General features: G+C 42.9%; 4 protein-coding genes, 4 long non-coding RNA genes and 8 other non-coding genes across 29 annotated transcripts; 9 read left to right on the plus strand and 7 right to left on the minus strand.

Annotated features, from left to right (window-relative positions):
• The first annotated feature begins 16,487 nt into the window (after positions 1 to 16,487).
• On the plus strand, positions 16,488 to 20,938 carry Rack1 (receptor for activated C kinase 1). Its single transcript, XM_003472186.5, has 8 exons — positions 16,488 to 16,714; positions 17,564 to 17,735; positions 18,276 to 18,423; positions 18,634 to 18,729; positions 19,282 to 19,392; positions 19,833 to 19,973; positions 20,361 to 20,471; positions 20,833 to 20,938. Exons 1-8 carry the CDS (start codon positions 16,606 to 16,608, stop codon positions 20,896 to 20,898), a joined length of 954 nt encoding a protein of 317 aa, XP_003472234.2. The 5' UTR covers positions 16,488 to 16,605; the 3' UTR covers positions 20,899 to 20,938.
• Positions 16,992 to 17,058, plus strand: LOC111757521 (small nucleolar RNA SNORD95). The gene has a single exon (XR_002791848.1). It is a non-coding gene; the product is annotated as a small nucleolar RNA SNORD95 (small nucleolar RNA).
• On the plus strand, positions 18,040 to 18,117 carry LOC111757520 (small nucleolar RNA SNORD96 family). Its single transcript, XR_002791847.1, has one exon. It is a non-coding gene; the product is annotated as a small nucleolar RNA SNORD96 family (small nucleolar RNA).
• A 1,310-nt stretch (positions 20,939 to 22,248) lies between the features above and the next one.
• Trim41 (tripartite motif containing 41) lies at positions 22,249 to 33,095 on the minus strand. Of its 4 annotated transcripts, XM_003472237.5 has the most exons (6): positions 31,977 to 33,092; positions 27,666 to 27,761; positions 25,175 to 25,405; positions 24,548 to 24,570; positions 24,222 to 24,349; positions 22,249 to 23,788 (listed from the first exon to the last, which is right to left on the minus strand). In XM_003472237.5, exons 1-6 carry the CDS (start codon positions 32,784 to 32,786, stop codon positions 23,187 to 23,189), a joined length of 1,890 nt encoding a protein of 629 aa, XP_003472285.2. In that variant the 5' UTR covers positions 32,787 to 33,092; the 3' UTR covers positions 22,249 to 23,186. The 4 variants fall into 4 exon arrangements, with proteins under 4 accessions (XP_003472285.2, XP_063105354.1, XP_063105359.1 ...); XM_063249284.1 differs by lacking the exon at positions 22,249 to 23,788 and having other exon boundaries at positions 24,252 to 24,454; positions 31,977 to 33,093; XM_063249289.1 differs by lacking the exons at positions 22,249 to 23,788; positions 24,548 to 24,570 and having other exon boundaries at positions 24,252 to 24,349; positions 31,977 to 33,093.
• A 1,556-nt stretch (positions 33,096 to 34,651) lies between these two features.
• Positions 34,652 to 34,724, plus strand: Trnav-cac (transfer RNA valine (anticodon CAC)). The gene has a single exon. It is a non-coding gene; the product is annotated as a tRNA-Val (tRNA).
• A 14,026-nt stretch (positions 34,725 to 48,750) lies between these two features.
• Positions 48,751 to 54,329, minus strand: LOC134476149 (uncharacterized). Its single transcript, XR_010047685.1, has 3 exons — positions 54,185 to 54,329; positions 53,040 to 53,199; positions 48,751 to 48,950 (listed from the first exon to the last, which is right to left on the minus strand). It is a non-coding gene; the product is annotated as an uncharacterized LOC134476149 (long non-coding RNA).
• Positions 53,763 to 53,835, minus strand: Trnak-cuu (transfer RNA lysine (anticodon CUU)). The gene has a single exon. It is a non-coding gene; the product is annotated as a tRNA-Lys (tRNA).
• On the minus strand, positions 54,273 to 54,344 carry Trnaa-ugc (transfer RNA alanine (anticodon UGC)). Its single transcript has one exon. It is a non-coding gene; the product is annotated as a tRNA-Ala (tRNA).
• Positions 54,345 to 58,739: 4,395 nt separating this feature from the next.
• On the plus strand, positions 58,740 to 67,876 carry Trim7 (tripartite motif containing 7). Of its 6 annotated transcripts, XM_063249302.1 has the most exons (7): positions 58,785 to 59,421; positions 60,308 to 60,403; positions 61,754 to 61,984; positions 63,180 to 63,202; positions 63,860 to 63,975; positions 64,463 to 64,498; positions 66,340 to 67,876. In XM_063249302.1, the coding sequence occupies exons 1-7, from the start codon at positions 58,945 to 58,947 to the stop codon at positions 66,849 to 66,851; spliced, it is 1,491 nt and encodes a 496-aa protein (XP_063105372.1). In that variant the 5' UTR covers positions 58,785 to 58,944; the 3' UTR covers positions 66,852 to 67,876. The 6 variants fall into 6 exon arrangements, 5 of the variants coding, with proteins under 5 accessions (XP_063105402.1, XP_063105407.1, XP_063105378.1 ...); XM_063249308.1 differs by lacking the exon at positions 61,754 to 61,984 and having other exon boundaries at positions 58,777 to 59,421; XM_063249318.1 differs by lacking the exon at positions 58,785 to 59,421 and having other exon boundaries at positions 60,358 to 60,503.
• Positions 67,277 to 70,290, minus strand: LOC134476148 (uncharacterized). The gene is made up of 2 exons (XR_010047684.1): positions 69,653 to 70,290; positions 67,277 to 68,580 (listed from the first exon to the last, which is right to left on the minus strand). It is a non-coding gene; the product is annotated as an uncharacterized LOC134476148 (long non-coding RNA).
• On the plus strand, positions 69,956 to 70,028 carry Trnat-ugu (transfer RNA threonine (anticodon UGU)). The gene has a single exon. It is a non-coding gene; the product is annotated as a tRNA-Thr (tRNA).
• A 2,685-nt stretch (positions 70,291 to 72,975) lies between the features above and the next one.
• On the plus strand, positions 72,976 to 73,047 carry Trnap-ugg (transfer RNA proline (anticodon UGG)). Its single transcript has one exon. It is a non-coding gene; the product is annotated as a tRNA-Pro (tRNA).
• Positions 73,048 to 73,302: 255 nt separating this feature from the next.
• Trnav-aac (transfer RNA valine (anticodon AAC)) lies at positions 73,303 to 73,375 on the plus strand. The gene has a single exon. It is a non-coding gene; the product is annotated as a tRNA-Val (tRNA).
• A 24,835-nt stretch (positions 73,376 to 98,210) lies between these two features.
• On the minus strand, positions 98,211 to 101,560 carry LOC134471253 (uncharacterized). The gene is made up of 2 exons (XR_010040542.1): positions 100,965 to 101,560; positions 98,211 to 98,892 (listed from the first exon to the last, which is right to left on the minus strand). It is a non-coding gene; the product is annotated as an uncharacterized LOC134471253 (long non-coding RNA).
• Positions 101,561 to 123,987: 22,427 nt separating this feature from the next.
• Btnl9 (butyrophilin like 9) lies at positions 123,988 to 141,526 on the plus strand. Of its 6 annotated transcripts, none has more exons than XR_002791831.2 (10): positions 123,988 to 124,150; positions 129,245 to 129,379; positions 130,876 to 131,211; positions 133,285 to 133,566; positions 137,107 to 137,238; positions 137,597 to 137,653; positions 137,766 to 138,526; positions 138,640 to 138,660; positions 138,880 to 138,906; positions 141,234 to 141,526. XR_002791831.2 is itself a non-coding variant. In XM_013155119.3 (10 exons), the coding sequence occupies exons 2-10, from the start codon at positions 129,268 to 129,270 to the stop codon at positions 141,266 to 141,268; spliced, it is 1,230 nt and encodes a 409-aa protein (XP_013010573.1). In that variant the 5' UTR covers positions 123,988 to 124,150; positions 129,245 to 129,267; the 3' UTR covers positions 141,269 to 141,526. The 6 variants fall into 6 exon arrangements, 4 of the variants coding, with proteins under 4 accessions (XP_013010573.1, XP_013010575.1, XP_013010576.1 ...); XR_010047688.1 differs by having other exon boundaries at positions 137,766 to 138,079; XM_013155119.3 differs by having other exon boundaries at positions 137,766 to 137,993.
• Positions 131,385 to 137,766, minus strand: LOC134476152 (uncharacterized). The gene is made up of 2 exons (XR_010047690.1): positions 137,559 to 137,766; positions 131,385 to 133,705 (listed from the first exon to the last, which is right to left on the minus strand). It is a non-coding gene; the product is annotated as an uncharacterized LOC134476152 (long non-coding RNA).
• Positions 141,527 to 141,905: the final 379 nt, after the last annotated feature.

Below are 141,905 nucleotides of genomic sequence, written 5' to 3' on the forward strand. Positions count from 1 at the left end.
GTCACATGGTGGAGGACTGCAAGATGGTGGCTGTCCTTCATATGAGCTGCAAGATGCTGCTGAGGACTATGTGGTATGGGATGACAAGATGGCAGTAAAATATCATATGGCCTGCTAGGTGGCTGAAACATGCCAGACCAAGTGTGGTGAGCCAGTGGGATAAAAGGCGATGCAAGAGCAAAGGGGAAAGAAGAAGAGGGGTCATCTGATGGGGTACATGGCTTGGGTTGGGGAGTCTGAGATTGGGGAGAAGAAGTAAAGGAAGAGCTGCTGGGGGTGAAGAAAGGGAAGAAAATGAAACAGGGGGCTCAGAAACTTGTGGTTGAAAAGGCCAAGGGGTTTGGACTTGGGGCTATGGGGGAACAGCAGTAAAGACAGAAGGTAGGGGCTGAAGATTTAGCTCAGAGGCATAAGCGCCTGCCTGACAAGTACAAGGTCATGAGTTTGATCCTTGGTGCAAAAAAAAAAAAAAAAAAAAAAATACAGGAAGTATATCATCTAAGGGGTCTGTTGGAGAGAAAGGAAGCAATCCTAGTGGAGCAGAGTGAGCCAAAAGTGTTTGAGTCACCATACAAGACAGAATGAGAGAAGAATACATTCTCAAAGTGAAAAAGGCCTAAAAAATAAGGGATTTCTGCCAACTTGCCACTGTTGTGACAAAAGTATAAATAAAATATCAGCTTTTTGGTTTTCATAGCCTTTTTGAGGCCAAGAGCATTAAGATTATGAACCAGGCACCCCAGAGTGGTGTGCTTTTGGGGGGGGGGGTAGGAAATGGTATTCCCCATGACCAAATTAGAGGTGAGCTAAGAGAACAACTTTGCCTCAGAATGTAAGAGCTTTAGCTCTCCCCACGTGGAACGTGAAAGCTGTTCTAGATCGCACTTATCAAAAGTAGTCATCACTTGTTTAGAAAGTGTGACACAGAAGTTCTCAACACTCATTGTCATTGGCTATCACTGAGAGTGTGGGGTGGGGTCCCAGAGAACAAGAGGGTAACAGTTTTGCTTTGGGCTGTCCTGTCCAAGGAACGTTAAAACTGCTATCTTTGTTCAGGGATGGCAGCAGATAGGTTTTCTGACTCAAGCTTGCAAATTTTTAAGGCTGAAAACAGCTTTGCCTCAGCAATGCAAGGAATATGAAAGCTGTTATCCACTGAGAAATGGAAAAAGAAAATCTTGGACAGCAGTCACCTGTGGTGAAAGAGAAGGGTCAGTGTTGGGTGTAAGCTAGCAGTGGCAAATAAGCAGGTCCCAGAGGAAGGTAAAGTGGTTCATAGGCAGAGGAGCTCGAACTGAGAGTGATCCCAGGAGCCAATGCACTCTGCCAATCTGAGTTGCAAGACACCAAAATGTTAAGAGTTTTCTGGTACAATAGAGAAGTGAAAAGTAAAAAAAAAAAAAAGAAAGAAAGAAAGAAAAGAATGTGTTTATTGAGGATGTGGAAAGGAGCACACAACCCATGGTGACTGGGTTGTCTCCTTTGACTGGATACAAAGAAGCAGAGGGTTACATGACCTCTGATCACAAGTGGTGCGTGGGGCGCACATTGGTGACATGTGAGGAACTGATTGGAATTTTCTTTGCACAAACAGGAAACAGAGTTGCAATTAGGGCTGAAGAAGAAGGAAAAAGTGGTAAGTGTTCCCGCTTTGGCCTTCCACCATGTTAGACCACCACCATAATTGTACAGTAATTTATACAAACAAGGGCAAGAACCTTTCACTGTTCAAACTGGAACCCCATCCCAAAATATAACTCTAACCCAAATTCTCATATTTACTTACACCATAACCCCTAATTATCACTCTCAAACTTACTTTACACCTCAAACTCCCTTCACAAAAGTAAATATATTGACTGAGTGTGGTGATGCATGTCTATAATCCCAGCACTCAGAACACATAGCAAGAGGATTGCTATGAATTTGAGGCCAACCTAGACTCCATAGTGAGTTCAACACCAAACCGAACTATGCAGTGAGGCCCTAAATAGGTTTTTAGCCACATATATCTGCCAATCATCATGGCAGAGGTCCAACATGGTGAGGAGACAATAAGAAGACACCTTATCAGTCTTTTTCCTCTGTGTTCCAGACCCAAACAGACTTCCTGCCCTTCCTTCCCGCTCATGCCAAAGGCACTCCAATCCCTAGATAAAACACCACTCCTGCTCCACCATCACCAGCTAGTTGAGCACCAAAAATGAGAGTTAATATAAATGGCCCCCCAGCCCTCTGTCTAGTGAGAGCCTCTGCATTCCTCCACAGCCTCTCCCATATCCTCTCACTAAATACCTCCTACCCTACTTTGTCTCCTTCATATCGCTCTCATTTCCTCTGTGCCACCTCATACTGAGTGCCCAAAATACTCAATCAGCCCCATCTCAAAAAGTAAATGTATCAGTCATGCTGAGTTTATAAAACTAAATTTTCTTCTCAGTGTCTCAGAGCTCTCTAAGTTCCCAAGGGGGGAAAGGAGGATGATAAGAAGATGAATAAAATAAAGATAGTAACAGAAGGCTGGAGTCAGGTGGACCCTTTCCTCTCAGGTGAGAAGAGACCACTTAACCACTGCAATGCATTTATTTATACACTCATCACACCACGCCCCTTTGCTATGCTCTCAGGAGTTTCTCAGGCACTCTGTGCCTTTGGGGCACTTCTGTTCGGGCATTTGACATGTAAAGGATCACTAGCTTAGTGGCTCCCAACAACCCTTTTTAGAAATCAAAAAGACAAGCCACATACTGGATAGCTTCTACAAAACACAAATCTGAGAACGAATTTATATTCAGAATATACAAATAATTTGTAATGTCAACAACTAAGAAGCCAGAAAAAAAAAAGGGGGTTAAATATCCAAACAGCTACCAGGCCAAAGAAAACATAATGATGTTGATAGTGTTCCTATATACCAATCATGAACCCACTTAGACAGAAATCAAGAAGCAATCTCATTCATGATAGCTTAAAAATATATAGCTGGCAATAAACCAAAGGAAGTAAAAATCCTCTATAAGAAAAACTATGATGATTTGGGGGAAAAAGGAGATACTGAAGAAGACAGTATTAACTAGAAAGACATCCCCTATTTCTGCATACATAGAAATAGTACAGTCAAAGTGGTGACACTCCACAAATGATATACATATTTAATGCAATCTTAAGCAGCATTCTTCTCAGCACTATAAAGCATATTCTTTGTGTGTGTGTGTTTCATTTTTATGGGTACCAGGGATCGAACTCACAACTGCCTGCTTGCAAGGCAGGCGCTTATGCCCCTGAGCTAAATCCCCAGCCCCGCATATTCTTTTAATTTAAAAAGAATCAACATTGGTTTTATTCTCTTCCAAAAAAAAGTAATAAGAACTATGGGAGTAATAAAACCCAAAATGTATAAATTTTGTTGTAAAAAAGAGAGGGAAAAAAAGTGCTCTAAAGGATACAACTGCAAGTGTGTTTATGTGTGTTAAGATAGATGACCATATTACTGAATTTTGTTGGATCATTGAACACAACTGTTTGCAGTCTCACTGTTTGAATGTCTACTTTGTATGCTTTAATTCTGTAACTTGAACAACTAGTTCTAAGATGATAATATGTAATCTATTAACTAGTGATTTCTTACCATTTTTTTGTAATTCTGTATTACTTGTACCCTTATACTGTTTTGTTTTATTTTATTTTATTTTTTCCTTTTAAATAAAAAAATAAAAAGAATCGACAGAGACTAGAGACACAAAAAGTACCCTTGAGCGACATGAGCAAAGAGTGAAGAATTATAGTTACAGATCTAAAGTTACATGACAAAGGTATAGTGATAAAAACATCAAGGTAGAGGAATAAAAACTGAAAAGTTGATCAACACAATAGAATGCAGACTCAAGAAGTAATTTCAGATCCTTTTACCCACTTGATTTTTGACAAAAGAGGCAAAAGTAATACACTGGAGAAAAGACAGCCTCTTCAACAAATGATGTTGGGAAAATAGGTGATCCCCATGCAAAGGTTAAATCCAGACCCACATCTCATACCCCTTGTAATACAATCAAGTCAAGATGAATCAGAGAACTAGACATCAGGTAGGAAACATGAATCTGCTGAAAGGTGGAATACGTAAACCTTGTGAAGACATAGGCATAGGCAAGGACTTTCTAAACACAACCTCAATTACACAAGATATAATACTGAGAATCAACAAATGGAACTGTATCAAATGAAGGAGCTTTTGCACAGTAAAAAAGAACAATCAACAGACTAAAGAGATAATCTTCACAGTAGGAAATTTTTTGTCAGCTTGTCCTTGGACAGAGAACTATATCTAGAATAAAACAACAACAAAAATAAACCCTCCAAAATGAAAGAATGTAATTAAAAAGAACAATTGCAATGAAAACACACTTCTCAAAAAAGAACCACAATGGCCAACAAAGTACATGAAAAACATATGTTCAACATATTTGGTCATTAGAGAAATAAAAATCAAAATAACACAAGAGTCCATCTCATTTCACCAGGCATGGCTATCATTAAGAACTCAAAAATTACAAATTTCCAAGGCTATAGAGAAAAGGAAACCCTTCTACAGTGTTGATGAGAATGAAAATTAGTATGCCCACTTAAGAAATTCCTCCAAAAATTATAAACATAAACTCCATTTGACTCAGGTATAACACATCTGGGTATCTTCCAAGAAACAGAAAAACATCATTTTCCCATATTTATAGTAACACCGTTCATAATACCTAAAATTCTGAGGTGACCTATACACCAATCAACAGATGAATGGATAAAAGGAATTTGATATATGGAGTACTGTTGGAGACCACTACAAAGCGGCTCTGAGCAGGATTTAAATTTTACTAATTGGCTTTCTATGTTTATCTGTGAGTCTGTCCTAGGCCTAGGCCCCTGGCCTGGCGACGGCGGTTGATTCATAGTAAATGAACTTCTGTGAATCACTCATCATGACTGAGGCCTGTAGTGGCCTGTGAGGCCAGAGATGCCTCAAAAGGCAGGATAAGGCCATAGCTACAGACACCCTGGCTCCAACCCCAATTAACTAGGTAGAGACTGCAGCTGCAAAGATTACACTCCTACAGTCTCACTTGTACCATGTCTTCGTGATAAGACAGTGCTACTGAATTGACTTGATTCATTACTTGGAGACATCCTTGAAGTGATTCCCAAGGTCCCGCTCATTGCCTGCGCTTTCCTCAGTCTCTCTGCCCTTTGTCCTTGGTCCTAATATAAGTGAACTGATCCAGAGAATCCTTTGTCTTAACCCCCAAAGTCTTGGGCTTAATTAAAGAGTTTTGACCCTCCTGGAGCCCCTAAAAAATCATACAACTTGTCTCTTTTTATTTAATCTCCACTGTACACTCATTTGGGAGATTGGGGATCTAGGTCAGAACCCGATAGAATACTACTCACCATAAAGAAAAAATGTTTCACTCTGTTGAGGCCAGAGGATTGTTGCAAGTTTGAGCTCAGCTTGGACCATATAGTGAGACTCTGACTTAATAAAAACATAAAAATTAAAAAGATAAATTTGATTCATTTGAGGATGAATATTGGAAACATCTTGAGACTATAATGCTAACTAAAACAAGCCAGATGTAGAAGATTAAGTCCTAGACCTGAGGAAGTCTGCAAATGTCACTGGTTTCTAAAAAAGAAATCTAACTTTTAAAGTTTCTTTTTGTGGTGCCAGTTTGTGATGTTGGCAGTGAAAACTGATAATTGGGACAAATACGAGAATACTAGAATATGAAAAGACTCCCATATTTAAATACAAACAAACTTAATAGCTCACTCACTAAGGAAACCGAACTGACAAGCACAGTGAGGTTCCCCTAGCACAGCACCTCTCTATCGTCAATATGACTTCGAGTAACAAATGTTGGTAAGGATGCAGGGAATCCGGGAATCTCACACAGAGTGCAGTCTGTGTAGGAAAATAGGTTGACATTTCCTCAAGTTGAACACAGATTCACTATACCTCTCAACCTTTCCATACCTAGGTTGCTATCCAGAAGAACTAAAGACATGCATTCACCAAAAACAGATGTGCTCTTTACATCTGTCAAGATCATGGCAATGATGAAGAGTCCATAGTAAGTTCCAGAAAAAGAAAACTGTTTCCAAATAGAAAATTTTTTTTTCTCCCAGGCAGGGCAGGTGGCAAAAGTGAAGTAAACCTAGGAGTGTCATTATCCTATAAAAGTCCACTGATTTCCTGGCAGACCATTAACCTAACCTAATTGCAAATGATAAACCTAACAATACACTACATACTGTACCAAGTGTAACAAAACTCCAACATTAACACTTAAATACGAACTCTGCATTAACATAAAACTAACCCTAACCCTATCTTAACCCATAAAGCTAAACCCAAGCCCAAATCCTAAACTCTAATCTAACACCCAACACCAATGCTAACCTTGTCATTCACTTTAACTTGATCCCAGTTCTTTTTTTGTTTTTTGTTTTTATCGGGACCGGGGATCAAACTCACAACCACGTGCTTGCAAGGCAGGTGCTTATGCTGCTGGGCGTTCTTGACCATAGGGTGCCATCTCTCCACGAGCCTCCCTGTCCATCCTGGCCCCCATCCACACATTCAGACTCCCCAATACCTGCTGCACCCCACAGTCCTGATACTCAGGTCTTAGGGAAGCCTAGGGCAGCACAAGTAGGAAGACGAAGCCTAGGGTTTCAGGCCTGGAGTGGATGAAGCCAAAAGATGCTCATTCCCCAACCTGCCTGAGGAATAATGTTATAGACAACTAAGTTAGAAATATTGTAGGCATTCAGATAGGGCTAGACCCTCAATTGAGCCAGTGCAGAAGACAAGATACTTTGCAACTATGGGGGAGATAGGCACTTCTGCTGAGGGCCAGATATCATACAAAAGATGAAACAAATGCACCCACACGTTTATCTTCTAAGGATAAACATCAGGAATTGATATTCTAATAGGTATCCATCACCTTAAGGAAGCCAGGAAGAGCCACTGACCCCAACTCCCCACAGAGAGAGCTCCTGTTCCATTTTATATCCATTTCCTATATGACTTGCTTCTCCCATTTGATCCTAATTTAATCAATATTACATCAGCAATTATGCTCATAATCTTATTGATTGATCATAGTTTTGTCCCACTTCATGGCCACCTTGGGATTTCCCATTTTTCCCTACCCTGGACCCATCTCACCTCATGATTTTGCTCTATGGCAACCCATTCAGGACCCTTTCTGTTTCTCAGACAAAAGCTTTCTTTCCCTAATAAATATATTCTGCTCTTAACCTGTTGTTCCTAAAATTCAGTTTTTTATTTCAGAGAACACAAACTCATACTAGACATCTAGCAGACTGGGAGTTTCTTTCCTCTACATCACTAAGTTCTGTATGAGGGCCAAGGCCATGGAAGGAGGATCTTCACCTACAGAGGTGAGACATGGTCCACGAAAGGTTCTTTCCCTAGTATAAACTACTGTACAATTATGGCAGAGGTCTAACACTACGGAAGGCCAAAGCGGGAATGCTTTGCTTCTTCCTGCTTCTTCTTCAGCCCTATTTGCAGCTCCTCTTCCTGTTTGCATGCACTGAAAATTCCAATCAGTTTCTCACACGTCATCAATATGCCCCATGTGCCACTTCTGATCAAAGGTCATATGACTCTCTGCCTCTGTGTGTCTGGTCGAAGGAGACAGCCCAACCACCATGGGTTGGTTCCTCCTTTCCACATCTTCAATAAACCTGTTCATTTTGCACTTTTTGCTTCTCTATTGTGCCAGAATGTTTTAATGGTCCAGCACCGCTCTAGGCAGCTGTCTGCAGGACATAAAGCACCAAGAACTGCAGTTCCCCAAATCTAGGCAGGGACCTAGAGCCCTCTTTGATTTCCGTGTAGGGCTGCCAAAGAAATTCAACCTGCTGGTGTTTATTAAGGGATATAAGCACCACCTTTCTTTGGACACAGAACTCTGCTTATTTTCCACCAAAACTGTTTTTGGCAGAGATGTCCAGAACTGGTTCCTGCCAGTTCTTTTCTCTGCATGCCAAATTAATGAGAGGGACTTCAAGACCCAAGACTGCCATGAACATGTTTTCTACATCTCACTATTTTAAGATTACTTTTTCCTAATTTTTAAAAATAAATAATGAAACTTTATGTATAACTTTATGCTAGATCATCACATTTTGTTTTGTTTTTGTTTCCCTGAAATTTCTTTTTATAAATACAAGTTAACTGTAAGTTCTCAATTGGACCTGACTCTCCCAGCCCCCATCCACTTGCCAGCAGAGGCACTACTCCCAGCAAGACTCAGCTCAGCACCAGCTGTCATCAGCAGGCACAGGATGTCTTAAAGGAGACAAGGTAGGACAAGGAACTTTGCAGGTCCCAGGAAGTCTGGAGCCACCCAAAAATTTATACCATATGCTTCAAGGACTTTGCCCCCTGAGGTGCAAGACAGCCAGAAAACTTTAATCACAGGCATTTATTAAAATCTTCCCACCTAATGTCCCTTGCCTTCTTTCCATCCCAATAAAAATGGCTCACTTCTTTTTGCATTCTACAGAAAGTCTTCTCACTTTCTGGCTGTCTGTACCCAGGCACAACAAATTCCATGTCATGTTGTCTTTATACAAGCCTAGTGAAGAAAGAAGAAAGTAAAAAAAAAAAAAACCTTCATATATAACATAATATATATATATATATATATATATATATATATATATAATTTAAGGGGGAAGGGGCACAGACCCAGGTCTGCCTCTTCTTGGTGGCTGCTGCCATCAGAAGTCTTGCTTCCTGCTGGCAGCCAGGTGAGCAGGAAGACACAGCCAGATAAGCCTTGTTCACATGCAAGCCACCATAGGAGACCCTTGCTTTCTTGGGGCAGCCACCACCCACTGGAAGAATCAAACACACCCCTGTGTCTCTGCCACCACTGGGGGAGTTCTGGTGTAGACAAACAAGTGGCAGGAAGAAGCAGCACCCCCACCACACAGCTCTAGCCATTGAGGAAGCCACAGTGTAGCTTCACAGGTCTGGAGAAGCCCACCCGTGCCCTACCTCCTTGGGAACCTGGGGTCAGAGAAACCCAGGTGTCTGTCCCATTTCCCTACACCATGGTGGGGCAGCCAATGCGGGAAGTGCCTGGGACCTTACAATCAGCTTGTTGAAATGAACCCTGGAGAATGTCAAGACGAAGGAGCAAAAGGCAATCTCAAATCTCCAGCCCACACAGAACAAGTCTGGAAGATACAGTCATGGAAGAAAATGGAAGTCAGTGTGTTTGTTGCTGTAATAACCATCATCAGAGCATGTACACTGTTTCAACTGCTGCAATTACAAAACCAAAAAGGGGATGTGTTGAGGACTATTCCGTGTAACTGCTGGGAAAAAGTCATTTCATAATTAAACTGTAACTAGAGCTCGTCTGAGGCCTACTGCCTTGCCATGTGGGCTGGCTATAGTATGTCAGAACATAATTCCATGCGCTCACAGTTGAAGCCTCAATAATTCCACAATGCTGTGATGCCCAGAGCAAACATTACACCAGTTGCAGACATCCTAGTTCCTTGAGAACCCAACAGTAAATAGAATTTTACCTTGGGAAAAGGACAAGCTCTTTCTTAACCAGCCATCCCTCCCCACTGCTTTTATCCACATAAAGATCCTCATCAATGTAAGACCAACACTGCCCTCTAAATCATCCCAAGTAATCCTCATCAGCATAAAACTTTCTCAGCATGGGATCACTGTCTTCCTCTGAGTCATCAATAATCTCCCTGATTATTGTGTACACCTAATAAATGGTGGCTAACTCGGAGCGTCTTTGTGTGCTTTCTATTAGTTCATTGGAAAGAAAAGTTTGTGCTTATATTGTCAGTTTTTCATGACTATATCTTGTAATTTGAAAACAACTTTGAAGATAACCATATGCAACGTATTAACTGCTGTTACTCTCCTGCTATCTTATTTAGAAATTTGGCATCATCTTTTTGTTTTTTCCTCTTCAAAATAAAAAAAAAATAAATGTACAAAAAAGAGAAAAGAAAGACAGTCAGTTTGGAATCTAACCTAGTTATTAGTGAAACCCTCAGATCTCTGCATGCCTTTTCTTTTTTTTTCTATGTTAAAAAGAAAAAAGAAAAAAACAATGATATAGAATTTCAAAACAAAACAATAGATTAACAATGGATAATATATTATATATTGTTATCTTCCAAGTCGTTGCTCAGACTACAAGACACAGGCATGAAAACTTGATTAAACAATGAAAGCACAAACCGTTCTTTCCAAATGAACTAATAGAGATTAGTAGCATGTGCCTTTTATTTACAACAGATCTAGCATTGCATAATGTAACACAAACTGCCTTCAGGGAAATACACTCTGGAAATCTGTAATGCAGGTATCCAAACACTTCTGGGAGTGTACACATGCTGCATTACTTATTGGGAGCTTAATCTTAAACACTTCCGTCTCTAGCTGCTTGAAATTAGCAGCTAGAGAAGTGGGTGCCTGCAGTCACCCACTTCTTATCACTTTTGTGAGGCACAATGTACCAGAGAATGTCTTACTGTATAAGCTTTGGGAATACAGCATCATCATTCTGGAAAGTCAGTTAAAATTCTTATATATAGTGGTTTTAGTAAAGTATTGAGAACTATCCAGGGCCTTTCTTTGTCTCAGGGCTGCGTGGAACTCTCTATACCAAACTGCATTCACAACACAAGCCTCAGAGAATTACACTATCCAAAACTGAAAGGTAGATAGATGACACTCTAGTAAGTAGCTATATCCTGCATTACTGATAAGGATTTTATACCCAAACACTGTAAACACTAGGTCATTGCAGGGAGAAACTGCACCACAGGGAATTCCTTTCCATTACTCAGTAGGTGCTTCAATGGACTGATCAATATCTTAGTGAGCAAACATCAGTATTAACTGCAGATAAATTTTAAGAAGTCAGACAGTCTTCTAATATGGAGATCCCTGCAGGTCTTTTCTGTATCACAGCTCCGCATAGCACTTTCTACCCAAACTGTCTTTCACAGTAGTAGCCCCAATGAAGTGTACTCTGGAAATCTGTAATGCAAGTAGCCAGACACTGCAGAGAGCACAGCCAGGCTGCATTGCTTGTTGTGAGTATATCCTTCCATACTTCCAACTCTAATTGCTTCTAGTTAGAAACTGAGGTCACCCTCTTCCATTCACCTCTGTGAGCCACAATGAACCAATAAGTATTTTATTGTGGAAGCTTAAGGATACAGCAATGGCATTTTGGAAAATCAATTAGACTACCATTATAGAGTGGTTTTTAGTGAAACATTAAAAGCTACCCAGGACCTTTCTTTGCCTCTAGGCTGCATGGATCTCCCTATAATATACTGTCATTTATAATAGAAGCCTCAGAGGAGCACACTGTTTTGTTGAAGTCCATGCTATACACATGTGGGGGAAGAATTACTTCATAATCAAACTGTGAGTAGGCCTTGTCCAAGCCTGTTACCCTGCCATGCGGGAAAGCTATGGTATGTAGGAACATAATTCTGCATGCCTTTGGTCATAATTCAGGCCTCAATGGTCCTGTGATGCTGATATCCCAGGGCAAGATTGCACAAGTTGAAGACATCCTGGTTCCTTGAGAAACTAATAGTAATAAAAACAGAGATTCACTTTGGGAAAAGACAAACTCCTTTTTAACCTGCCACCTCTCTCCACCATCCTCATCAACATATATTCTCAGTAGCATAGTCACTGCCCCTCTCTGAGTCATCTGATAATCTCTCCGATCATCATATACACCCAATAAATAGTGGCTACCTTGGGATGTCAATGTTTTTGCCCACCCTGAGGCATTGTCCTCCCAACCCCACTGTCATGCCTCTGTTTCTCATTTCTTTTTGCCATCCTCCTCATACATGTAGTTGGGGATCTTGCTAAGGTCTCCAATAAAGAAGTCTATTGTAGTTAACAAAAAATAAACCTGTTAACAAATTCTTACAAATTATAGGAAGTATTACAAGTGTAGCTCAGGGATATGGCACTTGTTTAGTTTGCACAAAGCCCTGGGTTTCTCTCCAGCACTACAAAAGCAAGCAGACAGGAGAAATATAAATATAAATATAAAATAAGACTTTACATGATATTTGATGCTTTCAAATGAGATGTTGGCAAGCCTAGTATTAAGGCAAGGAAATAATTTCTTTCTCACAGGAAATCTCAAAAGGGAAGAAATGGATGCCTCAGGAATTTAAATTAGAAATAAAGCAGTAAACAAGGAGGCTTACCTCTATATAACCACCTCCTCTGGAGAAGTTCATGTTTCCTAACTTTCTCTCTCCTCTTGAGGTCAGGCATCCAAATTTGGTCAAAGTCCTTTGGTTAACAATCCCAATTGGCTGGGGGCTGGGGATTTAGCTTAGCGGCATTAGCACCTGCCTTGCAAGCAGGTGGTTGTGAGTTCGATCCCTGGTACTGATAAAAAGTTTAAAAAAAAAAAAAAAAGCAATCCCAATTGGCACCAAGAAAGGGGTGCCTCCAAAAAGTGGCCTACAAGAGGAACCCAAGAGATCATTTTCTTTGCTATTTTCAAGGCACACACAAAATCCCTTCACCTCCCATAGAAAAGCATAGAATCACTGCAGATATACGCTATTTAACCAAACAGAAGGAGGAGATGTGTCCTCTTCCGCCCTTGTAAAATATGGTATGAGAGCCAGCCTTAAGGTTCCATTTTAGAAACTTGCTCATCATAAATTATCAGGAAATGTGCAGAAAAACTTGAGATCTTTTTTCTCTGCCATCTAATGCTGCTTTTAGATCTTTGAACAAGGTCACATACTTGCCATTTCCTACCTAGAGCCATTTGCCTGGATGGTCCCCATTTCCCCAGCACCTGATTATGTATCTATTATGGCAGCTGGGCCTGGCACAGTCTCACAAAGAAGAAACAAAACGTCTTGAGATCCGCTTTCTGGAACATTGCTAGTCCTCAGATTTCTGCCCAAGATGGTATTGTGATATAAAGCAAAACCTGTGTGTTTTTCCTTTCTCTTATTCAGCAACCAATACAGAATATATCTCTGATCTCTGGTGACCAAACATAAGGATTTCTCCTCCACCAGCAATCAATTAATTTGGTAACAAATTCTCCAGCACACGCCAGCTAGGTATCCTCCAACTGATCTGCAATGCTATTTACCTTGGGCCCCACACACTTACCCATGGGGAACCTGAGGTACACTTGTCCTTGGGCATACACAATGGATGAGGTATGTTGTAATCAGGATTTGCAAGGAGAACAATTACATACAGGACACAGAATTATAATATTATGGATAATGTTCACCCAGAGTTAAACACAAGAAAGTTCAGGGAATCTGATCACAATATTAAACACATAGTATTTAGTCCACAATACTAAACACATAGAAAGTTCAGCCAAAGGCCTGGATCCCACAGTAATGTCCTGCATGAGTCCAGCTGAAGACTTAGAGTGCAATACTGCCTCTCACAAGTCCAGCTGGAGGCTTAGAGCCCATGGCAATGACTCATGCAAGTCTGTTTCATGGATGTGCACTGAGAAAGCCCAAAAGTCAGTGTGGGAGCTAGAAAGTCTATGCCAGTGGGGTGAAGTATCTGTGCCAGTAAGCTGACAGTTCTACACTGGAGCCAAGAAGCAGTGCTCAAAATAAGGACCAAGGCTCCCTCAAAAAGTACCACAGCATCTTCAGCAAGAATTAGATCCCAAGCACCTGTGATGATAAGAAAGAACAGCTCAGTACATATCAGGATGCCAGCATGACAGACCTCCTAGGGATTAAACAGCACACATCTTCCCCTCCAAAGCCAAGAGGTGATGCTCAGAGTAAGGACTAGAGCTTCCCCAAAGTGAACCACAGCCACTCTCAGCAACACAGTCCCAAGTTCCTCAGATGATAACAACCGAGTTCTTATCAGGGAAGCCAGCATGACAGGCTTCTCCTGGAGAAAAACAGCACACACTTTCCCCTCTGGAGCCAGGAAGTGATGCTCAACACAAGAACCAGAGCTTCCCCCAAAGTGAACCACAGCCATTGTCAGTAACAAGGTCCTGATCTCCTCCAATAATAGCTGAATTCATATCAGGGAAGCTAGCCATGACAAACTCCTCCAGGAGAACCAACAGCTCCCAAACAACAGCACCACTTAGGAGAACCCACAATGCTATTCTTCCTCTCCAGTCTCCTTTTTATGCTGGCAACAGTCCTCAGGTGGGCCGTCCATCTCAGGCCCATGCCGAATCAGTTCAGCCAGTGTTCCAGTTGATCACCAGTTACCAACCCACTACAAGGAGTGAGGTTCATTTTGAGCCCAGATTCCTGGCAGTACCTCAGGAGTCCTGACAGCAAGAGACTCTCTAAGAAGAGTTGAAGAAAATGAGCAAACTGAGGATTCACAGAGGAAAAAATAATGTGATGATGTGACACACATGACCGCAGAGAGGGAGGAACCACGTGCTGGTTGGAAGTCCTCCCTCTCTACAGCAATCCCTTGCACGGTGAATTGCTCAGGTCTCACCAGGATGCAGGTTTGGAAGTTTCTCCATTTGTGCCCAGTGAGGTACTAGTGTGACCAGAGTTGGGGCAGAAAACTGATTATGGGGCTTCTATGTCCACCCAATAAACAAAACACATAGATCAAAGTAGAGTTAATTACTGGAAATAATAGTTATAAGTGCCAAGGACACGGGTGATGTACAGGGTTAGGGTACTAAGAGAACAGTCACCAGCCTGTGGAGGGAATAGCCAGGACAGCGCCCTATGAACCTCAGGAGACTTCCTGGAAGAAGATAGTATGGTGGTGCAGGCCCATAACCCCAGAATTCCAGGAGACTGAGGCAGGAGGAATGCAAATTCAAACACAGCCTGGGCAATTTAGCAACTTAGGGAGACCCTGTCTCAAAATACAGGGGTTGGCATGTAGTTCAGTGTGAAGGCTCTGAGTTCAGTTCATAGGGGGCGGGGGGGGGTTCAAGGAAAGCAGAGGCCTTTGCAAAGGACCTGAAGAGCAAGCAGTCCTAAGAAAGATAATCTGTCTCAGCCAGATTAGACTCTGAGCCTTCTTACTAGCTACATTCCCTAGCTCTCCAGGTCCTTTATTTTGAGACAGGATTTCATTAGGTTAGCCAGGCTGGACTAGAACTTTCCAATCCTCCTGCCTCAGCCTCCCAGAATGCCAGCTATAGGCCAGAGGCACCACACCCAGCTTGCCTGTATCCACTCCAAACTTCCTAATTAATTTTATTCTCCTTTCCTTCCCATAGGAGCTAGATTGCAAAATATAAAACAATAACAAAACAAATTTTAAAAACCCATGATGGTCTGTTTTTCTTTTTTTCATAGTTGTATTCACGTAACTGAAAACAGCATAGTACTGCTAGGCATTCTTCTTCTACGCACTTTACCTATTTACTCAATATTCCAGCAGGTAACGTGGGTATTAATATTACTCCCAATATCATTTTATAGGTGAGGAAAGAGTTAATACATGTCACAAACAGGAAAATAAATATCGCCTCTTTTATTTTGCATAAATATTAGTGGCTATTGTCATCTTGATCTGTGTCCCTCGTAAGCAAAAAAAAAAAAAAAAAAAAAAAAAAAAAAATTTAAGCAAGGCACGTAGCACACGTCTGTAATCCCAGCACTCCGGAGGATGATGCGGGAGGAAACCGACAGGCAGCCTGAAATCCGAGTTCCACTGCTTCTGCGGAGCACGGGGACCCACAGGCCCGCAGATTTCTCTGTGGGGCGCCAGTCCCAAGAAGCGTAGACTTTCACTCCAGGCCTTTTAAATTCTGACTTGCACACTCTGGCCTAAACAGAGCAGATAGGCCGGACAGCAACGCACAGAAACACTTGTAGATACGTTGTTTACAAGCTGCGATCCAAAATCCTCCCCAATCTAAATCCTTGCGCACGCGGAGTGCCTCTACCAATGTCAAGCCTCTGTGCTTGGAGATCTGTTAGGTTTGGTAATTCACCTGAGCACGTTTTAACAGTTTATTAGAAATGGCTTCGCATCACATTTTTGGAACTGCCCGACGACTCTCAGGTACATTCAAACAGTTCCGCCCACGTCGCGCTCCCAGAGAGCAAAAGGAAGGGCGGTTTTCGCGTTAAGCTACGTAGGGTCGCAAAAGCCGCAAAGCGATCCTTATGGGTATGCGCCGTATAGTTGCCATTTTTCGCCTTTTCATTACTCTAAAATGCCTTTAGGAGACTTTTAAACACTTAATAGTACTAGTTTCAGAGTGCATTTATATAGCGTTGAGAAACATTATGTTCCGTGGCTGGAGAGATCCTAATTTGTGATTTCGGCTCGTCTTTTTTTATTTTATACAGCGCCGCCATCTTGATTAACGAGACTCACGGGGGCCGCCATTTTTTTTGGACTGGCGGGTATTTCCGGTTCCGGTAGGGTCTGCTCTTTCTTTTTCTAGGCGGCGCGGCGACTCGAGCGGTCGCGCTGGGTGTCTCTGTGGACTATCTGTTGCCATCCTCTTCAGTGGCGCGACCCCCGCATCTGCCATCACCATGACTGAGCAGATGACCCTTCGTGGCACCCTCAAGGGTCATAACGGATGGGTAACGCAGATCGCTACCACTCCACAGTTCCCGGACATGATACTGTCTGCCTCTCGAGGTACGGGTTAAGAGTGCAGGGGAGATGGTTGGGCGGCCGGGGCTTGCACGAAACTCGCGGCTGTACCCAGCGCTTTATTAGTGACAGGGACAGTAGACTCCAACGGGGTATGAGTTAGGCGCGCGGGCAGAAACCTAGGTCTCAGCCTGGTCAAGCCGCTTTGCAGATACTCCCGCTGAGACAACGCCTTCTACCAGCAAGGCTGGGTTCTTTTAAAATCTGTTGCCTGAGCTCCCGCAGGCGAGGTTAAGTGTGTCCAGAAGCCTACGGGACGGGCGGAGCGGTGATGACCCCAACATGCCATCTGAATCCTTGTGCTGAAATCAGAGGCTGTTTCTGAGCTGCCGCCCGGCCCTTGTTCAGGGGAAAGGGTATGAATTCCGGAGGCCCGTCCGAGGCCTGCTGAGGCTTCCTGTCGCTTCCATTTGCACACACCCAGACTTTTTTCCGTGTTAAACTTCAGAGAAGATACAGAGTAATGTTGAATTAGGCTGATCCTCAGAAAAAGGTGTTCGTGATCTCTGAAGTCTAGTGGTGGCACACTCCTCTGATCCCAGCATTTGGGAGGCAGAGGTTGGAGGATCACAGCGAGTTCACAGCCAGCCGGGACTACATGGCCAGACCATGTCTTAACAAAGCTATAATAATAAATAATCTGATGGTACAGCTCCAATACATCTGCTTCTGTACTGGAATAGTCATTCAGCCCTAAGTGGTAACTGCTCACATAATTTACAGTTAGCTCCTGGCTTGTGACCTTAATTTTCATTATGTTAATTCATTCATGACCTTAAGGCACTGGGAGTTTCTTACTGGTTTTCCTTGTTTTATTTTACCTCCCTGTTTTAGACAAGACTATCATCATGTGGAAGCTGACCAGGGATGAAACCAATTATGGTATCCCTCAGCGTGCTCTGAGGGGTCACTCCCACTTTGTTAGTGATGTGGTCATCTCCTCAGATGGCCAGTTTGCGCTCTCTGGCTCCTGGGATGGAACCCTGCGCCTCTGGGATCTTACAACGCAAGTAGCTGCTCTGGGGCCTTGGGGGAGAAAGCTGGGCTACAATAAGGTAGATGCCTTTGGGAGATTGGTGTTTTGAGGGAGGAGCTGGTCCTTCTGGGGAAGGACATAGCGGAAGATGCTTTTGGAGAGCAGTTGACAGTTATTTAGCCTTCTTTCTTTGCGACAGAGACTTCAGGGTTGTTCAGGACTAGCCTAGCTGAACATTTTTGCAGCTTAAGCAGTTACGACTTGACAAAAGTTTGAAGATGTTTTATGTTAAAAGCTGTCCTGGGTGGTTGAATATTTGTCGGGTGTAATAGAGGATCCTGGTGATGACAGATGACATTGTCAGCCAATCCCACAAGGGAATGAGGACATGTCCTGCAATTCTGAGTGGATTCTCTGCCATATTCTGAAAGGCTTGCTGTGATACAAGTCACATCCATAGACCTTTGAGTCTTGTAGCCTCCTTGGTCTGGGACAGGCCAGAGTAAGGGTCTCACTGGCAGGAGTTCATAAAAAGTCTGCCTAGAGAGTAACCAAGTTCTCTTCGCTCAGGGGCACCACCACAAGACGATTTGTAGGCCATACCAAGGATGTACTGAGTGTGGCCTTCTCTTCTGACAACCGGCAGATTGTCTCTGGATCCCGAGACAAAACCATAAAGTTATGGAATACACTGGGTGTATGCAAATACACTGTCCAGGTAAAGTGAGAGCATATGTTGAGTGTGCTCACACACCCTTTTAACTTTTTGCCTTGTGTGGCTGTTTTAAATACACCTGGAATCTAACCTGGATCTCTTAAAGTTTGGGTTCTGAAAATAGGAGTGCAGTGGTACTCATCCATCCATCCTGGAGTAGGCGTAGGGAATCTTAACATGCTGGGATGGGACTGTTTCCTTTTCGTTCTCCAGGATGAGAGTCACTCGGAGTGGGTATCTTGCGTCCGTTTCTCGCCTAACAGCAGCAACCCTATCATTGTCTCCTGTGGCTGGGACAAGCTGGTCAAGGTGAGCTTCAAGCTGGGGTTACAGGATCTTTACCAGCCACAGTGTGTTGCCATCACCTCCTGGGTAGCCCTACTTTTCAACTTTACATATTTTGTGGGTTACCTTAGTTTACTTTTCCCTTCTTGGTATGTTTTCAATATGGGTCATTAGGTGGGTGGGTGTCTTTTGTTTTGTTGTTTTTTTCAGATAAAGTTTCAGTATAGTTCAGGCTGGCTTTGCATGTAGTAGTGATCCTCCTGCTTTAGCCTCCTGAGTGCTGGCATTACAGGCACGTGGCACCATTCCTGGCAGGTCATTAATTTTTCATGTTTGGTCTGAAGTAGGTAATTGATGCTTCTTATAAGTCATCCTATAGGTTTTGTTAACCTGCTTTAATCTCAGTTGATGCTGAGTGACAAAGATGTTTAAACTTCTATTATTGATAGAATCATAATTGGCTGTCATATTCTGGAATGCTTTAAGTCATATCTTTTTTTTGTTGGACTTGGACCGTCCTCATCCTGGCCAGTCCAGAGTTAAGATTGTTAAAACTGTGAATGCCTGTCTTTATAGGTATGGAATTTGGCAAACTGCAAGCTGAAGACCAACCATATTGGCCATACTGGGTATCTGAACACTGTGACCGTCTCTCCCGATGGATCCCTGTGTGCTTCTGGAGGCAAGGTATTTGGGGACTAGGCGTCCTTTGCCTAAATGGAATTGTATTACAGAATTCTGTAGATTGTATCTTTGGTATGAAATGATACTTAAAAATTGGCCAAGTTTTCCAAAACTCTTTTTGTAGGTGGTTTTCTGAAGATACATAGATGAGGCATACAGTTTAAAAAGCTGTTTTCTTTGTGGTTCTCTTGAAGCAAATAGGTAAACCTATGTTTGCAGAACTTTTAGTTATTTATGAGTTGTTCGAGGCTCTTAATACAGGTAGTAAGGTATAATGTGTTAAAGAAAAAGTTGAGAGAAATACTGGTGCTCACGTCATTAGATATTACGAAGGCAGAGTACTGTGGGAAATGCAAGAATCAATTTTTATATGCTGTGCAGATGAGTGGGATCAACATTTAGAAAAGGTTACATGGCAGTAACTCGTCTTTTCCTTTATTCAGGATGGCCAGGCTATGCTGTGGGATCTCAATGAAGGCAAGCATCTTTATACATTAGATGGAGGAGACATCATCAATGCCCTGTGCTTCAGCCCTAACCGCTATTGGCTCTGTGCTGCCACTGGCCCCAGCATCAAGATCTGGGTGAGTGAACTGCATTACAGATTTACTACCTGGCTATGTTCTAACCACCACCACCCCTCCCACAGCAACATTGCCGTTGGACTGGGAGTCAAGTTTCCTGACCCATGAACTGTTTTTCTAATGTTAGAATTTTTGCACCAGTACAAGATACTCCCTATTAAAATGGATGGCCACATATAATCACTTACTCAGCCTAGGTGTAACTACCCTTTTGGTCTAGCTAGTTTTTTGTCAGGAGTACTCCTCATTTGCATTTCAGCATATTGAACAACATTCCTGCCAGCTACCAGCTTGATTTTTCTAGGCATTGCCACATACTCTGGGGAGCAAAAGAGAAATCAGTACTGTGTTAAGGCTGTTCTTATCCTGGTTTTGACCTGCTTCCAGGACTTGGAGGGCAAGATAATCGTGGATGAACTGAAGCAAGAAGTTATAAGTACCAGCAGCAAGGCAGAGCCCCCTCAGTGCACCTCTCTAGCCTGGTCTGCTGATGGCCAGGTAAGTTGACCTGTCGTCAGGTAACTGCTTGTAACTGGTGTTACCTTTTTTTCTGCTGCTGTCTAATCAGACACTAGTGTCTTGATGTAACAATGACAGAAAGTTAGCCATGTTGATAAACTGTGTCACTGAATGCTGAGAATATATTCTGCATCAGAGGACAGTTAGTGATCTAGAGGGTAGGATAGTGGTGGTAGATACTTTTGATGTCTTGATTCCTTATCGCCAGCTTGTTCTTCTAGGCGAATATAATCAGCTCCTGCAGTGTGGTGGTGAAGGGAGGGGACTCTTAAGAAAAGGCCATCTTGGGACTATAGAGTCCACTGGCTGAGCCTGATCTGTCATTGTTTCTCCTTTACAGACTCTGTTTGCTGGCTACACAGATAACCTGGTGCGAGTGTGGCAGGTGACTATTGGCACCCGCTAGAAACGTGTCAGCTTTAAAAAAATAAAGAACTGGCTTTATAGTTCTGACTTTTACAGTATTTTTCTTACCACCAGCATTGATACATACTTGTAATCCAAGAAGCTGAGGCAGAAGGATCATTTGAGCCTAACCAGGGCCAGGTACAAAGACCCTGCTTCAAAAAACAATAAAAGATACTTTTCTCTGCTAGAACAAAGCATCTTACATATGCTGTTCACAGGTTAAGATGTTGATCAGGGGCTTTGTGGGGAAAGAGATGTCAATCTGGTTCCCATAGGGTTGGGCTAGCATCAGAGGTGACATGGGAGGTCATGTGAGTTAGTTTGCCATACATTCATTTCACCACAGTGCCTACATTCTAGGTCGTATTTGTGACCCTGCTGTAATCTTAGAGAAACTTTGAGTGTAAAGGACTATTTCAAGGTTTTCATATTGAATTTAGGAACAGGAGATTGCCCAAGTGCGACTCTTTTAACACAAAGCAAATTAAATAGATGAAGGTACCCATTCTTTGAAAGGTGTACATTCAGGAAGCCTGAAGTTTCAGGTTACCATAATCATCAGTTTGGCATTAAAGACAGGTTGTTTTGTGTTTGTTTTCTTTGTTAGCCAAAGCATTTTTATGAAACATACAATTCATAAATACATTGGTTTTACTCAAGCCCCCAGCCCCAGGTTATGGTGCTAGATAGTCTGGTCAAAAGAAATTCAGAACTATCATTACTTTAATCTTGATACAGGTTATATAGTAGTAAATCAAATTTAAGACCTCCTAGCAGTATCTTGTGGTTTTAATGGCCATTCCAGTTCCTTTGATTGCTGCTGACCAAATGAATGACCACATACTTTGAGAGGATTTGTTCAAAGTTAGCTCGGGAATTAGGGTGTCATTTGCCTCAAGTCACCTTTTCATTGTGTAAAGGTGGGCAAAGGTCTTTTAATAGGGAAAGAGTGGGAACAGTTTACGGTTGGATTTTACAGGGCATAGTCCTGAAGAGCTCTTAAAAGTGGTGGTCAAACAACTGCAGCATATTAAAGATCCATATGCACCCTTCATTTCTTATTCCCTCAGCTTATAATAGTAAGGAGAACTGGGTCTTCGGACTCAGCTGGGTGCCATTACACTGGAACTGTATATTGAGGTCCTGGTTTTGTCTTTGTAGAGATTTTTGCAGAAACTTAAGTAATGCCTGTGATCTCAAAATACACTATCATGTGGCATTAAATCAGATAGGGCATTGGGGAGGGCAGTTAAAGCCCAATCCTTGAGAAAGGATCCTCCCTAGTAGGAACATCCTACAGGTGTAACTGTTAAATAATCACTTAAGATCAGATTGAATTCAGAAGGGATGACCTTCACAAAAGCAAATAAACATTTTATTTCTGCAACACAATTCACCTTCCCTTTCCCCAAGAACATACAAATTGACCTCAGCCATGAACAAAAATGACACAAGGAGTTACTAGAAAAATATATTCTGCCCAAGTTTCTCATTCCTGGCACCCAAACCCCTGTCCACCTCCCCTCGTCGTTTGCCAAATGCAATTCAAAGGTTGGGGAGAGGCTGGAAACTTCAGAGCAACTCCAGTGGACAAGCTGGAAAGGGCCCTGGCAATGAAAAGTTCTGGAGGGGTACAGTTGGGAGTTTGCTCATTAGGTTAAGTGCTGGGAAAATAATTTATTGGTGGATATAATGGTATGTACTGTGTTTACCATGTTGATGATCTCAGATCTCACTGAGGCTAAATCTTGGCCAGTCTAAGGAGGTAGAAGTTGGGGACAGAAGGAAAGTTTAGACTCCCTCCTATTTTCCCCAGGAGAGCAAACCTTAACCTAGCTTGACCCTTTTGTCCACCATGCCTCCCCTAAAAGCTTCCAAATCCCCTATCTAAACTTTGCACCAGAAAACAATAGGATGGGGATGTTCTGAGTCTTGCCCAAGACCTCCAGCCTCAGAACTGACATAAATGGTTAAACAGTAGGGATTAAGGGAAAGAAGGAAGTTACAATCTTCCCTACTCAAAATCCCAAGGGCTGGACTAGGCTAGCAGACAGGGAGGGAAGACCAAGCAGCTGTTCTCATTATCAGACCCATGCAGACCTGTTGGACAGACACAGTAGGTGAGAGAAGGCAGAGCTGGAGGCCAGGAGGGTTCTTAGGCTCCTAGAGGGAAAAGCAGGGACCTGGGATGAAAGGAAAGCAGGAAACAATGCAGTAGTGGGCCACCATCCACTACCACCCGCCCCACTGTGCTGACCAGAGGGGCCCCTGCGGGTGGCAGGCTAATCAAGGGCAAAGCTTGATGCGGGTTCCCTTGGAGAGCACCCGGAAAAAGGGGAAGACACGCTCGCCCAGGAAGGCAGCTGAGAAGGTGTGCACGTGGGCCAGAGTCTCCGCGTTGTAGAAGCCCAGGCGCCCGGCCTCATAGTCCAGGTACACTCCAAAGCGCCGAGGCTTCTCACTGGGGCTCAGCAGCGTCTGCTCTGTCGAGCTCTGTGCCTGGTAGCGTTTGCCATTGGTGCCCACACACCACACTTCCCGCTGGAGGAGAGGCTGTTGGGGCAGGTGGAGCCGGCGGCGGCGATGGTGATGCCGTGAGGAGCTGGAATCCCCACTGCCCGCAGAGGAACCCCCGGAGCCCACCTTTTCTTTATGGTGGGTCGACTCACGGGCAGCACCCACCGCCCAGCCCCGCCGCCCGCCCACCTCTACCTCCCAGTAGTGCCGGCCAGAGCGGAAGCCCTGGGCCCCAAGTACGCAGCAGTCAGCCGAGAAGCGCTTGGGATGGTCAGCAACCTCCTGCCGCCGTTCTGCCAAGCGGACACCCCGGCGGTCAGGGGACAGCATCAGGGCAGGGTGAGCCGTGTCAGGGTCCAGCGTCAGGTCCACTTGGGAGGAGGGAGGACAAATACGCCAGGGCTGGAACGACTGTTCCCGATCAGCAGCTGACTCCACAGGTTGGGCTTTTCCTGCTGTGCTTCCTTTCCCTCCTATCCTGTCCAACCATCCCCTCCAGCTGACCCCAGCTCCCCCACCACCACAAGAGGCCAGGCTCAAGTTTTTTTGGGCACCACCCTTTTCCCTATTCTGGTTCCCAGGATACCTGACAGGCTTTACCCTGTCCCTGGCTCTCGCCACCTCGCCCCAAACCTACCTGGGCCAGGACAGATGCTACTCTTTTTGACTTGAAACCCCAAAGTGGTCTACTTATAACCTGCTGCCTGTCAGCCCCCCACACTTCCACAGAGCCCGTCTTCCTCAGAACCCAAACTCAGGTCTGAAAGGAAAGGCAAAGGAAGGTCGTACAGGTGACCTCCCTACCTCTCGCAGCCTGACAGAACATCCGGCTCATTTTCCTCACGATGGCGTCTGTCAGGAAGTCATGGCTATGGGGTTGGCACGGGTCAGGGGACCAGATCTCTGGGGGCTGCAGCTGTACCTCTTCACACCTGGAGGAAGGGGACCGGGCAGGGGGTGGGACCATGGTAATCCCAGAGGGAAGAGCAGAAGCTGAGGGGAAGGACAGGAGGGTCCAGGAAGCAGAATTTCAGGTCCTAGGGAAGGAAGGAGAGGAGAGGGATACCCAAGAGAGGCAGGGATGGGGAACCAGATACTACTGGGTCACAAAGGGTAATGTGGGAACACACCTATTGAAAGTCTCCTTGATGTCCTGGGAATAATAAAAAGGAGAAGGAGAAAGAGATAAAGAGAGTGTCAGCTATACAGGGACAACTGTTTTCTCCCAATCTCCAGCCAGAGAAAGGTCTGAACTTGACCAGGAAAGGAGAGCAGAGCTCTCAACAAACTTGCATCCCCCTCATCCACCCCCATGGCTCGCCATACCTAACTTATCTCATCCTGCTATAAATAAGCTCAGTAAAAAGAATTTTTCCTGACATGACTTGGTCATGTCTTTCAGATGTCACTGTGAAAAATTATTCTCTTTTTGACTTTTTTTTTTCTTTTTGGTACCAGAGATTGAACTCACAACCTTGCACTTGCCAGGCAGGCACATACAACACTGAGCTAAATCCCCAGCCTTCCTTCCTAAATTTAATCTTGCTTCTTTTCATTGTGTGTAACTCTCACACCACATTCAACACTGTCTCCAGCTTCAAAAAACATTTTTGGTCAACTCACTGGATTTTCAGTTAAGTCACTGGCTACTTCCCAGTGAAGAGGCAGCTCTGAGTACGAGTACAGTGAGCACTGCCTGACAAGGGCAAACGTAGCTAGGGGAGTGAGGGGGTGGGACAGAGAGGAGGACTGCTTACCTGGAGTAGCCGAAGGCCTCCCTGCTGGCTCCTCTCCTGGGCCTCAGCCAGCAGGCGGCTCAGCTGGGCAGCTTGCTCCGCGAGGCGGCTGGCCACTGCTCCAGCATGCCCCAACTGAGCTTCATGCATCTCTCGGAGGCGCCGCTCCAGCCCTGCCTGCTCTTCAGCCAGAAACCGTGTTAGCCGCCCAAACTCTGAGGCCACAGCTGCCAGCTCTGACTTCATCTGGCTCTGGAATGATGCAAAGGGTATGCAGATACCACCTAAACATGTGAGAAGGTAAACCTCCAATTTTCTAACTGCTGCCTCTCAATTCAAGCAAAAGGAGCCCTATACTGCAGATCTTCCTCACCTCTAGACCTTTCCACATATCACTCCCACATTTCTGGCACACTGGTCCTAAACTCAGCAGTTTGATACTAATCTCCACCTAATTTGCCTCACTGTTTGGGTTCAAGTTTACACGTTCTAAAAGAAACCTTTTCCCTGAAGATCTAAGTCAGTGCTACCTCCATAAATATCACTGGTTTCCCTCCATGGCACATACAGTATTGTATACTGCTAAAGAAGTATTTTTTAAAATTCTCCCTTACTGTACCTTAAGAACTCTAGTATAGTGCCAAGTATGCCACAAAAGCTAAAACTTAGTCTCATCAAAAAAAAAAAAAGTCTCACTAGGTAGTGTAGGCTAATCTTAAACTTGCCTGTATAGACCAGGCTGGACTGAAACTCGTGCCAATTCTCCTGCCTCAGCCTCCCAAGTGCTGGGATTACAGGCATGAGCCACCATGCCCAGCTACAAATATTTTTTAAATTAGAGAATTCAGGAATCAAGAAATGGTATTTCTCACTATATAGTTAGTGACATTTTGTTGTTTCTGTTTTGTTTGGGTTTTTTGAGCAGTCTAGGTTGGCCTTGAATTCACTGTGCAGCCCACGCTGGCTTCAAACTTGCAGTGATCCTTCTGCCTTAGCCTACCTAGTAATGAGATTACAGGCCTGTGCTACCACACCCAGCTAGTTACTGTGATTTTAGGAAAGTCACTGAAGCCCTCTGGAGCAGGAATCAGAACGCTGCTGTAACAGATAATATTTTATGTTTTGTAGGCCAAGAGGCAAATCAAGGATATTATGGGGGTATAAGGGTCACTAGCTATTCAAGGGGGTTTGGTTCCAGAATAAAATAATCTAAAGATGTTCAAGTCCCTTATATAAAGTGGCATAATATTGGCATGTAAGCTACACACATCTTCCTATATATTGGAAACATATCTACATTAATTGTAATACCAAAGAAAATGTAAATGCTATATAAACAGTTGTTCTACTGTATTGTGTGAAGAATGACAATAAGGAAAAAGGTCTGTACATGTTCAATACAGATCCAATTTTTTTCCAAACACTTTCAATCCAAAGTTGGGTGAATGTACAGATATATAATCCATGGATACAGAAGACTGGCTCTATATTGTATAAAGAAAAAAGCCTCCTGGCTAGTCTGACCCAGTTTGCCTGGACCAACCTGGGAAGTGGAAACATTTTTCACCTATTACTGCAACACTTCTTGTGCCTGCCAGGCAGGCACTTGTGCCACCGAGCCATATCCCCAGACCCTTCACCCATTACTGTCAGTTGGAGACATTCTCTGGACAGAAAGTATCCAGAGTATGAAAGAGATCCTGGTAAGCCAAGTGGGTGAGGGAAGCAGCTGTTACATCAGTTTCACTCTTTGACTTAGTTATATTCAGATCCTGGTACATTTCTGCATTCCAGAGAGCAGAAGTCTTAGGGCCATTGGTAAGAAGCAAGATGACTCTCCAACTCCCAGACTAAGATTCTACCATTCAGTGCTATATATCTGCCAACAGCAGAGTTCCTAATATGGAGGTGGCAATAACAAGGGGCAATTCTAGATCCTGGCCACAGGCAGGTGCTGGAAGGGAAGGGGACAAAGGACAGAAAGAAATCTCCTGGCTTAGTCTCTGAAGCTCACAGTATTAGGCTTGTTGGACTTACACTGAACTATGAAATAGTAGGTCCTGCAACGACAGTATTCACTAACTCCTCCCTTCCACTACATGCTTTGGGCCCTTTTTGTACCATCAGAAGCCTCCTAGGACCATCTCTCTCTCTCATGCCCACAGTTGATCTGCAACCACCTGTATCTCCTGTGACCGGTGGCTTCTTTGTTGGTGAGTTTTAAACCCTTCTGCTCTCCTATCGTTTTGAGTTAGATATCTGGACAGAAAGCATTGCTCTGCAGCTTTGGGCCAGGTACCCAACACAGTCAAGCCAGGCCTCTTTTCACTCCATTTTAGAACTTAGGAAGTAACATGCTTCCTAACCCTAAAAGGCTCCTCATTTCCTCAGGTCCCTTTTCCCAGTCCTTGCTGCCCCATCCTGAGAACATACTCTTCTCTTGTGAGTGGGCAGCCCCATTTTCTTTGCCCTGACCACAGACTAGTCAGCCTGTTGAAGGACATTCACCCACCTTTAGCTCGGTCATTCGCCTCTCCTCCTTGACCTTCATCTTCTGCACAGCCTCCAGGTGCTTCCTAAGTGGTTCCACGTGCCTCTGCAGTTTGGCCTGAGGGAATAGGAAAAGGAAGGTTAGAGGTACAGGCCAGGAGAGGGCTCTGTTCTTCAGCACCTACCCTTCCAATTCTCCCTGCCGTGGGCTGGGTCTGGGGTCAAGCCTTTCCTCCCTGCTGTTCTCTCAAGGCAGTAACAAAACAGCTTCCAATCCTTCCCTGTTCTCACATACAGAAGCCCTGTGTGCATTCTCTAAAGGTTAGATCCTTACTGCTAGAGAGCTCTACTGAGATGAACATGGCTTAAGCCACTTCCACAAAAAATCCTTGTTGATCTTCATCTCTAGATACTTTTCTGATGATCTTGTGCTCATGCTAAAAATCTTTCAGTGGTTCGCTATCACTTCCAAATTATTGACCCTACATTTTTGGCCCTACCTCCATCATCCCTTTTTACTTGTCATAAAAATGACTTTTTTGGGGTGGAGGGGATGACAAAGTTTCACCATGTAGTTTAAGCTGGCCTTAAACTCACTAGTAGCCCTAGCTGGCCTTGAACTTGTGGCACTCCTCCTGTCTCAGTCTCCTAGGTGCTGGGATTACAGGTGAGCACCACCACATTTGGCAATGACCTGTCTTTCCTTAAAGTATAATTCCATACTTGTAGTCTTCCTTTAAAAGCCATCGCCCTGACCATAGGCCTGATATTCCCTGTCCCCAAGTTCCTCTGTGATCTCAAGGAAACTGGAATAAAACTTTCACATTACTTCCCATGGCACTAATAATTTTAAAAAGTGTGCTTCTCCCAATGCACTCCTGGATCCCTGTCTCTATTTAATATTTATATTTCTGTCTCTCAGCTTGCTTTTCTGCTTAATTACTTGCTAAATGGAAAATGAAAACAGAAGTTCTTTCCTCTTCACCATTTTGTTGTTGTTGTTCCAGTTAATAGAGCCAATGCCTTCACATAGAACTATATCCCTACCAATTTATTTGAGACAGGCTCTCAGTCACTAAATTGTTCAGGGTAACCTTAAATTTGCAATTCTCCTGCTTCAGTCTCTCAGAGTGTAGGACTATAGGCACATGCCACCATGCCCAGCTCCTTTCTAAATTTCTAATTTTCACAGCATTATGCACATGAGTTTTGTGTTTCAATAATTTGTAGCTGAGACTTTTAACAGCTTGTTAGAGTGGGGCATATCCATGCCTGTAATTCTAGTACTTGGGAGGCTAAGGTAAGAGAATTACTGAGAGTTCAAGGCCAGCCTGGGTTACATGGTGAGACTCTGTTTCAAAACACCAAAAAATAAAAAATAAAAATAAAAACCTATTAGAGAAACTAGAATGTCTGAAATAAGCCCCACCTACTTCTTTCCTTTTTCTATCTGCTACTTCCACCTCATTCCTTGTGTGTGTGTGGGGGGGGGGCGATAGCTGGGTAGAAAAACTAAAACCTAGACTCCAATCAGGCCAGGAATGCAGCTAGGTGATCTGAAGCAAGACATGCTTCCAGTTTTTTCAGCTTAAAATGAGAATAGAACATACCTCATGGTTGGTATACTTTGCACAGTATCTGGCAAAAAAAAAAAATCAGTAAATATTATCTAACATTCGCTACCTAAGTAGGCAGCTGCCAGTGACATCCTGAACTAACCTTGAACTAAAGAAGTTACAGACCCAGAGTACAAAAGGCAGTTATTGCACAACTGGCTAGAGAAAAAATTATAATAAAATACTGTATTATAATAATAAATACAAAATTTTGTCTTCTGATATTGTTTCTTCACAATAGTAATTTATAATACATTAATTCAGAATTTAAAATGCTTAAACTTACCATCTAATATTCTTCCTAAATTCCTGACAAAAAATGCATCAACACAAAATGACTTAAGAGTACTATTTAGGGGAAATTTTCAAAGACACTTAACTTTTTTGGAGCTTTTTTTATGTACACTTTATTATCCATTCAATAAGAAAATATTTATTTAAAACTGTGCCGTGCTAGTGTACAAGAAAAATAAATCACCTATTTATAAAATTGCCTATAAATCAGAAAGGAAATCACTCAAAACATACCTACATAACAAAGTGCATTGCACATTTTCATTTGCTGAACAGTTTATGTCAGAATAAACGTTAATCTGGCTTCAAACTGAAGAGCACAAGAAAGAGATTATAACTTTTTTCAATTTCTCATCAACTTCAGGACTGAATACAGGGTTTTTAGGCATCAGGTATTCAAAGGCATGGATTTTAATACAAATTAAAATCCAGTTTCAGAAGCTCTTTGGAAGTACTATAGTACTACAGCTGAAAAACAAAGTATGAAATACCCATGAATAGTCTGCCTTGCGTTCCAGTTAAAAAATGAACAATGTTTGATGGGTTCAGCTAGTTAGGAGCTGCAAAAATATAAAAAGGACAAAAATTCCTGACCTCTTCTAAAAAGGCAAAGCTTAGCAGGCAGACAGTGTTAAATTAAGAGCAATTTCCATGATTGAACCCAGGCCTTAACACTGAGCTACCTCCCCAGCTTTTTTTTTTTTTTTTTTTTTTTCATTAAGACAGGGTCTCATGGAGACTGTCTGTGTTGCCTATACTAGGCTCAAAGTTGGCAGCCCTCCTGCCTCAGTCTCCCAGAGCAATGGGATTACAAGTGCACACCATTACACTCAGCTGGGCTGGGCTTTCTAAACATATTTCTTGTCCCTGATTCACAATCTCCAAGGGCAACTGCACTTCGAAAATTTCCCCTACTAACTCTGAAATTCAGGCTGGTTTGACAATCACTGTTGCAGTGAGATGAAGTGATGACAGTTTATTTTACTACTCAGAGCTATGAAACCCCACACACATTATTCCTAAATTGTAATGATGCTGGGTGTGGTGGCACATGCCTGCAATCCCAGCACTCGGGAGGCTGAGACAGGAAGTTGGCCTTGCCATGAGTTCAAGGCCAACCTGAATTATATAGCAAGCCCCTATTTTAAAAAAGAAAAAAATTGTGGTAATAATCCCTAAATTAAGTGAATGAAAGAATCAGAAGAGATGAAAACACCAGTCAAAATAAAAGAGCTCTGTGCAGACCAAACAGAGACTACCTTATCTTCCTCAGGGTCCCACTGCTTCACAGCCACTCAGGTCATTGGAAAGTAGTGCTATTTGTGCTGACTGATAAACAAATTTCCTTTACTCATCTCCAAAGAGTTAGGATCACAGACAGGAAGCAAGACATTAACCAAACTAGAATTAAGACTCCAAGAAGAAAGGTCATATGTTAGAAAACTCAAAGTAAAAGTAAACATACAAATGATGGTGTCATTATTAACATTATATTCCGGAGAAGGAACAGTTATAACAAAGTCCATCAATTACTAGTACTGTATGTGGCCTTGTGAACTGTATTTAAGCCTCTCTGACTCTGTTTCCCAATATGTAAAGGGGGAACAGAACACATTAAATTCCCAGGATGGTTGACTTGTAAATAATTCATGAAAAGTGCCCACTGTATGTATTAAGTACCCAGTAAATACTGTATTAACTCGCAATCCAGGAAATTTAAAATTCAAAGATGCTCAGAAAGGTGACCAAGTTTTGAGAGTGAAGCAGAACTACTGCCTTAAGCACTTGGGAGGCTGAGGCAAAAGGATTGCTGGAGGCCAGCGGAGGTTACATAGAGAGTTCAAGAGCAGCTGAACTACACCCTGAGACCCTGTCTCGAAAAATTAAAAAAATAAGTAAATGATTTTTTTAAAAGCCTCTTTCCCTCTTTTCTGGTCAGTATATCTGACTGGTGCAATGCCAACTAAAGTCCTCCAGGGGGAAACCAAACCGTATCGCGGGGGGGGGGGGGCGGTGTGCAAGTGCAGGCAGGGCACTAGGGTCTAACACTACTCATACTCCTGGTTCAAAGCCTTTCTTCTGGAGGCCCTCATTTCTTTTCATCTTGAGGAACCCCAATCAAGGACTTAAGACTCACCCAAAAAATGAATCAAACTGGCAGCAAAGTCTTAAGGACTTGTCACTTGAACACCCACTGGGCGACAGTGGCCGTGCGGAACCGCAGAAGCCCCTTCCTAAGACCTGGCGCTGCCCTGCCTGCCTGTGTGTGCACGGCAGGGGCCCTCTCACCCCGTGCCACCATGGTGCCATTCAGTACTGGCTGGAATCGGCTCACCAGCACACGGGCCCTTCGAGGGCAGAGGCACCTGCGCGCCGCCGCTCCCTCCATCCCCTGAGAGCGCTTTCCGCTCCGGACTTCTCACCTTGTACTCCTGCACCACCTCCTCCAGAGGCACCACACTGTGCTGTTTATGGCTCCTGGATTCTCGGCACACAACACAGATGGCCTCTTCATCCACCTCGCAGAACAGCTTCAGGGCTTCCTGGTGCTTGGGGCAGACCCCCTGCTCGCTCACACGGCCCGCCCGCCCGGGAGTCGGGTGCATCTGCCGGATCACCTGGACCATGTTGGCTAGCTGCAGGTTGGGGCGGAAACTGCGCCGGGGAAAGCTCTTTCGGCACTGGGGACAGGTGAAGCACCTCCGAGGCGCCGGCGGTGGGGACAGCGGGGTGACGGGGTCGAGCTCCTCCTCTTCATCCTCTTCCAGCACTTCTTCTTCATCCTCCTCGTCCTCCCCCCTCAGATCCTCCATGTCCCCCAAATAGTAGTCCAGTTCTTCCTCTTCGTCCTCCTCCTCCCACACGTAGTCCATGTTGTCCCAGCCGGACCCACCCATGCCACTGGTCCAGAACACACCCTCCTCTTCCTCCTCCACCTCCTCCTCCATGTCGCCCTCAAAATCGTCCTCCCTCATGGGAGTGTCCCAGCCTCCGCTGGCCCCCACTGCCTCCACTTCCTCCTCCTCTCCGTCCTCCTCCTCCTCCTCCTCTCGATCCAACTCGTCCCTATCCTCCTCATCCTCCCCGCCCCACAGCTGGGTTACACACACTCGGCAGAAGTTGTGCCCGCAGCCGATGGACACCGGGTCCGTGAAGTAATCGAGGCAGATGGCGCACACCGCCTCCTCCTGAAGGGTCTGCACAGGGTTGGGTGTCATGGCAACGGCAGCCATCTTAGTGTCCAGTCAGCCAGTGTAGATGTACAGTGGGGGAGGCAAGGGAGGGGGGTCTTCCCTCTCAGCAACCCTGGAGACCGGCCCCACCCCCAGGCCTGCCCCTGCACACCCTGCCTCGAGCGCAGCCAGAAAACTATTCCCCCAACAACCCACCCCTCCACACAGAGTTCCCTGCTCCCGGACGACAACCGTGTCTCTTCGTGGGGAGGGGACAGAGCTGAGCCCAAACGGACAAGTCCCTCAGGTGGCCCTGAGTGCAAATTTACCCCAACGCTCCCCGGCCTCCTCATAAACCCCCGCCCCTCCCCATTTCCTGACCCCACCCCCTTCCTTCCGGCCTCCCTCCAACACTTCCGGCGTCTACGCACCACCCAAGCTCCTGAGCTCCCTCCGCGGCCCGGCTACGCCCCCTTCTTCCCCTCCCCGGGGCCCCAGGATGACAGGAAACGGCGAGGAGACGCTCTAGCCGACATTCGGGAACTGGTGGGAAGGCTAGAACGGTGGAGGCCCACGTCTCTGTGATGCGGAGTAGCCAAGAACACGGACAGAATAGAACTGCCCATCCCCATCCTCCGCCACTGTTCCAGAACTACGGGGTTGCTGCCTGCTGCCTGCTGTCGGTGTTATGACCGCATCAGCCAGGCGCCATCGTACGGACGAGGATCTGACAACTGCCCCAGGGAGTCCCCACGGCTGGCACCGGAAGTGAAGTGGCGAACACCCTAGAGCGCCCTGAAGCACTTCCGGCCCTTCTAGGGGAGGGACTTCGTCATTTGCCAGTCCGTCGGACCCTCCAGATCCGAGGCGGAGGCGGGGGCGGGAGCGGGGGCGGAGGCGGGGGCCTGGGCGGGGCCAGGGCCGGAGAGGAGCGGTCCTAGCAACCATACCGTGGTTGGCATTTCCGCTCTCCTTTAAAACTTCCAGTTGGTCACTGTATCGTCATTTTAGTAAACCTTCCTGGTAGGGGAAGGATGACAAATCAATACACGCAACTCACACAGTGGAACACTCTTTAGCTGTAAAAAACAGACTTTTCAGAATGTGTTAAATTAGCAAGTTACTGAGCAGTGACGTAACTATCATCTGTTTAAAAAGGGGAGAGAATGTTAAATATATTTGAAATCTTCGTATCCCTGCTCTTTAATCAGTTTCCACAAGATTTTGTGAGAATGTCAAAGCAGTGAAAGCGTTACTTAGCATATGGCAAGAGCAATATGAAGGTTAGTTACACTTTGTCGTTATTGTCATCTGGAAAATTACTCGTAGTTTGTGTGGAAAGGTTGAGAGTAAGGGGTAGGAAAAATATTTCCATACATATCATTCTGTATCCTTTGCATTTTGTACCACGCTAATGTTTTTGTTTAAAGAAACAGTACTGTTTCTTTGTGTCATCTATTCATTCAACAAATACTTTTTGAGTTGTGCATCATTTATGCACCTGGTCTGGAGACCGCAGTAAAGATCTATGTTCCTGCAGAACTTCTCTGCCACTAGATTGTGCGATAGTACTTGATGGTTTATTTAAATATTTAATTTTTACATGGGAGGGGGATTACAAAATCGTGATTTATGTGGCGAATTTCCAATTGGTGCTGGGCACTACACGATGCCAGGGCTCCGGGGGTAGCCGCTGCCCGTGGAAATCTTCAGGTGGACGCTGCACTGCCTAGGAAACTGCTCCGCGTGCGCTCGAAATCGCGCCGCCGCCAAATCTACGCGACGATTCCGGGAGCCGCTGGCGCGAAGGCGTCAGTCACTGAAGCTGGACACCTCAAACTCTGTCCCATTGGAGTTCTGGTCGCTGTCAGCGGTTGGCCTTTGACATCTGTAGATCCCAGTTAGAGAGCGCTGCCTGTTAGGTGGTTTCCGTAGTGTAGTGGTTATCACGTTCGCCTCACACGCGAAAGGTCCCCGGTTCGAAACCGGGCGGAAACATGTTTTGTTTTTTTATAAACCTACCTAGTTTTTTATCACCTCCCCTCTTCTTCACCCGTTTTACGAATAGGGGTTGTTCCACAGAAGCACAGACATGTATGTTTATCTGTCCCTGGGTTTGGAGGAGACAGGATTAAAGCAGAGCAAAATAAACACAACGTCTCACCTCAATGTTTTGTTCTTCCGCTGGAAAGTTGATGGGGCAACCCTAAAGCTTCAGAACCTCCAGCTGGGGTGCCTGTGACCAACGCGTGACCAAGGCAGTAAACTATAGGTTAGGCAGCACGGTGCGGATACTTTTCAGAGTAGAGATGCTTCTGCATGTGAATACCGGTCTCCTGACTTAGAACTTGTAATGCCTTTGAAGTTTCCGGGATAGCTCAGTTTGTGCAGCCTGAGACTCTTAATCTTACAGTACTGAACTACTTTGGAAACGTCCGTTGGAAAGGACAATGACAGGAGCACTATGATAGGAGAGGGTGGTTAGGCTACTTTTTAGTAGCTGGGCATAAAAACTTTTAGTTTAACCCCACGGCCCTAGGACTTTCGCTGGCCCTAGGGGAAAGAATGAGAAATGGGTACCAGTTGACAAATTCCTGGGATTGTGCAAGCCACCCACCCACAATCCAGACATAGGGATTAGATGCCTTCTGTTTAACAAGCGACCTGCCTAGATGTGGGCTAGGTGCCAAACAAAAGGTAGTGTAACTTACTGAAGATAGTGAGACCTCAGGACCACGCCTTCTAGGCGTTTGTGACCTTCCAAATAGTTGGTTAACATTCAGGGCTCCTCTACAGCAGCCTGGTTTCCATTTTTGGGTTTAAAAAAAAAAAAAAAAAAAGTGCTTTCTTCATTCACAATAGCTTACTAGTGATCAGTCTAATACCTAGTGATCAGGCTAACCATGGAGGTAAAAGCTCTCTACATTGAAAATTTTGGGACACTGAAGAAAGGAATCGAAGACGTCAGAAGATGGAACGACTTCCCATGTTCATGGATTGACAGAATTAATTCAGCATACCCCCAAAATTCTTGGGGTTTAAGTTCCTACAGTACCCCCTAATTGTGAAAAACCGAAGATTTCAGATATGGTTTTTAAAAATGCCTATTTGTATAATTTAAACCCTAAATATCTTATGTGTCCTGCAGTTATGTAATTTAATTTAATAAAGTAATGCATTAATAAAGCCTTAAAAGGTGCAGGGCAGTTGAAGGGTGTTAGGACAATACTGGGAGAGACAGCTACATAGCAATCTGTTATGATGCAAAAATGATGGTGCATATGCCAGAGATGGATTACAGGACAGCAGCCAATCAGCAACAAGGAGAACTGATTAATGCTCTTGAATTGCTTACTTGCAGTTCTCTGTCCAAAGAAACAATTGTGGAAGACATTTGCAGTTTTAGCAAAATTGCAGGACTCTAAACTGCAACTTCGTAGGGATATCCTGTATTGTCAAAATGACTGTATTACCAAAAAGCAATTTACAGATTCAATGCCAATTCCATCAAAATACCAATGACATTCTTCACAGAACTAGAATGTCCTAAAATTCACATGAAGCCCTACATAGTGGTGCATATATGTAATCATGTCACTCCATATAACCAATTAAACAAAATTTTCTTTTGAAAAAAGAAAACGCTTTGTTTAAAGAAACCCTCATTTTCAATTTTTTTTTTCTTTTTGAATCAGGATTCCATCTTTTGTGGGATGTTGCCTGACATTCCAGGCTCCACTTTACCACTACATGTACAAGAATGTAAAAATTGAAACCCCCGTAACACAAGCACCCTCAATTTACTGGCCATAAAATTCTTCCTTAATTTCAGTTGACATTTATTTGTTTATATTGACTATTTCCTTAGTCTTGCAAACATAACACATTTTCTGTTTCTGGTTGTTCAAGTTTCCCCCACAAACACACCAAATCAAAAGAGACGTCTATGGATCACATAAACTAGTTTATTAAACTTGCTAGGCAGAAGATAAATGACTTCTGATTCAGAAGTATGACAAAAGCCAAAATCAGGGAAGGTTGAATATTATACCTTCTGAGGGTGATTCAGGTAGGAATTGGTCAGAATTCATAAAATAGGCAGAGCTGTTGGTTCATTCCTAGCACATGTGTCCCTGGAGAGTTAGTGTGACTATGGGCTTATCCTGAACAAATGGGACTAAACAAGCTTTTGTTTATTTAAACATTGACTTAAAGTTTCATATTCATTCATTTCAATTTTACCATTTATATTTACTAATTTTGCAAAATTAGAAGAAATGTACTATTATTTTTGAAAGCATACATAAAATAATTTTATTTTCTTTATACTTAACTTAAATTTACACTTTGACAAATGTATACAAATCTCTGTCAGACATTGTGGTGGCATACCTGTGATCCTAACAGTGCAGCAGTCTGGGGCAGGATGAGAGCAAAATTGAGCCCAGGGTTATGGCTGATACACTGTGCCAAATTCAGAAGTTTAAAATTTCAACTAAGAGACTCAGCAGGGAGCCAGGATCCTTCCTTTGTAAATATCCTAAGCCTGTACAAGAGGAGGGCAGGGAGATGGTGTGAGCGGTGCACCCACAAGGAGAAAGGGGATGATAGCCTGCTTACAATATAAGGGAGGGACAGAAGCTTGTTCTCCCTATCTTTCTTCTTGTTAAATTGCTGTCTTTTGCCCTCCTATGTCTTGCCACTCTGCCTTGGAGCCAAGTGATTAGACTCAAACCTCACATACTGTGAGCTAAATAAACCTTTTTTTTCCTTAGTTTTGGGTATCAAGTGTTTTGTCTCGGCAATGAGAGAAAAGTAACTAAGACACCCATCTGGACAAATTAACGATTTATTTAGATCCTGCCTCAAAAAATAAAAAGAGCTGAGGATACACCTCAGTTGTGGAGTGCCCCTGAGTTCAACTCCTAATACTTCAAAAACAAAAATCTCAACTATTTTGAATATGTTTTTAAAAATTCTTGGGGCTGGGGATTTAGCTCAGCGGCATAAGCGCCTGCCTTGCAAGCAGGTAGTTGTGAGTTCAATCCCTGGTAGTGATAAAAATGAAAAAGACAAAAAGAAAAAAAATTCTCTCAATTGTTACTGTCGATGAAGCACAAATTACAAATTCCTGGTTGAGACTAATTTTATCACCCCCATGCAGGCCACATACTACAGTTTGACCAATGATATTACCTAGGTCCATAGGACTAATATTCCAAGGTAGAACTATTATAGACAGCTAAGTTAGGTAAAATTATTTTAGGCAATCAAATATGGCTGGACCCTCAAGTCAGTGGAGGAAATGAAAACAATTTACAACTGAGGGTAGAGGCACATCTATTGGAGGCCAGGCCTCGAGATAAAGACAAATGATAAGGCCTGAGATAAGTGATAATAGCTGGTCTAATAAAGTCTAGATACATATCAGTCATCTGAGTGGGTAACAAGACCCTTGGCTCTCAGCATCCAGAGAGCCAAGACCAATCCAACACTTTAGATCTGTTCCTCAGTAAACACAAGACAGTTTTTATTAGTCTTTGTGGAGAAAGTAAACAAATCCAAAGCAATGCGATTAACACCAATCAGCTAGCTGCCTGGGAAACAAGACGTAAAGGAAGCAGCTTTTTTGAGTCACATTTCCTTAGATAACACTCAAAGCTAACTTGTCATTATAGCTTTAGATGTTTCCCAGTCATCTTATTGCAATTAGCTAACTCATTTGCCTCTCTTTTTCTTTTTTGTATTGAAGATTGAACCCAGGACTTTAACACTGAGTTATACCCACAGCCCTTTTTATGCATTTCCAGGGATATTTTTTTTTAAGCAGCATCTCTCTAAGTTACCAGATTTTAACCTGTGATTCCCTTGCCTCAGCATCAAGAGTGCTAATATTACCAGTGGGCATCACCATACTGAATAAGCACTTTTTGATAATTAAATTGTCACTCTGACCATAGAGCTCTGCTATACAGATTCCTTCATCTTCTCCACATGGCCTTGATAATCCATTTATGAAGTTATTGTGGTTTTCTTTCACATGGACTTCCAATTCACTGCACTGTGGTCTGACAGTATGCATGGGACAATTTCAATTTCTTTGCATTTATTTAAGCATTTTCTATGAGGTAGTATATGGTCTATTTTGAAGAATGTCCCATGTGCAGCTGAGAATAATGTGTATTCAGATATTGTGAGGGTGGAACACTCTGTAGACTAAGTCCATTTGCTCAAAAGTTTGATTTAGTTCTAATACTTTATTATTTTTTTGTCCAGTTGATGACAACTGATGCCCAGTTTTGTGACAGTGGGGTATTGAGGTTTACCAATACAAGGTCTTATATGATATTTCATGTCCATTAGTAATTGTTTTATATAGCTGGGTGCACTGGTATTTGTTGTATATATATTTATGATAGTTATCTCTTCCTTTGGATTATTCCCTTTACAAGGATATAGTAGCCTTCTTTATCTCCCTTGATCAGTCTTAGATTGAAATTCACTTTGTCTGCAAATAGAATACTACCCCTGATTTTTTTTCTGCATTCCTGTTGCATAAAGTGTTGCTTTCCATTCTTTGACTTTCAGTGTATGAATTTCTGAGTTAAATGTGTTTCTTATATGCAGCATATTGCTGGATCTTGCTTCTTGATCCATTCTGCCAGTCTGTCTTTTGACTGGTGAATTAAGATCATTAACACTGATGGTTAAAACTGATATGTATTAACTTATCCTTGTCATGTAATTTTCCTGTTATTGGCACCCCCTTTTTTCCCTTCCTTCTAATTGTTTGCCTCTCCTGGTGGATTTATCTGTTGGGGTTCATGGAGCTGTAGTCCTTATTATCTCTTTCTCGACTGTCCTTCAGAACATTTTGGAGTGCTAGTTTGGTATACATAAATTTCCTCAAATGTTCTTTGTCATGGAAGTATTTATTTCTCCATCAATTTTGAAAGATAGTTTTGCTGGATACATCAACCTGAGTGAAAGAGCCTTTACTCCAGGCTCTCCTTGACTTGAGAGTTTGTGCTGAGAAGTCAGCAGTAATTCTGATGGGCTTTCCTTTGTAGATAATTTGTTTCTTTTTCCTAATAGCTTTTAAGATTCTATTCTTGTGTCGAATTTCTGCAATTTTGACTATGATATGCCTATCTGTAGATTTTTTTTGGTCATTGTTAATTGAAGTTCTATATGTCTTATTTATCAGTATATCAATTTCTTTTTCTCTACCAGGGAAGTTTTCTGTCATGATGTTTGTGAATATGTTTTTAATGTCATTTGTGGTTTCTCCTGCTTGTTTATTCATTTTAATTAATCTTAACTTATTCTTATTTGTATCATCAAGCAGCTGCTGGATTGATTTCTCATGATCCCTTGCTAGTTTTGAGAAATCTTTCTTTCCTTGGTCACTAACTGCAAGTCTGTCTTCAGTATCTGAGAAACTGTCCTCATACTGGCCTAATCTACTTTCAGTACTTTCAATAGTGTTTTTATTCTCCTGCATATCTGCTTGAATATGTTTTAACGATTCCATTTCTTTCCTATGCTATACTTCCAAAATTTGCTTAAGTGCATCTATTTTTTTGTCTGTGTCTGCTCTAACATCTCTGAGCATGGTATATATTTTGGTAATATCTGTAGTTATTTGAGAGATCATTTCTGATTTTATTTTTTCCAGAGCCTCATTCAATTGCTTTGTTGTTACCACTTTCGAGGGATCTGGTCGGGGGCTTTCAGACTGTCCCACTTCACTGGGTTTGCCTTTGGTGAACTGGGTGTATGGGGGTTGCATGCTGTTTATGTGTCTTATCGTTTCTTTTCTTTTTTAGTTTAATTCCTGGGGGTGATTCTTGTAAGTTGCCTATGGTGAGCTGCTTTATTGGTGTTATTTAGGACACTTAGGTGATGCTTACTTCTCTGAGATATCTTCCAGGTGTACTGTTGGAAGATCTTACCTCTTCAGTTTGTTGGAGATGAGAAGTTGTTGCTCATTTGGCCTACTGCCTGGTTATTTGGCACTGTGACACAGTATTTTCTGTGACCCTTAGTTAATCTCAGTCATGGATTATCAGAGCCAACAGCTGTTTAGAACAATTTAAGTCAATTTTAACTGTAGTGGTACCAATAGCATAAAACAGCCTATAAAACAACAAACTGAGCCATTCCTTTATTTGCAACTTTTAGCCATATGAACTAGATTTGTGATTGTATAACAAAATGTAAAACCAACCAGATAATTATATGGAGTATGTAAGTCCATAATGTGTCAATTTTGCCATTGGGGTTAAAATTTAAAATGGATTAAGGAGAAAATAGAGACGTGGAAAAAGAGAAAGAGATCATAAGTAAGGTTGGAGGACAAAGATGGGTCCCACCAACTTGGAGAAACTGGTGCAGAAAATTAAAAGAAAGAGAGGTGGAAGAGATAAAAAGTAGAACAAAACAGAACCACACCCACAAAGAGGTTAGAAACTACTCACACACTTATAAAAAAAACAAAGAGAAAGAGAAGTAAACTGGACTACAGTTCATGTATGTTACATTTTGTCAAGGAATTTGTCTTCATTTTGCCCACATACTGTGACTTTGCAGGAGGCTGAGATTAAGGGCAGTGGACTAACCTTGAAGATAAAATTTCAAGACAGTCTGTTAGACCGGTGTCGCAAGGAAGACTCCAAGGGCCTCGCTCTCATGTAAAAACAGTGGGGTTTTTATTATTCCGTGTACACGGGGTCCTCCAAACAGGTGGAAACGGAGAACCCTGAGTTGGGGCAGGGCTGTGCCTTTTAAGGCCTAAAACAGCAAAGCAAGCAAGCGTTGTTACAGAAGCCAATCATAGCGGTTAGAGCAGAGCTGATGGTGAGCTGTCCTTAAGGGATTGGGTTTTTTAGTGGGGCAAGGGAGTGTCTCCCTAGAAGGGGTGGCATTTCTTAGGAATGGGCGTTTGTCTCATGACTGAGAGATCTGCCTTAGGTTAAGACTGTTTGTCTTAACTGTTTAAGAACACTGGTTCCTGTGGGGGTGGAGCTGCACATAGTTTCGAAACTCGCACCACAAGGCCTTCTATTTGTAGAGGGCAACAATGGTTAGCATATCGATTAGGTAAGATTTTACAATTCTTTACAGAGAGCATTGATTAACATATCAATCTTTTACCCAGAGTAAAAGGAAGACACACATTTACAGTTACAGGTATTACTATGATATAAACGAAGCTATTTTTGTGAAGAATGTACAATCTAATACAATCTGATGTAATTAACACAATTTGTGATGGGGCTTCTGGATAGGGAAGACCCAGGATGTCAGGAGCTATTACCTCAGGCCTTTGTTTTATGGCCTTTAGGAAGTTAAAACTTAACCTAGTTGGATTTGAAGGGAGAAGGGGAGGGGAAGCAGCAGATGGAATGAGCTTTCTTGGTCTCTGCAAGTCCAACATTCAGGTTATGGTATTGGCACTGTTCATCACTTTTAGTTAGATTTATGGTGAGAATCAAAAGCAAAAGGCAGGGCTGGGAATTTAGCTCAGAAGGCATAAGTGCCTACCTGGCAAGCACAAGGTCATAAGTTTGATCCCTGGTAAGGGCAGAGCAGAAAAGTGTGAAACACTTGTGGTTTGGCCAGAAAGAACCACCTGTAAAGTTGGGGTCAAGGACAGACTGAGTGATTGCTGAAAAGATTAGCATTAAAAAATCAAACCCTTTGTACCAGAACAATAGGAAAGATGCCTTGAGGACATCTCAGGAAATGGTTTACTCATTGTTGACTTGAGGCTATAAAAGGGTAAACTCCTTTTAAGTGATTTTTGCTTTGAGAAGAGAGTGCCATGGTGTCCTACTCATTTAGAGACCCTAGGGAACTATATATCCAACTTCAGCCATCAAGATACTCAGAGTTTACTCTAGCTTTTTTCGAAGGGGGATAATCTTGAGTTGGATATAGACACTGGCATTATACATATGGTACTAATTTTATAGGCATGCAGAATACAAGAGTTATGAGATCATGTAGGCTTCGACCCAGATTTCAAGGAGACCAGGCAGTGTGTCTCAGAGAAGACAGTGCATAAAGCTGTGAGAGTGAAGGCAAGAGTTCAGTGGTGACCCCCAGGAAGTTGGAGAAGTCAGGACTGTAGACGTCTGCAGAGGAAAGCTGTGGGCAGCCCAAAAGAGAGGCTTTGTGGGCTACAACCAATAAGGTTATATAGCCTATATGGGTTGGCTGCCCAAGCCCTTTGGAGTTCACAGTTTGCTGCAATCTGGACATGGAAATACAGGACTTAATGTTTGCTTTGCTGGTTTTCAATTTTGCTTTGGTCTGATTTATTTCATCCTCATATTTATCATTTTTTAAGATGGAAATGTTTACCTTGTAGCACTGTATGTTTAAAATATTTAACTTGTTTTTTTTTTTAATACAGGGGCTCACATTTAAGAGTTTGCCTTGAACCTCAGAGGAGACTTTGAATTTAGACTTTTCAACAGTGCTGATACAGTTAAGTCTTTGGTGAGTCTCAGGATGGACTAAATGCATTTTGCATAAGGAGCCTTTGGGAGGCAAGGGCAAAATGAAAATATTCCCAGAGAGTCTCATGTATTCAGTGATGGACTTTTTTAGAAGATGATTGAATCGAAGAGGTACTATTTTCAACTCGTTGCTGAGGGTATGTTCTGTTAAGAGGCAGACCCTAGGGGCTGGGGATTTAGTTTAGCGACTTAAGCACCTGCCTTACAAGCAGGTGGTTGTGAGTTTGATCCCTGGTACTGATAAAAAAGAAACAGACAAAAAAAAAAAAAAAAAAAAAAAAGAGGCAGACCCTAGTAAAAAGAATGAGGACATGATTTAGGAGAGTCCCTTTCTGCTCACTTTTATCTCTGCTTTCTAGCTGCCATGAACAGTTTTCCTCTGCTATGTCATTTCAGCCTTGGAGTTAGCCATGGACCCCAAAACCCTGAATCAAACTCTAGAACCTCTAGATTTTTAAATTGTGGCTATCAACTATTTTGTCCTAGCAGTGAGAAAATTAACTAATACATAATTCATTTACACTGCAGTGAAAAATATAGGCAAGATCTCTGGCCCCCTGATGATAGGCTAGCTAAATAACAAAGAAGTAAACACATATAAAATGATCTTAGTGAGTGATAATGACTAAAAGAAAATTAAGAAATATAATCTGACAGAGTAATTGGTAAACAGAGTTCAGTTTCAGAGAAAGGGCCAGAAAAGATGTATGAGAAGAAATGACCAAAAAAATAAAGAAAGGAAGGAAGAAGAAGAAGAAGAAGGGGGAGAGGACATTGAGCATGGTTAGGAATAGAAAGAGACAACTTTCTGATCATCTTTGGACAAGAAACTTTCACAAGAGGAAACAGAGAATTCAGAGGCCTATAGCCTTCAGAGCACAACACTAATTTTGTCATCAAGAATATTTCCATTGAAGAATTGTTAATTATATTTCTGAGTTATTAAATGACATGTAAAACTGAAAAAATTTCAAAAATAAAGTATTGAATTTGTAATATTTATACTTTATTTTAAAAAGTATTAAAATTTTCAACATCAACATGTTTTTGGTGTACTAAGTCTAAAAAAGAACATTAGTAGTGAATCCACATTCTGAGTCTTTCCATCACATCCCAGAGGGAGGCCAGCTGGAATAGTGTAAGACGTATGGGAACCTACCCAGGACAGCAGCCTGGCACACACACACACACACACACACACACACCTCTGGAAGGCAAAGTTTTCAGTGTGGCCAGTTATGTGGAGCATCGGAAGCAGCAGCAAGGAGACAGCAATTGTACTCTAGAGAAATCCACCAACAGAAAACCAGTCCAAGCCCCCACATCCAGAGGCCAAGATTGGCTCCATATACAGTATATCTCTGAGATGTAACATGAACATTATCACAGAACTTTAAACACTGGAAGAAGAAATTGAACATGGATGCCCCTAAGAACCTGCCAGTTACCATCAGGGACTGATAAGCAGCACCAGCCAAGAGAATCAGCTATCCAAGCTCCCACATGCCTGCCACCATTAGAGGAGCCTTGGTGTCTGGAGAAGGCTACCCTGAACCCCACTAACTCCCCAGCAACCTAGGTTAGGAGAAACTCAGGTGCCTGACCCACTCCCCTACACTACAGATGAGCAACCAATGCCCTGGGAACCCCTACAACCAGCTTGTCCAGAGAAATCCAGGAAAATGAGACAAAGGAGAAAAAGGCAATCTCAGACTTCCACCCATACAGAACAAGTCTAGGAGACACAAAAATAGAAGAAATTGGAAGTTGCACAACTGAAATTGTTGAAAGGATTGCAACTGACCTAAAGAAACAACTTTATGAGGCTGTAAAAGTAATCAGAACAGGAAAAATATCTCAAGTTGTATTTATTACTTTTCTTTCCTTGCCAATACAAAATATTTGATGCCCAAAATGAAGGCAGGAAAGGTTTAGCTTACAGCTTGTGAAGGTCTCAGTCCATACTCAGCTAGCTCCAAGGCAAATTGGCATGGTTAAAGGGCAACCATTCATGGTGGTGGCAAGTGACAAGAGTGAAAGGGCAAAAGAAGGCGGGGCAAGCCACTTTCTCTTCCTTATGTTGTATGTTGGTTACCCACTGGCACTCACACTGCCTGTCCCGGTGTTAGACAATAAACCAATCACAAATGCTAGGTTCAGCCACCTCCATGACTGGATGAGGCTTTGGGGGGACATCCAAACACAAATGATAATGCAGATAAAAGAACAAATGACAAACATAATGAAAAAAATAATGAACAAATCTGAAGAAAACATAGATAAAATAATTAAAAAGATAGGTATAAGTAAATGATGGAAACCTTGAATGAACAACACAGGAAAGAACTATAATGCATCAAACAGATTCAAAAAGATATACAGGAGATTAAAAACTCCATTGAAAGCTGGAAAAACTGCTTGAAAGAAACTGAAGATAGACTTTCAGACGTTGAAGACAGGATTTCAGCTAGTGATTGTTTTTTTTTTTTTTTTTTTTTTTTTTTTTTTTTTTTTTGTCTTTTTCATTTTTACCGGTACCAGGGATCAAACTCATGACTGCCTGCTTACAAGGCAGGTGCTTATGCCGCTGAGCTAAATCCCCAGCCCCTCAGCTAGTGATTGTGAAAGGAAAGATCTCTTTAAAATAACCAGGAATCAGGAAATAACTCAACAGCTGCAAGACAACGTAAAGAAAAGAGTGATAGGGGTCAGCAAAAGGCAGGGGTCAACACGAATGAGATAACAAGACTATATACAGAACTGATAGCAGAAAACCTTCCAAGCATGGGAAAAAAGACTTGACATTCAGATAAATGAAGCATATAGAAGAACTCCAACTAGCCATAACCCAAATAAATCTATACCCAGATGTATAATATTCAAGATCCCAGAAATTCAACACAAGAACAGAATATTAAAGGCTGTTAGAGAAAAGAAACTGATCACCTATAAAGGAAAACCAATCAGAGTCACAGCAAACCTCTTAATACAAACCATCACTGGAGTGTAGTGTTTCAAGTTCTGAAATAAACTAACTTCCAACCCAAACTGATGTACCCTGAAAAACTATCTTTCAAAATTAATGGAGAAATAGGATATTTCCATGATAAAGAATAACTGAAGGGGGGGTGGGGATTTAGGTCAGCGGCATAAGCACCTTCCTTGCAAGTGTGCAGTCGTGAGTTCAATCCCTGGTACTGATAAAAACAAAAAAGACAAAAAAAAAAAGAATAATTGAAGGAATTCATGACCACCCACCCAACCATATGAAGAGTGCTAAAGGGTTTTCTAGAGGGAAATAAAGATGATCATGATTCCAGGAACAGTAACAGAGGGGGATTGCTGAGCAGAGCAGGCAATTCATTGGAGGGGGAAAGTGGTGGGGGGGCAACGGCAGGAGGATAGCATGGCAGACATGAGCCAGTGCAAGTTGGTCATAACCATTAATGTAGATGGCCTCAAATCACCTATAAAAAGAAACATGGGCAGAGTGAGTTGGAAGACAGGATCCATCAATATGCTGTATACAAGGAACATGTTTGACTCAAAAGAAAATTCATAGACTAAAGATCAGAGGAGACAAGACAATGCTTGATGAGGGACCCAGAATAAAGAAGGTGTAATCAACTACAGAAAGGATAAGAAAGATATCATATTTTTATACAATGGAAGTCTATTCAGTCATATAGAAGCATAATCGCAAGGTTCTTGTAGGTAAATAGATGCAACTGGAGATCATGCTTATGGGTGAAATGGATTGGACTCACATGGGAGAGCATTGTATTGTCTTCTTAAAAAAACTGAAGCAGTTAGTGAGATCCACAATAGATACTGTGAAAGTGAAAGGGGAGAAACTGTTCAAAAAGGGAAGATGGTGACCATTGTTAATTTCGTATTAATTTGTTTTTGAAGTCCTGTATTGCTTTAATTGTTTTGTTTGGTTTGGTTTTATTCCACTTTGTTTTGTTTGATTCTATTATGTCTGATGATACAGGCAGTTATTTTGAATATAACAAGAGGCATTATGGTAGCCATTGTTGATTTCCTATTATTTTGTTTTGAAGTCCTGTTTTGTTTTAGTTGACTCTATTCTGTTTCATTTTGTTTGGTTTTATTCTCCTTAAAATGAAATTTAAAGAAAGAACATCAGAAATAAATTCCCATATAAAATGCAACAAAAGTACCAATAGTACTCTACAAAAAAATTCTTACTTCTATTATCACACTTAAGTCAGTCTGCATATACGACAATATCACACTCCACACACACGCACTTTTTACACTCACAGTACCTGTTTTTGCTTTCCTGGCCTTTTTGTGAAACATACTGGACATCTCACTTGTCTTGATGTTTTGTCAGGAAGTTATTATATTATACAGTGCATATTTAACAAGAACATAAAGTATCTATAAAATAAATTGTTGGATTCTTAATATATATTGTGCATTTAGAATGAACATAAACATTTTCACAGCTGCTTTGTACTTCCTTAAAAAACTTGAAAGATAACATCAACTATGAAAACCTATGTGAACTACAATGTAAGCACAGAGATCTACTATGGAAGTAAGCTTTGCTTCAGTTGTCCCATCAAAGGCAGTTTTCACACATGAAAACTATATGTTCCATATGCAAGTATCACTAACACTGATAGCATATGTTTGTTTTCCTATACTTTCTTGTGGAGCACAGTGGACATCTTTTTTGTTTTTCTGTTGTAGTAGGTCTTTGTGATGCTGTACCTGCCTGTTCACCTGTCAGTTCACTAGTGTGTTCCACATTATTTTTTGGTTCTTTGGGCAGAAACATTTTATTTTTCTTCTGCTGTAAATGATCTCTTATGAGCTCCAGTCCCAATACTGTAAGAAAATTTACCTGTGATATTTTGTACTTGTTATTTTCTTTGTAAACTATTAAACTGTTTATGCCACACATGTCTTTTTGTTGTTGTTTTTTCATTTTTATCGGTACCAGGGATCGAACTCACAACTGCCTGCTTGCAAGGTAGATGCTTATGCAGCTGAGCTAAATCCCCAGCCCCACCACACATGTTTAAGATTGAGTAAAACACAACCATTTGCCAGCGCTTTGTGTTTCAAGTGACTTTGTAGTTGCTGCACAACTCATAACAACATCTACTCCATCTTCTGTTTTGTTGTTGAAAGTTTATCTCAGGCTTCTGTTTCATTGAGGTTTCCCTATCAAAATTTCCATCGTGGTGCAATGCTGAAATCAGTAGTACCGGTTTGTTTTTCTTGGCCATATATAAGGACAATGTTCTATCTTTCTGAAGTCTAAAGACTGTACTATCCAATTCTCTGCTTTGAAATTGCAACATTTTGTTTGGAATTTTTGCTTTGTTTCTGCATATAGTTTCTATGTTGGTCAATTTGTGGTCTATTAGCTAATATCAGCTGGAAAGTGGTGAACAAGTTAAATGTCACATTTCATTTAGTTTGGAGATAGAAGCAACAAGGTTGTTCACAAAATCATTTGGTTTATTGTTATGTGAATGAGGATGAATAAGCCTGAGTTCCAGGATAAATGTTTAATTGTCAGCATAATAAAGCCAGGAATGGTGGCACATACCTGTAATCCCACCACTTAGGAGGCTGAGGCAGAATAATCACTGAAAGTTTGAGGTCATCCTCAGCTACATTGTGAGTTCAAGGTCAGCCTGAACTTCACAGTGAGATCCTGTCTCAAAAAAAGTGAATAGATAAATAGATAAATAAATAAGCATAGTAATTCTTCATATTTACAAGGACAAAATTTTTATGCCATATTTTGACCCATTGTTTTTTAATAAATCTTACACATTCTTGCAATCACCATGAGAAATCTGAGCTAAGTACAGCAGACCTAGCATTGCTTTCAGTTTACTTCATAAGGTGTCATAATAAATACATTTTTAATATGGCTACCGGTGGGATCAGAACCTTTTACATATATTTCAGACTTTGTGTCTTTCACATAAATTGTAACATTTCATCTGTTACAATTTCCAACTTTGAATGATGCTGGGGGCTTTCTGTCCAGTATCTTTCACTTCTGCTAAGATGTTCACTATATTTTTGGACCTGGTTTTAACACTGGATCGTTTCATTTGTTGTACAGATATTTCACAACATTTCCACTAGTCAAATACCTATTCACATGCTGTTTTCTTTATCATCTGAGTCAAGGAGTTCTGTACTCCCCGTGTCTGTATCAATTGATTCTTGCTCCATTTCACTGACACAGGAACTTTGTCTCACATGGATAATATCAAAATTATCATCATCACTGTCACACATCAACACCACTCTGTCATTATGAAAGCATGTATTTTGCCATAATGGATCATCTTCATCACCCATGCATGGATAATCTGATGACTCAGTTTTAAACTCCTCCAAAACTTGCAAATCTGGTTTTTATGTGCCATTGTACTGAATTTGGCTACTTCTAACAGGAAACAAAACAAAACAAAATAAAATACTTTAAAAAAAAAAACAAATACTGGAGTGGTGTGGGTCTATTGGATGCTCTGTGATGCTTGAGTAAACATACCAAAGACTGTCCCATGGAGCATAATGATGGGTCCAAATGCCATTTTGCTACTTTTGAACGTGTGCACACTCCTTGTTGTTCATCATACCAAGTGGGTAAACACATAGATTACTTCCTATATTCCTCAGAGAAATGTACTGAGATGAACAGCCAGCTACCATAACACTAAAGTACAAATTTACAGTAGAAAGGTAAGGGATGGGTCTGCTGGATCCTGGCTTAAACCTGAAGTGATTGGGTGGATTAAAAAACCAAGGAAAACTAGACATACGGCACACATCTGTAATCCTAGAATTCAGAGAACTGAGGCAGGAGGATCACTGAGAGTTAGAGATCAGCCTGGGCTACACAGTAAGTTGAAGGCCAGCCTGGACTACATAATGAGACTCTGCCTCAAAAAAAAAAAAAAAAAAAAAAAAGAACAACCAAAGAAAGACCATGGAGGCCAGGAAAGTAAGGAGCCTTTCCAATAGTTTACTGAATCCTCATCCTGATTATCCCAGCCACTTTACTGTCTTTGCTGTACAAAGTGGATTTTAAAAAAAGGAGTAGAGAATATTGAATTTGCAGTCTTAGGTAACTACTAGAATAACAAGAAACACAGCAAGATTTCAGTGCAGAATTTAGAAAGAGAGATGAATGACTAAATACCTTATTTGAAAGATTACAAATAAACAGTATACATGGGATTTCTAAAAGGGTTAGATTCATATATGGCTCTGCACTTCCAGATGTGTGAAGCCAGGTGTGGTGTGCATGCTTGTGCCAATATGTGATCTAATTTCTCACTGCCTGCATCTCCTTTTCTAATAAATGATCAGAAGTATAACATTTATAATTTTAATTTGCAACATCCATCACCAATTGTTTAGACATTCAGACTGATTGCATTTAATTACCTGAATTCATGAAAGAACCAATGAAATAGATCATTCTTTCAAAGGCTGCTTTATAAGTAATAATATAAATAAGTTGAAGTTAAAGTCTTAAGAAAATTAGCCTTTAACACTTACAATCATAGTGAATTGAACATCAATTATAAAGTATCTAGTCTTTTCCATATTCAAAAACTTTCCCTCAGACACTAAACATCTCAAGTGACAGTGATAACCTGGGAGGGTTTCTCAAAATATCCAGTGATTTTAATCCAGTTGATCCTGACATAAAGGAGATTATTCTGGGTCTTCATTTTGACCACAATGCCTGTTGCAGGGATTCCTCTAGAATTATGTTGCTCTGGTTGGCATGTTTATTCTCTCCTTGCCCAAAACTCACATACCTCTGAACAACTGCATGTGACTGTCAACTGCCTTTTTCTGGCTTGTACCCTTAAGCCAACGTATTATGTACCAACAGCAAATGAAGAATGAAGTGAGCATTTGATGATGACTAAGTCATTTCTCCCAATGTTACACAAACCATACAAGAATGATTTTGTCAAGATTAATATTAGAAAATAGCCATAAATATGTCAAACCTGGACAAAGTTTTGTTTCAAATGTTTTTAAATGAAAACATTCAAATACCATAGGTGATTAAGAATTTACATAAAACTATATCATTCTTACTAATTATTCTTACTAATTATTTACTTTTTGTGTTTTTGAGACTGGGTCTCACTGTGTGGTATAGGCTGGCCCTGAGCTTTCCATTTAGACCAGGCTGGCCTTGAATTTATAGCAATCCTCTTGCCTCAGCCTCTGGAGTGCTGGAATTACAGATGTGCACCACCACACCCAGTTTATACAATCATTCTTGTACACCACTGTGCAAAACACAACTGTGGTCCAATAATTTATATATGCCCCATACAACATCAACGTCACAGAAAGAATGTCACCAATTTGATTTTTTATACATGGGTTGAATATTTCCTATCCAAGGGAAAATTTTGCATATTAACAAATAGCTGAATGGGCCAAGTGTGGTGGCACATGCATTCAGTCCTAGCATTCTGGGACGCTGAGGCAGAAAAACTGAAAATCTAGTTCCAGCCTAGCCTGGGAAAGTTAATGACTTAGAGGATTGTCTCTGAATTTTAAAAAAGTCTGGGGATGTAGCTCAGTGTGGAGGTCCTGGCTTCAGTTTCCAGTACTACACAGGGAAGAGAGGGGAAGAAAAAAAAGGGGAAAAGAGAAGGGAGAGGAAATAACTGAAATAGCTGAATTGATACTGTCCTGCCTTTGCAAGTGAACAGAAGCAAAGACCTAGCTGTGAAGAAGGTAAAAGCAATGTTATTATACAGAACTGGATTATAAGTGTTAAGTAAAACAATACCATAGCTTTCAAAGTCTTTAATCAGAATATGCTCCTGTTATGCTTCTTCCGAGTCTTACAACTGATATTTTCCTATAGGACAGGAAGTAAGAAGCACTGGAAATTTTAAGGGAAGGAGTCACACATTTATGTGTGCACACCTGCAACTCTAACATTTAGGTGGCTGAGGCAGGAGTTATTTGTTGAACAAATATCATTCATCTACAGCTGAATATGGTGCAGCTGCAAAAAAATAAGTAAATTTTGTGTTTTGAAATGAAAAGATATATAATTACCTTTTTGAGTAAAAGAGAAAATAAAACTGTATTTGCATTAGAAACTCTGTAAGAATATATACACAGATACAAAAATTGTTGCTTAAAGTGGTAGGATAGGAGGAAATCTATAGTCACTGACCATAGATGTTCAAATTTTGAATCTTGTAGGATGTTACCTACTGAAAAGATGTTTTGAAAATTCTATTTTGTGATGCAATGCCTGTGTAAAACTATATAATGATTTCTCAAAAAAAATTGAAATACTATATAATCCAGAAATTCATATCTGGATGTATACCCACAAGGTGTGAAAGCATGTGAAAACACCCTTGTGTGTCCGTGTTCAAGGCATCATTCACTATACCCAAAAGGTGGAAAGAGCCCAAGTATCCATGGGCAAATGAATGGATAAAAACATAGCATGTGCATACAGCGGAATGTTTTTCAGCATTAAAAGGAAAGACATTTTGATATATGCTGCAACACACAACGTTTAAGATGCTATGCTAATTGAAATAAGAGAGTCAAAAAGAGGGCTGGGCCTGCTGTAATCACATCAGTCTGCGGATTTAAGCAGGAGGATAAAGACAAGTTCTAGGCCAGCAAGTGCTCCTAGTGAGTTCAAAACCAGCCTGATCTACATGGTGACACCTTGTCTCAAAGACAGGGAGAATTATAAAAAGAATAAATACAATATTACCTGGGTGTGGAGACACAGGCCTGTAATCCTAGGACTCCAGGAGGTTGAGGAAGGATCCGGAGTTAGACTGTGGGTTGAGCGATTTAGCAGGTCCCGTCTCAAAATTAAAAAGGTGTAGGTGTATAGCTATGTGAAAGGGCCTGGGTTCAATCCTCAGTAACTAGGAAGAAAAGAGATAAAGACAAAGAATACTACTCTTTCTGTGGTTATCAAATTCATAGAGACAGAAAAAATGGTGGTTGCTGAAGCCTAATATTAAAACTAGGAAAAGTGGGGAATGGGAAATATGAAAAAATTCCACTGAGAAGGATGAAAAAGATCTGCATAAGGTTGATGGAATGGCTGTACAGCACAATGAATATATTTACAGCCACATAGTCATACAATTAAAAATAGTTAAAATATGGGCTGCGGAAGGGAGTGGTAGATAGAACGCTTACTTGGCATGCACACGCCCCAATTTGCCAAAAAACCGGAACCAAAAATAAACGAGGATAGTTACTTAAAGTAGCCAATTTCCGAAAAGAAAACAAAAAACAACCAAGGATGGTGGCGTTAAAATTGTCCATTACCGATGTTTATCTTACAACAGCAACACTTATCTTTTCATAGCAGGATCACGTGGCCATTGCTTATGGCAGGTTTTACAAGTAATTTATTCGCGGGACGGTGTGCTAACGGATGTAACATTTGTATATTTCTAGTTGAGCAAAATATCTCTAGCGCCCAACGTGGGGCTCGAACCCACGACCCTGAGATTAAGAGTCTCATGCTCTACCGACTGAGCTAGCCGGGCACTTGGTGGACCGATGCTGCTGAGTTTCCTTCAAAATACACTTCTGAGTTTTCCAGATGTAAGACTCAGTATGATTGGAATTTGACAGAATTACTAAAGGGCCCTGGTAAATGAGAAAATTCAAACTCGGCCATCAGTGCCAGATAGCACCTCCCACTTCGTCTTTTTTCTGTTTGCTCTTTTCCATCAGCAACCTGGTCTTTTTCCAGGGCGGTGAAGCGTGTGCAGCAAAGAAGCAGATACACAAGCAGCAAGATGTGAGCAGAGCGCTCGCGCTGCTCGGATCTTAGATCAGGGGAGAAAACTAGTGCCTGGGATTTGGAAGAGAGAAAGGAGATCCCACGCATACTTGCTGCGTCGTCAGGATTCTACTGTCAGGTGTAGCGCTCGACCCACACGGAAGACTTCCAAATCTGGAAATGAAAAGAAAAGGCAGATGGAGATGCCGGGGATCGAACCCGGGGCCTCATACATGCAAAGCATGCGCTCTACCACTGAGCTACATCCCCACACAGCACAGTAGTCTTTCCTACAGTCTGTTAAGGTACTATAGAATTTGGTGCGAGGGTGTCCAGTTGCTAGGAGACGAGTTCGCAGAGCCGCGAGCTGCTCCAGGCGCCTCCGCTTACCCTAGACAATGAAATAGCCACCCAGGGGACCAGAATTCCGAGGCAGGCTCTGTATAACCGGAAAGCCGCAGTGGCAGAAGGGTAGGAAGTGTTTAGGGTCCATGCCCAAAATGAACTCTGACCCAAGAAAGGGAAATAAGAAACACTGTATGTTTCATTTTTTAAAAAGGGTTGTAAAATATAGAAAATTTAAATAAAGTAACCCAGAATACTAAAAATAATTGCTTGAGTTGAAGAAAGAATGTGGGAAACAGGTGTTGGAGAAATGTTCCACTGTTAATCTTCTGAATTTTGAATCTGTTCAAGAAAATATTTACTGAATGTGCTAACGACTGCCCTGAAAGCTGGGAATTTCAGTGAATAAATAACACAGCCCATCCCTTTTCGAGTCACATTCTAGAGGGGGGAGTGCTAGGGAAAGAAGCCAACAATGAGGAGGAGGCTTGTGGGAGTGTTTTGGGTGGGGCTTGTTTTGTTTTGTTTTATTGGCTCTTTGAGACATGGTCTCCCAATGTAGTTCAGACTGGCCTTGAACGCAGTTTGTAGCTCAGGTTGGCCTCCAGCCACAGTGATCTTCTGGCTTTCAGATGTTAGAATTGCAGGTGTGTGCCACCACGCCTGGCAGGAACTTGTTAAGAGACATTTTTTTCTTTTATTTTAATTTTTATTAGTACATATTTGCACAGAGTGATTACATTCATCGTGGGAAGTTAGTGTATAAACAGTATGTGTGGTCAGGTAGGCTTCATGGACAAGGTGACCGCTGACATGAGATTGGAAAGAGGTGGAAAGTGAGCTGTTGTACAGGAATGTGGGAGACAATAGGGCAAAGGGAACAACCAGTGCGAACACCATGAGGTCTTTCCGATGTAGTGTAGGAATATGAAGGAGAGCCAGGTAGCTGGGATGGAGTTACCACCAGAAAGAAGAGTGGAAACGGACATACAGATGTGGGAACTGGGGGCAAAGAATGGAGAGGATTCTTAGTTTATTGTAAGGATCATGACTTTTACTTAGTATTATGGGGTCATCAGGCAAGGGAGGGCCTTTTAAACCAAGAAAGTGGAAGCTTTAGCAAAGAAGTAGTGTAGACAGAGGCCCAAGGGGTGAACAAAGGTGGAGGGGGGAAAGGAAACCATAACAAGGCTAAGATGCCATAGGAGGCCAAAGACATGAGAGAAAAGTCAGAATAAAGTGTCTTAGCAGGCTACGAAGAAGGCGTCAAGAGAGAGGGATCATCAGAGGACCAGCGAGCTGAGGTCTGTCTGTACCTTTGGGTGAGGTCATTAAGAAAGGTAGGAGAGAAAGCGTTTGCCCAAAGGACTCCCACAGGAAGGAGGACCAGTGGGTATGAGTGGGGCAATGGAGACTAGCTAGAGGCACAAGAGAGGGCAGCGCCTGAGAGGAAAGGAACACGGCTTCAGAAGTGAGAAAGCTGATTAATTGTATTACTTCAAATATTAAGGAAAAAATGGAAAGATATTCCTTTCTCTTGGATAGGAACAACCAGTACAGTGAAAATGGCCATACTCCCAAAAGTGTTACACAGATTTAATGCAATCACAATCAAAATTCCAAAAGCACATTTCACAGAATTAAAAAACACAACCCTTAGAGGCTGGAGATTTAGCTCAAAGGCTTAAGTTCCTGCCTGGCAAGTGCAAGGTCATGAGTTCAATCCCTGGCACCAAAAAAAAAAAAAAAAAAACCACAAAAACAAAAAAAAAGAGTAAAAAACACAATCCTAAGAGAGACCTAGAATAGCAAAGGCAGTCCTACGCAACTAAGGAAAAGTAGGGAGCATTATAACCCCCAACTTGAAAATATACTATACAAATACTGTGATAAAAACAGTGTGGTACTGGCACACACACAAAAAAAGAGATCCAAGGATCAATGGAACGGATTAGAAGATATGGAAACAACTCCAGACATACTAAACTATTGAGATATGGAAACAACTCCAGACATACTAAACCATTGGGAGCTGTTGAAGCTGGAAATTGACCCCACATGCAGGCTGGAGCACAACTACCCCAAGAACAAAGAGCATCTAGAACAAGCCATGTGAAGAAGCTTCTTCAGCTCAGAGACCACCTAGTCCCAAGGCAATCCAAACAGTGGGTTAATGGGACAACAGGCTGTCATATGACATTAAGTTGCTAAAAGATATAAACACCCTTATAGTGAGGGGGCAGTTTCTTTCTTCCCATCAGGAGGGTAAGGGCTCCACTTGACCCCACTTTAGTCTCAATTTTCTCATCCTTTCATGGTCCTTCACCCTAAGAACCTCAAGAGCCACATAGGTGGCAGCGCTAAACCATTTTATCTTTGACACAGGTGCCAAACACGTTCATTGGAAGAAACATAGCCTCTTTACTAAATGGCACTAGAAAAACTTGGCTCTACACATGCTGAAGATTAAAATGGATCCATATACTTCACCATGTACTGAGCTAAAATCAGAATGGATCAAATATCTAAATATTAAAACAGAAGCATTAAATCTGCTGGAAGGTAGAGTAGGTAGAGAACTCTTGAAGACATTGGTGTAGGAAAACATTTTATGAACAAAACCCCAACTGCACAGGAACTACCATAAAGAATCAATACTGGAATCTTACCCTATTGAGAAGCTTTTGCTCAGCAAAAGAAACCACCAGCAGAGTGAAGATACAAACTGCAGCGCGGGAGAAAATGTTTACCTGTTGCACCTCAGACAGAGGATTACTATTGAGAACGTATAAAGAATTCAAAATAATCATCTTCCCAGATCCAGTCCAAAAACAGGCATCTAAAATGAATACATACTTCTCGGATGAACTTAATTCGAAATGGATCAAAGATCTAAATACTAAAACAGAAACATTAAATCTGCTAGAAGATAGAATAGGTAAAACCCTTGAAGACACTGGTGTAGGCAGAGACTAAGGAGAAAACCGTGATCACACAGGAAGTATCACAGAGAATCAACAACCAAGATCTCATTTTATTAAAAAGCTTTTGCACAGAAGATAAACCACCAGTAGACTGAAGAGGCAATGCACAATGTGTGGGAAAAGTATTTTCCAGCTATTCCTCAGACAAAGGACTACTATCAAGAATATAGAAAGAACCAAAAAAAAAAAAAAAAAATCAGACCTGCCATATTTAAAGACCCAATGTAAAAATGGGCATCTGAGATGAATATACATTTGTCAGGTAAAGAAATAAAAACAACAAATACATATATGAAAAAATGTTTAACATCACTGGTTATTAGATAGATGAAATTAAAACAACACTGAGATTCCATTTCACCTGGAAAGAGTCGCTATCATCAAGAAATCAATAATAAATGCTGGAGGGCTGTGGGGAAAAAGAACACTTCTCCACTGTTGGTGGGAGTATAGACTGGTGCAGTCACTGTGGAAATCATTGTGGAGATTCCTAAAAAATTTAGGATTAGAGGTCCTATTTGATCTAGCTGTTCCCCTTCTGTATATCGTCCCAGAAGAATTAAAACCATTGCACCACAGTGATATATGTGCACCCATGTTTATAGCAGCACAATCTGTAATAGCTAGATCTTAGAAACAACCCAAACACTTATCAACTGAGGAACGGATAAAAAACGATGTGGTATATTTATGCAATGGAGTACTACTCAGACATAAAGAAGGATAAATTGGAGACTTTCATAGGTAAATGAATGCAACTCCAGACCATATTCCTAAGGGAATAAATCAGACTCATGTGTAAACATCCTATTGTCTTCCTAGTGTGAGAAGCTGAAAGGGATAGTAAGATCCACAAGGCATAATAGATACTGTCAAATGAAAGTAACTGTTCAAAAAGAATCTGTGACAGGGGAAAGAAGGAAAGAAAAGAAAAAGCAAAAAAAAAAAAAAATATATATATATATATATATACATATATATGCACACACACACACACACATATATATATACACACAATAAGAGTTATACTACTAATTTCTCTTAGTTCATTGAAAATAAAGGTTTGTGTTAATATTGTTTGGACAATGAAATGCCAATATATTGTACTTTGAGTGACTAAATGAGAGATAACAATACATAGTGTATTTACCATAGTTTCTGTCGTATTATATTGGTTTGAAATTTTGTTTCTTCTCTTTAAAATAAAATAGATTTTAAAAAAGGAGAAACAAACAAAAAAGAACCGCTGTAGGAGGTTCCAGAGGAGCAAACAAGGCCCGGCTTCCGAGTGCGGGTTCAAGGCAGGGCTCCAGGCCCTAAGTTTAGCTCGGCGCAGGGCCAGCGCGAACCGGAGCTCGGGAACCTGACCCCGCGGCCCGGCGCCAGGCCGCTGCCCGGCAGTGCCTGGGCCTTGGCGGTGGTGGGCAGCGGCGCCCAGCGCGGCCTGCGCGCCCACCCGGGCCCGTTCCCCGCTGCCGACCCAGTCGGGCCGGGCGCCCGCGCGGGGTGCAGGGCGCGGCCCCGAGTCCGTCCGGGGCGCCATGGCGGCGGTGGGGCCGCGGGCCGGGCCGGGCGCGGGGGCCGAGGCGCTGGCGCTGGCCGCGGAGCTGCAGGGCGAGGCGACCTGCTCCATCTGCCTGGAGCTCTTCCGCGAGCCGGTGTCCGTGGAGTGCGGCCACAGCTTCTGCCGCGGCTGCATCGCGCGCTGCTGGGAGCCCCCGGGCGCGGCGCCCCGCCCGCTGCCCTGCCCGCAGTGCCGCGAGCCCGCGCGGCCCGGCCAGCTGCGCCCCAACCGGCACCTGGCCGCCGTGGCCGCGCTCCTCCGGCGCTTCAGCCTGCCCGCCGCCGCGCCCGAGCAGCGCGCCCCGCCGCAGGCCGCCCGCTGCCCGCTGCACGGGGAGCCGCTCAAGCTGTACTGCCAGGACGACGGCCGCGCCATCTGCGTGGTGTGCGATCGCGCCCGCGAGCACCGAGTGCATGCGGTGCTGCCGCTGGACGAGGCGGTGCAGGAAGCCAAGGTGAGCGCTGGATCCCCGCGGCGGGGCCCGGGGTCCTGGCTGGGTGCGGCCTTCCTGCCCGCGCTGCTTAGAGGACAGGCAGGCAGGACAGAGGCCAGTGAGCCCTGCCTCCCTTCTCCCCTCCCACACTGCCCAGCACTGGTGCTCAGGCCTGGAGCTATTCCCCTCTCAGTGCTCATTCCCAGCCCCCAAAGCATGATTTTCTGACACCTGTGCTGCTCAGCCTATATGATGACCACAGGGACTTGGCCACTTCCTTCCAGTCTGTCCTCAGCCCCTAAGCCAAGTGTAACAGTATCTCTTCGCCTGAGCAACAGGTCAGAGTCACACTCACAGGTCCACAGTGCCCGCTGTCCTCCCCTTCCCTGCTTCCATTTCATGAGACCCAGGAAGACCACCTTCCCAGCGATCTAGGGGAGAGCTGGGTAGTCCCTGAGTTAAATGGAGTGCCCAGAGATGTCTGGGCTATGCCAAGCGGTGGATTCTGCCCCCTGCCCACTGTTTTCTTGCTAAGGATGACATCACAGAGGTGTGCGAAGACCTCTGGCAAAAGTGTTTCTTTGCTCCTCTGCCCTGCCCCAATCCTTCCAAGGATTTCTATTGGTAGGGAGGACAGACAGAGGACACAAGGGTTGGATTGTGGAGGACCAGTGTTTCAGCCTAGATCTGCTGGCTGATGCTTTTGAGGAAGTGGGACTTTCAGGCCTTTGGATCTCTGGCAGTTGCTTCGTTTCCATAAAATGTATATGTATTCCAAACTCCAGAGATGACTCCTATGCAGCCTCCTCCTGCAGACACAGAGCCTTCCCTTTCTCTGGCTTGGCTCCAAGAAGGGGAGCCCTGTGGGGGACAGGGGTGGTCCAGTCCTCTCCATTTTCACCTGCAGGAGCACTTGGATTCCAAGCTGAAGGTCTTGAAGAAAGATCTGGAGGACTATGAGGTGTTCCGGTCTATGGAAGAAAAGGAGAGCAAGGAGCTACTGGTGAGCTGTGTATGGGACCACGAAGGTGGTAGGGCTACCAACCACCACTGCATCACCATGCCCAGCTTACTTCTCTTGATAAAGTCACTAATGCTGTCAGGTAGGCCCCAGCCCCATCAAACCCTCATTACCTCCAAAGGAAAGTCCCACTTACAAATACCACTAACATGGATTTGTACATTTAGTTTTCCATCATGAATCTTTTGGGGTCATTTCAAACCCAAGAAATTTTGGTAAACATACTTAAGTTTTTTCCATATGAGGCAACATGATGTAGTTTAGCCTCCGGGATCAGATTTTCACTTACTACTGATGCGTACATACCTCTGCCTCTTTCCCCTCACCTGTGAAGTAGGATGAGAAAAGTGTACCCCCCTTCATTGGGGGATGAAGAAAGTTAGGATGAGAAAGTTAATACCTATAAAAGTGCTCTGTGTAGCTGTGTTTGTGCAGTGTCTGGTGATGCAGGTAAAGTAGGGCATGGTGGGAAGTGTGGGGAACCAAAATCTATATCCAGTGTCCTGACCCCAACACCAGGCCCCCTATACTGAGCCATCTATACCCCTACTCCTCCAACCATCTATCTCTTTCTCTTCCTTAAAGTTTTTAGGGGAAAGCAACTTTGACAATTGAGCTTGTCCTGGTGGGACAAAATTCTTCTCATTGTCATTGACCATGAGAGGCCATGTGAATTATCAGGAAGAGTGCCACATATTTGTCCATGTGAAAAAATCAGGCAATCTGGAGAGGAGTGTTTATCTAGAAACATAGGGAAAATTTCTGAGTATTATGCCAACATAAAGAACAGAATATCCAGCTTCACACAGCATATTCTCAGTTAGGTATCCTGGGTGGTCTGTTACCTCTGGCTGCTTGTATCATGTTTTAATTCCTTAATTCTTGCTTCTTCCAAGTTTTGTATTTTGAAAATGCATTATCACTATAATTGCTAAATGTGCCATTTAAAAAGAAGTAAACTGAATAGTGACATTTAAGGGTAACAAAATAACTGTTTTGGAAAAGACAAGAAGCAGTTTAAGTTTAATGCCCCAGGAGACACTAATTTATCCCCCTTATTTTTCAGATCAGACAATTACAACTTGAGGTAGTTTCAGGGGGAGTTTAAAGTTGCTCTAGTTTAGGTGGTACAGCTCAAGCCCAAAGACACACCCACCACAACCACAGCAGAGGAGGGCAAGGCACGAAGGCATGGATGAGCTGCTAGTCCCTGAGGCAGTAAGGGGGATGGAAGCCTGTCCTGTGGAATAACTCAGAGGCTCCTATCCAAATTGCACGTCTCGATGCCCAGTTCCCCTCATCTCTCCAACTTCTCTTCCTCCCGGGGGGCAGAAGCAGATGGCAGCAGAGAGAGAGAAGGTGGGGGCAGAGTTCCAGGCACTGCGGGCCTTTCTAGTGGAGCAGGAGGGTCGGCTTCTGGGCCGCCTGGAGGAGCTGTCACGGGAAGTGACCAAGAAGCAAAATGAGAATCTGGCCCAACTGGGAGGCCAGATCACTCAGCTCTCCAAACTCAGCAGCCAGATCCAGGAGACAGCTCAAAAGCCTGACCTTGACTTCCTCCAGGTGAGTCTAGCTCAAGGTTTTGACTGAGCCATTTATCCCCAAGTATTATTTATTCTAAAGCACCAGGAATGGCAGCTAGCAAATGGTGAGGATCCTGAGAGTTAGTACAGTTATATTATCTGGAGCTAAAGAGTAGCAGAGAGCAGTGCCCTGATTTTCCTGGAGCTGGAAGTCAAAAGGGATGTGAAAACTCTCTTTCATTCTTATGAATATGGTGGTACTAGGGATCAAACCTAGGGCCTTGTGCTTGCTAAGCAAGCGCTATGCCACTAAGCTACTTTTGCAGCCTCTTAAAACTTCCTTGGCCCTGAGCCACAGTAATATATCTTACATTGCATTCCATACATGTATACTTGAGATGAAAGCCTCAGAAAATATTACTGTTGTGGTCTGTAATATTCTTTGATGATTTTAAATTCTAACTTTTAAAAAAGAGTTATAACCCATAAACCACAACTCTGTCAAGATCACTTTGAGGCCGGGGGTTTAGTTCAGTGGCATATGTGCCTGCTTGGTAAACTCGAGGTCATGAGTTCAATCTCGGGACCAAAAACAAACAAACAACAACAACAAAAACCAGTCACTTAGCTGGGAGTGGTGACATACACATGCAAGCCTAGAAATTGGGCGGTACAGTGTGGGGGGTGGGGAATAGGGCTTTAAGGCAGAATGGTGGAGAGAGTTTGAGGCTAGGTAGGGTAATTTAGCAAGACCTTGTCTCAAAATAAAGAATAAAAAGGACTAGGGTATAACTCAATGGTACAGTTCTTGCCTAGCATGTGCAAAGTACCAAATTCAGTCTTCAGTACTGGGAGTAAAACAAACATTAGTCAAAGTGACCTATCATTGCATAAGATCTGTGACCTATTTCAGGTTTCAAGAGCAGAGACAAACACTGGGTACCACCAGATTCTTTATGGTGGGTTTGGGGGAAACTTACGCAATTGAGATTCTGTAACAAATAAAAATTTCTCAGAGGTGTAGTAAGCATTTGCGGGATTACCCAGCAGCCAGCAGTGTTGAAATCTATTGTCCCTTGATAGGCTCATCGTGCAGGTGGTGGGAGCTGTATATTTGCTTATTGCTCACTTATTGCTTATTTTCATGAAGACAGGGGAAGGGGCAAGTTTTCTTTTCTCAGAGATGAATGAAAGTCCCTGATGCTGACTTGGCTTTCTTACATTCTTCCTTCCAGGAATTCAAGAGCGCACTAAGCAAGTGAGTAAAACTGAGTTCTGTGGGTCTTTCAACCCTTGCTCTTCTTTTCTACTGCTCTCTCCTGTATCCCCTCCTCTGTATCTCACCTCCTGATCCTCTAACCCCCCAGAAGGTACCCCATCTGGGTACCTTCTAAGGCAAATGCCCACTTACCTGGCTGTGGGTATTTCCAGAACAAGGTCTGACTTTCCCTGTCCTTTTCATCACTTTCTGTGTTAGTTATGTATGTCCTCACTGTCGGTGTTCTTAGCTTTACGTATGGAGACAGAATAACTTAAGATAATCCATTTAAAGGAAGGAAAGGTATATTTGGGCTCATGGTTCAGAGTTTTCGCTCCATGGTTGCTTGGCCTTATTGTTTTTGAACTGGTGGCCAGGTAACATTGTGAAAGTGTGTGGTGGAGGAAGTGGCTGGGAAACAAAAAAGAAAAGAGGAACTAGAGCCTTAATATTCCCTTCAAGGACATGCTTGCCAGTGACCTCACTTCTTCCCTACCTCCTAAAGGTTCCACCATAGCACTACGGGCTGGCAGCCAAGCCTTTAACACATGGGCCTTTGGGGGAAACTTACGCAAACCATAGCACTGTTGCAATTCTCATAGCCCACTGGTAGGGAAATAGTATTCTTGTACCTTTCTGAGGGTCTGTGTCCTGCAGGTGCAGCAATGTGCCTGCCCCCAAGCCAACCACAGTCTCCTCTGAGATGAAGAATAAAGTCTGGAATATTTCTCTCAAAACCTTCATCTTAAAAGGGCTTCTGAAGAAGTTCAAAGGTAAAGGCCCAAGTATGGGCTAGTTCCTGTGTGATAGTGATAGTTCCTGGAAGTTCAAGGGTCTTGGGGGTGTGCCTTCCCAGAGCCTGTGTGAAGAAACAGGAGCTAGGGGATGCCAAGGTCATTTTGGTGTAGAAAGGTAGAAGTAGCAAATATGTTTGTAGGTTCCCCTGGGCATGCAGCTTTCCATGGGGTTATACAGGGTGGGTGGGTATTGGGTATATGAGTTGAGGAGGAAAAACCCAGTTTAGAATAGATCTGGGCAAAGAGAGAGAGGTGGGAAGAGGGGGAGATAAACTACTCAGGAGTTTGTCCCCTGTCCACTCCCTGCCCTGTGGTAGGCCCTGTGCCTCCACACCAACCTTGGGCCTCAGAGTACCTGGGGAATAAATAGTCAGATGGGCTATCAATGTTGAAGGAGTGGGTGTTCCTGCCAGACCATCTCCCATGTTGTTCATACATACTCTGCCTTCTTTTTCCTCTTCAGAAGATCTTCAAGGGGAGATGGAGAAAGAGGAGAAAGGTATGGATGGTGGTTGATAATGAGTGCAGTAGAGAACTCACCCCCTGCTGTGGACTGTCTCTGGGCTTTGCTTACTGTTGGTTGCTTCTGCCAACCTGCCTCAATGGCTTTCCTTCTCTAGGCCTTTCCTGGTCCTCGCCTTGACAGCTCTGACACTCTCAGGGGTTAGTGATATCCACTGATCTCAGAGCTGTGGGTTGATCAAGAGTTGTCTTGGTTACTTTTCTCTCACTGCTGAGACAAAATACCTGACACCCAAGTTAAGGAAGGAAAGGTTTATTTAGCTCATAGTTCCTGGAGGTTTCAGTCCATAATCAGCTGGCTCCAAAGCAAAGAGCAACAGTTCATGGCAGTGGAAAAGAGCACAAGCAACAAGAGCAAAAGAACATGGAGAGAACACTGTGGCCCCTATAGTGTATGTAGGCCACACCCACTTGGGCCATGGGTTATTCAGAAACTCTAGAAGCCCACCTCTCTGACTGCATAAGGCTTTGGGTGGACATCCAGACTTAAACCATAACAGGAGTGTGGGGGATTTTGTGGCCTTGGGTTACTTAGCTTAGGGAAGGCCTGTCCATCACCTAGATGAACCTTTCTCCTCTGTCTCCACATGAAGACAGGTGGAAACCTCTCCTGAGTAGGGGGGACATGTGCAGGGGGATAGGGGAAGCAGGCCAGATGGTAATCAGGAAGATGGATATTACTGCTGAGTGCTGGAGTGTGTGGTATCTAACACCAAGGGTGAGATGGAGAGGCTTGTAGTACATATGGGTTAAGATCTGACCTAATTTAGCTGAAACCGAGTTTCTCCTCTGCTCCACACCCTGTGATGACCACTTTCCATTAATTCAGTAAACCTCATTGTCCTCATGATGGCCTTCAACGCCCCAGAGTGTCTGGGTTCCCTGCACGCACTCCTCCAGCTCACTCTGCAACCACTCACTCTGCTTACTGCTGCCAGAAGGAATCAAGCATGCATCCAGGGTCCTTCCACCACATTCTACCCCTCAACCTGGAGTACACTTCCCTAAACAGCTGCCTGAGTGAATTTCCCATCTCCTTTTGACTTTGTTGAAACACACCTTTCTAGTGAGACTTCTCTTGGGCGTGGTTGAAATAAATCTTCTCTTCTGATCCTTCTTATCTCCTGTTTATCATTAATTGCCTCTCTCTCTCAGCTAGAGAAGTAGTGTCAAGAGAGTAGAGATACTCAAGTGTTTTATTCTCTGTTATATATCCAATGCCCAGTACAGTGCCTGGAAAATAGTCTTGCTTACAAGGGTACATATTTTAACTTTTTATGATGGAGACTTTGAAATATACTCAACAGACTGTATCAAATGTATAGTTATCATATATAGCAACTATCAATTGTGGGTAGTATTTTTCAGACATTGTGCCTACTTATTCCCACTGAATTATTTTAAAGCAAATCACAGATATTTCCATACAAATCTGAGTATGTTATCTCTAAAGAGGTAAGACCTTTACAAAATATAGCCACAAAACCATCATCATACCTAGAAAATGATTCTAATATCGTGTTAAGATTTTCCCAGTTATCTTTGCAATTGGATGTATTGATCTGCTTATATTAGGGTTCAAATCCAACTCTCACATTGCATTTGTTTGACTTCAGAAAGCACTTGTTGAGTGGGAGTGTGAGGCAATAAAATACCTGTAAGGCAGAGGGTGGAGGGTCAATTGGTCCTCTGCATTAGAAAGATTCTTCGGGGAAGGGAAGGCAGGTTTTCAAAGAAGGGAGGGGTTGTGGCTCTGTGAGAAGAGGGTCTGTGGAAAGAACCTGTATGAGAATGTCTCTCTTTTGTTCCCCTCTACAGTGGAGCTCACTTTGGACCCCAATACGGCCAACCCTCGCCTCATCCTCTCTTTGGATCTTAAGAGTGTGCGACTTGGACAGCGGGCTCAGGACCTGCCCAGTCACCCTCACCGCTTTGACACCAACACTCGTGTCCTGGCATCTTGTGGTTTCTCTTCTGGACGTCACCACTGGGAAGTGGAAGTGGGCTCCAAGGATGGCTGGGCCTTTGGTGTGGCCCGTGAGAGTGTGCGCCGCAAGGGTCTCACACCCTTCACCCCAGAGGAAGGTGTCTGGGCACTGCAGCTAAACAATGGGCAGTACTGGGCTGTCACCAGCCCTGAGCGGACACCCCTCAGCTGTGGCCATTTGTCTCGCGTGCGAGTGGCCCTGGACTTGGAGGTGGGGGCAGTGTCCTTCTATGCTGTAGAGGACATGCGCCACCTCTATACTTTCCGAGTCAACTTCCAGGAGCGCGTGTTCCCCCTTTTCTCAGTCTGCTCCACTGGCACCTACTTGCGAATCTGGCCTTGAGGCAGGATAAGCTTCCAGGCCAAGGGTCAGTTGTGTGTGAACTCCTCTCCTCTCAACCGTCTAATCTCACTCTTGGCCTGCCCTCCGCACTCCTGCTCCAGGCTGCCCTACAGAGCACAACATGGGAAGCATGAAGAACTGATGGACTGTGATCCATGGAGCAGGGAAAGAGATGCCTTGGACCTCTGGGACCTGTACCTGCCCTATTCCTGGGCACGTAAATGTGGCCTTAATTGTGAGGGTATGAATTGTAGGCATGTGGGTGCTTCCTATTACATGAAACTTCTACTCTGATTGAGACAGGCTCTGGTTCCAAGGAACAGTGCCACACTGTGGTCCTGATACAGGGCCAGGTTTGACCCTGGGCCAGCCATGTTTGTTATCAATTTGTTTCCTTGCCACCTCTGCCTTGAGAGGTCATGAGATTTCTGGCTGTAGCTGACTTATACCTGACTACCTACTTAGGAACGCATACTATCCTCCCAGCTTGGGAGTTCAGTCTGGTTAGAACTAGGAGGCCCTTGAGGGGAAAGGTGAGGACAAAGCTTATGGGCATTACTACTGTCCAACACGCCTCAACCTGATGATGCAGAGGGACTGTGCATTCCTGACCACAGTACAACAGACATGTGTTATCACAGATACCTGACCTATTTTCCAGTATCAGAAGACAGTCTCCTTTGAGTGAGGAAATCAAAGCTTCTAGAATTTTGAAACACATGTCAGCACAGATAATTTTACACATGCAACTCATACTGGCACAGAAATGCACAGACCGTACACATGCTCCCAACAGCCTTTTTGGAACTTGCTGAACACATGCTAACAGTAGTTTCCTGTTGCCAAGGCCTGCTCAGCCTGTGTCCAGGAGGGTGTTCAGAGGGCCGACTTCATTCTCCTGGCAGATGTTTCCCAGCTTCTGGATGCCTGGGCTTTTGGAAGGGTGATAGCGTGTTGTACCCAGCTTGCTGCTCCCTGGAAAGGGACACCAGGAGATGGAAATACAGATTGTGAACTCATCTTTATAGATGGCTTGACTCTTGTCATCTCCTCTGGTCTGGTTACAAAAGGACAAGCTGAGCAAGGGTTTCTACTAATAATGACTGAGCATCTGCTCTGTGTTCATATATATGAGATACATATGCTTGTTTTGTGTGTGTGTGTACTGAGGATCAAACTCACAACCTCAGGCTTGCCAGGCAGGTGCTCATGCCACTGAGCTAAATCCCCTGCCCCAAGGTGCATATATTTATACCTGACATTTGGAGTGAGGGACATGTGGATTTTAGACAGGGCATTTATGAGTAGGTACATAGGGTATAGGTGATGCAAATAGCTCTAAGTCAACCCGTCATATGCTACTGTTGATTTTTTGTTAAGTATTTGCCAAATGTATTAGTTACTTTCCCATCACTAAAACAAAATACTTGACAACCACAATTTAAAGGACAGGTTTATTTCGGCTCAATGTCAATGGCTTCTGTCCCTATTTGGCTGGCTCCAACGCAGGCACTATGTGGTGAAAGTGCCCAAAGAAGAAAAACTGCTCAGGTCATGGTATCCATGAAGCAGAGAGAAGGGAGGTGCAAAGGACAGGAGTTCATCCTTCTAGGTTCTGCTGCTAGGTCCCACATCCAGCCAGCTCCCACCTACTGCCTGGATATTCCACCATGAATCCACTGATGAATACAGCACCTCATGATCCAACCACTTTCCAGAAACTCGACCTCTGAAGAGATGAGACTTTTGGGAGATTTTTTTTTTTTTTTTTTTTTTTTTTTGAGTCAGGGTCTGGCTAGGTAGTTCAGGCTGGCCTGCCACAGCTTCCCAAGTGCTGGGATTACTGGCCTGCACCACCACATCTGGCACTGGGAAACCTTTTAGATTGACACTATAACATCTGGGTACACCTATAATCCTGGCATTTGGGAGGCTGAGGCACAATTCCTTTGTGGCACTTAACAACAAACTGTGCTAAGTATCACAGGACATTACAGGTCATAAAGGCCTGCAAGTCTGGCAGAGGTGCCAATATACACCTGATAGACCAAGAATGGGGACTGTGGCAGTAGCTGTCTACCATCCATTTTCAGCTTTTGTGTTTGTGAAGGTGGCTAAGAATTGTAACCCCAGTTATCAATACAGTTACAGAGAGGGAAAGTGATGTTCTTTCTTGTACACAAGAACAACTAGGGCACAGAGCCTGGGCGATACATGGCTAGTGTGAGAAACCATGCATTTCCCCCTCCCACCCCTCGGGCAGCATAACGCTGAGAACCATCGCTGGCCTGACAGGTCCTGTGTGCCCCACCCATTAATACCAGATCGAGGAGAACCCAGAACTGCCACCCAGTCCTCAGAGGTTCCTAGGCATTCAGATTAAAGGGCACTCTGGCCTGGCCACCCAGTGACTCAAGTCGCCTGGGCTTTTAGATCTGTGATCCAGGCCAAGATCTGTGATCCTCGGCTACCCTAGCAGGTTCCTCCAGCATTTTTACTTCTTGTGCTCTGATGCCCCACTTGTTTCCTTGTCCGCTATCTGGCGGGCCCCCGGGGAGCGCCGATGGCCCAGCTCTCAGAGGGCCAACATGTGCACTAAGAAGTGTCCTTCCTAATTGCCCCACATTTCAGGCAGGTTCTAGGAGACTTTGGACCTTGACTCTGACCTTGGGCGAGCAGCTCCGAACATCTCGACCTTTTGATTCCCCTAGCACTTTCTCTCAGGCAGGTCCCGTCACCGCCACCCGCTCTGGCCCAGATTTCCTACAGGACAGGTCTTTCGATGACCTCCCTTGTCCTACCTGTAGCTGTGCGGTCTGGACTCCTCTTCTGGTGCACAAGAAAGCGGTTACTGCGCCTTTCGCTTCAACCCTGCCTCGCTCGCCCGAGGCTCAGGTCTGTCCTCAGTTGAGCGAGGCTCTTTTCCCAGGCTCCGCCAGGCCGCGCCGCAGACCTTTCCTACGCCTAGCCGGCAGTCTCTGCCCGCCTGCTCTCTGCGAGGGCCAGCTCAGCCGCACTGACGGTTGCCAGTTAATCCCGAGAGCTGCGGCTGCGCCGTGACAACAGTAACAACTACCCCTGTGGCAGCAACAGTCAGCGTGTCGGGCTCCATAGCTCAGGGGTTAGAGCACTGGTCTTGTAAACCAGGGGTCGCGAGTTCAAATCTCGCTGGGGCCTTGTCGCTTTTTGCCTTTCCCCAAATCTCGACCGCGCTTTGAGCTACCTCCTTACGTCTCTTTCTTTATGTTTTCCTTCCACCGCCTCCAGGTAAAGGTTGGTCCTCGCCTGGGACCCGCGCGGGGCCGGTGCGGTGCCATCACAGCACCCGCGCCCCTGCAGAACCTTCTGCAGGTAAAAACAAAACCTAAACCAAACCAAAACAACAGCAAGAAAGCGCAAGCGGAAATCCTGACACCCCGGCCCAAAACCACGACCTCAGTTCGCCCGGATCTCCTCACCGGGCGAAGCGGGAGGAATCCTCCGCGCGGGGCGAGCTCCTCTCCTCCCCGCGCGGTCCCGCCGGACTCAGCAGTCGGCGCTGCGCGTGGCGGGGTTCAGCGCGGCGTGAGCCTCCGCTCCCCGGGCCGGGTCCCCCGAGGCCGGGAACACTCTAGTCGTCGGAACGGCCGCCCCTCAAGTCTCTGCCACGCAGAGCCTGTCCCGCAGGGGATGACCTACCATGGAGCCCGAGTCGCGGGGCCGCCGTGTGCAGCGCTACGCGTGCGTGTGTCGGACAGACAGGGACAGGGACGCGCGGGCAGGTAGGTGGTGGTGCCCCTAGAAAAGCTGCATTAATGAATGAAGTGCAGGCCTTGCATTCTGGGGGCCCAAGGCTCCAAAGGCTGTCCGGTGAGGCTTAAGGGGCGGAAAGAGTAGCTGATGTGCATCGCTAGTGAGATAGACAGGGCACTGGTCCTTAAAAGTTAACCTACGCAAAGTAAAAATCAGGGCTTAAGTGTGTTCACAAACAAAAGACCCTAATAATTACCTTAAGTAAACTTGAGGCCTAATGGAATACAAAGACAAAGAACAGATTCCTAAACAAATGGAATACGCCTGGAGGAAGTGAAATGCAAACAAAGCAGCTTGGTGGGGGCCGTCTAAGCAACCAGGGACACTCTTGTACTTTGTCAAGGTCGCTTACATCAAAAACTGTAAAAGGCCAATGGACTTAAACATCTACATTGACCCCTCCTGGACAAGCAGGGAGCTTTTCATTTTATTCTTTCTAAAAAACACGTATACTGCTTACTGTTTTGTGGGCTTCAAACTTCTTTACTCTCAAAGTCCCGGATCCCAGCCTACGAGGGAACTGGTCACAGCTTCACTTGGGACATTCACTGGTGGGAAGAGAGGAGGGCTAAGAACCGGCCTGCAGGGACTCAGTGGGCGGAGAGCTGGACTTCAAAGAGCCAGAGAGGAGGAGCAAATGCAGAGGGTAGCACAGAGGGGCTGACCAAGCTCTACAAAAGTGGGAAGAGAAAAATAGCATGTTTTCCTCAGAACAGGTTAACCAGCATCAGTCTCCAGGGTCTCACTATGGAGTTTAGGCCGGCCTTGAGCTCGATTTGTAGTCCAGGCTGGTCTCAAACTCTCAACAATTCTGCTGCCTCAGCCTCTCAAGTGTTGAGATGCAGGTGTGAGCCACTCTGCAGGGCTTTTTTATTTATTTGAAGGCAGGGTCTCCCTAAATTGCCCAGGCTGGCTCAAAACTTGCAACCCTTCTGCTTCAGCCTCCCAGAGCGCTGGAAGTGTAATTACAGGTGAGCACCACTATACTTGGCAGTAACTACATATACGTACAGGATACAATGTAATGACTCAAAAATGTGTTGTATTAGTCACTTTTCCGTGCTGGAACAAAATACCTGGTTCCACAATTTTAAAAAGGTAAAAGTTTAATTTGGGTCACAATTTTAGCGCATCAAGTCCACGGCACTTGGCGCCAAGGAAAAAAAGCATGGTGGAAGGGTCCAGTGGTGCGAAGCTGCTCAACACACTGCAGCCAGGGAGAAGAGAGAGAGAGAGAGTCAGAGGCAGGGGCAGAAAACTGCCCTTCTAGTCATACCGCAGTGACCTACCCCTCAAACCCGGCCCCTCTCTGAATGGACACTTTGGGAGAACATTTAGTTCCAGACATTTTAGTTCCATAGTGGTTTTGATTTGCATTTCCCTGATGATATTTGTCGCTTGTTATTTTGCTTCTTTTTAATTGGATTTTTTTCCCAGTAAGATGTTTGAGTTTCTTATATATTCTGGGTATTAATCCACTGTCAGATGCAATTTGAAGATAGTTTCTTATTCTGTAATGGCAGCCTCTATCTTTTCTGTGCAGAAGCTTCTTGGTTTGATGTAATCGGTGAGTTTATTTTTATTTTTGTTTCTTGTGCTTCTGAAGTCCTTGGCCAGACCAATGTCACAAAGCATTTCCCCCATGCTTTCTTGTAGTAGTTTCATAATTTCAGGCATTACATTTAAATCTTGAATTCCTTGGGACTTGATTTTTGTGACCAGTGAGACAGCAGTCTAGACTCATTCTTTTGCATGTGCTATCCAGTTTGCTTTTCACTTCTATTGTCGTTTCTCAACTGTTCTCGGCTCCTTCTGCTGCCACCAGTTTGTTGTAAAAGTGATCCACACAGATTTGTAACGGCCAGAGGAAATTTGTGCTAGCGACACAAAAATAAACCGACGACCCACCTTGGAGTGAATTATTGCGAACCTAATGCATTATTATCTTGTAGCACCACATACTGCAGGGCAGAGAAAGCTTTCGGCGGCTCCAGATCCCAAACCTGGGCTCCTGCCTGCAACTTTACGCTTTTTGAACATTTTGCAAGTATGTGTTGCTTGTTGTATTTTCACAAAACTCCACGAACTACCCTCCAGCCGGACCAGAGGGCCCACGGCTCCGATCCCACCCTCTGTGCTGGCCCCTTCCGTCCTCGGGAGAGCGGGAGACCCAAGGGCGCGAAATGCTCAGGGTCCTAAGGGGGCAGGAGGGTGCGCGACCACTTCAAGTCGGAGGGAGCGCTAAACAGCCGGAGGCAAAGCCAGTGCGCTCGGCGATTGAGCGATCCATCGTGAATCAGATCAGAGATAAACAAGACTCTATGAGCCAGTTGGCTCGTTGGTCTAGGGGTATGATTCTCGCTTTGGGTGCGAGAGGTCCCGGGTTCAAATCCCGGACGAGCCCGTTCTATTTTTACTCTTAAATATCTCATGTTTCTTTGACAGTTTTGACCTGAGTAATGACGAAGGTAGTTCAGGAGTGGAGATAGAAGAGAAGAAAAAGCTTACTTCGCGTTCCCCGTAAGAGACCGAGCAACAGAGCTGCAAGCCGCGAAGTCTATGCTGTGGGTACAGCACGTCCACCTCCAGCCCGCAACTATGCGACTGTGTCAGTCGCGCGTCACATTCAAATACATAAAGGAGCAATCCCTGGGACAGGGTTTCCGTAGTGTAGTGGTTATCACGTTCGCCTAACACGCGAAAGGTCCCCGGTTCGAAACCGGGCGGAAACAACAGTGTGGGGCTTGCACCTTTTTACGTCATCTCCCCTCCTCAGAAGCGTTGGTACGTTTACCGTGCACACCGGTGTGCACCGCTCCCAGACACATTCACTGTGCACCGTCCGCTGGGCGCAGTCAGCACGGAACCACCGTTGTCTTCCCAAATCCAAAAGTGAAAGTATAGCCATCTGCTCTGGGAACCGGCGCGCTTCAGTCGCTTTCCTTCGGTGCACACAGGCGAGCGGCCGGGAGCGGGCTGAACTGCTGCAATCTCCGCACTCAGGAGGCTGAGGCGGGAAGATCGCCAGGAGTTAGAGGCCCGTCCGCCGACTCTATGCAAGGGAGCTCAGCCTATGGGCTGCACTGTTTTATCATTTAGAAAAGGAGGGAAAGCCTACCCCTCCCATTGACTTGTTTTAATGCGTGGCTTTCTTTGATCAGTGACCCCAATCCTCACCGTGTAGTGACCGCCTTGATCGCTGTCTCCCAGGCTTTTGCTCTACATTGCCTTTGTTCCCACCTTTGAGCAAGTTTTCCAGTTTGAAGTATCCAAATTTTGTCAAAACACGCTTGGCTGCACACACCACGAGGATTATCTTTTCCTGAGTGGAAAAATCAGCTTTTAGAGCGTCATAGTGACTCCTGTAATCCCAGCACTCGGGAGGTTGAGGCAGGAAGACTGCTACAAATTTAGGCCGGCTTGACGTTTAAAGTGAGTTTAAGACCAACCTCAACTGCACAGCCAGACTCTTTGGCGGAAAAAAAATTCCACTTCTTAAAATATTGCAGAGTCCATGAAAACCTATAAAAAAATTTACCAGAAATCTACGGACTCAGAGGGTACCATTAATATTTGGTGATTGAACTATAGTTTGTTTTTCTGTTGATTTTTCTCTGTACTAGTATGTCCCCCTAGTACTCTTGGTTGTAGTTTTGGTGTGGACACAAAATCGAAGCATGACTTTTTTTTTTTTTTTTTTTTTAGACAGGGTCTCGCTATCAGTTCATGCTGACCTTGAACTCACTTTGTAGCCCAGGCTAGTCTCGAACTTGCAACAATCCTGACTCAGCCCCTTAAATGCTGGGATTATAGGTATGTATCACCATGCCCGGCTCAAAGTATAATTTTTATATATAAATTTTCTATTCTCAGATCTTTGCAAACTTCATTTGAATAGCTGGCCCAAATTCCACAAAATGAAAAGAGGCTGATTTCTGAGTGAAAGATTTGAAGACGCTTGGATAACCAGTGCTGCAACAAATTAACCTGAAATACTGTGACAGTCCCAGGCAGATTATTTTCTGCATGTGGCTCCTTAACATAGAGATCATGGTGTGATTATCTTTACTTTATTTTTAAATTTTATTTTATTAAATAAAAATTGTTTACTTTTTTTTTTTTTTTTTTTTTTTTGCAGTGTGTGGTATACTTCTTTAACTGTACGTTGCTGTCTGTCTGCTCCTAGCCCCTGTATATGTCCTGTAACTCTCACTGGTGTGCAGAAAGGTTCTCAGTTGAGTTTTCATGTTTTCACAGCTTGACTCTCCACTTGATCCTGATCATTTGAGCCCCACAGAGCGGACTCCACTGTGAATTAGGAAATATGTCTGTTGATCACGGTGAATCTTACGTGACCACAGACCTTGTCATTAGATGGACTTCTTACAGGAGAAGACAGATTCAGATGGGGTCTTTAAACCTTAAGAAAAAAACAAACAACAACAAAATCCCAGTCCTCTTTATTTTGAAATTATTATAAAGTGATAGGAAATTGCAAAGACATTTCAGGGAGGTCCTGGGAGCTCTTCACTTGTCCCTAATGATGATATAGTGTACCTTACTATAGTACAACAACCAAGCAGGAGCTCAACCTTGCTACAGCCACAAAGTTGATTCAGGTATCTCCTCCTAGGCATTTATTCATTTGTGTGTGTATTTGGCTTTCTGTCTAGCAATTGTATCCCATCCATGGCTTCCTATAACCACAGTCAAGACACAGATCTCTTCCATTGGCACAAGCCTATCTTGCGTTTTTATGTTTCCCTAGTGGTAAGCATGAGTCCAGGGTCTTGAGCACTGCAAGGCAAGTGCTCTTTATAGAGAGCCCTTCCTGGACCTTGTCGCAGTCGGGAGGAGTCCACATTTGTAATCCCAGGGAAAACTCATAGGAATTTTAATACAGTAATTCCAGTCTACCACTTTCAGTGCAATCCATGGCAAGTATAAAGACACTAAGGCATATCTGTAGTTGTGGGGAGTCATGAGGGTTCTAAATCCAACTGCAACAAAGGCCTCTATCCAGGGCCAAACTCAGGTTTTATTAATCTGTGAAGAGGGAAGTGGCTCAAGAATGAGTGACTATGAGAAATGCAGGAAGTCCTGGAGTGCTGTGAGCTGGGTTAGGTCAGAGGCCGGAAATCACCTCTGTAGTACGCAGAGAGACAGAGAGATGCAGAAAGAACAATCTGTAATCACAGATGGGGGCAACATCTAGTATTTTGGGGTTAGTGCTTCTGTTTCAATGTGTAATCATCATGCCCTAAAATGTCATAGCTTCTTTTTCGAAGCTTCATTTCAGCCGAGAGCATGGCGGCACTGGCTTTGCCCGACACACACTACTTGGGAGCTAGAGACAGGGCATCGCTGACCTGTCACACTGCTTTCAAGACTACACATCAGCACCTGGGCTAGACTCATCTGCATTGCTCAAGTCAGTCAACGGAATAAAGATAAATCTTAGCCAGCTCTCTACAAACCAAGACAGGGAAATAGGGCCCAGTTTAGCAAAAATAGATACACTTGCTCTTTTTGCAAGGAGACCCACCCAGTGGTCCTCCACACCCACCATTGCACAGTATCCCAGTCTGGGCTACTCTTTCATATTCAAACACTGATTTCCAGCCTTTTGTGTTCCCCAGTCCCGTCGCTGACAGCTACTAATCCATCCTATACTCTGTACCTCTGTTACTTTAAGAATTCAATATAGAATAGTAAAGCATCTGGGCTTTGAAAACTGGCTTTTCTTTCACTCAGTATAATTCCCTTTGGATTTATACAAATTATATCGATAATGTTTTGTTGTTGTTGATGCCCAGTACTACTCCATACCTCAGATGTACCAGTTTGTTTAACCATATGCCTGTGGGAGGATATGGGGGCTGTATCAGTTTTGGCTATGACAAATCAAACTGCTATGAATATGTGTGCACACATTTTTTCATGAGCATAATTTTGCATTTCTCTGAGAGAAGTGTTGAGTGCAGTGTGCCAAGTGGATTTTTAGTTTTAGAAAAAAACTATGGTCTATATTGTCTGTCTCATTTTACATTTTCACCAGCATTTTGTAAAAAATTCATTTTCTTTACTCTTTGCTAGCATTGGTGTTATCACTATTTTTTATTTTACATGTTAGAATATGTATGTAGCAATACCTTCACTCAGTCTTCTTGTATTTCCTGGATTGCTAGTGATATTGAACATCTTTTTATATACTTATTTGGAAAGCTAGAGACATCCAGCCATGGTGGAACTCAGGCGGCTGAGCAAGAAAAATTTGACTCCCTTCCTGGTAAGTGGCCCTGGCTCGAGCCAGGAAGAGAACTAGTCAGCCTCTCCTGAGCCTACAGGCAGGCTAAGAATCAAACACCCCCACCCCCACTCCCATTAGCAACTAGGGGCAGAGGTCTGAGCATCTGTTGGGGGGATGACCATATGCAATATAGCAAACATGGGGGATTTCCTTCTGTCTTCTGTGTGAAGGCAAATGTTGTCACTGTTTTGTTCTGATTAATTGTTTTGCTTTACTCAAATTCTCTTTCAACTGGTTTTATTGTGTTTTGGTTTTGGTTTGCTTTTGCTATACCTGAATGAATGGACAATTATTTTGAAGATAACGAGATATACTATGGTACCTATTACTGTTATCCTGATAACCTGCTGTGAAGTTCTGTACCAATTTCACTGCATTGTCTTGATTGGCTTTATTCTGTCTTGTTCTGTTGTATTTTACTACCTTCAAAATAAAAATCTATATACTTGTTTCTTTTATTGCTCCTTCCATTAAGAGGTTCTCTCTCTCTTTTTCTCTCTCTCTCTTTCTCTCTCTCTCTCTCCCTCTCTCCTCTCTCTGTATGTGTATGTGTTTATACTTAGGACTGCACCCAAGACCTTCACACTGAGCTCTTTTCTCAGCCCTTTTTAAATTTTTTATTTTAAGATATGTCTGAGACTCCTCATAGCCCAGGCTGGGCTTGAGCCCTCAACTCTCCTACTTCAGCTTCACAGATGCCTGGGACCTACAGACATGTGCCATCAGGGCTGTTTTTCCTTTTAATTGTGATAAAATATGCAAACAAGAAATAAAATTTTAGCAATTTTAAAATATATGTTTCAGAAGTGTTAAATGCATCACCTTGTTTGCCAACCATCATTATTCACTTTTTCATCATCCCATACTGAAACTTCATTAATTACCCTTTGTCTCTGATAGAACTGTGGGGGGAGGACTGGCGGCGGCTGAAAAGATAAGAAGTATGAAATATAAATGACCTTTATTTTGAGAATGCAGGGAGAGACACCCCCGACCCCCTGGGGCAAGGCATCTCCACCTTGGGCCGGTGATCTCTCCGTGGAACACGTGGAGTGAGGCACATAAGTAGCCTCGGCTTGGGGTGGAACCTAAGGGGGCAATAGGGATGCACAGGTAGCCCATTGGTGTTTGTTTGGCGCCAGAGGTAGATTCCTAAGGGAGCGGGAGATAGGAGCTCCTGGCTTTACCGGCTACAGTATCTGGCCTGGGCCAAAACCCTTTCTGTCACTACCTATCCAGTTGTTACAGGGAGCTGAGTTAGACACAGTTACTATAGGCAGGCAGTCAGGTCTAGGCCTTGAAAGCCAGGGCAGAAGCCTAGATACCTTGCAACCGTGAGGGAGACAGATACTTCCTGCTGTAGGTCAGATGTGAATACAAAAGATCAAGCAAATACACCCACATCCTAAGGATTGCCATTCCAAATAGGTCTCTATCATCCTGAGGAAGCCAGGAGTCACCATTCCAACCCCCTATATGAAGTCACTTGCTCTTTAAGCATGTCTGCTTGCTAAGTGACTTGCTTCCCCATTTGTCCCAGACTGAACAATTAATCTCACTGGTTGATCATAGTTCTGTCCACCTCATGCCCACCTTGCAAGTTCCCATGTTTCCCCCACCTTAGACCTGCCTCACTTTGTGCTTTTGATCTATAAATGTTCCTAGAAAAGACAGAGTTTTTGGCAACCTCCTCGGGACTCCCTCTTTCTCTCTCTCTCTCTCTCTCTCTCTCTCTCTCTCTCTCTCTCTCTCTCTGACAGCACCTTTCTTTCTCTCAATAAATACATTCAGCTCTTAACCTCTGTTGTTCTGAAAATCCATTCTTTGATTTTAGAGAGCATGAACTTACACGGGGCATCGCGTAGGTTGGGAGTTTCGCTCTCCTGTGTCTCAGTTATTCTGAGACCCTTGTAAGTGGAATCATACCATGCTTGTTGTTTTGTCTCTAGTTTACATCACTTAACATAATGCATTTAAGGTTCATCCACATTTATTAGGCATGGTGAACACATCCATTGTCTCAGCTACAGGGGAAGGTAACACAGGAAAATCACTTGAGGCAAGGATTTGTGGTCAACCTTGACAATATAGCAGTACTTCCTTTCTTTGAAGCAAAAAACTGGGTGTGGTGGTGCACACCTGTAATCCCAGCACGTGGGAGATTAAGGCAGGAAGGTAACTGAGTTCAAAGCCAGCTTGGGCTACTTGGTGAGTTCAACGCCAATCTGAACTATGTAGTGGGACCCTGCTTCAAAAAAAAAAAAAAAAAAAGTTCATCCATGTTTTAGTGTCAGAACTTCATTTCTTTCTTTTTCCTATTTTGTCTTCTTGAGCCAGCATCTCATGTTGCCCAGACTGTCCTCAAACTCACCATCCTCCTGCCTCAGCCTCCCAAGTGCCATCATATTGTGCTTAATATTGTTCTGATAGTTCTTTATATACTCTAGCTGCAAATCTTCATTAAACGTGTCATTGCAAATATTTTCGCTTTTAGTTTTTGAAAAGGATGAAAAAGCAGTTCAATGAAAGATAGCTTTACCAACAAATGCTGCTAAAAAACCTGCAGATGAGAATGAACCCCAACTATGTTATCTCCACACTGGCTCACAGTTTTGGAAGGTGCAGTCCATGGTTATTTGGCTCCATTGGTTTTGGTTGTGTGGTAAGACTGTATATTATGTTATGAATACCGGGCAGAGGAAGCTTGTTCTTGTCAGAGCTAAAAGCAAAAGTGGAAGAGGCCCAGATTTCATGGTTTTTTTCAGTGACACTCACAATGACTAAACCTCTTACCTGACCCTCTTCTTAAATGTTTCGGCACCTCCTAGTCACAGTACACAGTTAAGATCACAACCAGAACATCAACCAAACCTCAGATATCACCTCAAAGATACATGTAAAAATTTTAAATTATAAAACTTAAAAAAATAGAAGAAATTGATAATTTGGACTTCATCAAAATTAAAAACAACCTTGGTTCTATTAAAAGAAATAAAAGATATTCATCTGAAGTTAGCCTGGGCTGCACAGGGAGTTCAAGGCTGTCTTGAACCACGTGAGACCCTGTGTCAAACAAACAAACAAGCAAGCAAACCCCCAAACCAACCAAAACAAATAGGCAAAACAAAACAAAAGGCCTGGACAATCATGGATACTTTTATAAAATCAGTAATCTTGGCATTTTGGGTGCCTAAAGGAGTAACCTGCCTATCTTTTTTAAAAGAATGTATCTTTAACTTCTGTGATATCCTCCTTCATATAAGCACACATTTATTTTATTTTATTTTTTTGGTATTGGGAATTGAACTCACATGCTTGTTAGGCAAGCACTGTGCTGCTGAGCTATATTACCAGTAAGCACTCATGTTTATACACAAGGGCAAGACAGATGTTAGGTGTATTGAATATCACACTGAATGAAATTATATCTTGCTCTGTGACAAAACAATTCTATGGTAACAAGTTCAGAAATGACACGCTGTGTGCAGAAATGCTTCTAGCAGCATTACGTAGAATACTCATATCTGAGACCCATCTAAATGCTCACTTCATGCTAGATAGATACAATCATGTAAAGCTATATTTAGAATAATTATTACAGTGATACTTGTTGTACTCCACTCAAAAAACAAGGCCCCATGATGAAAAACGGGGCAAGACCCCAAGATGACAAACGGGGCAAGACGTCTTTTTAAAAGAAGCGCTTTTATTTTAGCTGGCCCAGCGACACAGTGCATATGGAATTTGCAAAGCTGTGCAACTGAGTTAGAGTTTTGACTGATTTTTATAGTTCATTTATGATTAGTTCATTGATCATTAAGTACATAGTGATGAGAAACAGAAATAAGGTGGGCCTTTGTTTCCCTTTGCTTGAGGTCAGAGGCATTTCACAGTGGGTGGTTAGCCAATTCATAGCCCTTGGTCTGCCAATTCCAGGAACATTTGTCTCTTATAAAGGGAACAATGGTTGACACAGCATTTGTCTCTTACAAGGGGAACAAAGGTTGACATAGCACACAGGTCACTAAAGTGGGGGGGATGATGCATTACAGAACAGCAGAACGATGCGGTCAGTTAATTTATAACTATGTGGCTGGTGCTTGGTTACTAGGGTAATGAGCTCAGTACAGAATGACAATATTACTAATAACTATCTTTTTAAGTGACTATTTTTGTTAATTATCTTTTAATCAATTATTTTAATTTTTAGCATCTTAGTATAACAATACTGAGTTCATAAACAGTGTGCATGGATATTACAGATTACTGACACTAATTTTGAACAAACATTCAGACTCAAAAGAGTGAATTCTGTTTATTCCTTACATAAGCCATTAAAGCATGAGTAAAACTAATCTGGTGCGACAGAATTAAAAATCTTGCTGCCCTTTCAGGTGCAGATATTGAGTTGTAATATGAGAAAAATTTTTTAGGTGCTGGAACTATTCCATATCAATTTCAGTGTTCAGTTAGCTATGTGTCTAACATTTGCACAAATCTAAAAATCTTTACACAATATAAATATTTTTTAATGAAAGATTATAATGAGTTTGTTTATTAGAAATACTGTTATATTAGCTTTACATTGCTGTAGATCAAATTAACACAAATTTAGCCAGATACAGTGGCACATTATATCTACAATCCCAACACTTGGAGGCTGAAGCACAAGGATTACAAATTTGAGTCCCACCTAGGTGGATTAGTGAGACACTATATCAAAATAAAATTTATAAAACAAAACCAACAAAGAAAGAAAAAGAAGAGAAAAGAGAAAAGAAAAGAAAAAAACTGGAGATATAGCTCAGTATAAAGTCCCTGGATTTAATCTCCCATACCACAAACAAAATAACTTACTCCCCTCCCCCCCCCCCACACACACTGTTCTGTTTAACAGAGGTACACTAGCACAAGTCCTCTGTGAGATTGAGGCAGGACAGCTGCAAATATGAGCCCAGTCTGGGAAATGTAGCAAGATCCTGTCTCAAAATTAAAAGAGCCAGGGATGGAGCCTAGTGGCAGAGTATTTGCCTAGTGTGTCCAAATATATAAACAAATAGGAGTTTTTATATAAAATAAGCAGACAAAAATTTAAAAATACAAAAAGAGAAGCAAAAATATTAGATTTTGTCACATTATACATTGTGCCTACCAGGACAATCAGATCATTTTTCCTTTTTAGTTTACTGATGTGTTCAATTATATTGATTGTCTTTTTTAATTTTCATTTTTGTGGTACTAGGAGTTGAATTCAGGGTCTTCAAAATAAACCATACTCTCAGATATCCTAAAACTTACCCCCTTTTTACAATTCTGAGACAAGATCTTGCTAAGTCTCAAAGTTGCCCAGGTTTGGCTGGAGCTTCCAGTCCTCTTGCCTCAGCCTTCCAGAATGCTGCACCTTTTAAAGAGCAGGTATTTCCAGTCTTAAAGTAGTAACCTTGCACAATCCCTATACACAGCCAGGTTTGACAATCACTGTGTGCAGTGAGGTGAAGTGATGACCATTTATTTCACTAGTCAGAGTTATAAAACCCCACACATATTATTCTAAAATTGTAACGAAGAGTCACTGCTCCATAAAAATACCCCCTTTCTATGTGACTCAATCGCCTGTAATCCCAGCATTCTGGAAGGCTGAGGCAAGAGGACTGCCTGTCACTCTTTTTAGGGCTCGTAACCCAAGTCACCCAGAACAACGACTGACAGGAAATTTGTTTTACTTTTATTTTTATTCTGAAGATTGAACTCAAAACCTCACATATACTAAGCAAGCACTCACCACTGAGCTATATTCCCGGCCCTTTTGTTTTTTATTTTGAGACAGTGTCTTGCTAAATTGACCAAGCTCACCTGCTTCTTGTGATCCTCTTCCTTTGGCATCTAGAATAGTTGAGATTACAAGTGTGTGGTACCATGCCCAGCTGAATGTTCATTGAACAGATGTTGGATGAAATATGATATGAGTGTTAGAATAGGTAACTTAAAATACTTTTAAACACTAGAAATGGAACTCAGAATAAGCAAGATTTTAAGATAAGAAAGCATCAGAATCTTCCTATCAAAGACCACCAATAAAACAAATGTGATTCAATAGGTTGTGTGCATTCCTTGTCCTCACATCTACTGGTGACTTTTGTGTAAACTAGTTGCTCCATGGTGTTGCATACTGGTAGCTTTTCAATTTATATCTCTTCTATTATCTGTTTTAGATAGATTTTATCTCTTTAAAAAGCTTTCCCTGCATTAAAAAAAAAAAGAAATTAAAGTGTCAGCACAGGCTTATTGATTGTTCTTATTCAGTAATTTATAATCCTTTCATGCTATTATTGATTTTGTTGCTGAAACCATCCCCTCATTGGCCAGTAAACCTCCTCCAAACTGGCACTGTTGGCCAATGGGTGAAGTTTCAAAATTATAGAACATGTGTGCAAGACATCAGCAACAACAGCAGGCAACCTGGAGCAAAGCAGAGAGCAAAAGTTCGAGAGAGCTGCTTGTGTCTTTGTTGTATAATTCCTATACAGGGTGTTATCTCATATTTACATTCTCACAGAGTGCTGTAACTAGTAAATGTGAGTTGATCTGTGCTAAGTCATGTTTATAGAACTGTATCCCTTTATGCTTCTCTCCTACACAAGTGGGGTCACATTCTCAGGTGTCCTTAGATATCCCTGAGTTTGAAGCAGTCTGAGTGGTTCCCCACAGGCTGAGTTAATGAGTTTTTGCTTTTGGCATGTTTTATTTTTAAAATATTTATATACATTCATTGTTATTTTAATTGACAAAAAAGTATATGTTTGTGATAATCAGCATGTTTTGACATATGCAAACATTGTATAATGGCTAAATTCAGATTAAAAACATATAATTGTTTCACATACACCTTTTTTGTGTAGCAAAGCATTCAAAAATCTACTTTAGGAGCCTGTCCTCTCCTCCTTACTCCACAACCTAATGGGGGGGGGGGCAATAATCCCGGACAAGCCCCCAAATCTTGTAATCCACAAATGAGTCCCCCAGAACCCTCGACCTCATGTCCAAAAATGGGGCAAGACGTATTTTTTTAAAAAAAGCAGCACTGATATATTTTATACTGGGCCCAGCGACACAGTGCAGTTGGAGTTTGCAAAAGCTGTGTGTCTCCCTCAAAACATTCCAGACTTTTTGTGGAAAGCAGTTTACAAAGTAAGGGGTTATGGGCATTATGGGTGTGGATCAGGAAATCTGCTAAGGAATGAGGAAGACCTTTGTTTCCCTTTGCAGAGGACAGAGAAGTCTAACAGGAATTAACAATCCTTTGTCAACTCATTTCAGCACTCAGTTTTAGACAACATCTGTTATTTGTAGAAGACAGCAATGGCTAATATATCAATTAGGTCAGGTTCCCAGGGATTTACAATTCTTTACAGAGGGGAGCATTGATTAACATATCAATTAGATCACCCAAAGAATGCATACAGAACAGTATGGTGGTGTTACAGGTACTTTCTTTGGTCATATAACTAAGGCTTAACACAAACATAACGAAGCTCTTTCTGCTAGTGTACAGCACTGGGTACTGGATATGGAACTATGAGGTTTAATGTTTGCCCTGCTGCATTTTGGTACCATTTTGGTCCTGTTCCTTTCTATCCCTTTATTCTTCTCTTTTGAAATAGGAATCTTTATCTTGTGCCATTGTATGTTGGCAGAGTTCAAAATTTTGTTTAGAAAAAAATGTTTTTATTTAAAGAAAAAAACAAAACAGAAAAAGAGTAGAAATAATACCTAATTTCAAAAAAAAGCAGTAAGAAATCACTAGTTGATAATTACATCTTGTTCTTTTAGAAATAGTTGTTCAAGTTACAAAAGTAAAGCATATAAAGTGGACATTCAAACAGTGAGACTACAAACAGTTCTGTTCAATGATCCAGCAAAACTTAGTAATATGGTTATCAATCTGACACACTTAAACATACATTCAGTTATATCCTTTAGAGCACTTTCTTTTCCTCTCTTTTTTACAATAGCAATTACACATTTTGGGTTTTATTACTCCTACAGTTCTTATTACTTTTTGCACTAGACACACAATGTGATATTTATAAATATGATTCTTATTTATTTCACTAATGAGAATAGCCTCAAATGGTCTCCACTGGCCTATGAAGGCCTCAAGATCATCCTTTTATAGCTGAGTAATATTCCATTGTATAAAAATACCACATCTTTTTCATCCACTCTGCGGTTGATGGGCATCTTGGTTATTTCCAAGATTTAGCCATTACAAATTTTGCTGCTATGAACATGGGTGCACACATATCACTGAGTGTTCAAATTTCTTTTTGAATTTTTTTTTTAAGAGCTCACAACTCAGAGGAGACTTGGGATTTGGACTTTTTGGTACTGCTGAAACTGTGAGGGTTTGGGGACTCCTAGAGACAGACTAAATGCATTTTTCCTTAAAGAGATGCATATGATTGGTGGAATGCAGGGGTGGAATCTGTTATTTGCACATAGATGTCCCCCAATAGCCTCAGGTACACGTAGATGTAGTTTTGGAAGAGGGTTGCATCATGGAGATCCTACAGCCAAAGGGGATGCCAGGAGGTGGTGCTGGGGCAGAAGCTGGTCACTGGTGGTGTGACCTGGTAGGGTGGCTCTCCCTCCCTGGCTCCTGCCTTCATGAACTTCTTGCTGGTGCCTAAGCTGCTTGCAGCTTTCCTCCTTGTGCATGCTCGGTCTTGCTTTGAACAGACTGACGATGGACTGAAACCTCTAAAATCCATAGGATAAAATAAACCTCTCCTCTTCTAAGCTGTTGGCATTGGGTGTGGTGTCTCAGTAAGAAAGTGAATAAGACACCATGTAAGATTCTAAAAAAATCAGGCAGATGGCACAGTTCACCAACTCCTGTCCTGCATTAACAACCTTAGGATATTCTCAAGTAGCTTTCTGAGTTAATGTTTGTCATTTGTAGTTGAAGCTAAACACGTGACACATGTACTTCAAAGGAATGTATAAAAAACTGTTGGTAAATATCACTGATTAAAAAATATTAACTCGGGGCTGGGGATTTAGCAAGCAGGCAGTCGTGAGTTCGATCCCTGGTACCGATAAAAATGAAAAAGACTAAAAAAAAAAAAAATATATATATATATATATATATATTAACTCAATGTGGGACAATGTGCTCTTGGCCAGGGTACCTTTTCCTTTCTTACTGGCATCTAAGTCCTATTTTCCCTTCCAAGTCTATCTGTAATTGAATTCTTTCCCAAGAATCTGCCCCATTCTTCTAGCCATATCGGTCTTCTCTGCATGTGCTATTTAGATTTTTCCATGTGTATATGACATTTTTTCTGTTAGATGATATGTTCCTTCAGGACATATTTGCCTTGCATATTTTTTCTATTCCTCACTGCAAACAGCTCATTGTAATTATTTTGAAGTTGTTATATATTTAAAATATGCTGATTAAGTTAAGTTTCACATTGCCCTGGTGCTCCAATTCCAGGAGTATTCAGCTTTGTAATATCAGAGAAGGAAGACTTAACCACAAGACTTACTGAAATTTTAAAATGATGGTGAAGACAAACAAGTGCCTGAACACCATTTAATGTTTCTGTGAAAACAAAGTAACTTCCTGCAAACCACAACCATCGTCAGACCCCTCCACTACACCTCAGACCTCAAACAACTATTATGACAAGAATATCTAGAATCTGGGAAAAACATCAACTTCCTATAATCAGTAGAATTTGATTCTCAATGAATGTGTTTTTTAAAATCATCTTCACTTTATAAAGTATCAACTTTTATGAGTCAAAATAGTTTATGCTTCATAAAAATGGTTAAAAGTCTTTAAATAAAATAAGGATGTGTGCATACATAACCCTTTCCCCTGAACACATTTGTTGGGAGACATTGAAGATGGAGATTGACCACATATGTGGGGCTAAAACAAGGCCAGCCCAGAAAAAACAGAGACCAAAACAAACTCTGTAAACAAGCTGTTCCAGCACCAAGAAGAAAAAAGGCCAGGCCTGCCAGGCAGTGGGTGACTGGGCAAAGGGGATGACACTGACATCATCTTTCCCAGTGTATAAATAAAGGTGCTACAGTGATTGAGCAGCTCCTTTCCTCCCATCAGGAGGATAAGGGATCCACCTGGCTCCAGCTTTGTCTTGTCTTTATTTTTCTCATCCTCTCATGGTCTTTAACCCCCAGAACTCAGGAGCCACATTGGGTCATGGCACACAGTCTGAAGCAATACTCCTCTATGTTCTTTTTTCATTATTTTTATCTTTAAAGAAAGTTGTAGGTGGCTTAAGCTGAGTTAAGCAATGAACTAGGAAATATTTAATGCTTAACCACTAATAACTCAGTGGAGTATTGAGAGTGCCAGGTGTCACGGGATGTAAAGAGGTAGAATTATTCTTATAAAGTCGGAGATCATGAATAAAATAAATTCAACTATTTAGAAAAGAATCAAGAATAAAAATATGAACAAAAGTTAAAAGAACATATTTATTCAGATATATCCATAAAACAAACAAATTTGGTTAGATGAGCTCAAGCAGCAACTGCTAGAAGTCAGAGTTGAACTCAGAATGTTTTATTATGTAACACATAACAAACTACCTCTACGCTCACAGCATACAACAGGAACTATGGTTGTCTCAGTTTCTCTGGGTTAGGGATCCCTGCTCTACCCGAGGATATACCTCAGAGGTAGCAGTGTAAACCAGGGGAAGTCCTCACAATAACCCCACCATCCTTGCACCTTGATCTTGGAATTTATTCTCTGAACTGTGAGAAATTATTTTCTGTGGCTTCATAAATAACTTTTTTTAAAATTTTATTTTCATAAATAACTTTATGATGGCGTCCCAGACAGACTGATGTACACCCTAAGTTAAAGTAGTTCTGCCTGAACTAGCTGGTGCTATAAGGTCACAGTTGCATAAAGGACAATGGTTCTATCTACGACCATGGCTTGGTTCTCTGAAGGAGAGATGGATTTAAAAGAAAATGAATGAGCCTATCTGTAAAAGCCTAATGGATGGTAAAATTTAAAAAACTGTGTCATGACGTTGCAGGCAGCTGAGTTAGTCAAAAATATTATTATAGGCAGTGAGACCGGGCTAGGTCTTCAAAGGGCCAGTGCAGAAGCCCGGATAGTTTGCAACTGTAGGGGAGACAGACACTTCCTGCTGTGGGCCAGGCCTCAAGACAAAGGATCAAACAAATGCATCTACATCCTAAAGACTGATTCTAATTAGTTCCCTATCACCTCAGAGTCACCATCCCATCCCCCTAGAGGAAAGGTCACAGCTCCAAGAATGCCTGCTTCTTATGTTTCTTACGCGACTTGCTTTCCCATTTGTCCCTAATGTAATCTATTTTACCTGAACTACTGATCTTATTGGCTAACTGTAGTCATGTCCCACCTTATGCCCATCTGCCTTGTGAGTTCCCAGTCTTCTCCCAGTTTGAGACCATGGTTTTACTCTATAAAAGTCCTTGGAAAAGACAGAGTCTTGGGCCTCCCACTCCGGTCCCCTTCTGTCTCTCAGTAAATATATTCTTTCTCTCAATACATATATCCTACTCTTCACCTCCGTTGTTCCTAAAATTCATTCTTCGGTTTTAGAGAGCACAAACTTGTGGACATAGTAGGTTGGGAGTTTCATTTCCCCATATCAATGAGAAGGTTAAAAAAAAATTCTTCTTTGGAAGTCTTTTTAGAAAGCTACCTCTAAGAAATGGAAAGCTTTCTCTAGCATCCAGTGACACAAGAGAAGGCAGAAAATGCCATGAATGAATAGCAGAAAGTGCAGGGGACTTGAGGTCAAGGGGAGTTTAGCCTCTATTTGGGTGGCCCCAGTAGACACCAGCAGACATGGCAAGTGGAGAAAGGAAGACGAAAGGCCGAGGCTCTGCGGCATGCTGCCCAGTGAAAGGGTTTTGGCCCAGAGAGGACACTGTAGCCAGGAAAGCCTCAACCAGAAGCAGGAAGCCCCTATCTACCCCGCCCCTAGGAATTTATCTGTGACGCCATCTTCCCGACCCTGGAAATTTACATATGGCGCCAAACCTAGGACCAATGGGCTACCTGTGCATCCCTAATGCCCTTCTTAGGTTCCACCCCAAACCGAGGCTACTTACATACCCCCACGCCACGTGTCTGCCAGAGAGATCACCAGACGCCAGTGGTGGGGGGTGCCGGTCATCTCTCTCCGTGTTCTCAGAATAAAGGCCACTTTTTGTTTTATACTTCTCATCTTTTGGAAATATTTTTCATCTTCTGAAAATAATCCTATCATTTGGTGCCGTGACTCGGATCGGCAGGCAATTGATTCCTGGGACACACCCAGTTGAGTCCCCAGCCGATTCACAAGCTACATAACATCCTGGATGAATTCCACGCTTTTCCCTCTCCCGAGACGTCCTTGTCACCAGCCGCTTACACTCAGCATCGGCCAGATTGATTTCAGGTGAGCACTCTCTGGGGAACTTTTGGCACTGGGCAGCCCCAGTCAACTGTTCCCCCCGTTCGTATGGTTCTGTGCATTTTCAGGTCCTTAGGACAGACCAGGGCAGGGTTCTTTCTGGGCAAACCTGTGTCCACACTCTAAAATCTCTCCTGTTCTTTGGGTTTGGATAGCCCAAAGCAGAGATTTTTGGGCCACCCTCACTGAAAGGCCCTCACTTTCCTTAAAGCATCATGCTTTCATGGGCAAAACTGTTACTGACCCCATGTGGGCTCCACTCATAAATCTCTCAGTGACGACTGGAATATATGAGTTTTTGGAACCTTAGCCACCGTGTGGTGCCACAAACAAGTGATGGCTTATTCTGGACCATGGCTTATTTCTTGCCTGAATCAGTCATGGGAAACGTATTTTCTAACTCCCAAAAGATGCCTTTACAATGCCTAATTTCCAATTTACATACTTTAAAATTAAAAGTACCATAAAAACTAAACAATTAACTTTTTACTGCCAGAAGGTCTGGCCAACCTACCCACTTATCGGCAATCGTTGGCCCAAGGAAGGAACATTTGACCCCTGAATTCTCAGCAATTTGTATGATTTCTGTCAGGCCCGGTGACAAGTTATTAGATCTCCCTTATATTCAGGCCTTTCTTATACTGAGAACACGCTTTCTCATTAAGTCTTGTGCTCCCGCTCAGATACTTTTAGCTAACTCTACTGCGCCACAAATTTTTCCGTCCTGCCCTCTGGTGTTTTCCCAGCTGCTGCCTCCCTACCCCCAAAATACGTTCCTCGCCATTATCTCCTGCTGTGCGATGAACTTCCCATCCGTCTCCCGGGACCCATAACTCTCCCAGCAGCTCTAATCCCTCTGTTAGTGCTTCCTCACAGTCTCCAACTTCTTCTCCTAAGAATTCCCTATCCCCTACAGCATTCTCACTGCCTGCCCACCATACTAGGTCTCGGTCACTATGTCCTTCCAGCAGGCAGCGTGATTGTTCCAGCTTGTGCCGGGAACAGTCGCCATGTTGCAACCCTCTGCCACATGGCATGGCACTGCCATGTTCAGGAGGGTCACATGGCGACAGGGTGCCGCCATGTTTGGGGACACATGACAGGGCACCACCATGTTCCTAGGACCCTCACTGTCAACGGGCACCCCCTTGTGGCTCCTCTAGTGAACTACAATAGGCGCCCTGTTGCAGTGCACATGAAGCTTCATTGTGCTGCCGACAGCAATTGTCTCACTGCAAGGCACACAGTGAGATACCATCTGTCTGTGTTTCCCAGGGTGACCAGCAGCAGCTCTGTAGCCACTCTACAGATGATTACTCACACGCGCCTACTGGACGGATGGCTGCCCAATGGCCCTCTACTCTGGAATCTTCTCCTCAGGCTCTGCTACCACTTTGGGAGCAAGCTGGCCCCGAGGGACTTGTTAACATCCATGTGCCTTTTTCCCTTTCTGATCTGTCTCAGGTTAACCATAAATTAGGTAGCCTCTCTGTTGACCCACAGAATTATATCAGGCAATTTGAATTTATTACTAATTGTTATGATTTACATTTTAAGAATGTTTATGTGATTCTAAATACCACTCTCAGCTCACAAGAATGGAATCAGCTGTGGCAAGCAGCTCGAGAAGAAGCTGATCACAGACATAAGGTAAATACCGCTGATAATGACCCCCTGGGCCTATAGCTGTGCCAGAGCAGGACAAGCATACTAACTATAATAAACTTTTAAAACAGGTCCAGGAGGCTAATAAAAACCTAGCTGTGTTCCTAAATTGGCTTTCTAATCCTTGCACCCTGTGAGCAGTTCAAGCTCACACGCTGCATTGGGCCGCCTCCCAGCCCCTCCCCCATGCGCTGTCCCAGCCCCTCCCTCCCCCATGTGGCGTCATCGCCACTGCCTTATGCATTTCTGGGGGCAGTCCCAGCCTGCCCCTGCACGCTATGTCCCGGCGCTCATCCCACCCCCATGCTGGGCGTGCTCTGCCAGCATGCCGCAAAACAGCAGCTCAGCAACTCCACTCAGGCATGCTTTGTTTTTACAATTTGGCTCCACTCAAGAGATGCTATTTTTCTATTACAATTCTCAAACCATTTAATCAAGGTTACTGGCCACCTGATAATTTTACCAGCCTTGTTTATCAATCAAAGCCTTGACTAATCTCCTGTTTTAATGACTAAAATTAAGAGATATTTATGAATTCCTTTGCTGTAGACCACCACTACTCTTATATGTTGAGCTTATTGCCTGCAGCTTATTGCCTACATTATACTCTGTTGTTGCCAATCTCCTGTTTAGGTTTAAAAACAAATAAATGTGTTAAGAATTTCAAAATATTAGATCAGTTTTTATAAAAGTATTCATAAGATTTGTAAACCTTTACTGCTAAATGTTTCCATTAAAATGAGATTATACTCCAAAAGGGGGAAGGCAGACTGAAGCCTTTTTTGGGCAGACTAAAGACTTTTTTTGTTAATTCCATGTGTCACCCTATAAAAAAGCGATATGCCATCCAGATAAAGCCTGCTCTCTGATTGAAATGCCAATATTAAACTCCTGTATACTTACTTAATTCTACAGATACCTTTTACTGTAGTCCAAATCCCAAACAAAAGGGCAAAACTTGACCTTCAAACCTTAGAAAGATCTTAATATGGTTTTTCATTTAACACTTGTGACACTTGGAGTTCTGAGGCAGGTAAGCCTACACAAGGTGGAGCTGCCTGGCCCCCCATGGACCATGCTCAAATGCAGCAGAAGACATTAGGCAAGAAAATGCCCCATCCTGGCATTCTTTGAGACCTTACTCCAAGGCTGCTGGACTGTCCTAGCCATCAGAGTGTGGGTAAGCCATCCTAACTTCTAGCCCCCACAGGAAATGTTGACACTGCCAGATTCATCACTGACAAAAATTGTTGCTGAAGACTGAGGTTGTTCAGGGCAACAACAGTCCCCTTTAAGGTGTCCATCTCAGAGTCCAAGTCGAATAAAGTCTCAGGTAAGACAATTCTCTATATTTGTGGACACAGAGGCCATATATACAGAGTTCTTCCTGAGTTTCCAGGCTGCTATATTAAGTCCTCAATCTCTATGATGGGGTATTGATGGTCAACCTATGCCATTTATAAACAGGGCCTATTTCGTGCAGGTCCCAGTCCTAAATCTTAAAATGCTTTCACTCCCTTGTGTTTATGCAGGCTCACTTAGACACATTGAGGCCTCAACAGCTTCCACCTGTTATCACTAGTAAACCTCTCCTCATGAAATAAGACCACCCCCTTCCTTTCTTATTCATCAATTTGTCAGACAACCCTGGTCAAGACTGACAGATATATTTTGTCTTCTCACTTTGTTTATACTTTTTCAGAAGACATAAAAGCCTTTCCCACAACCAGGTAAAGTACTGATACAACCAGGTGACAGCAACCCATGCCTAAATCAAAGTTCCTGCCATTCTGGTTTCACATCACTCAGGCTAAGAGCCCTAAATCTGATCATTCTGAGTGGTCATCTCATCTTCTGTTGCCCACCTGTCTCTGTCTCACAAAGGCCTCACAGCCACACTTAACAGGCTAAGTCATGTTTTGTTATCCACTTTGGTTCCTAATTTCTTATGTTCTATTAATGATCATTTTTACAGCAGGACTCTTTAACAGTATTGCCTACAGACTCCAACAGCATGCATACCAGAGACAAGCCTTACCAACCTACCTTTTAACTTTTATGCTTTCAGATGGGGGAGTAAGCACCTCTCATAACTCCACTACTCCTAACCCCACATTTAATTTTCAGAATTCTGCCTTACCATGGAACATGTGTAAATCAAAGGCACCTTTCCCTCTACCTCACCTGGGTCCTTAAATATGACAGTGCCATGTCTCCTCATAACATCTTGTCTCTTTGTTTTTCCAGTCTAACATACATGCATTCACCAGTGAAGTTGTTCTGGCAAAACACCTGGCACCAGCGTCTACCTGGGCATCAACCTTCATCCTGTTGACTCCCCTAGGCTCCAGTGCAATGCTCTCTGCCAGCAGGAAGTAGTTAAAGAGAAAAATCTTCGCCCCCTTTCATAATAATAATCATAAGATGGGATTTGAAAGGGTTTTGGCACAGACAGGACACTGTAGCCAGGAAAGCCTCAACCAGAAGCAGGAAGCCCTTATCTCCCCCACCCCTAGGAATTTACCTGTGATGCCATCTTCCCACCCCTGGGAATTTACCTATGGCACGAAACCTAGGACCAATGGGCTACCTGTGCATCCCTAATGCCTGCCTTAGGTTCCACCCCAAACCAAGGCTACTTACATACCCCCACGCCACATGTCCGCCCAAGAGATCGCTGGATGCCAGTGGTGGGGGATGCTGGTCATCTCTCCATGTTCTCAGAATAAAGGCCGCTTTTTGTTTTATACTTCTCATCTTTTGGAAATATCTTTCATCTTTTGAAAATAATCCTATCACCCAGAGCAGGAGAATAGGAGGAAAAGGGGAAATCCTGAGCTGCTGAGATCAACTGGAGGGGCATATTCTGGGGCCTTCTTTTTTTAAGAAGCACAGAATATTTAAAAATGGAAATCCAGACATTTAGCAGGGAAAGTTGCAGAAAGCAGCAGATTTTGGGTTAAAGAGTTTAGGAATATATTCCTTGGAGACATAATGTAAAATATTCCAGCATCACAGTGGTAGTTAATTATCTAAGCCCTCCTTCAATAGCCAAATAAAGCCTCCAATTTGCAGGAAGGCATCACCTACTTTGATTTAATAGCAATAGCTGACATCCAGAGAAGTATTTTAAAAAGCCTTTGAAAAGTAAGTTCAGTGATATCAAGCACAGAGCTGTGAAGCTGGTTCACAGAAGGACAGAGCACCCTCACATCCCAGTGGTCCTGTAAGTTTCTGATTGGTGGGACAGGCATTGCAGTGATCGCCCTGAAGTATTTACCACAAGAGTTAAACTATATAGCTGATTCTTTTTCTACCTGCATGGGACTATGTAAAAGAGTTGCATGTAATTTGATGTACAAAAGTTCCATTTTGGAGATTTTTATATTACTCAGAGTGATACATTCTTCACATAAAATCATCATTTCAAAGTATACAGTAATCTTTAGGATACTCACATATGCAAGCATCACCACTAATCCTGGAACATATTCATCATATGCATCTCTTCTCACAAACTCTGCAACATTATTTATCATGCTCATTCCGTTTTCTCTGAGCTTTGGCAAAGTCTCAGTCTGTGCTTTCCCTATGCTGCGCACAAACAGAGCACTTTGCACAGTGTTTTCAGTGCTCATCTATATGCAGCATAGCATGCATTCATACTTCATTCTTAGTTACAACCAAGTAATTCTGCTGTATGGAGATGCTGCCTTTGTTTATTCATTCAGGTTGTTTTCACTTTTGGCTATAAATAATGCTGCTATGAACTTAAGTACAAGTTTTGTGTAAAAACAAAGTGAGGTAAGAGGTATAGTGAATGTTTAATTTTTAAAAAATCACAGCCAAAGACACATTGCCATTAAGCTTCTTGCTTTAAGCACACCCATCCCGTCTTTCTTGCCACTTTCTGAGGCAGTTCTGGAAACCGTCATGTCTTTAGTTGCACAGCTGTGTCTGCCTTGATATTATGAATTGACTTCAAATGTTACTGATTATTTTGACTCTAGGGAAGAGCCCAAAGCAACAAGGACTCACTGTAACGTTTTTACAAGCCTGGCTTCCATTGCATGACAACAGCAGCATTTATGGAACTTTTACCATGCCTCTTATAGACACTCACAAAAGAGGACTTTCAGAACTGCCTCAGAAAATGGCAAGCACAATGGAAAGTGTGTACTCTCTGTGCATTCTAAGTGAGGGGGAGTATTTTGAAGGGGTTAATGGCAACATGTCTTTTGCTGGAATAGACTTTAACTTAAACACACTTTATATTTCCATCACATGATATGTTTTCAGTTGTCTTGGGTATCTCTATCCTTGGAAATGGAATTACTGGGTAACATGTAAGTTTAGCTTTTTCAAGAATTGCCAAACTGTTTTCCATACCAGCTGCACCAGTTTATGGCAACATATGAGATTTCCAACACCTTCACTTCTTTATCAATGTGGAAGAACAGCAATGATTTTCTATCCTTTTTTCCCTTTTCCTTCTTCTCTTTCTCCTCTTCACCTTCCTCCTCCTCCCTTTTTTCCTCATCTCCTTCACCTCCTCCTCCTGCTTACTGAAAGAGTTTTCAGAGCAGTTACAAGACACAATATAAAGTAAAGTGGCCTTTATTTAAAGAATGTGGAGAGAGACTCCATGACCCCTGGGGCCTGGCTTTTGCTCTGCCCCACACGTGGTGTGGGGGCATACATGTAGCTTAGGTTTGGGGTGGTGCCTAAGAGGCACTACTGATGCACAGGTAGCCCAGTGAAATTCAAGTCTCACCACAGGTAAATTGCCTAGGGGCGGGGAAGGTGACCTCAAGATAGAGCCCCTTGGTTTTGCCTCCCAGCCTCCCAGCGCTGCAGCTTCCCATTCAGGGCAAAATTCTCTCATTCCTGTCTTTTTATTATTAGGAAAAAAGGGCAAAGTTTTTCTTTCTTTTACTGATTCCTGCTGAAAGGGGGTGCTGTACTGGGGTTTAGGAGGGTTGATGGGATGGCGGTTGATGCCCAGGTAGAAGCTGGTGCCAGGTGTTTTATCCAGGACAACTTTATCACTGGTAAATGCCCGCACATTAGACTAGAAAAACAAAGAGACAAGGTGTTATGAGGAGGCAGGCCACTATCTCATTTAAGGACCCAGGTGAGCTAGAAGCAAAGTACCTTTGATTTAAATATGTCATTTTATCCAGACTATGTTGAGGTAGAATCATTGCCATGTGAGGCAGAATTCTGAAAAATAAGTGTGGGGGTTAGAAGAGGTGATTATTCCCCCATCTGAAAGGGTAAAAGTTAAAAGAGTGGGTAGGTAAGGCTTGTCTCTAGTATGTGTGATGTGGGAGTCTTTAGGAAAGACTGTTGAGAATCCTGCTGTAAAAATGATTATTAACAGAATGTCAGAAATTAGGAACCAAATTGGACAGCAAAACATGACAGCCTGAGAGTTGTGGCTGTGAGGCCTTGGTGAGGTGGAGATGGGTGGACAAAAGGATTTAGATCAGGGCTAGGAGGGCACCACTTAGCCTGAGTGATATGAAACCAGGATGGCGGTCTAGAAACTTTGACTGCTATTGAGGTTGCCAAGAAGACCAGGTATGGACCGCTCCACCTTGGTTGTAGTCCTTGAGATGATCTGCTGTAACAGGACTTTAGTTAAAGTATATCAGCAGTCTCCCTGGTTGTGGGAAAGGCTTTTATGTATCCTGAAAAGTACAAACAAAGATGAGAAGATAAAATTTATCTGTCAGTCTTGACCAATGTTGTGTCTGAGAAACTGGTGAATAGGAAAGGAAGGGGGTGCTCTGTGTCCCTGAGGAGAGGTTTTACTAGAGATAACAGGTGTAAGCTATTGAGACATCAGAGTGTCTGGGTCAGTCTGCATAAACACAAAGGAATAAAATGGCATTTTAAAGATTTAGGACTGTAAAGTGAGTGGTGGAGGGAGGGTTTGGCACCACTGAGTGGATTGGGGTAATAGCAATATTGAGTATCTTAAGGTCCTGTATTAGAGGGTAAGACCCATCTGGCTTGAGTACCAGGAGAATAGGAGTATTATAGGGTGAATGGGTATGTTTAAGAAAACCATTATCTAAAGGCACTTAATTATAGGTTTAAGTCTCTGTAAATGTTTGGAAGCTATGGGATATCGGGGAACACAAGGAATAATTGAAGAATCTCTGAGATGAATTAAAATAGGCATGGCATGGGCAGTACAGGTGGGATTAGAGGTATCTCAAACTATGGGATTGACCAAAGAAGCAGTGAGTCTGGAACCTGCATGAAATAGCCCTGTCTGTAAAGGCTGCATAGGCTGGCCATCAATACCCCCTATAGAGATTGAGGACTTAAGATAGCAGCCTGAAAACTCAGGAAGAACCCATACATGGCCTCTATGTCCACAAGCATAGAGAATGTCTTACCGCAGACCTCTAGTGGGACTTGGGACTCTGAGAAGGACACCTTAATGGGGGTTGTGGACCCTGAGCCTCATCAGTCTTCAGCAGCAAGTCTAAGTAGTTCAGTCAGTGATTAATCTGGCAGTGTTGACATTTCCTGTGAGAGCTAGAAGTTAGAAGGATGGCTTACCCACTCTCTAGTGGGTAGGACAGTTGCTCCAGTGGCCCTGAGGTAAGACCCCAAAGGAATGCCAGGATGGGGTACTCTCTTGCCCAATGTCCTTTTGTTGCATTCAAATCATGGTCCAGGAGGGGTTTAGGCAGCTCCACTTTGTGCTGGTTTACCTGTCTCAGAGTTCCAAGTGTCACTGCTAAAAGATCAGATTACTATTTTTTTTTTAATCTCTGTAGTTGAAAACGTGAAAAGCCATATTAAGAAGGTCCTCTGTGGGGTTTGAGGGCCAAGTTTAGCCTTTTGTCTTGGGTTCTGGTCCACAGTAGAAGGTCTCTGTAGTATCAATTAAGTCTGTAGGAGTCAAATAATACAATCAACAGGGTATCTACAATAATAACTTTAGTAATGGCTTCCCATAAGGAGGATAAGGTCTAGGGTATTTTAGGAACTGGCATGTCATTTATTTGCCATATATAAGTACCTCTTTATGCTGTTAAAATGTCTAATGCCATATGATTTTTGGAGGATGGCCTGTTTTATTAATTTTACCTTTTTATTTAGGAGAGAGATAAGCTATGGTGTCATTTAATACCAGTTGAATATAGTTAATTATAGCTTGGTGGAGGGCTGAGCCAGGGCTGGTGGATGGGCTGGGAAAGGCTCAAGCCTGGCCTCTGCCTCAGTGTTGGTCTTTGTTATGGATTAAGAACTGGTGGTCAACTTAATGCCAGCTGGATTACATCAGCATGGCAATTAGCAAAGATGCTCCACCTGAGGAAATTTGCCAGGATAAATAGGTGGAGTAGAAGGGAGATGTTGAGGGTTGAGGTGTTAATGCATTGTTGCATGGAAGCATTGTGGGTTCTCCTACATGTTGCTGTTTGAGTCGTTGGTTCTCCTGGAGAATCTCTGGTCCTCACATTGACCATTGCTTCCTGGCTCCAGAGGGGAAGACGTGTTCTGCTTGGTCTCCAGGCTGCACTTGGCATGCTGGCTTCCTGGCTAGTACTCTACTGTGCTTGTCGTCAGAGGAGCTCGGGGCCTCTATGTTGCTGAGGATGGCTGTGGTGCCTTTCAGGATAGCCCTGGTCTTTGTTGTGAATGTGATTTCTTGGCTCCAGCATAGAACCCTATTCCTTCTAGCACAACTCATTCATCCAGCTGGCATAGACTTTCTGGCTTCCACCGCTGACCCTTGCATCTTCCCGGCACGGATCTGTAAAAGAGACTGGTGTGAGTCCTTCTTGTGGGCTCTGGATCTCCAGTTGGGCTCATGGGTGGTATTGTCCTGAGCTCTGGGTTTTTAGCTGGACTCATGTGGGACATTGCTGTGGGATTTAGGTTCTTGACTAAGTAATCTATGTCTTTGGTGTTGCATATAAATTTCCTGCATTTTCCTGTGTTAACTCCCAGTGACTATTATAAAAATAATATTATAAACTCCGTGTTCTGATCTTAATTGTTCTCTGTGTGCAACCCCTGACTACAACAGTCTTGTTGTTTTGCGTGCATCATATAACCTTTTTTTCTGGAAAAGATCTGGTGGATCCCAGCAAAAGGAATCCCAAAGGAATTAATAATTATCTCTTAATTTCAGTTGTTGAACATCTAGAAGATTGATAACAGTACAGTACAACATAGGCAGTAAGCTTAACATAGAACATTAAATGGCTATTAACCACGAGTGTTTTTATATTTGAATGCTGAAGAAATTTGTGAAACATCTCTAAGCAAATGTCTGGATCTGAAAACGTTTGTCATCATACATTACATAAATTTTTGTTTAAAAATTATTATTTGACTGGTTTTCTAACGTTGGTATGATTTGTATCTCTTGGCTGGAAAACAAGAAAAAGACAGCAGAAATAATCCGAATTTTATATTTGAAAGCATGAATATACCATCAGATCAGCAACAAAGAATTGTCTTAGTCATATGAACTTTAGTTGAGGTGTCTCTAATAAGACTATGGAGATTATTCAATAAACAAGGCTGATAAAATTACCAGGTGGCCACTTTCCCCATTTATCAGTTGAAGTCTTATCCAATGTCTCCTCACCCCAAGAGATTTTATTTAACCAGTTTTAGCACCATTTTGACCAGCTGGCAAACTAGGTGGAAGCATGTTTTTAAATTTATAACCTAAATAAACCTTGATTAAATGGTTTGAGAATGTAAAAAAGGAAAAAAAAATGTTGAGCTCTAACAAGAAGGAGCAGCTGTTCACAGAGCAGGCAAATGGACAAACATGGACAGATATCTGTACAGAATAAACAGACTGAACAAACAACATATATATCTTATAAAATCAGAGTGCACTCAAATATATTTGACCAATTCGAACTGTATTAAGTAATCCTTTTGTAGATTTAGAGATCTCTGAGAATAAGAATTGGCCCCTTTTCCTCCCCGGCATCCCATTGTCTCCTCCTCCGAGCGGTGGTCAGTGACAGGGGCTGGGACTGGGCCTGGGACTGCTTGGGAGGTGCATGGAGCACACAGGGTGGGGGCAGAGCACACAAGAGGAGCGCGGAGCTGGGGCGCATCCTGAGAGCCTGGAGCAGCCTGCGCTGCCCCATCGGTGCACACTGCAAATGCCCGGCCTGCGTTGCCTGCGCCACCTGCACTGCCAGCACGCAGCCCAATGCTGTCTGCACACACCTCCCCCAACACTGTCTGGGTGCATCTCTCCCATCCCGGAGCGGGAAAGGTGGGCTGGCGCACTGCGTGGGGAGAGACTGAGAAATGGGTGAAGTGAGGAGGAAAGGATGGCGCTAAGAAAGCTGTGGGAAATGGTGTGTGAAGATATAGGGGAAAAGCTGTAAAGAAAGAAGCCACTTCCTAAGTGTGGGGAGGAGGAGGGATTCTGGAGGAGCAGAGGGAGAGAGGGACACATTCTCAAAACAAAGGCCTAAAGATGGGGAGTTTTTGTAAACTTGTCCTCAGTGTGATAAGCTATAAATAAAAGATCAGCTTTTTGGTTTTAGGTAGCCTTTTGTACCAGGCACCCCATAGGTATCATCACAGTCAGGTGAGCCAATGGACCATGATCTAAGCCAGGCCAGGCCATCACCTGACCTCTTAGACTGATGGTAACTGGTTCCAAAACTTGTGTTTTTGGTCATCACCAAAAAAGGCACAAGTGGCTTTCCCATGGATTAGTAATGGCTCTGCCTTGGGGCTGCCCAAAGGGAGGTGAGATCATTACCCAAGTCCAGGGAACAGAAAGAAAATCTGGCATGGGGCCTGGCCCCACCACAGCATAATCTTCGGACAGGATCGGCTCACCTGAAGTAAATGAATTAGACTGGTGTTGTTTGCAAACCATTGGTGACAAGTTTAGCAGCTCCCGCATGTTGAGAAGTGAGGAATTAATCCAGTATGCAGTCCAGTCCATGAACCAGCAGGGTACTCAGCCTGGGAGGGTCCCGGGAACCACTCATCTGTCAATTCCTGGTCAGGGAACCATCTGATAGAATTTTCAGCATGGCTAAAAAGATAAGAAATATGAAATAAAAGTGGCCTTTATTTTAAGAATGTGGAGAGAGCATATGACCTCCAAGGTCTGGCATTCTCTCTGCCCGACACATGGTGTAGAGGCATACATATAGCTTAGGTTTGAGGTGGTGCCTAAGGGGCATTATTGATGCACCAGTAGTCCATTGGAATTCATTTCGTGCCACAGATAAATTGCCTAGGAGCAGGAAAGGTGACCTCAAGGTAGAGCCCCTTGGTTCTGCCTCCCAGCCTCCCAGTTCTGCAGCTTCCAATTCAGGGCAAAATCCTTTCAATTAGGAGTAATACACCTGAAATTTCTAAAAAGACAGCAAGTGAAATAAGGAAACAAATCCATGAGGCTATAGAGAAAATCAGATTAGAAATAATCCCACACATAGAGAAAGAAATGACAACCTTAATAAATGAATCGGTCAGCTTAGCTAGAGACGATATAGATAAAAATAAGTACAAGATCATGGGAAGATGATGGAAACGTTGAATGAACAATACAGAAAAGAAGCAGAAGGCATGAAACAAACTCAAAGAGATATCCAAGAAATAAAAATTCTATTTAAAGCTGGTAAGACCCTTTGAATGGACTGAGGAATGGAGTTTGAGGACTGGATCATAGCTAATGATTATGAAAAGAAAGAACTTTTAAAAATAACAAGACATCATAAAATGATAATTCAACAGCTTCAAGATGATGTAAAGAGAAACCATAAAGACTAATAAGCAACAATGAAGATGCAGGAGTCAATGCAAATGACATCAGTAAACTATCTGCAGAAGTAATAGCAGAAAATTTCCCAACATGGGGAACGAATAAGATACACAGATAACTGAGGCATATAGAATGTCTAGTAGTCATAACCAAGATAAATCTACATCCAGACATATAATAATTAAGATCTCAGAAACTCAGCACAAAAACAGAATACTAAAGCTATTAGAGAAAAGATACAACTCACTATCAAGGAAAGCCTATTAGAATTGTGGCAGATTTCTCAGCACAAACCCTCAAGTCAAGATGAGCTTGGAGTGAAATGTTTCAAGGCCTTTTTAAAAAGCAACAGATTGATATATCCTGCAAAACTTTCTTTGAAATTAAATGGAGAAATAGGGTATTTCCATGACAAAGAACAACTGAAGAAATTCATGTCTATCAAACCAATCCCAGAAAGAGTACTGAAACACATATTAGATAGAGATAAAAATGACTTTAATTTCCAGAACAACAACAGAAACAACCCACCAGACAGGGCAAGCAATTAAACAAAGGGGAAAAGCAGGAAACCAGCAGCAGGAAAATAACATGACACAGTTGAATTAGTACATATCAATTATATCCATTAATATAAATGGCCTCAATTCACCTATTAAAAGAAGTAAGTTGCCAAAGTGGATCAAGAAACAGGATCCAACAATATGCTGTACACAGGAAACACATCTGACTCAAAAGGAAAGTCACAGACTAAAAATCAAAGGATGGAAAACAATATCCCATGCAACAAGGAACCCAGAAAAAAAAAAACAGGGGTAGCTATTCTGTTTACAGACAATGTAAGCTTCAAACCAAAAATGATCAAAAGAGATAAAGAAGGTCATCACATACTTGTTAAGAGAATAATTCAAGAGGAGGAGCTAACAATCATAAATTCATGTGCACCAAATACAGGAGCACCTAACTATATAAGACAAATACTAATAGACATGAAGAACCAAATATAGAATAACACAATTATAGTAGGGGATCTTAATACCCTATTGTCACAAAGAGATAGATCAACTAGACAAAAAGTTGGCAAAGATATAAAGAACCGAATCAAAACCTATGAATAAATGGACTTAGTAGGCATTTACAGAGTGCTCCAGCCAATCACATCAAAATACGCATTCTTCTCAGCTGTACATGGGGCATTCTCTAAAATAGACCATGTATTAGCCCATAGAATGTTGTTAAGTAAAGGCAAAGGAATTGAAATTATTCCATGCATATTTTCTGATCATAGTGCACTGAAATTGGAAATTAGTGACAAAAGAAACTGTAAAGCCTACATAAACACGTGGAAATTAAATAAAAACCTCTTGAACAACCAATGGGTTACAGGTAAAATTAAAAAAAAATTCAACAATACCTACAATTCAATGAAAATGCAGATATAACACTGAAACTTGTGGGATATAATGAAAGTGGTGCTAAGAAGAAAATATATAGCAATGAATTGTCACATCAGGAAAACAGAATGAGAACAAATAAACAACCTAATGTTCCACCTCAACCTTCTAGAAAAAGAAGAGCAAATCAAGCTCATAGAAGAGAGGAAATTAACAATATTAGAGCAAAAATTAATGCAATTGAGGCTATGAAAACAATACAAACAATTGATGAATCAAAAGAGCTGGTTTTTTGAAAGAATAAAATTGATAAACCTTTATCCAAACTTACCAAGAAAAAGAAAAATAACTCAAATTCATGCAATAAGGAATGAAAAAGATGAAATTACTATAGATCCCATGGAAGTTCAGAAGATCATGAATTCCTTCTTTGAAAATATTTACTCACATACGGTGAAAGACACAGAGGAAATGGACAGATTTCTATAAAAGTATGAATTACCAAGGCTGAATCAAGAAGGTATAACAATTTTGAATAACCCAATAGCAGCTACTGAAATTGAAAATGTGATTAAAAACTTACCAACAAAGAAAATCCTGGGTCCTGATGGATTTACAGCTGAATTCTGTGAGAAATTGAGAGAAGATTTAATGCCAACACTCCTCAAACTCTTCAATGAATTTGAAAGGGAAGCAATTCTTCCTAACTCTTTCCTGGAGGCAAGCATTGTTCTGATACCAAAACCAGAGAAAGATGCAACCAAAAAAGAGAGTGTCATGGTTTATGTCAGTGGCCCCAAGCCTCATGCAAATTATGGACATGACCAAATCAAGCATTTGTGATTGGTTCATTGTCTAGCACTTGTATTGGTGGTGTGAGTGTTTCACTTCCCAAGGGTGGAGCCAGGATACTATGTAATGTCAGGAAGAAGATGTGTCTTGCTCTCTTGCCAGTTTGTGCTTTGCTGTTTGCAGGTGGCCATTTATCGTGGCCCACCATGCCACCCTGCCACTTGGAGGTGCCACGGAGTATGGACAGAAAAATCCAAGAAATGTAAGAAATAAAGCTTTTTTCCTCCTAGCTTTAGGTGTCAGGTATTTTGTCTGAACAACAAGAATAAAGTAGCTAAAAGAAGAACTATGGGACAATCTCCCTAATGAACACTGATGCAAAAATTCTCAATAAAATACTGGCAAATAGAATGCAGCAAATCATCAAAAAGATTATACATTATGAGCAAGTGGAATTTATTCTAGGAATACAGGGATGGTTTAATATATGCAAATCAATAATTTTACACAGCAACAGAGCCAAAGACAAAAGTCACATGATCATCTCAATAGACATAGAAAAAGTTTTTGATAAAATCCAACACTTGTTCACAATAAAAATTCTACAGAAACTTGGTATCTACCTCAATCTGATAAAAGCCATCTATGGCAAACCAACAGCCAACATCATGTTAAATGGACAAAAACTGAAAGCTTTTGCTCTAAAATCAGGAACAAGAAAAGGATGTCCATATCATCACTCCTATTCAATATAGTTCTGGAATCATTAGCCGGGGCAATTAGATGAGAGAGAAATAAAATGAATAAGAATAGGAAAGGAAGAAGTTAAATTATCACTATTTGCAGATGACATGATACTCTACATAGAAGTTCCCAAAACTCTATCAAAAAACTACTAGAGCAAATTCAGCAGTGTAGCTGGATACAAAGTCAAAACTCAAAAATCAATAGCATTCCTGTACACAAATAACAAACTCACTGAGAGAGAAACTATGGAAATGACACCTTTCACAATATAATCCAAACCTGAAATACTTAAGAATCACCCTAACAAAGCATGTAAAAACCTATATGCTGAAAACTATAGTACTCTAAAGGAGTACTGTAGGAAGAGATTGAAGTGGATGTCAGAAAATGGCCAGGGATATCCTTGCTCTTGGTTATGAAGAACCAATATTGTGAAAATGTCCATACTCCCAAAACTGTTACACATATTTAATGCAATTATGATTAAAATGTCAATAACATACCTTACAGATCTAGAGAAAACATCCTAAAATTCATTTGGAAACAGAAGAAACCTAGAATAGCAAATGCAATCCTAGGAAACAGAGACAAGGCAGGAGGCATCACAATCCCTGACTTGAAATTATACTACAAAGCTAAAGTCATAAAATGACTGGTACTGGCATGGTACTGGCAAAGAAATAGACCTGAGGATCAGTGGAACAGATTAGAAGATGCAGACACAACTTGTAATAACCAAATCTTGGTTTGCTTTTTGTTTTTTGGTACCAGCAATTGAACTCATGACCTTGTGCTTGCCAGGCAGGCATTTGTGCCACTGAGCTAAATCCCCAGCCCTAGCTAAATCTTGAAAACAATCAAAATGCCCATCAACTGTAGAATGAATAAAAGATGTGATATTTTCATACAACAGAATATTACTTAGCTATAAAAAAATAATCTTGAGGCTTTTATTTGTAAATGGAGGCAACTTGAGACCATACTCATAAGTGAACTAAATCAAACCCACATTTATAAATATCATAGTCTCCCAGTATAAAAAATAAAAATCTAAAAGATAAGTAAGATCCCAAACACACAGTAGATATTGTAATAATGAAATGGAAAGAAAGTGCTCAAAAGGACAAAACTGCTGGGATAGAGGAAAGGAAGAAAGGAAAAGATTAAATGTATGTTGGTAAGCATATACAAATGTATGTATGTTTATGTACACTAGATAGATAACTATACTACTAATCTCTCTTAGGTCATCAAAAAGAATAGTTTGTGCTGTCATTGTTTGATTGATCGTGTTTGTCTCTTGAGTTTGTAATCTGAGCAACTAGTTCTGAGATAACAATATGCACTATATTTACTAGTGTTTATTCTCTACTTTTTTTCTTTTTTAAAATTCTGTATCATTTCTACTGCTTTTTTCTGTTTTGCTTTTTAAAATAAGAATTCTTCTTCAGTGATTTTCAAGTGTATAACACATTGCTATTAACTATAGTCATCATGGTGTACGATAGATCTCTGGAACTCAGTTTTCCTGTCCATTTCTGAGCAGTGTTTTCTACTTTATACCATAAGATGGTGAATTCTCTATACTCCCTATGCCTCAACTCAGGAATCATTTCTTAAACTCCATATTAGTAGGAAATAGTACTTAGATGTTAGAATCTGGAGATCTGACCATGGTGGAACCCAGGTGACTGTGCAAGAAAGCAATTTGCCTGTCCTCTTGGTAAGCACCTCCCTCCTGCACAAGCCAGGAGGAGACCCACTCAGTGGCTCCTGTGAGCCTACCAGTGTGCGGGTTGAGAATCAAACATTCACCCTCCCCACCCCACCCCTGTTAGCAACTGGGGACAGAGGTCCGAGCATCTCTTGGGAGGATGACCATATGCAATATAGCAAATATGGGGGATTTCCTTCTATCTTCTGTTTGAAGGCAAATGCTTTCACTGCTTTGTTCTGATTAATTGTTTTGCTTTATTCAATACTCTCTTTTGATTGGTTTTATAATGTTCTGTTTTTGGTTTGCTTTTGCTATATCTGATTGAATGGACAACTATTGTGAAGATAATAAGATGTACTATGGTACCTGTTACTATTACCCTAGTATCATGCTGTGAAATTCTGTACCAGTTTCTCTGCATTGTCTCAATTGGCTTTGTTCTGTCTTGTTCTGTTGTATTTTTACTGCCTTCAAAATAAAACAAATGTTAGAATCTGAGTCAATGATGAACTCATTGCTTATGAAATGGTATTACTTCTAAACTTCTGCATAACTAGAAAGTACATACATAAATCATGAAAGTATAAAAATTAACTGATATTTCTAATCCAGTCCAACTATGTTTTTCCTCTTTTCTCAATTACAGTTTCTTTCCCATGTCCCACTGGGTACCCTGGTTTCTCCAACATCAGTCAATGTACTTCTATTTGTTGGATCATACAGTATACCCAAATGGGCTTTGAAATTGCCTCTTTTCTTAAAAAAAAAAGGAAAATTGCAGGCAAATAGGCATATGTCCTTCTCTGTCCTCCTTCAGCTGGGGTGAGACTTTGAGCTTTGGTGACATTTTAGTCAGTGCATTTGTTGGCTCCTGAGAAGCTGTCATTGAAGGTGAAGATGTGAGATACATTGGTCACCTTGAAGGAGGCCTCACAGTTGCACCAGGGAGGCACAAGTCCAGCTCAAAATGCTTCCTGCTACATACAGTGCCAGCACCCAGAAGCCACAGAGGGACCCAGGAGTAGGAATGGTGCTGCCTGCGCCTGCTAAGGCTGGGTGGGCAGAGACACATTCCTCTCCCAACGTATACTCATCTTCCTAGTTTGCTACTGGGGGTGAGAGGACACACTCTCACCCTTCTCCCAGACCTCAAGGATAGGGCAGGCTGTGTGTCAATTCAAGGTCATGGCCTCCACTAAGGAAGCATGGGTTAGCACCCTGAGCATTTCCTGGGACTCTCTTGCCCACTTCCTACCAGACAGCCTCTAGTTTCTCCTGGTAGAACAATCAGTGGCGTCCTCCACTTGCCCAGGCTAACACAACTGTCTCTCCTTTCACCTGGCACCCAAGTGGCAGGTAAGGCACTAAGCCATGTAAATCTGATGAGAGCCCTTCCTTTCTGAACTGGAAGGTCCTTGAATCCCAAACCTAGCACCTTGGAGAGAAGAAACCGGGAATGAGGAAAGTTCTTGGGGGATGGACACAAGTACTGACCAAGGGGAATAAGCTATGGTTGGTTCTGTTCCCAGCTGGGCCCACTGCCTTTTGCAACCTTGAAGGCCTCGTGTAAGCTTTTGGCTTTACAGCAACTTTAAAGTTTTAAAAAGGAAAGTTAAACTCATCTAGTCCAGGGTTCTACACCCTCTCCAACCCAAGATCCCTTCTATGAACTGATGATCCAAGAAATTCCTTTTCTCCTATTCATTCTCTTCTGCAAAAAGTCCAGGCAGCAAGCACCTGCCTTGCAAGCAGGCGGTCATGAGTTCGATCCCTGGTACCGATAAAAATGAAAAAAGACAAAAAAAAAAAAAAAAAAAAAAAAAAAAAAAGTCCAGGCAGCACTAGAGAAGAAACCAAATAAACCCAGAAAGCAATGGGTGGGTGAGTGGGTGGGGACAGGAATGTGCACATGTCTTGTGAGTGTAAATGTGTTATAGGTGTACATTGTACACACAGGTGTGTGTCACATTATGTGTATGTAAGCATGCTGGTATGCATATGTGTTCAGGTCCTGGACTTGCTTCACAGAAAATACACCTTCCTTTAATCTCAGATGGTTCAGATTTAAATATCACTTCTATTTAAAATCCAACCAGAATGGTATGCAGGTGTACATCTGTAATCCCAGCACTGAGGCAGGAAGACTGCTTTGAGTTCAAGGCCAGCCTGAATTGCATAGCAAGACCATGTCTCAAAATGACAAACAAAACAAATCAAAATAAAACAAAACAAAAGTTGTTTTCTCAACTTTAGTTACCTGCATGGTATTTGGCTGTACCCCATTCTGAAACCAAAAATAGGAAAGACTCAGATTGGTAAGTTAGTGTAGGGAACTACTCAAATTGCTTCAAAGATCAGGGACACCTAAGGATACCTGAAGATGTGTTCTTGGATGCCCCTTGTCTAGCACAGGTATACAGTGGGATACAGTTATGTAGACATGACAACACAGTAAATGTGCATGTACTGGTTACAGCACTATGTAAGAATGAAAACTTGAGATAACAACCTGTATAAGAATTATGCAATGAAAATGTAGACAGCTGTCTTACACTCTGGGTCCCTGCTCTGCTCTATGGTGCCTGCTGTTGTTGTAGATGTCTTAAACTTGTGTGTTCTTTAATCTTAGGATCTCACCCATGAAACTCACTTTGGCCCTCTGAGCAGTCCCATGGCTAGTATAGTTGGGACACTGAAGTGAGAGGTCCCATGGGGGCTGTGGAAACAGCGCCCAAAGGTAAGGGACAGCCCCATGGGATATGTAGTAAGTGATGTTGGCCTTGCCATAGCTACCTGAAGTCACTTTCTTGGGAGGTTGGAAGGCCCTTGAGGACTAAGAATCAGTCCATTTGTGTTTCAAGCCTTGGAAACAATAAACAAATTCCTCCCCCTCACCGAGAAATAGTGAGGTGGACGGTTTGCATGTTATTCATGCCCTTCTGCTGCATAAATAAAGAGGCAGATGGCCTTGTCTGGCAAGTCGACCAGCTGCAGCAGATATAAGAGGATGCTGAGCAATGGCTCAGTACTGCAGAGCTCATGTTGTGAGGCATGGGAAGCACTACTTCCTTCAAAAATGTCTCCATAAGCATATGTCCTCATGTCTGAGAAAACTGAAAAATCCCTTGATTTTGCATGTTAGACTGACTGTTCATCAAAAAGAGGTAGAGGAACCCCTATCCCAGGGAGGAGGACTGAGAGGGCCACCTATTTCTACCAGGCACACAATGAGCATGACCTATTCAACCATGAAGCTGTGGGAGCTGGTGCCACAGTTATAGCAGAAGGTAGTGCCTGTGCTACAGTTGTAGGATAATGGGGATGATAACATGGAGTTAAACCCACAGGAGATATTCCAAATAGCCAGCAGAACCAGCACCTCTTCTATGGGGATGTGTTCTGCAGGATATGCAGAGGGAAGCCCCAGAAGCAGATAATCAGAATGTCACAAATTGGTTAATGGCAGCAGCTTACCTTGTTTGGAAGCATTCAGGTGATATGCTAGAGCAAGTCACTATCTAGACTTTACATCTATACTACGTGAAATGGGCATACAGCAGATGATGTTTACACTGGAGTATCATAGCTTGACAAGCCACTGCTGAAGGCATGCAGAGAGTATGTCATCCTGGTGAGCAGCCTTGCTGGCACATTTGGATCAGTGGTGGCCCTTCTATCCGCTTTATAGACTACCTGATTCACAAAGCTGTTGGTGCCTGGGGGATTGGAAGTGAAGTGTCACAGTAAGGCAAGATCTGTAAAAACTGTACTGGCAAAGGGGAAAAAGGGGACCCCTGGGTGAGTGGGGCCATCCCCTCAAGGAAAGGCTATGGGGCCAATGAAAGTCAGTCAGCACCAGATCTAGATGGAGCCGCTTGCTGTGGACCTCGCCCCAAATAATAAAGTTAATGCCCACAAAGTTAAATGGGCAGACTTTGGATGTATTGCTAACTCTGTGGAGGCACTTATGCCATGTGCAGCAATACCAGCTCCAGAAGGCCAAATTGGCCTGGTGATGCCCAAAAGATTGACTAATCCTTTTACCTTGAATAGCTGTGCTACCTGGGTCTTGGGGATCCTGGGAGACTAAAAGGCCATATGTAGAATGGCTATTTACTGGTCTCCCCAAAATGCGCATCATATATTAGTGTTGGTGGATACCCGAGCTGAGTCAATGCTAATATACAGCAACCCAGACCATTTTGCAGAATCGACTTCATGCCTAGAAGGATATGGAGGTCATGGTCTGGAAGGCCTAGGGGACTTTGGGTATGGAGCACTTGTCCTGATTCCCTAGTTGCTGAATACGTACAAGGGTTGGACATACTGACAGGTACTCAGATGAGCACCACACAGGGAGAATTCTGGTTGTGAATTTGAAAGGTAAAATCCACACCATGCATTACTGAGTCTCCTACAAGGCATGTGAGTTGTGTGTGTGAAGCAGTACTGGCTACCTGGAGGCCATGAGGAGATGAGATTGTCTTGAAATTGAAAAAAGCAGGGGTGATACTCCTTGCACAAAGCCCTTCAGAGTGGTCTGTTCAAAATGCAGGCAGGTCATGGTAAATGACTGTAAAGTTTCACCTTGACACTGGCAATTTACCTTCATCTGGGAGGGCAGGAAATGGGCCTTCTAAACATTGCCATGAGGCTGTTTGCATAACTCAATTTTGTGTTATGGACTGGTGACTCAGAACCTGGCCACCTAGGCCAAGACATTCTGTGTCACTGTTTTATATTGATGATATTATGTTAACCTGATAATCTTGCAGATTTAAAAGCCACCATGCATAGTCTGAAGGAAGTTTGCTGGCATGAGGTTGGTCATGGACAAAGACAAGGTTCAGGGAACTAGCTTGTCTGTCAAATTTTTGGATGTTGCATGGTCAGTAAGACCAGACCCATGACAGTATGCCAATTACAGGCATATATGGGCTTACTAGGTTTTTGATGGATTTGCCACACCTATCTATCATGCTCTGCCTTTTACAGCAGCTGATCAAAAGATGCAACGGAAGCTGCTTGCTGCTTGATGGATAGATGCAGTGGAACCTGCTTGTCCGGACTCAAAGAGGGCTGTTGCACTGGTGCAGCCTGGTGAGTCATAGACCCTAGTCTATCAAGTCTATCCTAATCATCAGTGTGGGTAACAATAGATTGGGCTAAGGCCTATGGTAAAACCAGGGGAAGCAGAAGCACCCTGTTGGGTTTTGGTCATAGATGTGCAAAGGAGCTGATAGTTGGTATGGACAGTGATAAATGCTGCTGTACATGACTGTGAGGAATCACAGCACAGATAGAGGTCTGAATATGGACATGAAAAGCCCATCCTAAGAACAGAGTAGCATGGGCCCCCACTCACACACTGGGAGACACACCTCCAATAGCAGGCCTCTTTCTTGACTAGTCTACTGGCAGCTGAACTGGAAAGTTTTAGGACCCATGATATACATGGCCCAAAACCTGTCTGAGAGAACAGACTACAGGACTTGATCCCAAGTGCCTATGCAGAAGGAAAAGAGGGACTTCTGGGACACTGATGAGTCTAGCTGCTGCACAGCCCCATAATGGACATCAGTCACTGTCCCACCTCATATGGAAGTACTGTGGTATAGAACTGAGACAGGTAAGTTAAGCCAGTGGGCAGGGTTTGGGGCAGTGTGATTGTTGTGATGCAAGAAGGGGGCCCCTGTATGTGTGCATGGACAGTTGGGCTATCTTTAGGAGGTGAGCACTCTGACTCCTGGCTTGGGAAGCTCAGGAGTGACAGAGAGGGCATCATCTCTTGTGGGGTGCAGACCTGTGGTGAAATGCATGGCCAAAAAGCTGACTACATGTGACATCATGGTTCAGGATGTAAAGCCCTCTTCTCACCATGAAATGACTTAGGAGATGCCTAGCTCTTCAAACTGAAGCCCTTGTTCAACATATGGCCCAGGCACACCAGACTTTGATGTTGCTTATGGAAACTGTTCAAATGAAAAAAAAGTGGTTTTGCAAAACTACATGGTTCTTGATTTTTTAACTACAAGGCAAGAAGGTACTTGTGCTCAGTTACATATAGAATGTTACATGTATACATCCCTAATCTTTGAGGAAGTGAGATGTTGGGAACCATTCAAGCTGCTTCAAAGCTCTGAGGTGTCTACAGACATCTGAGGATGTGACCTCACCTGTCTAATGCAGGCACACAATAGGATACAGTTATGTAATCATGGCAGCATAGATGAACATGCATGCACTGGTTACAGCACAATGTAAGAATGTAAACATGAGATAACAACCTGTATAAGAATTATACAATAAAGATGCAGGTGGCTCTCTTGCACTCTGGTTCTCTGTTCTGCTCCATGCTGCCTGCTGTTATTGCTGATGTCTTGCATACACATATTCTTTACTCTTGGGACCTCATCCACGAAAATTTCCCATAGGCCCCTTGAGTAGTCTGACAGTTAGCAACTCCAGAACCCTGAGGGAGGTTCAAGATGCATGAGGCATGCCCCTAAACCCAAAGAACTGCATTCTCACAACTGTTACATGTTTAGTATATGTGAGTTCACAATAGTTCTTAACTGGGTCATATGCAGACACAGTTGTTCTAGTTAATACCAGAAGAACAGTGCAAGATAACAAAGCACAAGATGAGCAGCCTAAATGCACTGAGACATGGCAGGAAGTCTCAGTCTCAGCAGGGCTCCTGTCCTAAGAGGTCCTCCAGACACTCTGTCTTACTTGGTGGGTGCCTGTGGTAGATTAACTAATAGTCAACTTGTAACACCCAGGTGAAATGAATCAGTTTGGTGCTGGATATAAAAGGCCCACCTAAGGACTACTGCCAACAATACATAAAGGAGAACTGGAGGAGAAGATGGTGTGCTTTTGATTCTCCTGGAGAATCAAGTCATGCTGGCTTTCCTGGTACAAACTCAGCTGTTCTCATCATTAGAGGACTTGGGGTTCTCACTGTCACTTAAGATGACTCCAGTTCTCTTTTGGGAGCTCCAATCCTTACCATGAGCATTGCTTCCTGGGTTCAGTGTAGATTCCTCAGCCTGGTAGCACAAATCCTTTATTCTGCTGGCACAGATTTTCTAGCTTCCATCACTGACCTTTGGACCTTCCTAGTACAGCTCCTTAATATAGACTTGCATGAGACATTGTTTGGGACTCTAGGCCACCAGATGAACTCATGGAGAATGGTACCATAGGCTGTAGGTCTTCAGCTGGATTCTTGCAGGATATTGCCCTGAGATTCAGGCCCTCAGTTGGATTATTCAGGTTCTAGTGTGTGGACAGATCTCATGCACTCCTTGCATTTGATTGGGCAAATATTAGAAAATAATCTTACAGAGTATTCATCCTGTATTAAATATTTTCCCTTATAAATCCTGACTATAAAACCATCCTTCCTTAATGCAAGCCATTCTGAGTAGACTTCTATTCTGTTTTTTTTTTTGTTCTATTTCATGACAAAGATTTCACTATGTATTAGCAGATTTCCATGAATTTAACCCTGATTTTGTACTAAAATAACCAGTAAAACTTTAAAAATATATAGGCCTTTCATGAAAAAATTCATTTTATACAATGTTAATTCAGTCCTGGAACCTAGCTGAATAAAGGAGGAGTCTCATTAGAGCTCCTCCGAGAAATTCAACTAAAACTTAGATAATTTAGGGCTGGGGATTTAGCTCAGCGGCATAAGCGCCTGCCTTGCAAGCAGGCAGTCATGAGTTCAATTCCTGGTACCGATAAAAATGAAAAAGACAAAAACAAACAAACAAACAAACAAAAAAACTTAGGTAATTGGAAGAAAGGGAAGGGACACACATCATGAAACTAAATTCAATCTGACATAAGAGACTAACAGATCAAGCCAAACATAGATAAAAGATTTAATAAAACGGTCAGCCAGTTCACCTGGCTGCTGGTGGGACACTGAATCAGCATAACTACTGATCATACTTAGAATCTTAAAAGAAGACAGATGGGGATAAAAATGTGGCTAAATCAAGCAATATAGAATAAAGGGGATATAAAGTCCTGTGCCTCTCCTGCCTTGCTTCAAACAGAAGATGCTATAGTACAGCAGTAAACTATGGTGACACAAACAGCTCCCTCCCTGACAACCGGCCAGTTTTGTTTTTTCTTTTTGTTTTCTTTTTTATTTCCATTCATTTTGAGCACAAGAGTGCTAACTGAACCACGGTGGACAAGATTAAAGACTACAGGGTGCATAGTAAATGGAACACTTAACTTTTCCCTTGTGACCTGTGGTTATAGAAGCATGCAGAATTAACCAGATTTGCACCTCAGGATTGTGTAACCTCAGTCTTTCCCATCTCTGCAGCAGGTGGGAGCAGAAAGACACCCTACAACAACCACCATCTCACCCAAGAAATTTACAGACTACAATGAAGGAGGTGGGTGATAGTGTATCAGAACTTGTAAAGTAACACATGGGAAGTTAGCACCTTGGGAGAAGAGTAAGAATTAGGACTGAACAGCCTTGAGGTACAACATCAAGAGCACACAGCCAGACCATATCACAGCATTTCCCACACCCTGCAATGAACAACCTTGAGAGGACAGAGACTTGCCAGTGGAAGAGGAACACAGAAAGCTGAGCAAGGAATAGGAGGAGCCAGTAGTGCGTCAGGCTGGCAGCATCCCCCTGTCTCTGAAAATAGCACAGCAACTGGGAGAGAGACACTACCAAGAGAAACAAAGTAAGAATGGGAGGCTGCTAAGGGGCATAGAAAGTACTGGCCCTGGTTCCCACATCTGGAGGCCAAGATCAATCTCACACCCAGCACAAAGTCTACTGTAGGCTTGACAGTGTTATCCAGTGGTTTTGAACTCTCCATGGACACCAGAAGAATTTTGTTGTTTTTATTTTATTTTATTTTTCTTTTTTGTTGTTGGTTCATTGGTGGTTTGTTTCCCATTTATTTTCCTTCTTTTAAATGTCTTTTACTTATACTTTGCTCTATTCATCTTCTTTCCCGCTTTCCCCAGTTTACCTCTCTAGACCTAATCATATTTTCAGATGAGTGAATAGTCTTTCTAATTTTTCTAGTCAATTTCAATAATTCCTGGCTTACTTCTTCATTCTTTCTCTTCTGCCCTCTTCTCTAGTTTCCCAAAGCCTGCGTCATCATCCTTCATCCTTCAGTCTTGCTTCAGCTATTTTTCCAATTATTTCTGTTTCATTCACTGTCCTTCTGAAGTTTTCCCACCAGTAAAACTACTCTACCAAGGGGAAACACTTTGTATTTAAGCTTCCAATTTATTATTGGTCTGTTCCATAACTAGATTTTGCTTATATGGTTAAAGGTACAAAATTAATAGTTACTATAGTTTGTCAGCTGCTAAATTGTACTTGAGGCTATTGTCAGTGCTAATTATACTACTTTAGCTAGGATGTCATGCCTGTTTTAATCAGTTGTTTTCATTACTGTAATAATACTGCGAAGTTTTCAGGTAATAACCTCACCACACCCCAGCACCAAAGGACTGGGGGCTGAGCCAAACAAATACCAACATCTCACTATTAATTAATTGGAAAGGTAAGATCTTGGAACAGACACAAACCAAGAACCTCCTACACACAAGACATCCTTAAGAAGAAACTCTGCCTAGAGAGGACTTGAAACTAGTGATAAAGCTACTTACTATAAAAACTTACGAGGATCAACACAGAAAATAAAAATTTTAAAAATACACAATGACGGGCCTGGGGATTTAGCTCAGAGGCATAAGTGCCTGCCTTGCAAGTGCGTGGTTGTGAGTTCGATCCCTGGTACCAATAAAAAAGAAAAAGACAAAAAAATACACAATGACACAATGGAACCGAAGTCAGGGGCACCTGAAGTAGCAGCCATTCCCATCACCTCTCTGTCATTGATGAGAACCGAGAAAATGACAAAATGAAGAAGCAAAATGCAGTCTCAGAATCCCAGCCCACCCAGAACAAGTCCAGGAGTCACTGACATAGCCGAAAATGAAAGAAACACTCCTGAAATTTCTAAAATGGTAGAAACTGAAGTAAAGAAACAAGTCCACAAGGCTACAGAGGAAATCATATCAGAAAAAAATCTCTGAGATTAAAAAAGAAATGTCAACATTTATAAATAAAATGCTCAGCACATCTAGAGCAGAGATAGATAAGAAAATAGATGATGATAGGAAGAGGATGGAAATCATGAATGATCAAGAAACAGATAAGAAACAAATAGAATGCATGAAAGACATTCAAACAGATAACTGTGAAATCAAAAATTATATTGAAGTCTGGCAAAATCACCTGAATAAAAACTGAAGACAGACTTTCAGATCTTGAAGACAGAATCACAGTTACTGACCATGAAAGAGAAGACCTCTTGAGAATAACAAAACACCCAGAAATAAGTCAACAGTTACAAGATCATGCAAAGAAAAATACTGTAAGAAATGAGTGTCAATGAAAAAGCAGAAGTCAACACAAATGAAATAAAAATCTACATGCAGGAGTAATAGCAGAAAATTTCCCAAGCATGCAACAAGAATCTGACATACAGATAAGTAAGGCATGTAGGACCCAAGTTAGCTATAACAAAATAAATTTACTCCCAGATATATAGTAATTAAGATTCCAGAAATTCAGTACAAGAACAGAATATTAACAGCTGTTAGAGAAAAGAAACTGATCACCAATAAGGGAAAGCCCATTAGAATCATGGCAGACTTCTCAACACAAACTTTCAAGTCTAGAAAAGCTTGGCATGAAATATTTCAAGTATTTGAAATATTTAAAACAACTTCCAATCCAGAATGATGTACCTTGCAACACTATCTTTCAAAGTCAATGGAGAAATAAGATGCTTACACGACAGAGAACAACTGCTGAAACATATGACCGCCAATTCAACACTACGAAGGTACTAAAAGATATCCAAGCAGACAGAAATGATCACAATTCTTAGGGAAACAACAGAAAGAAACCACCAACCAGAGCAAGCACTTTAACAGAGGGGAAAAGCAGGGAACCAAGAGCAGGAAAATAATATGACAAAGACAAGCCAATACATATCAGTTATTACATAAATGTAAATGGCCTCAATTCACCAATGAAAAGAAACAGACTGGTGGAATGCACCAAGAAACAAGATCCAACAATTTGAGGAGGAGTCGGGGCTGGGGATTTAGCTCAGCAGCATAAGCGCCTGCCTTGCAAGCAGGCAAGCAGGCAGTTGTGAGTTCGATCCCTGGTACCAATAAAGACAAAAAAAAAAATATGAGGAGGAGTCCAAGGTGGCAGAGTGCTAAGCAGCAGAGAAAGTGCCTCCCGGAGAGTCACCATCCAGATGCTGCAATATAGTGACATGCAGAAGACAAGAAGGTGGAAAATGGGTGCACTGAATACAGGAAGAATCTGATGCATGATTAAAACCCACAGAGAGAAACTTCAACAAACAAGGAGGTAGCTGGCCAAGCCTTCTCCCTAAGACTGGACTCACTGTGCAAATCTGTGGACACCTAGTGACAGTGATGGCTGGTAACCCTGGAAGATTCTGCAGAGAGATGTGGCAGTGGAGAGCAGCAGACAAGGTGGGGAGCAGCAGGCAGGAAGGACTGCACTAGCTGGCAGTGAGTGCAAAGGCCTCAGTCGACCCTCAGGAGAAAGCAATTGGCCTGAAGCTATCTTGGAGATGAGCTGGCTGAGATCAGAACTCAGAACTGTGGCTGGCTCCATCCAGTGGCTCCCAATAGGGTTCAGACTTGTGGAAGGTGCTCAGAAGACAGTGAGCCAAATGCAACTGACTGATCTTGACTAGGAAGTAGAGGTTTACTGAGATTATCCACTAACACACCAAAAAGCTGTTTCTGGCTTCCTGGGAGAGAATGGGGTGGGGCAGGACTCTCTCCACAGGTTGTCTCACAGTGAAAACAGAGACAAACCTGAACAAACCTGGACATGAACTTTTGTTTCTTTCTTTGTCTTCTTCTCTTTCCTCTCTCTCACATTTGTTTTTGATTTTCAGTTTTTGTTTTCTTTTTCCTTCATTGTTTGATCTTGTTTAATGTGAATGTGAATGTGGTTGCTAGCCTCACAGTGCTTGTTGTTCTGTTCCTTTCTTTTCATCTCTTCTTTTGCTCTTCCCTCCAGTCTCCTACACCAGTTTCCCAGTTAGCGTGATCCCCCATTGTTCTCCACCCTTACTTCTGATCTCTTCCTCTTCTTTCAATTCTCTATTTTTTCCTTAAACTATTTTAAATTTTAATCTCTGAGGACAAAATTAACATATCAATTGACATATTGTATACTATATATAATTTTGTGCTTTGTTTTAGATTTTGCTATATAACCAAAAAATCTAGTTCACATGGTTTAAAAGTGGAAAATTAAGAGTAAACTCATTTTGTCATTTTCGAGGATGTGTTTGATACTATTAGTACCACTATAGCCAACATTGACACAATTGTTCAAAACAACTCTGTCTTCACATGACGTCTACCAGTGACAACAGAAAAAAACCTGGAAGTGGACTTTTTATTTCTCTCTCTCTCTCTCTCTCTCTTTCTCTTTCTGTTTTATTTGCTGCTGCTGTTGTTCTGGTGGTGGCTTTGTTTTTATTTTATATAAAACCTTGATCTTGGTTTTATATGACTGTGAATGTGGTTTCTAGCCTCTTTGTGTTTGTGATTCTGTCCTGCTCTTTTTATCTCTTCTTCCTCACTTTTCCCTCCAGTCTTCTGCACCAGTTTCTCAAAGTTAGTGTGATCTCCTTTGTCCCCAGATACTTCTAATCACTTCTTCTACCAATTTTCTATTTCCTCCTTAACTCATTTTAAATTTTAACCCCTGACGACAAAATTGAAATATTAAGGACTTGTATACTGCATATAATTTTCTGGTTTTGTTTAGACTTTGTTATATAACCACAAGTCTAGTTCATAGAGTTAAAGGTGGTGACTTAATGGTTAACTCAGTTTGTCATTTTGTAGGCTGTGTTGTGATAATTGTTCAAACCAGCTATTATTTCTGGACTTCCAAGACTGAGATTGACTAAGGGGGAGAGCACAAAAAATACTCTGGCACAATGCCAAGACACTAGGACCTGGCCCAGACAAGCAGCAGGAGATGGTACAAAGGATATAAAAAAGTATTTACAGACATGATGTCAGAAAACTTCCCAGTAGAGAAAAAGAATTTAACATACAGATAAGTGAGGCTTATGAACTTAAAACAATCTACAGTTAGGCATATCATAGTCAAAATTCCAGAAATTCAACACAAGAATAGGATCCTAAACACTGTAAAGGAAAAAACAAATTACCTATGAAGCAAGATCCTTCAGAATCACAGTTGATTTCTTCTTCTTCTTCTTCTTTTTTTTTTTGTCTTTTTCCTTTTTTATTGGTATCAGGAATCGAACTCACGACTGTCTGCTTACAAGGCAGGCACTTATGCCGCTGAGCTAAATCCCCAGCCCCACAGTTGATTTTGTAGCATAACCTGCACATAAAGAAGAGCTGGGAATGAAGTATTTCAAGTTCTAAAGAAAAACAATCTTCATTGTGTATCCCACACAATTGGTGTATCCCACAAAACTATCTTTCAAAACTGATGGAGAAATAAGATACTTCCATGACAAAGAACATCTGAAGAAATTTATGATCACCAAACCAGCACTCCAAAATTTTGAAGGGTATTCTAGAAAGAAATAACAAGAAGTATAACTCCATGACTCACAATAGAACGAATCCACCAAGCAAGGTAAACATTTAAACAGAGGGCTGGGAAAAAAAGAGGTAGCATCAGCAACAGCAAAATAACATGACAAGAATAAGTCAGTGCACAACAATTATAATCATCAATGTTAATGGTCTCAATTCACCAATCAAAAGACACAGATGGTCAGAATGGATCAAGAAGCAACATTCAGCAATATACTGCACACAAGAAACACATTTCATTAAAAAAGAAATTCATAGACAAAAATCAAAGTATGAAAGACAATATTCCATGGAACAGGAACCCAGAAAAAAGCAGAAATAGCTACTCTATTTGCAGACAAAGTGAATTTCAAGGTAAGACTGACTAAGAGAGGTAAGGAAGGTCACCACATCCTCATAAAGGGAACAAGCCAAGAGGAAGAGATAACAGTCTTAAAATATATATTCAACAAATACCAGCATACCCACTTATATGAAACAAATATTGACAGACATGAAAAATAAAATAAGTCCTAGTTTATTTGGGTATCTCAGTATTACACTATCACAAAAAGACAGATCAAATAGATGAAAAATAAACAATGTAATATTAGATTAGAGCCAAACTTTTGAACAAACAGCCTTAATAGATGTCTACAGAGTGTTCCACCTCACAACATCAGAATACACATTCTTCTAAGGTGCACATAGGATGTTCCAAAATACACCACATACTAGCTCATAGAATATGCTTAAGTAAATGAAAAGGAATTGAAATTGTCCCATGCTTATTATCAGAGCATAGTGCAATGAAATTGGTAATTCATGGTAGAAGAAACCATAAGAACTTCATAAACACATGGAAATTAAATAATATCCTTCTGAACAACCAATGGGTCACAGATGAAATTAAATAAGAAATTAGACAGTTTCTATAATTAAATGATAATGACAACACAACATAACTGCACTTATGGGACACAATGAAATGATTCCTAAGAGGGCAAGTTATGGCAGTAAATACTTACATCAGGAAAACAGACCAGGTATAAATAAACCACTTAATGGTTAATCTCAAATTTTTAAAAAAAGAAGGGAAAGCTAAACCAAAAGCTCATACAAAGAAAGAATTTATAAAGAACAAAGCATTAGAGACTTAAAAAATATCAATATAAAGAATCAAAGAGTTGTATCTTCAAAAGTTTAAAGAAAATTTATAAACTATTATCCTCATATAATTCATTATAACTCATTAAAAAAGGGGAAAAAAAGACTCAGATCCACACCATTAGGAAATCATAGCAGATCCTATAGAAATTCAGAAGATCATCCATACCTACTTTGAAAACTTGTATTCTAATAAGATGCAAAGAAATGGACATATTCATAGATACATATAAATTACCAAAGCTGAATCAAGAAGATATAAAAATTCTAAATTAAACTAATGTCAAATTTTTATGAAATCAAAGATATAATTAAAAACCTACTGATGAAAAAAAAGCCCAGGCCTTGAATTTACTTCTGAATTTCACAAGAAATTTAGAGAAGACCTAGCATCACTACTTCTCAAACTTTTAATCAAATTGAAAGGGAAACAATACTCATTCCAGGAAGCAAGCATTATCATGACACAAAAACTGAAGAAGGACCCAGCTAAGAAACAGAATTACAGGCCAATTTCCCTAATGAACGCAAATGTAAAGATATTCAATAAGATATCAAAATTCTGTCTGATTATACACCATGACCATGTGGGATTCTTCCCAGGGTTACAGGGATGGTTCAGTATATGTAAATCAATAAATACAATGCATGATATTAACAGAGACAAGGACAAAAATCATACAGTCTTCTTAATAGATATGGAAAAAGCTTTTGACAAAGTCCAGCAGCCATTAATGTTAAAAATACCTACAGGAAATTATAATAGATGCTTTTTATCTCAATCTGGTAAAAGCCAAGAATCTCAATATCTCTAGTTAAGTGGTCTAACCCAGTCCTGTTTATGGGACAGTCCATTCCAGACCAAGTAGTCTTCAGAAGAATAAAGAACCTTGCACAAATACAATTTGGACCAGTGACACTTGATCAAGATACACGACCTTGATACAGAAGAAATAAATGCAACTTCCAACCTGCTTGATGTCAGATATTCCAAATTTGTCTTCCCCAAAACTGAATAATGAATTCTAAGGAACAACGGAGTTTAAGTGTAGGAAATATTTATTGAGGGGAGAGATATAGCTGCTGAGAGGCAAGAAGCAACCTGTAAAATGGGTTGCTGTGGGCTCCACTTTACAGAGGAAGTTTTATAGAGTAAAATCACAAGTGGGAGAAAAATCGCAAGGTGGGTACAATGTGGGACTAAACTATGATCAGCCAATAAGACTGAGTCAAGCCCTTAAGGTAATATTGATCCAATAGGGAAGCAGATCATGGAGCAAGTGTACCTGGAAAGACAAAGCGATCTTTTCAGGAAAAGACGAATCGAGCAGTTCTGGCCACCCAATGGACTGACACCATCTCCAATCTATTTTTTGTCTCTTGGAAAAGTGTGCAGGCCCAGTCACCCTGGCCCATCTGGAGCCTGGCCCTAAACAGATGCACCTCCACCCACAGTTGTAATGTGTTCTCATCTTCTGCACTGACTCCCTGGAGGGCCTAGCCCTGTCTGACTGCCTGGACTATTTCTAACTAACTTAACAGACCCCTGAATAGTTTTCGACTTCCTCATTCTCTGCTACTGCATTTAAATCCCTTACTTCCTAAGAGAGTTTCTGCCTAGGCCAGTGGCTCCCTCAGGTATTTGTCTTAAGGAAACCCTGTTGTTGTTGCAAGGTTTGTCTCTCTTTACTCTTTATTTCACATAGCCAGTAACATATTTGGCCCCTTCTGCTGCCCTCAGCACATATTTGTGCAGCCTGAAGCCCAAATTCCTGCTCCACCAACCTGCCTTTACACACACAGTCACCTTCAAGTCTGGCTGGCTATTGCTTTCATCTACTCACTTAGATGCCTGGAACCTGCATAGGATTCTCTCCAAGTACCACGCATCTCTGGAAGCCCCAGGAGGTGGGGGACCCTGCACAAGCTTGAGCTGCCCTGTGCCACAGCTCTGACCTATGCCGTAGGGACAGAACCAGTGTAGTGTGCAGACAGGCTGGAGTTTGGCCCACTGAACTTCCTGCACACCAGTATCAAAAGTGCAGCACAGCCTGAGTGAGATGGAGTATTGCTTCTTCTTTGAGCTCTGCTCCACTAGAGAAATCCTGATGTAGCACCCAGCCCATTTCTGAACTATATGGACAACTCTTGAGGGTTTATTTATAGCAATATTCCCAGGCTGTGTTCTTGACTTTTCCCTGAAGAGATTAGAGTATAGTACATTAAGTACGAGGTGGGCACGAACACCTTTTCACGCTTTACTGAAGGTTACACTTTAGTCTCTCTTTTTCTGTAATCATGAGGAGAGTTGAGCTAGTGAGGGGAGGCCATCATGCCTGCCCAGAACCCCAGCTTGACCTGTTCAGGGATCCTGGGCAGCTCTCTGAGCCATTCTTCCTTCACTCTCAGCCTTTGAACTTCACAGTCTGCTCTGTGAAGCTCTAAATACCTTTGCCCTCCTTCTGAGATCCTAGATGGACATTTTCCATGGGAATTTAATTTTTGATTTTCCTCACAGGGACAGGATGTGACAGGGATTTCCTCATTTTGTTCTATCTATGTTGGTTTTTATAGCAAAGGGCAGAGCCAACAGCATATGTCTTAAAGTGGAAGGTGGGAATTATTCAGTCTGAAATGAACTGCCCTGCTGAACCCAGCTGCCAGCCCATGTCTATCTGTCTTAGCATCAAGACCTAAGATACTTTACAACAATCGTTACCATTGTGCCCAGGAGGTGAGGTATCTGTTTTGTTTGTTTGTTTGTTGTTCTGGACCTTTTAATGCTACCTGAAAGGTATGTGACTTATTCTCAACATGTGCCTAAGCCTCTGTCTTTCAGAAATGGGGAGCAGGAAATGATGGGAAGAGCTTTTTCAGTGTGGATAAAAGGAGATCCCCTTGGGGGGCACCTCCCATGTAGCAGGTTTCTCAGGTGTTCTGTTTTCCTCTCAAATGAGGCCTTCCCCTTCTGCCGCCTTCTCCTTTTTCTCCTCCTCCTCCTCTTGGCCTTCTTCCTCCTCCTTCTTCTTCTTTTCTCCTTCTTCTTCTTTTCATTCACCTTCACCTTCTCCATCTCCATCTCCATCTCCATCTCCATCTCCATCTCCATCTCCATCTCCATCTCCATCTCCATCTCCATCTCCATCTCCATCTCCATCTCCATCTTATCTGTTTCCTCTTCTTCATGGGACTGCAAATTGAACTCAGGATCTCTACATCCCCAGATATTTATTGTGTAACAAAATCTCAAAATTTTAAGTTACTCATGCTAGGCTTGAATTTGTGATCCTCCTGCTTCAGTCTGGTTGTGCCACCACACCCCGTCAAGGGTCTCTTCTGGAGGTGATTCATCTCCCTTAGAGACCAAGAGGGTGGAAATCCTCTACTGAAAGCAAGCCATTGCAGACTTGTGGGGAATAACTAGTGGCTTCTGTGGACAAAGCATTACAGTGGGTGCTTGTGGTGCGAGTATCAGGGAGTATAAAGCCCCATCTACCTTATGAGGCTTTTGGTTTAGAACACAAGAATAGAAGAGAGGCAAGACACACCAGCTGCACAGTTTGCAAAAGTAGCAAAGCAAAGCAATATGAAAGAGATTCAAGAATGGAGGGTTGGAAATCAAGAGAACACTGCATGTTGTGTAGGAATTAGAGACCAGGAAAAGTAGGAATGAAGGCAAGGAGAGTAAGGAGGGAAAGGAGAGAAGAAAGAAGAAGAGGGCGGGTGGGAGAGAACTGACCTTCTCCTGGATGGAGGTGGCACGGTTTCCTCCTCAGTGGTGTGCGGGAGTCCTTATCTCTCTATCTCCAGCCTGGAGCAGCCCAAAGCTCCTAAGAGAGCAAGGAAAACACCCCCTTTCTTGTCTACTTTTCCCTTCACTGAGTTCTCCATCTTCTCTGGACAGCCAACATGTCCACCCTCTTATGTTCCTGTCCTCAGCAAAACCTCAGCAGGACCAGAATCTGAAGTGCATTTCAGCATTGGTGCATGGAGTGTGCTCACTTTAGTCAAAATTAGAGTCTAACCTGCAGAGTGCAGTCTGAAAAGGAGAATTCAAGCAGCAAGTGGGGAGGAGGCTGCTGTTTCAGGATGGGGTGTTGCCTGGCGACCTTCTAAAATCACTGATTTCCCTTTGGGAAACTTTAGTCAAAATTAGAGTCTAACCTGCAGAGTGCAGTCTGAAAAGGAGAATTCAAGCAGCAAGTGGGGAGGAGGCTGCTGTTTCAGGATGGGGTGTTGCCTGGCGACCTTCTAAAATCACTGATTTCCCTTTGGGAAGCTGCCAGGTCACTTTCGTCCACAGTGAAGGTTTTCAAGGACACATACTTGAGGGTTACACAAAAGGACTTAGCACAGGTGCCTCCTGTTCAACCAGACATTTTGATAAAACCTTAGCCAGCTCTGGTTTAAACTGTTTCATCTGACAGTGGGATTGTAAATGTATTTACTGGGTGGTTGGGTGGTTTTTATGTCTGACACTGAGGACCCTGACTCTTCTGCAGTGGGTGGTGAGATGGCTGTGATCAGGTTCCTGACAAAAGTAGTCATGACCACAAGGTGCCCCTAGGCCTGAGCTATACAGCAGCTGGTGAGAATGTGTGCTGAAAGAAGCACAGGGTTCTAAGCAAGCAGGAGGGCGCCACTGGTTCCAGAGCACCCCCCGCCCCCGCACTGTCCCCCACCCCCACCCCCCTCCCGCCCTCCAGCTAGTTTGGGACCCTCTGTGGGCCGGCTGGGCCAGGGAACCTCGCACACCTTCCGGGTTCACTCGAGCAGCACAGCAGGTCCTGGTGAGCAGGCATCAGCCTCCCTTCTCCCAGCTGTGCTTGGCAGACTCTGGAGTGCTAAGCAAGCAGGCGGGTGCCATTGGTTCTAGAGGCTGGGCTTGAGCCGGCCTGCTCCACCCCCAGTGACCCTCTATCAATCCAGGGAACTGGGTGCCAGAGTCCCAGGAGCTGAGCGCATAGAAGAGGATTTCCAACAGACCCTGAAGAAGCCTTAGAATAATACTCGAAACACAGAAATATAGGAAAATGACAAAACGAAAGACCAAATTACAATCTCAAACCTCCAGCCCATCCAAAGAAACCTTAGGAGCGATGTATATAGAAGAAAATATATGCCATACACCTCAAATATTGGACATAATAGCAACTGAAATAAATAAGCAATTCCAGGAAGCCTTAAAGGAATTCAAACTAGAAGTAATCTCCAATGTAAAAGAAGAAATGATAAAAGAAATGAAAGAGATGCTGAATATATCTAAAGAAAACACAGTTAAAAAATTGGAGGAACTAAACAAAAAGATAGAATTCCTAGATGAGCAATATAAGAAACAGAATACATAAAGCAGATGCACAGAGATATACAGGAAATCAAAAATTCCACTGAAAGCTGTAAGAAGCACAGAGCAAGGCTCCAGAAGCAGATAGCTCAGATGAAACCCATGTGTGCAGAGGCCTCATTCCCGGTACCTCTTTTCTTGTCTGTGATTTGAATTTATTAGCAATATGGTAATAGTATTTGTGATCTTGGTAAATGCTTGGTAGGTAGGAAGTGCTCAGTTTGAGTTAGTGTTCATGACTGTGACATATGTACCTGTGTGGGTGCACCTCTGTGTTTAGTCTCCCCTCCTGCAGTGTCTGTGATACAAAGCCCATGGATATATCACAACAAAGAACTGGGGTCCTCTCATTAGTTCACAACCCTCAAGCACACTTCCCCAGCCTCTTAATCCCCTGCATATATAGCCTCCCTGACTAAGATAGAGCAAGTGCTCATTCATTCTGTGAGCAGCTGTGCCCCTAGTTCTGGTGTCTGTCTATTGCTCCATCACCTTCTTGTAGGAGAAATGATGTCACCACCTAGCCTCTGTCCTCAGAATCTAGTCCACCAAAAGGGATCCATCCCTAGGCAGAGCTCCTACTGCTTTGCAAGGTGTTAGCTGATGCTCATACCTCCTCAGAGTTCTGCCTGAGGGAGCCTTATTCTGTCTAGTGTTCAGACAAATGTCAAAAGCACACAAGGGAAAAAGGAGCTAAGGGAAAAGGAGAGAAAACAGAAAAGCCAGTAATGATTCTTTGCCTTCCTTGCCAGGTTCAAGACCTCCACAGACACATCCCTGCCCTCAGCCATACAGGGCAAGAGGTCAGCCTATTTGACCAGAGCCTTGACCCCTGCCCAAGTCCTCTGTTGATGCTAGTTATTGAGTGAATAATAATTTCCGTAGATGCTAGCATCAAAACAGCCAGGTCCTTCTAGACAGAACACCAAGCTCTTCCTCTTGAGGAACCCATCTGATGCACAAATGCAAGCACCTCAACTTGCTCCTCTACTTCCCCCCACTCAAAGTTTGAGCTCCACAGCCAGCATTACCCAATGCATTCACCTCTCAGGCCAAGACCTCTCCCTCCCATTGCATTCCTGTTAGGCAGAGTCCTTCCCAACTCAGAGAGCACTTCTCAGTACACCTGTACACCCCCCCCCTTGCACTGTGGCCCAGTGGCTTCTAAATTCTTTCATGCACATTATGCCAGTGATGTTGCTGACAGTAGGCTGCAGCTCTGCTGCCACAGGACACAAGAACATGTGCCACACCAAGAATCTGCAGCAGGAAAGCCAAGCAGAGTGGAATATGGGGCGGAAAGTCAAAAGAGAAAACTGAGGGAAATAAAGAACAGAAACCCACTGTGGACCTTACCCTACTGTGATGGAGTGAAGGAGAGAGGTGTCCCTGGAAGATAGAGAGCAGATATATGGAGGTGGGGGGAAGAGATGCTAACTTTTATTTAAAAAGCATTGCTGGGCTTGATGGCACATGCCTGTAATCCCAGAATTTAGCAGGCTGAGGCAGGAGGATCACTGTGAGTTCAAGACTAGCCTGGGTTACAAAAGCAAGTTCAAGACCAGCTGTACTATATAGTGAGACCTTGTCTCAAAAAACAAACAAACAAACAGCATCTAGCCAACGTATGGGAGGCTCAACAATTTTCCAAATTGACATTGGTTCCTTCCATTGTTAGGAAAGAGAATGAAGTTCATCCAGTTACAAAACTTGCTTAAACTCTCACAATTTAAATGGATGGGAAATATGGAGAGTTCCCTGTGAATTCAAAGACTTACAGGCCACACCATGTTTGCTGGCCACCAGGCTGTGAGATATTACCACAGGGCCAAGGAAGACATTACTTAAGGAGGAGAGCCCTCATATGGACTAGGGTTGGGTGCCCACAGAGGAATGGATGGCTAGATGGGATGGCTCTGTCACTGGAACTGCTATAAACATAGGGAAGTGGCCAGCTCCCCTACTTGGAAGTAACTCCTGAGGCCTCAAGCCTGAATGAAAAGGTTCCACAATGTTGGAACTGGCAGGCACATTCCATTTTGGAAGCAGCAGAACTCTGTGTTGGTTCCTCTTTTCTGTAAGCATGATGTTCTAGGACAAAGAGCAGTGATGACAAGTTTGGTAAGAATGAGATTCTGCAGATTTCCTTTTGTTTGAGGAAGGTCCTTAACGCAAGAGAGGGGTGGTGCTGAGCCCTGACACAATGTATGACTCTATTCCTGGATCTGAACAATACTCAGATCAAAGGCCCCTTCCTCTGGGACCCATTATCCCTGTCCACCTGCTGCTTTATCAATTTGAGCAAGGCCAAGGAGGCTATTAACAGCATTGCCTGATAAAATTAGAAGCTCCCACATCCAGTTGCAGCATAAAAAGAGGCCAATCCTAGGACAATTGTAAAGAACTCAAGAATCAGAAAAACTTATCAAGGCCCCATGAGTTCAGATGGCCTGTGTCAGGCACTATCTCTTTGTTGCTCTCCAGGTGACTCTCACTGCTGATGACAGATGGCTGACTTCTTAGGATCCCTGGGATTTTTGAAGAGAGTATTTTCGCCTAGCCTCCTCTTGATCCTCACTCATGTTCTCCTCTTCCTTCATCCTGGGAAGGCGAACTCAGGTAGTAGGTCTTACCTGTCTCTGCAGCCCCGCCAGCCGTGTGGTTAAAGAGCCACTGCTCTGAGCCTGTGCAGTGCCTGCTGCTCAGCCACCATTTTGTCAGCCTTAGCACACTTCCCAGGACTTTGAAGTCCATAGGCAGAGCGGAAAGCATTATAGAAGGCGCAGAAAACTTTTATTTGTGTTTGTGCTGAACAAGCTGGTAAATATTATAAACTCCACTAACTTCATAGGTCTAGAAGACAAAAAAGACATCTCTTGTTATACCATCTCTTACAAAAGATAGCCAACTGAGGTTGTATATTAATTACACACTTGGAATCTCCTAAGGTCTTAGGCTGAAATCAGAGACACCAAAGAACTGAGGCAGCTCAGAGTCAAGGGAAGGGGATAGTTATGACATAAATAGCTGCAAGAAAACCACGTCCGAAGACTTTGGGAGCTAAGCACAGCTAAGAGCAAATTTCTTCCCTGAAAACCAACAAGAAGAATAGAGAAGAGGTAATGCAGAGTTTTGTGAGAGACACATCCTCCAGGAAGATCATAGGTGGAGGAAAAACTGAGGCAGGGTGGATCTAGGAAGAAAATCAGGTATATCAGGTGGTGGGAAAGATAGCTGGAGATATCCAAAAAGGGAAGATGGTAAAAGGGTTTTGAGAATTCACCTCATGGGCAACAAGTTGTCTCAAATTGCACAAAGAACGACACAGCTCCATGTTCTGCAGGTCGTGAAGGGATCTCTGGTGGTTGAGCTATGGGAGAAGGCTTTAGCTAAACTTGGAAAAAACAAAGCAGACTAATTTGGGGAGAGCAGAGCAGCAACATGGAAACACCATGGGGAAGGAGAGAATGGCTAAATGAAAGGTCACGTGTAGGCCTAACACCATTTGGTTGGTCTTTAACCATAAAAACCCATGAAGCAAGGCGCACATATAGTATTTTACATTATATATATATATATTGTATCTACATTATATGTGTGTATATATAGATTTTGCTTTTACAGAATATATACATACGTAGTACCTTAAAAGTTAGAAAAGCAAAGAAACAAAAATAAGAAAACACCTATTACCATCATGCAGAAATTTCCACCATCAACAATTTGATGTCTACCCTTTTGGATCTCAGGGCATCTGTGCAAATATGTAATTTTTTACTCAATTGTATAGTATAATTTTATTTTTGAGATGTCAATGATTGCTTTTAATTTGTTTCCCTGGCCGTAACTGTCTACAAAATAACTCTTGGTTGATTCAAACCAATAACCAGTCTAGGACCAGGTTTTGTCTCTGGCTGTAACATTCCATGTGTTTTAATCTGTGCCCTTACTTTTCTCATGGTGTTACCAGTTCAAGAAACCAGGCCAGACATCCCTGTAGAGTGTGTCATCTTCATAATTTGAACAGTTTATTGTATGTTTCTAACCTGAAAAATGGCCTTCACGTGATATTTGAAAATGGATTGACTGTGGCTGTGGTTCTTGCTTTGTCAAAGTGATAGGCCCTGAGGAAGTAATATTGGCCCATGTGGAGCACGAGGTGGAGTTCCTATGCCAATTGTCACAGCCCCTGAATGCGGAGCACATGGAGATTCTTTGGTTCCGCGGCCAGGCCTCAGATGTGGTGCATCTGTACCAGGATGGGCAGGAGCTCTTCGAAAGGCAGATGGTGCAGTTCCAGAACAGGACCAAACTCTTCACAGATGCAATTGTTGATGGCAGTGTGACCCTGCAGCTCTACGGTGTGGTGCCCTCTGATGAGGGTCCTTATGGATGCCGATTCCACTCTGACAACTTCTCTGGCAGCGCCATCTGGATGCTGGAGGTAGCAGGTATGTACCCGACCACCAGCCAGAGGGTCAAAAAAAGGTCAGTTTCCTAAGAGCTGCTTTTCTCAAGCAGATACAGAATCCTGGAAAATATTCCTGATTTTAAATAAAGGTGTTCAAAAACAAAGAAATTGATCCATCTACAAAAGAACAAGAATTCACACACACACAAAATATGCTGTGACTGTTAAACATAAAGATGATAATTATTGCTTTTAATTAGAGAAAGGAAATTAAACTACTTCAAAATGTAAATTTTTATCTTTCAAATTGGAGGAAATTCAGAAGTTCCAGGACACTGTCCTGGTGGCTCTAGGAAAAGTGGCTTTCTCTTGTGTGGTTGGTGGAGCTCAAAGTCAAGAAGCTCTGCCTGGGGCCTAGTGGGATTCTGTCTGCCTTCCTAGGATACAACAGTCCCACTTCCCAGAATTTACCTTAGCGATACAAACCCATAATGTCCATTCTGTATCAGTCTAATCTGCATTGCATTAATTCTAATTGTGGAGTGGAGATTGTCCACACCTAGAAGCTGAATATGGTCTAGCCATCTTCTGGGTGTTGGAAATAAGCCCTAGACTCAAATTGTTGATGCAGATAATAAAGCAATTAGACATCAAGAATTTTCAAAAAGGCATTTAGTTCTGCAGAAGGCATTCCAAAAAGGCATTTAGTTCTGTGAGCACGAAATAGTTAGACACACAGGACAAAAGAAGGCTGCTCCTTTTATCCCTAATGCAGAAAAAGCAACTGAGAGTTACATTCATTGGCTGAGTTCAAAGGCTTACAATCTTATCGTGTTTGACTAGAGTGGTACAAGGCATGGCATTGGGAGCAAAAGGCCTTGATTCTTAGGTGGGGGTGGTTAGAGAGCAGGAAGGCTCAGTTTGGGATGCACGGTTCTTGGTGCTTTGTCCTGGAAACCAGCTGTGTTTTGGGAAAAGGTATATGGTCAGCACTTGTTGGAGCTCAGGATATTAACAGGAGTGGAGGGGAGGTAGTGAGGAGGTGGCCAGGGCATTTAAACCCAAAATGGAATTACTTGGCCTTGTGTTTTGACCAAAAAGACACAGCCTGTCTCTCACATGGGTGATCCATAGGCTGTAACTGGAAAAGTGAGGAGTACTTAAATCATGGTTTTGGGTGATTCCTAAGGTATATTATTAAAAGAAAAAAAATCAAGATATAAAAGAGATTTGGTAATGTGTTGCACTTTTGTGTACCGAAAAGAAAGAAGAACATTGCAAAAAGTAACAAATGAAAACGTATTAGAAACTCATGAAATTGGTGACTGAAGGAGAAGGGGATATAATAGAATAAAAAAGGATGGAGGAAGGCTAGGGATACACATTTTTACAGAATTAACTTTTTTTTAGTATTGAACTTATGGCCTTCACATTAATCTTGTTTTATTTTTTGAGACAAGGTGTCGTTAAATCACTAAGTTGTCCTGGCTGGGCTTGAACTTGGGATCCTCTTGCCTCAGCCTCCTAGAATGCCAGGATTACAGGAATGCACCACCACACTTGGCTCAGGATTGATATTTTGACCATGTTAATGTTTTGCTATTCAACACATATGGCTGAGTATGTGGCTCAGTGGTAGAGCACTTGACTAGCATGTGCAAAGGCCTAGGTTCAATCTCTAATCCTGGAAAAGATAGACAGAGGATAGCAGATAAAGAGTCAGTTAACTACATGAGACTACAAAGAAATATAATGCAAGAACTTGACCTCTACTGAGAATCAAAAAGAGGGCGACCTATTGAATTTGAGGTAAGATAGTTCTTTCCAAAGAATTGTCTCTCGCACAATATAACTAAATGCCTGTAGCCTTCTTCACCCAAATTTCCAATGTCCCTCCAAAGTAGTACAGTAGTGTTCTGTTAACACATGCCACTGTGACCTAGGCAGTCGTTAGAAGTTGATAGGCGGGGAGGTGTCAGCTCAACCATGCATTAAGCAGTCACAGTTCCTGATGTCTTACGGTGACTGCAAATGGTGAATGGTGTGATGTGGACTTCATGTCCAACTTCTTGGAAACAGTCTCTCTTTTCTCATTCTTTTTTGTATCTCTCAGGGCTGGGCTCAGACCCTCATATTTCCCTTGAGGGCTACAAGGAAGGAGGCATTCAGCTAAGATGTAGCTCCACTGGCTGGTACCCAAAACCCAAGGCTCAGTGGAGGGACCATAGAGGCCAGTGCCTGTCTCCAGAGTCTGAAGCCATCTTCCAGGATGTTCAAGGCCTGTTCCATCTGGAGACATCTGTGGTTGCCGGAGGGACAGCCCCTAGCAACGTGTCCTGCTCCATCCAGAACCCCTTGCTGGACCAGAAGAAGGAGTTTGTGCTCCACATAGCAGGTCAGTTGGGTGCGCGCTCTCCCTTGCATAGCTAGGCATCGTGTTCTCCGTGTGAGGGTCCTGGAAGGATGCAGTGCTCTGAGGCCTGGCTGAGTAAAGCGTGAGTTGACCTTGACACCTTACCTTCATTTCCTCATTCCTGTGGGGGACATATAAAAACAGTACGAGTAAATCATGTCATAAATTAGAAGGTGGGAGATGCTAGAAAATAGGGAAGGGGACCAGGAGTGGTGTTGGAGGTGTCTATGGACTGTAAAAAGGTAATTTGGAGAAGTAGATGTTTAGGCAATGAGTTGAAATTTAGTATCAAATCATATTTAGTACCAAAATCTGAACAAGAACCAGGTATGGTAGCGCACACGTGTAATCCTAGCAGTCAGGAGGCTGAGGCAGGAGGATTGTTGTGAGTGTGAGGCCAGACTAGATGACATAGTGAGTTCAAGGCCAGTTGGAACTACACTGTGAGATCCTGTCTCAAAACACAAACAAAACAAGCACATAAAAGTCTTATGAGACGTCTACTGAAGGTTCCATAGTGCTGGTTCTAATTGCTTTAAATTTCTTTTTTCTTTTCTTCCTTCCTTTTTTTTTTTTTCAGTGCTAGTAATTCCCTCAGGGCCTTCACACTGAGGTATCTCCCTGCCCCCCACCCTTTTCTGAGACAGAGTCTCCTTATATCACTAACTTGTGTAGGCTGGGCTCCCACTAGCAATCTTCCTGCCACAGCCTCCTATGGTGCTGGGATTCAGGTGTGAACCACCACACCCAACCAACTGTGGCAAACTCAGGCTATTGGCCATTTTCATGTCAGTCCAAATCAGTGGCTATGTTAGTATAACAGGAAGAAAGCTCTCCTTTTGTAGAGACGGGCAGAAACAACTCACTGTATATGTGGTCTCAAGGTAAATGGCTTGTCCCCCAGTGGTAGGACATGGCCGCATCGTGCATCAGAGTTCATTTTAATTTCCCCAATAAGCCTGGTGGGGTCATGTCCTTTTGTAGTCCCAGCTACTCAGGGGCCAAGGCAAGAGGATCTCTCAAGCCCTAGAGTTTAAGCCCAGCCTGGTCAACACAGAAAGACCCTGTCTCTAAATAAATCAGTAAACCCTCCAACATGTGGGGTAACCATCTTTGGCAACAGTCTTTATCCCAAGGAGAAATAAGGCACCTCACACCTCATTTCTGGAAGCAGACGCTTACATTAAACCCCCAGGAGTCATAACAGGCTGCCTCAGCCTTGATGTTTTCAAGTCGAGCCAAGGCCCTTAAAAATAAGGAGTCCTGGGTTGTGAAGCTGGCAAGAGGTTTATTTAGCTCTTAAAAAGTTTTACCCACATCTCAAAGCAATAAAGGATTTACAAATTGCCTAAAGGAAACATTCTAAGAAAAGGGGAGACTCTGCATCAGAGAATCCAGGTTTTGGGGTTTTTTTTGGTCTTTTCCGCCTTTTTGGACTTGTATCAAAATGTATGTTCACATCTATTAAACTTTGCAGATGCAGTTTTAGATTTGCATGTATGTGTATACAGTCTGTACAGACAGTGTGAGTCACATAGGTGTCTGGCAGAAGGGCAAATACAGAGGCCAGAGGGGCTGGGACAGTGGGTGATGCTGCGTGTGTCAGGTCGAGGAGGCAGCAGACCCTGAAGTCTGAGGTCGCTTTTTTTCTTTTGTGCCATAGGAGTTCTACCACTGAGCTATATGCCAGGCCATTTCTACTTTTTCTTTCGAGACCTGGTCTCGCTAAGTTGTCTAGGTTGGGCTTGAACTTTCCAATTTTCTGCCTCAGCTAATTAAGCCAGGCTTGAAGCCATTGCTTTTAACCTCTACGCCTGTGCTTTGGAAAGCACCAGTGGTAAGGGACCAATCTGTTGTGGCCCAATGCATTTGTACAAGGAGAACATACTTCTAGAAAAATAACCTGTAAAACTAAAATATCACTTATGCTAAGTAGACTAAGCCAGATAGAAAAAGAACAAATTCTGAATGATTCTGGGGTGGGGAAAATAACTCCCAGCCTGATAGCTATCAGATGTGCCAAGTTTGGGGTCTCACGACATCCAGGATTGAGGCACTGAATGAAGGAGAAATTTACGTGAATTTATTGCAAAGAAGAACAGTTGCTGGGTTTCCAGGAGGGGTCCCGAGTGCGTGTCTCTGCCGTGATGGTTTATATGGCAAAGTCCCAGCGTGGGTACAACATGCATCAAACTACCATCAACCTGTACGTTCAACGGCTTAGCGAATGTTGATCCAGGAGAAAAGCAAGGCACCCAGCAAGGGCACAAAGCGAGCAGGGTTATTCATGAATGTTAGCTTATCTGTTACTCTTGAACACAGAAGAGCAAAGGCATTCCTGGAAAAGGAGAGGGTGGGTCCAGATGTTCTGGTCCATGCAAATGGTGCCTATCTGGGCTCAGGGACTGCAATGCAAATTGCAGTAGGACTTCCAGCTGTTACTCATCTCTGGGAGCCCAGGGACCTGGCTACTTCTCAGACTCACGCCCCATGCCCGACGGTCTTGGTGCCTCTGACTCCTGCATGTGCTCCCTCAAGGGTTCACCCCTCTGACTGCCTAGTAATTTCTGTGTATAATAATTCGACCTGTGAGATGTGCCCAGGACAAACAGCCACAGAAAGTAAAATGGTGGTCGTCCGTGGAGCCGGGGCGACGTCAGTGTTTACTGGGTTCAGAGTTTGAGTTTAAGAAGAAGAAACCACAGCGAGAGTTATACAACAGCGCCATTGCACTTAGTGTCTCTGGTCTGCACTAAACCCTGAGACAGCTACTGGGAAGGCTGAGGAGGCAGCAAGAGCTCAGGTTCCAACCCAGCATGGGCAACTTTACCAAACCTCGTCCCAAAGTGAAGAAGGAGGAGGAGGAAGGAGGAAAGAGGAAAAAGGGAGGAGGAGAAGGGAGAAGGGAAGACATAGGTGGAGGAAGGAGGGAAGAGGAAGGGGAGGAGGGAGGAAGGAGGGAGAGGAGACAGCGATGGGATGGGAAGGGAAGGGAGAAAGAGGGAAGAGCAGAGGAAGAGCAGGTGGAGAGAAAGAGAACCGGCTTGTGGCTAAGCTGGGAGGTGCATAGCCATACTTCATTTGGGTGAGAATTTGGGTTTGATCTCTACTGCGGAAATAAAGGCTAAAATAATAGGGGTTGGGGGAGCTGTTTTGTTTAGAACATTAAAAAAGTGATAAACTGTATTTTAAAAATAGCTTTGAAGTAGAAGCACCAGTTTTGCTCTGGGACCCGGGGTTTCAGCCTGTGGTCCCCCGGGCCTCAGCCTTCCCCAGTACCCCGTGCGGGCCTGCGCCCCGCCTCGGCAGAGAAACAGATTCCACAGCGAGAAGTGCCGAGCCCCCGCCGGCGCTCCCGAAGGTCGCGGCGTCCCGAGCCCTGTGGCCCCCGGGGTAGGAGGCGAGGCGGCCGCAGAGCTCGCGAGCTCCTCTCCTCCCCGCGCCACCCTCTCCCCCACGCCCCGGCGAAGAGGATCCCCGCAAGGCTCCAGAGCCTCTTCCCGCTTTCCCGGTGTTTTCCAGACGCGTTTCTGCCGGGAGCCTCCCCCTGGAGGAGCGCGTTCCTGGGGACCCTGGCGGCCGCCGCTCCGCTGCTGCTGCTGGTCCTGGCGGCGCTGGCGTGGGTGCGCGCGCGGACTCAGGTGGAGCGCGGAGGTGAGGAGGTGGGGCGGCGGGCCGCGGGCGGGGGTCGTGCCCAGCGTCCTCCCCTTCTTTTGTTTCTTTTTTTTTTTAATTTTAAAGACATACCAAAAAAAGGATAAAGATATAAATTTTCAAAACCAAATACTAGGAAATTAACACAGGTTAATATATTGCATATTGTTAGCTTCAAAGTAGTTCGGATTACAAAATTTAGGCGTGAAAAGAAAACGAAACAGACAATGAAAGCACAAACTTCTTTCGGATGAGCTGAGAGTAGTGGTACAGCTATCTTGTACATATTTACACCCTTGTGTTTCTATTTACACACTTACCCTATTTTCCTTGTTTCTGTCTCCTTTCCGCGTCCCAGTCGCGATGCTTTCGAAGCAGCTGCAGGAGCAGAGGCGGGCGGAGGAGGAGCAGCGAGGTGACCGCGGGGACCCCGGGGCGCTGCGCGGAGGACCAAGAGCTGCCGGGCTCTGGGTTCCGTCCTTCCCACGCATCCCCATCATGAAGGCCGTTCCTCCTTTCTTTTCCAGGAAGGCTAACCTGGCAGCTGGGTGAGTGCTGGGTACCTAAACGGCTGCGGCTCCATCTGAGAGGGGTCCGGCTACGTATTCCCCTACGATTTCTCCGCCTAAAGACTGCTTCCCCGGCCACTGCCCGGGGTGAATTCTCACTGGGAAGCTGGGCACTGTCAATCCCTACCGCAGTGGGAGTGATTTATCACATCCACAAGCCGGGTGGGGAGGGCTGCGGACGGGATGGTGAGTGAGCCCTCAGCACAGGAACGGGAAGGAGGCCTCCCTGGGTGGAAGGAAGACTCAGGACCAAAACTCCAGACAAAATTAAGGTCAGGGAAACGTGTTTGCAGTCTACCTAGTGCTGAGGGCGCCGGAGTGGGGGGAACCAAAGCAAAACAGCTGTCATCGATCGTAACCCCATAGTCTTATTTGGTGGATAACGTTGCTTTTCGAAGGATCATTTTCTTTTAAAAGAAAAAGTGGACAGTTCAGAGGAATGTATCCTCCTGGCAAAATGTCCTAGTCCTTCGCAAATAATCGAATGTGATATTTCTGGACCTTTAGTGATTTCTCCAGTAAGAGAGCCCGAGACTCGCGCAGCTGCGCTTGCGCAGTGTCCGGACTGACTGGAGGCTCCCCCTGGACAAGCTTGCACTTTCTGGAACGAAGAGCCAGGAGCATCTTCAAACCAAACCTTGCCCCAAATCTTTGTCTCCCAGAGCCAGGAGCCCAGGCATCAAAAGCCTGCAGATGGGTCTGGGGCAGGGAACAGTGGGGTAGGGGTTCGGACAGTGGCGGGGCGGAGTCCTTTACCCTGGGACAGGACTGCTTCGGGAGGGTGGGTCCACTCCTCCTGAGGGTTGACATTGTCTCTGTGTTCTGCTTATAGAGAAGCTTCTGATGCAGTTGGGTAAGTGACTCTTAGAATGTTCCTTTTGTCTACCTGTTTTCCTCTGGTTATCCTTGTATCTTCTCACCTCCCAAGCCAGGTGCGATGCTCCTCCTGGAACAGATGGCTGCGTGGGTGGCAGCAATAGGGGGGAAGAGCAGGAGTGGTACAAAATGTGAAGTGTAAGCAGAGAAGTGTGATGTCCTGGTGTTCTAATTCCGTTTTCCCTTTGTGCTTCAGACTCAAGAAGGGCTGAAGGCCAAGCTGGTGAGTGAAGGTTATTTTTCTCCAGTCATTGTTTATTATGTTCCCAGCATTACTCCAGGGATAACATCTGATAAACAAGTTAAAAATATCACAAGTCAAACGTGCATCTCATAGATGTCACCTGACTTGACAATGCAGCATGCTGTGGACCAGTGGGGGCAGACGTTTTAGAAACCGAGTCCCTAACTGCAACCCAAAACACATTTATTTATCGAAAAGTGCCAAAACTGCAATTAAACCTGAATAATTAGGTTTTAGTTTAGGAAAAGCAGCTCACACAACTCATGACACCGTTGCAGAGTAGGCTCTGCCTGCCTGCTGTGCCATAGGTTCGCCATCACTGCTGCAAGCTGTAGATTGTCTGTCTTCCCGATTGTGTGGGTCTAGATGTACCAGCATCTCAGAAGAATATTCCACCATGAGTGGTTGCTAACCAGGGTAAAGATCAAAATTAGGGTTTGTACTGAATATGTATAGCTTATGCAAAAGTATGCTTTATACTGAACGCACTGACTTTTGCACATCACAGGGTAAAAGCCATTTATGTTAAACCAGGTGCTGGGGGTATAGCACAGTAGCACAGCACCTGCCTGGCAAGTGTGAGGTGGTGAGTTCCATTCTTGGTAACAAACAAACAAACAAAAATTAAGCCAGTCAGGGACTGTACCTCTCAGCATCACAATCATTTGCTGTGAATAATCTACCCCATTTCATTCTGGTTTCATCTCACAGCCTCCCAGGGTATGTATTAAGTAAGTTATGCTGCTTGGTGGGCAGTGTTCCTATTTAATTATTATATGGATTGTTCTGAGGCTTAAACACACTGGAAACCCTGGATACCTGTGCTGGTTGTGTGTCCCAGTCACTCCTTCAAAGACTGACTTTTGGTCTGGAGTGGCATGTCACCATGCATGTGTGCACTTTTCTCCATACAGGCAGTCCCCACGTCCATGTGAGGTATAATGTATATCTTTATTTTCTGTGTATTCTCGTAAATGTGAATTTCACTTTTGTCCCATGTGTTTTAGTTGTGTAAATGATGTTCACTATCTCACATGGCTTTTTTTCATGCACTGTTTGAACATCTTTCCCATGTGTGCATATAATCTGTTTCTCCTTGCTGCAAAGACTATTTTAACATGTCACTTGTTGGAAGAGACATCCTGGCCACTTCTGGGTCACACCATCACAAACAATGTGAATGAATAGCTTTAAATACATACGATACTGTGTGGCAGTCTGCCCATGTCCTCAGGACGGGACCTCCTGGGCTTTGGAGAGTCTGTTCATTGATGAACACAGGGCTGTCTGGAAGGCAGCACCACCATCCTGCCAGCAGCAGAGCTGGGTCTCTGTGCGAGCAAGCTTTCAGTATTTACCAATCAGTGGTAATAAACGATTGATCACAGTTCTTTTGTTTGTACCCTTCTAAATATTAAATTTGAACCTCTCTCTAGTGGTCTTTCAGGTCTTCTTCTTCTGAAAGGTTCCATTTCACAAGGGGTTGCTATCTTTTCCTTCTATATACTCTTCTATCCCTCCCTGGTATTCAACATGTGAATTCCTTTTTCCATTCTGCCATCTGCTATCATTCTGATCCATGGTTCCCATGACTGAAAAGAAGTCATTGAATTTGAGAAAACATAATTTATTTAATTTTTACCTATAGTTTACATTTTTGAAGTTTTGCTAAAGAAGACTTTTCACACACATAACTCACTTTATTTTATTGATTTTACATTAGATTTCTGATACTATAAACAAAATACCTGAGATGATCAATTTAAAAAGAGCAAGGGTTCATTTTGGCTCATGACATTAGAGTTTGCGGTCCATGGTTACTGGGTGATGTCACACATCCTGACAGGGAGTGCAGAGTGGTGGAGCAAGCTGCTCACTTCAGGGCAGCTGGGAACCAAAAAGGGAAAGAGGAATACACAGATCCCAACACTGCCTTCAAGGGCCTGCCCTGGAATGGACAGAAGGCCCTTTCTCTATTAAATTCCCACTGTCTCAGTGGACCAAGCTGAGGACCAAGTCTTTTACACATGAGCATTTGGAGAACATTCCAGATCCAAACCACAGTAATATGTGTTGAATGCAGGTCTTTAATCCTAAAATTGGCCATTTTTCTAGAATCAGGTGAGAGCACAGTGATATTTCGCTACACAGTTTTCCCAAAGCCACTGAATATACCACATAGAGTACATCACAAATTGATGGAGAGCATCCATCACTTTGTTGCCTTTAGTGCATGGTCATCCTCTGCATAGGAGAGTCTGTCCCTTGGTTTACTACTACCTCATTCATTTTACTCTGATTGTCAGACCCCCACCTGGACAGAGAAGAAAAATTTCCCTGAGCAGAGCCGCTGAGCACAGCTGCAGAGACAGAAATAACAGGCCAACAGAGTCTGCAAAAAGGAGATGAACACACAACTGCTGCACACAGCTGCACCTGTGAGACATGGATGTCACCAAGGCTCCCAACTCCGCAGACCCAGACCCCACACACCCACCCCTCCCTGCCGTACTCTCCCTATACTAACACCCATGTGAATGGTCGTATTACCCTTGTCCCATCTGTACCCAGCTCGAATAAACTTCACTTAGTGCTTCAACTCTGCCTGGTTTAGTTCTCCTGGTTGTGCCTCAGTTTACTGTAATGCCTATAGCTTCTGTAATAATTGAAAGGACAAGTTCTCCATTATTTCTACTTCCTTTTTAAAGTTAGTGGAACTTTTAAAACATATAAATTGTTGGATAAACTTATAAAGTTCCTTTAAAAATCCAAATGTTGGGCTGGGGATTTAACTCAGAAGCATAAACGTCTGCCTGGTAAGCGCAAGGTCATGAGTTTGATCCCTGGCACTAAAATAAAATAAAATAAAAATTTGAATGTTGATTTACATAGGATTGTTTTGAATTTATACAGTTAGGGAGAATAAAACTTTTTAATTTATTCTAAAGAGAAAAAACAATGATATAGAATGTCAAAAC

This window comes from Cavia porcellus, unplaced genomic scaffold (genome assembly GCF_034190915.1).
Source record: "Cavia porcellus strain 051 isolate PalLab524CR breed Dunkin Hartley unplaced genomic scaffold, mCavPor4.1 scaffold_1, whole genome shotgun sequence".
NCBI classification, from domain to species: Eukaryota; Metazoa; Chordata; class Mammalia; order Rodentia; family Caviidae; genus Cavia; species Cavia porcellus.

What these genes read in the sequence shown, in the direction of transcription:
- Trim7 (XM_063249302.1), top strand. Translation starts at nt 58,945, where the DNA reads ATGGCGGCGGTGGGGCCGCGGGCCGGGCCGGGCGCGGGGGCCGAGGCG. An exon ending in AGGCGGTGCAGGAAGCCAAG is followed by an intron (nt 59,422 to 60,307) that starts GTGAGCGCTGGA and finishes TTTCACCTGCAG; the next exon opens with GAGCACTTGGATTCCAAGCT. An exon ending in CTGACCTTGACTTCCTCCAG is followed by an intron (nt 61,985 to 63,179) that starts GTGAGTCTAGCT and finishes TCTTCCTTCCAG; the next exon opens with GAATTCAAGAGCGCACTAAG.
- Rack1 (XM_003472186.5), top strand. Translation starts at nt 16,606, where the DNA reads ATGACTGAGCAGATGACCCTTCGTGGCACCCTCAAGGGTCATAACGGA. An exon ending in GCCCCAGCATCAAGATCTGG is followed by an intron (nt 19,974 to 20,360) that starts GTGAGTGAACTG and finishes ACCTGCTTCCAG; the next exon opens with GACTTGGAGGGCAAGATAAT. An exon ending in CCTGGTCTGCTGATGGCCAG is followed by an intron (nt 20,472 to 20,832) that starts GTAAGTTGACCT and finishes TCTCCTTTACAG; the next exon opens with ACTCTGTTTGCTGGCTACAC.
- Trim41 (XM_003472237.5), bottom strand. Translation starts at nt 32,786, where the DNA reads ATGGCTGCCGTTGCCATGACACCCAACCCTGTGCAGACCCTTCAGGAG. An exon ending in AGGTGGTGCAGGAGTACAAG is followed by an intron (nt 27,762 to 31,976) that starts GTGAGAAGTCCG and finishes CTATTCCCTCAG; the next exon opens with GCCAAACTGCAGAGGCACGT. An exon ending in GGCGAATGACCGAGCTAAAG is followed by an intron (nt 25,406 to 27,665) that starts GTGGGTGAATGT and finishes GCATCATTCCAG; the next exon opens with AGCCAGATGAAGTCAGAGCT.
- Btnl9 (XM_013155119.3), top strand. Translation starts at nt 129,268, where the DNA reads ATGGCTGACTTCTTAGGATCCCTGGGATTTTTGAAGAGAGTATTTTCG. An exon ending in GAAGCTTCTGATGCAGTTGG is followed by an intron (nt 138,661 to 138,879) that starts GTAAGTGACTCT and finishes TTTGTGCTTCAG; the next exon opens with ACTCAAGAAGGGCTGAAGGC. An exon ending in AAGGGCTGAAGGCCAAGCTG is followed by an intron (nt 138,907 to 141,233) that starts GTGAGTGAAGGT and finishes TCTGATTGTCAG; the next exon opens with ACCCCCACCTGGACAGAGAA.